The following is a 144,179-nucleotide window of genomic DNA, read 5'->3' as shown; positions in this document are numbered from 1 at the left end:
ATATAATACATACAGGGTTTGGTACTATCTGCGGTTTCAGGCATCCACTGGAGGTCTTGGGACATATTCCCCATGGATAAGGGGAGGTGATTACTATACTACTTTGGTGATTTAAATTAGTCCTCATATTTGGCGCTACTGAGCATGTTCAACACAATTATGTTGCCATGATCTGATTATGTGATTCCACTTTGGTATCACATATGTGATGAGAGCATCAGGGGAAGAGAGTGACTTGGGAAAGGTAGGGCATGCAAAATGGAAATCTGGGTTAATAAACCATCTAGAACACAACTAAGAACTGTGTAATGATAATAAAGCTTATATCTACATGGGTCAGGCCCTCACCTGAGAGATTTACACTGATCCTCTTAAAAGATCCTCTATGTTAGATACTATCTCCAAACCAATATTATAGTTGAAAAAACTGAAGCAGAGGAATTAAGGAAATTTGCCCAAAGTCAGAGATGTAATTAAAAGAACCCAGGAAGTCTGGCTGTATATACAAATATTTCCTTCCAGAAGCAAATACTGTTTATGATAACATGATTCAAGTGTTTTTGTTGATTATTGCAACCTATTTTGTCTCAATTCAGTGAACTAGAAAAAAATTACAAGAAATGAAAAAAGAGGGACTGGAGTTATCATAATAAAGTAATGAACTTGGTGTACTTCAGTGTAAATTTGGTGTCGCAGATCAAATTTTTGAAATTCTGACAATTTAAAAATAATTTCTCAGGCTGTATTCCTTGATTAGAGGTGATAACTTACATAGATCTTCATGCCCCGTGGACCGTAACTAACCACTATTATGAATTCACTTTTAAAAGATTAAATGAAATAGTCCCGTTTTTCATGTGACTTTAGACAAGATTATGGTGGTTTCACTGGGAGGTCTGTCATCTTGACAAGAGGAACTATTGAGCTCTTCTGATAATGAAGAGGGACCTGTATGAGCTGTGCTCTGAAATGGTTGAGATGACCTGGCTCTAATGACCTTCAATTCTAGACTTTAAAGAAGGCATGAAGTAGATTGAAAGCATTTCTTCAGCAGGAGCTCTCTAACACTCAGTCCTGGTCCTGCAATGTATAGAAATGAATCTGCTTCCAACCCCCACCCCTGCCCTCCTTTACTCAGATCCTACTTCCAAAAAAAATCACAGCCAGCCTGTCTTATTCTGTCCCTTTTCAGTCACTGATCATTTGGGAGGGGAAGGAAACTCTTTCCTCAGTGCCACATTGGTGAATGTGTTTATCCAAGCCCACAATGGGGTTTATCCAAGCCCCCAAGAAGAAGAAGATAAAGGCATTTCCGCAAAATGCTACTTTTGTCTTACAATTCAAACTCCCGGGGGCAGGTGCCGTGTTGTGTTGTGTTGATTCTCTGGTCACAGAAGTTCCTCTGGGCAGTGGAGTGTTAAAGGCAGCAATTGATGGTGTGGAAGTTTGGTCACTGCAGGTGTAGGCCTTAATTGGGGGATCAGGTGCTCATAAAAAGTGTGCACAGAGGGTGTAGAAACGAACTGGCTCAGAGAATAGAGCCGCAGGAAGGCCACACTCAGGAACCCAAATAAAGATCCCTTAAACTCTCTTTCTCAGAAGCTTTGTTCCATCTCGGCTGTATTTAACAAGGTTATAAATAATTCTGTTCTGGGCATTCCAGAATGATCAGTCAGCCATCATCATTGTAAATTCTTTTCTTTTATATATGTTTTATTATTATTGGTACTCTTGATTATATCATTAACAATATTATGACATTATTATTATCATCATCATCATTAGTTTGTAGGAATCTCAATACAATAAATCCTAAGGGAGAAAAATATATCACGATTAGGAGACGACACAGCTGAGGAAATAGATTTTAGCTTTTTTATGAAGACAAAAATGTAAAGAGAAAGAATAAAGATATGAGAGAGGAGGTGAAAGGGAGTGCAGAGAGCTTTCTAATATTACATTTGTCAATTTCTTTAATAGATTTGGGTTCAGTTCTTATAAACAAAAGAACTTTCTCATTCTGTAATAATTTGACTTCTATTGATTCAAATATTAAAAAAAAAGAAAGAAAGACAGATGTCAGCTAAATAATTGGTGATTTCCTATTGACGCAAATATTAAAAAAAAAGAAAGAAAGACAGATGTCAGCTAAATAATTGGTGATTTCCTATTAATATAACCTCTTTTGACATCAAATGTTGTCCATGAACTTATAGGGCCACTTTTGATAATATTATTTTACCACTCATTTAGAGGATTAAAAAAAATGGCTATAAAGCAAATAACCTGAACTAACAGTATTCTGAGCCATGAAAGAATTGGTATCTATTCTTTGTTCTTCATACTCTTTTTCCTTTCCCAAACAGCATAAAATCTCCAAAGCTAACATAAAATAAAATTGGAAAAGAAATAAATGTTTGAAGCATTGTTCTATTTTTCTAAGTTGCCATCCACACATTTATCTAACATTTATTGCAAATAATCTTGTTTAACCTACACAACCACCACAGAGGTATCCATGGTGAGCTCAAATTTAAAACAGAGAAATAGAGAGTTAAAATGAGTGCATGATGAGCCCATGGTTATATAGCCACTGAATAGCATTTGAAGGTTTTGTAGCCCTGGTACCCAGGGCTTATAATTCCAGGCCAGCTATTTTCTCTAGCTACTCATTACTATGTGTCTTCATATTTCATACTAACTTTCTGTACCATTCCCACCCTCATGTTGAAAGAGTTCTAACTCTCAAGCAACTATATGTAGTTCTGTATTTTCTTTTTTTTTAAAGTGAAAAGTTTTCATATTCAGGAATATAACATTGACAGAAAAATGCAGTAAATGATATATTCACCAATGAATTTCCTCATTGTGATTGTGCTTTAAATAAGTCTGATAATGTAACTGAGCCACTTGGGCTCTTCTTTTGAACTTTTTCATATATTTTGTGAAATTTATGTTTAATTATCTTGCTTATTTTTCTTTTGGTTGATTTCTCTTATTAATATGTAGGAGTATATTAGATACTCAAATATGAGGCCTTTGTAGTTAGTATGTTTCAAACAATCTTTTTCCACTTTGTGGTTTTCCTTTTTCTTCTCTTAATGGTGTCTTTGATGAACAAATTCTCTTTTGATTTAGTGCTATATATCAATCTTTTGGGGGGAATAGTGGTTAGTATTTTTTCTGTCCTATGGAAAAGTATTTCCCTATATCAGTCATGGAAATTTGGAGATTTTCTCCTATATTATCTTTCAAGACATTTATTGTTTTGTATTCTCATTTAAATCTAAAAATCAATCTGGAATTGATTTTTGTATATGATAAAAAGTAAATATCATGATAATTTTTTCCATGTGGACACCTAATTATTCCAGCACCATTTAATGGAACTATTGTGTTCTTCTAAAGTGCCACCTTTTTCCCAAGTCAGATGTTAGATAACTGTGCCTGTCTGTGAGGTCTCTATTTTATTCTATTTCTCTATCACTGTCCCACTATCACAGAATCTTATTTATTGTAGCCTTATAATAATTTTTGATATTTAGTTGAGAAGTTTCTCAACTTTGTTATTCTTTTTCAAGAGTGTCTCCATAATTCTTGCTCCTTTGCATTTCAATATATGTTTTAGAACTGTATAAACAAATTTCATATACAGAGACACAAAAAACTGCTGGGTTTTTAATTGGGAGTTCAGTGCTTTGAGAATTTTAAGACCTGCTTCATGTCCCTGAAAAGAGTGTTTATTCTATAGCTGTTCAGTGCAGTGTATAAAGGTCAAGTGTACTAACTGTGTTCTTCAAAACTTCTCTTTTAATAATTTTTCTTTAGTTACTCTATGAGTTATTCCATGAAGTTATTTCTAATTCTAGTTCTATACTATTTGCTTCTTAGATTTTGAGGCTATGTTATTAGTTACATACAAATTTACAATTGTTCATCTCTTTTCCTTGTGTGTCTGATTATTCTTGATTGTGCATCAGACTTGTTAAATTATATAGAAAAATAATTTTAGGCCTAGGATTATGTTATTTTCTTCTAGAGAAAATTTTATTTCCTTCTGCCAAGTATCTGGTAGTACCAGCACCATGGAATCACATTAACACAATTTCATGAGTTGAGGGGATTAGAAACTGCCGTCAGAGCTTGCTGCTTAGGAAAAAGAAAATAAAACAAATAAAGAAATGATTGAATAACTCATCACTACTGTAACAACACAACCTAAGAATCTTCATCTTACTCATTAATAGAATGAATTTTCTACATTAAACCATAAAATTTCCTCTGATGATTGGCATTCAGATGCAAAGACATTTGTAAAATTCTGGCAGTTTAGAGTTCCAAATAATAAATCGTAGTTTCAAGCCTACGCATTTTAAAGGAAAAACAATTATTCACCAAATTTTGATCTAAATCATAGTTAGCTTCTCTACTGTTTGTTTTTCCCTCACGTATGATGAAGCAAAACTTAGAAGACGTATGTGGGAAGAGGAATGAATAAAACAGTAGAAAAATAGCCCTTAAAGAAAAATAAGTCTGTGAAGGGAAAAAATAGAACTGAAAATAATGAAAAAGATATATCTTTTAAGTATTCTCAGGTAGACCAGAATATATGACATCCTATTAAAAAAAAAGAACATGATGTTATAGAAAAAGAAAAATGAGAGAACAATAAAATGATCTTTGAAGTAAAAATATGATTGCTGATTTTAAAGAAAAGAGTAATAAAACGAAAGATAGAATGTTGAGGAAATAACCTCCAAACTTTAAAAAAAGACAAAGAGTTACAAAGCATAATAGAAAAGTTGAGACAAGAGACACAGTGCAATTCTATATAGATTACAGAAAGAAAGAATACAGAAAACTGAGTGAATAAAATTATGAAGGAACAAATAGAAGAGGATTTCCCAGAACTAGCTATCAGTTATTGACTCCATGCAATGTATGGAAACATACTCATTACCGAAATGCGTCATTATAAAAATCACAACAGCAAGGGGTACAAAAGGAAGATCCAAGTTGCTTTCATTGAGTAAAAGCAGGCAACATTTAAAGGAGTCAAAATAAGTCTACCATTAGGCTTTTATCAGCATGATAGATCCCAGAAAATAATGGACAAATAATTACAAAGTACTGAGAAAAATCATTTTCAAACTTTATTTTCTATACCCAGCCAAACCTCACCAATTTCATGAGCAAAACAAAGACATCATCAAACAAGCAAGAACTCATAAAATATACCCTCTTTGCATCATTTCTTAATAATGCACTAGTGCATGAGCTGCAGCTAAATCTGGAAATCGACCTACAAAGTGATTGACATGAGATACCAGAAATAAAGGATTTAACTATAAGAAGAAGTGAAAGAAAATCCCAGGAAGACATCTCCATAGGAGTCTTCATATTCAACCAGACAGACAAGAGGAGACAGGGGTTTAGGAAGAATATCTCTGAGAATAAGAGCAAACTCAACGAAATAGATGACGAACAGTTTGGGGAAAAAGAAAACAAATAGTTCAAAAAAAAGTAATTAAGTTTCAGGAAAAAATGCCTGCCAAAGAGAATATACAATCATATTACAAAAGTTGCTACTGACATGAGTAATATTTATGTAGTCATGATTATGTAAAATCAATTTATTGATTTTTAACTTACTGAATCACTGTCTTGACAGTGTTCTCAGTCCTGCCTGCACAGTAGAATCTCTGTGGAGCTTTGAAGAGTAACAATACCTAAACTCACCTAGATCTATTAAATCAGAACTCTAGGGATAAGACTTGGCATTAGTATTTTGCAACATTCCCAGGTGACTTTAATGTGCACCTGAATTTGAGAAATGTTGCTATAAACCAAACATAAAATACTTAGTTATGGTTATAGAAAGCAAAGCAAATCTTATCAGTATAGTGACAAGCATAGGAGGGTAGAAGGAGCCAATAAAGGTGAAGGGAAACTTGGGGTGATGATGTCTTCAGCTTAAAAAGTGGGGAATTAAGAGACACTAACCATTGCTACTAAATCGAAAAACTGATGTTCCATATTCTTACAATGATTAAAAATTAAGGACAAAAATCCTGGAAGATAAAGGAAGGAGATGGGGGGATAAATTAACTAATCCTTGTCATTCACAACTAAATTAATAGGTAATATCTAAAGTTCACGAATCAAGACATAGTGGTTGGAGCCTGTGTCTTGGAGAAACAGAGGTAGCCTTCAGAAGAATCATTAAAGTTTTAAAGGTGGTGCTTATGGAAGCAACTTTTTTGGTCAGCAAAGATAAGGCAGAGGCCTGTGGCTTTCTCTCAAAAAACAATGTAATGTTTCATTTTCAAAGCACCCCGTTATAATTTTTACATGCATGTATTTGAAATGTTGGAAGTAAAGTATCCTGGAAGAGATCATGAAAAGACCTTCTGATGTGCCAATAAATTTCTATATCTTAGGCATTGATTATCTGCATGACTTCATTTGTGTCAAATAACTTTGAAATTTACTCTGGTAATATGTGTATTTTTATATGTATTTGGTTTACCTTCATACATTGAAAAACAAAGAAAAGAAAAATGAAAAGTTCTCTGAAGGCTGTGCAAGGTGTCTAACTAATTAAACTAGCAAGCTATTTGAAAATCACTCAGTGTTTAATATGTGATAATGACTTCAGCTGAGAAAATTAGTTACATATGAAACAACTTTAGAACCAAAAAATACATAAACCAATAAAACTATTATTTTGGAGAGTATTGTAGACTGCTAGCAAGCGCAGTCAGAGAGAAAAGATATCAATGCACCTTGGGGAGGAACCTCTGGAAGACAGAAGGATTTAACACAATGATGAATAGCTGGAGGCGAAGAAGAGAAGCGATGGCATTTCTATGCAGAAAAAGAAAGATACAGATTTCTGACTAAACATTGCATGCAAATGGGTTTTTGTTTAATAAATGGAGCGACCTCATGGAGAAGAGGGCATAGTGTTAGGAAGTCAGGTAAGGAGATTATATCATATCCTAATCGTGATGGGCATAACTTTGAAGCTAAGGAGTTTGAGCTTTATTATGCAATCATTGGTGAGCTACTGACAAGCTGAGGGTAGGACGATGGTATGAGGCAATTGGCATTTTAAGACTATGAGACAGGGAGCTGTATGTCATAGAAAATGGAGCAGAGAGGAGGCTTGCAGTGATGTAGCTGTCTCCCTAGAACCCCTTATGAATATCCAGCCAAGGAAATGTCCATTTCATCACTCACTGGTCTTCAAATACGGAAACTACATTGGTAGCTGCGTATATATGTGTCTCTGGGCTTGGATTATAGCTGAACTTAATGATGTGGAGGACAGTTACCACCACTTCAGTTAGTAGATGGTATTACTAGAAGAACAAAGGTATTTCAATTAGCTTTTTAAGTACCTGAAGTATGAAGAGACCTCAAAAGCTCCTTAACTTTTAGGTATTAAAAACTGAATTGGTGTTACAGGAAATATTAAAAATGGAAATACTTTACAGTCAAGATTTTAATAAATATTTCAACAAGTCCCTGTTCTATAAATAGGAACATAAGGAAGTTGCTTGGAAGTCGGAGAGCAGTAAAAACAGAATTTTCTGGAATTCATAATTTTCCCATGTTGAGGAGAGTTTGAAACATGGTGGCATAGAAGGAACCCGAGTTCACCTCCTCCCACAGACACAACAAACCCATAACGACCTGTGGAACAATTTCCTCTGAGAAAGAGCTGGAAACTAGATAAAAAGAACCTCCACAACAAGGGACAACACAGAGAGAGGTGGAAGAAGCAGAGATATAGTCCTGCTGAGGAAAAAATCACATCCTAGCAGTGACACTTCATGGTCAGAAGCAATCTCAAACGGCCAGTGTTTTTCCTAGATGAGTGGGGGATTTGAGCTCTACATTAGGCACCCCAGCTCATAGATGCAGCACAAGAGAGATGAGACTCCAAAATACATGGCTTTGAAAACCAGTGGAAAATACACCCAGGAAAACTATAAAACTTCAGCGAAGGAAAAATTTGCTCTTAAAGGGCCCACGCAGAGACTCACTTGACCTGGAAACTGGCACAAATACACCAAATAGAAAACTCATAGTCCATTGGTAAAAGAAACTCACTTTTTTCTTGAGGAAAGTTAGCCCTGATCTGTCACCAATCCTCCTCTTTTTGCTGAGGAAGATTGGCCCTGAATTAGCATCTGTGCCTATCTTCCTCTATTTTATATGCAGGGCACCTGCCACAGCACAGCTTGATAAGCGATGCATAGGTTTGTGCCCAGGAACTGAACCAGTGAACCCCAGGCTGGCCCCTACACAAATTCACTTTTTAAGCTGGAAGTGCATCCCACAGAGGCAAGAGGCAATTGGGCACCTCACCCCCAGGGACTGAGATCCTGGTGATAGCCATTTTTGTGACCTAGTTCAGCCATGCTGATGCAGATACTGGCAGACACCATTCTGAAATCCTTTCTCAAGCCTGTCACCGTAGAGGCTTGCCCTGCTCATTAGAGCATGTGAGGCAATTGAGCACAGCCAAGCAGCACAACCAGCCCACACCAGGGACATGCCCTGCTCACCAGTGAGCCCACAGCAGACTTGCCTTACTGGGTCTCACAGCCAGCCACAAAGGGGATCTTTCCTGCCCACCAATGTGCCTGAAATTGTTGCATGCTGCAGTTCCAAGGGCCTACCTCACCCAGCAGTGAGCACACAGCAGTCATGCACCACTAGATCCTGCAACCAGCCACACTGGAGGCCTGACTTGCTCACCAACAAATGCACAGCAGTTGTTGACTACCAGGCCTCACAACCAGCCATGTCAGGGGCTTGCCTCACCCAATAATGTGTCTGTAGCAGTCACATGTGGCCAGTCCTCACAACCAGTCCGTCCAGGGGCCAGCCCAGCCTACTTGTATGCCCACAGAAATAGCAGCCCCACCACAACAGAAGGGCACATTCAGCCCATACAACGGACATCCCTGGAGGATTTGGCATGGGTCATGAGAGAAGAGCACAGTGCTGGGCCCCATAAGACATCTCCTACTTTAGGCCACATTTCCAAGATAGAGAAATGTAACTGATCTACCTAACACATAGACATAAACACAGAGACGTAGGCAAAATGAGGAGACAAATAAAAGAACAAGACAATTCTCAGAAAAAGAGCTAAGCAAAATCTATCTGATAAAGAGTACCAACTAATGCTCATAAGGATGTTCGTTGAACTGAGAAGAATAGATAAACATAGTGAGACATTCAACAGAGAATTAGAAAATATAAAAAAAGAACCAATTGGAGCTGAAGAATGTAATAATTGAAATGAAAAATTCATTAGAGGGAATTAACAGCAGAGTAGATGGCATAGAAGAAGGGATCAGCAATATGAATGACAGAATAGAAGAAATCACTCAAGTTGAATAGAAAAAAGAAAAAAAGAATTAAAAAGAATGAGGATAGTTTAAGGGACCTCTGGGACAAAATCAAACATGCCCATTTGCATTATAGGAATCCCAGAAGGAGAAGAGAGAGACAAAAAGGAAGAGAACTTATTTGAAGAGATAATAGCTGAAAATTTCCCTAGCCTGGGGAAGGAAACAGACACCCACCTACAGGAAGCATAGAGAATACCAAACAAGATGAACCCCAAACCCACACCAAGACACATTATAATTAAAATGTCAAGCATTAAAGATAAAGAAACAATCTTAAAAGCTTCAAAAGAAAAGCAACATTACCTACAAGGAAACCCCCATACGGCTACTAGCTGACTTTTCAGCAGAAATCTTACAAGCTAAAAGGGAGTGACACAATAAATTCAAATTACCAAAAGGAAAAATTGTGCAACCAAGAATATTCTACCCAGGAAGGTCATTATCCAGAATGGAAGGAGAGAGAATGAATTTTCCAGACAAGCAAAAACTAAGAGTTCATCATCACTAAACTGGCTTTATAAGAAACATTAAAGGCACTTCTTTAAATGGAGAAAAGGCCACAAATACAAATAAAAAAATATCAAAGACAATATATCACTGGTAAAAGCAAATATACAGTCAAGGTAGTGGATCAACACCTATAAAGCTAGTATGAAGGTCAAAAGGCAAAAGTACTAAAATCATCTGTATCCACAATAAGAGGTTAAGGGATATAAAAAATTAAAAGAGGTAAAATATGATGCCAAAAACATAAAACGTTGTGGGGAGTAAAAGTGTAGAGCTTTTAGTATGAGGTCCAACTTAAGAAACCATCAACTTAATATAAATTCCTATTTAAAAATGTAATAACATTTACATAACATAATATAATATGATAATATATGAACCTCATGATACCCACAAACCAAAACCTATAATAAATACACAAAAAATAAAGAGAAGAGAAACCAAACGCAACACTAGAGAAAATCATCAAATCACAAGGGAAGAGAACAAGAGCAAGTAAAGAGAGAAGAACTACAAAAATATCCGGAAAAAAAGCAGCCGAATGGCACTAACTACATTCTTATCAATCATTACTCTAAATGTAAGTGGAATAAATGCTCCAAACAAAAGACATAGGGGGGCCGCATGGATAAAAAAACAAGACCCACGTATATGCTACATATAAGAGGCACTCTTCAGGTCAAAGGCATAGAAAGTGAGGGAATGGAAAAAGATATTCCATGCAAATGGAAGCAAAAAAAAAGGCTGGGGTAGCTATACCTATACCAGACAAAACAGATTTTAAAACAAAAACTGTAACAAGAGACAAAGAAGGACATTACGTAACGGTAAAGAGAACAATGCAACAGGAGGATATAATGCTTGTAATATCTATGCTCCCGACTTCAGAGCCCCTGAATACATAACGCAAATATTAACAGACAGAAAAAAAGAAATTGACAGTAACATAATAATAGGAGGGAACTTTAACACCCCACTTACATCTGGATAGATCATCTAGACAGATCAATAAGGAAACATTGGCCTTAAATGACACATCAAACCAGATGGACTTAACAGTAAATACAGAACATGTCACCAAAAAACTGCCGAACACACATTATTTTCAAATGCATGTGGAACATTCTCCAGGATAAATCACATATTAGGCCAGAAAACTGGTCTCAATAAATTTAAGAAGATTAAAATAACATCAAGCATCTTTCTAACCACAATACTACGAAACTACAACTGAACCACAAAAAAACTGGAAAAGTCACAAATATATGAAAATTAAACAAAATGCTACTGAGCAACAATGTGTCAATGAAGAAATGAAAGGAGAAATCAAAAAATATCTGGAGACAAATGAAAATGAAAATTCCACATACCAAAATCTATGGAACACAGAAAAAGCGGAACTAAGAGGGAAGTTTATAGTAATACAGGCCTACCTCAAGAAACAAGAAAAATCTCCAATAAACAATCTAACATGACACCTAAAGGAACTAGAAAAAGAAGAAGAATCAAAGCACCAAATCAGTAGAAAGAAGAAAATAATAAAAATCAGAGCAGAAATAAATGAAATACAGATTAAGAAAAAGTAGGAAAAAATCAATGAAACTAAGAGCTTGTTCTTTGAAAAGATAAACAAAACTGACAAACCCTTAGCTAGACTCACTAAGAAGAGAGAAGTCTCAAATAAGTAAAACCAGAAATGAAAGAGGAAAAATTGCAAGAGATACCATAGAAAAACAAAGCATTATAAGAAAATATTGTGAAAAACTCTATGCCAACAAATTGGATAACCTATAAGAAATGGACAAATTCTTAGAATTATACAACCTTCCAAAACTGAATCAAGGAGAAATAGAGAATCTGATTAGATAGATCACTAGTAAGGAGACAAAAATAGTAATCAAAAACTTCCCAGAAAACAAAAGTCCAGGACCAGAGGGCTTCCCTGGTGAATTCCACCAAATATTCAAAGAAAATTTAATACCAATCCTTCTCAAAATCTTCCAAAATTTGAAGAGGAAGGGATACTTCCTAACTCATTTTATCAGGCCAAAATTACCCTGATACCAAAACCAGACAATGCAAAAAGAGAAAATTTCAGGCCAATATCGTTGATGAATATAGATGCAAAAATCCTCAACAAAGTATTAGCAAATCGAATATGACAATACATTAAAAGGATCATACACCACAATCAAGTGGGATTTATCCCAGGGATGCAAGAACGGTTCAACATCCATAAATCAATCATTATGATACATCATATTAACCAAATGAAGAAGAAAAATCACATGATCATCTCAATAGATGCAGAGAAAGCATTTGACAAGATTCAGCATCCATTTGCGATAAAAAATTCTGAATAAAATGGATGTAGAGGGAAAGTACCTAAACAGAATAAAGGCAATATACAACAAACCCACAGCTAACATCACTTTCAACAGTCAAAGAGCAAAATCTATCCCTCTAAGAAGAGAAACAAGACAAGGATGCCCACTTTCACTACTCTTATTCAACAGTGTTGAAAGTCCTAGCTGGAGCATAATTTTCTCATGATACACCTAAAGTCAGAAGTGATATAATTTAAAATAAGAATAAGATTTCAATTTATGAAATAACGTTTTATTGAATAGTTATGTTTTGCTAAACAATATTTTAAATACTCCTTCCCCAAACTTATGATAAACATATAATCATCCCTAGCTTTCCCTTGAGGTAAGTGAGGACTAGAAGACCTAAAAGAGTTGCCCAAGATTTCACCACTGATAAATGGCACAACTGCAGTTGTATTCCAGGCGGACCTAACTCCAGAACCTGCACTCTTAACCACTATAAAAAACGTGTTTCAGACTTGGGCAAAATATGACATTGGGTATAGGAGGAAGACACAACCATAAGCGAGAAGACACTTGTTCTTCCTCAAGAAAGTTGCAGTATCATAGATAAGATGTGAAAATAGGTAGTAATAACACACTTCATATGTATTACTAGATAACGAAGATGCTGACAAAGGCAGCTGGAAATATTTAACTGAGGAAGAGAGGGATGCTCGACAGAAAAGACGCTACTGGAGCTCTTACTTGAAGATATGAAATTCAAAGGAGGGAAATTTAGAAAAAAAGAAGGTAAATTTGCAGATTTACTGGAGTGCGTACTACAAAGAAAAAAGCCTCAGGAGAGCGAGAAAGGCCAGATCAAGGAATGTCTCCAAGGCCAGATGAGACTTGGGGCCGTATCCCAGAGGCAATGGAGTGAGATGGGAAGAAGCATGGTGCTAACGGACTGACTAAGTGATTGATACTGGAATGAACACTCATGTCTATTACCTTATATAACTCTCACCACAATGCTGTGATGATGCAAAATATATATGATTGCCACCATTTAATAGCTTAATAAACCAAGACAGAAAAGAGAAAAGTGCCAGTCCCAAGCTCACATAGCACTTTAGAGGAGTCCAATAAGAAGGAGAGGAAGAGGCACTCTATTCAGCTTAGCTATAGCAGGATACACCCATGAAAATGTATGTATATAGTGTGGGGACCAGGAATTGGCCACCCCAAGATATGTCTCTTTGGCATCAGGATTATTTGAGGATGATTGCTTTTGATAAACTGGGACAGGGAAGGAGGCTCTGAGGAATGGAACTTGCCCTTTGTTAGGACACGTTTACATTTGTAAGGTAAATCTCTATCTGTAAAAGGTGTCTCCCTCTCTGTACCAGGAAGAAGAAAGGCGATGACCTACTCTCCAAAAACTCTTAATCAATACCAAAGGCAAGGACTTAAAATCTGCATTTTATTGTGCTAGCCTGGTAACCTCCTGTAACTGACTTCCCTCCCCCTCCCAACTTTGGCATTCCTTTAAGGATTAAGCATCTTTCTTTAGGTTAGGAACTGATTGCTGTGCTCACCTGTGACCGCCCAGCTCCAGACAATAGACTTGCCTCCTGCTACGCCCACCGAGATAGCAGACCACTACCTGCTGTGTCCATCAAGCGCGGTGCCAACAGGGCAATCTTGTGACTATTGTGGGAGGGACTTTTCAACCACATGTGAAACACCCTGTTTGGGGCTATATAACCACTATGTGCACCCCACTTCTTCGGTGCCCTTTCTTCCTTCGGGAAGAAAGGCCCCGGGCCATGGTTCCTCATAAAGCTTTGTTTAATTTTCTCTTGCTATTCTGTCTCATGTGAATTTAATTCGTTCTCCAGCCAGACGAACCCCCATTTGGGGAGAGGAAATGTCCTCCTCCCCTACAATAGAAAACAGCCAACTGGAAGGAGCAAAGTCATTGGAGTTTAAAGCTCTGTTGCTTTTTATTTTGGTAACTTGGAAAAGAATGTATTCTCTCTTACCATCAGTGTTTCTCCCTCTTTGACATGATCATAATGATACCTCCCTGTATATACCTCAAAGATTATTTAAGCCATCGAATGAAATACTGAACGTATATGCATGCAAAATAGCTTCATACGCAGAAGTTTGGGGGGTTGTAAACAAATTATACAAACTATTAATTTGTATGCTAACAGTATATATGTCAGTATATGAATTATATTGTCTGTGTACCCATATCAATTTTATATATAAAATTGTGGTAATTGTCATTTTCTTTTCCTGGGACAATCACAAACACAGGATTAGAGTTTTGCTTTGGCTTGGGGGGTTGCTCTCCTTGGGGCGCTCACGTTTCTGCACATTTTATGAGAAGAGTGACTGACTGCCTTTTTTCCAGACTATCTGTTCAAGAATGTTTGCATAGCAACAACCTTAGAGGATAGAGTGTGTCCCTCCAGAGCAAAGGACAGTTTTGATTACTGCCCTGGAAGATACGGTGTCTCCCTCCAGAGCCAAACTACCTAGTACAGCAAATATAATGGGAAGGCATATGCTGCCTGTCATAAAAGATTTGGATTCCCTAAGCTCTGAGTTTCTGTACTGAAATGCAACCCATGGCACATACAGGTGTCACCTGGCCCTCATTGTGATGTCCTGTGGGAACTGGGACTCAGGGAACTAGCACAAGAAATGTTGATATTCTGCCTGCTGCTATTGCCATATGTAAGAAAATTCTTTGCCTTTGACCCGAGAGTCTTGTGTCTCCTGCCAAATCCACATGATAGTGGAAGGCTAAATTGTAAATTTACAAGTAGGGTAAAGTCTCAGACACTTCACAGTTCTTGACATGGCTTAACCCTGGATAACTACATTCAAATAGCTGTTGTGGACACATATGGACTCTCCTGATGCAGGACAAAGTCACCTGGCTTTAATGCAAAAATGTGGTTAAGAAAAAATACCTAGGTAGAAGCAGCAATCAGAACTGTGAATAGTTTGCCTGGGAGATCACTTTACAACAGCACAACTCCTTATATTTTTCTTGATTTCACATTATTGTCACTTTATTAACGCAACACACCAAGACTGGAGTGCCCTGTTCCTTCCTCCTTGCTATGTAAAGCCTAAGTAATTAAGGGAGGCAATTACTATCCTAGTGAGGACACTAAGATTTTCCAGACTGTTCCAACTATTTATATCTCCTAGGTGTCAACCTAATGGTCACTTTTCATTCCTCAACTCTCTTTAGCACTCGGTAGCATATTATTTGTGTGTCAACTCCCTTCTTCTCGTCTGTCCTCTTCCACTCCCCTCCTCCCGCTCTAGGCTTTCCTCTCTGCTGACTTCTTTCTCTGTATCAGTACTGCTTCCATTTGCACAATAACTCTTCTTCTTCTGGATTTTTAACTCTTGCTATTTTAGGGGATTCTGTCTCTGAGCTCCTCATTTCTCACTCCACCCACTTTTGTCTATTCCCAGACAACATCAACAACTGTATATCTATGTCTATCTCTCTATCCTTAGTCTGACCTTCATATCCAGTTTTCTAGAAATGTGTATGGACTTTGAAGTCATAAAACCTTGCCATTCAAGCCATATGTCTTGTTCAAGTAACTTAGTCTAATTGAACCTGTGCTGTTATCGATATGATGGGAATAGTATATAAAACCTAATATTTTAGGTAATTAGGAAATACATAGTAAAGGGCTTCATAAAAGTATCTCACCATACTAAGTGCCCAGTAAAGAATGATAACTATTTTACTCTTCCTTCCCATACTCTTCTTTTAGAGTGGGGAAATAGTCTTTTCTCTCCCCCTGTATTTCCTGTCTTAGTGAAGGTCACTATCATATACCAAATGTCTCAATGTCTCAAGACAGAAATATGAGACCTACCTTTGGTTTCTCCTTTTTTGCTTATCTCCCTCATCCAGTGGTTATCAAATTTTACTGATGTTATGTCAAAAATATCTCTGGAATTCAAGAACCATTGTCCATTTGCTTTTCTACTGTTTTAATGCCAGCCTTTCTCTACTTGTCACCCTTACCTCCAAGTTTCCAATCTCTCTCCATTCAATCTAGTGTTCACACACCCAAGAGTTTGGACCTACATTGCAAAGTCTCTGTGCTTTCAGGATATGTTTCAATTTCCAGAACACAAATGTTCAATTCACTTCAAAATCATGCCCAGCCTCCTTATGGAGTAGTCTAACACCAACACTCATAACTCTCATGCCTTGTCTACCCACAATTCTTCCTGTTCTCTGTGTAGGCCATTTCCTTTAACATATAAAATCATCTCTCATGCATTCATACCCACAGTTCCTGATTCCTACATTTGTCAGGAATGCTCATTTCTAGACTCACACTTCTCAAGAAAACTCTCATCATTCAAGTGTCAGTCTAGTTAACTATTATCATTCACATTTTGAAAATGAGAGAATTGAGCCTTGGGAAGCTTAAGTATATTTCACAGTCACACTGTTGTAAGTAGATTATCTATGGTTATCTAATGCTGCATTATAAATTGCTCCAAGATTTAGTAGCTTAAACCACTGACATTTTATTATATCTCACAAATCTGTGCATTGGCTGGGGCCAAGTTAGAAGTTTCTTCTGCTAGTCTTTCTTAAAGTCTCACATGCAGTTGCAGCAAAATGGCAGATGCTGTCAGGTGGCTGGATATCTGGTACCTCAGGGCTCCTTTAAGTGGCTTCTTTCTTCAGGGTATGTTTCACTTTCTAGCACCTCTTGACTCGGCATCTCTCTCCACCAGTATAGTCTGCAATTTACCCCCAGTGAGTAGAAGACCTTTTTTCTTAATCCCTTGCTCCGAAATCCCAGAAGGTCACTTTCTCCACATTCTATCAGTCAAAGCAGTGACAGACATAGTCTAGATTCCAAGACGAAAGGAGCTGCACATACATACAGAGCAGGGTGGAGTCTGGCCGTCTTTGGAGATTCTCTATCCCACTACAGGGGCTGACACTTCTTGATTCTTTTCCAATTATTGCAGGAAGACTGAGAAAATTGTGATTGTAATGGAATTACTTAGAATTCTTGAAATTCTGAACATAGAATTAAGATTTCCTTCCTCCTAACCTGTCTTTTTCTTTATAAAGACATTTAACAGATATGAAAAATATCTTCTTTACCAGTAACCTGATTAAAATCATACCTATATTTCTGACAAGAGTGTTAAAACAGTAACGAAGAAAGAGATAAGGCTAATAGTGTTTGTAGAGCTGGAACCATAGAAGAGAAGCAACCTGACAGAAAGTGTGTCACAGAAAAGGCAAAAAATGTAACAACCACTGTGATTTAGGGAAGAAACTTGGGAAAAAAGTATCCTAACCTCACTCTTCCTGCCATCTAACCTCCTGCTAGCAAATTCTATTGGTGAAACCCCACCCATGACAAGAGAACAAGGAAGTCCAAGAGATAAAGTCAACTGGGTCAACCTCTCAGGGCAAAGAACAGGGCAGAAAATGGAGGTGAAGAGGAAGATGGCAGTAAAGGATAACCAATATATTGTTGTTGCTGCTGATGCTGCTGTTTCGTTGATGCTGTTGTTATTATTATTGCCATTTACCCTTTCTCTAACCATGAATTGGAGTGAATAAAAAAATTTATTTCAGTTTACTTGAATTTCTGGAAAATTGAACTCTGGTTAATTGAGGTTGCACTTGTTAAAACGGAGCACATATTATTTAATGTGCACTTAGAGAGCAGTTAAGATCATTGTCTTCCCTGTTCCTCATTCCTCTGCCCCTCTGTTTTCACCCTCTCCCCTGTTGTTATTTGCTCATCAGAGGTTCTTGTGATTCAAAAGGAAATTCTCACAATTAGAAAATCAGTTGAATATCCACACATGCCTCCTAGGCAGAACAATGAACAGAAAAACTTTTTTATGTAGGGAACTTCAGCAGCATCCCGAATCTGCCTTTCTGGTGCTTGTCTAATCAAAGTGGGCACTGGAAAGGAAAATGATATAAAGCTTCTTTTTCTCCCACTGTGATTCTTATTCTGGGTCACCATATTTCTCTTACTCGCCATACTTTAAACATTTCTTTCAAATTAACTTCTGAAATTAGAACAGACAATGTCCTGGAACAACCTCCAGAGGTACAATTTTTCATAGGTTGGTGTCTTTAATTTCAATTTCTAATTAATGAAATCCATCACGGTGATTCATGTTGCTTTACTGTTTGGACCCGTCTTATCCTCTTTTCTTGTTTTCAATGTTCTATGGCATTCATTAAGGAAGACATAAACAAAATTGGAGATGGTGAGGGAGTAATGAGTGGGATAAAACAGTATTTCCATGGAGAGTCCTCAAACAATTCTGTTCTCTTCCAATGAACGTGACTGTACTGATGATGTCCATAATGGAGTCATAGTCTCTGTCCTTCAACTGAAATATCACAGAAATCCTCCCACTTCTGCATTTTTTTGTTTAATATAGGTCTCCACACACATTGTTTCACTTTAGAATTTCCATTGTTACTCCATTTAAGTTTTCTCTCATCTCCCATATAGAATTAATTTTGTAAAACTATGGAAATCGTCCATTTCTCTATGGGGAAAATGATGCTCAAGAGGAAGCAATCAACATGTTAAAATAGATCATCTGAGAGACAGAAAGTGGTCCTGCATAAGTCAGCATAGCCTCCCATAAAATTCAAGACTGACTCAGCACACATGGGCAGCCATTAGTTCTCCAAAGCATCTTTCTATTTCCTTTATGACTTAGCAGGCAGCTTTTAGGAAGTCCATAATCAGAGGAATCAAACTGGCTTCTTAATTACTGAGATCACAAAAAGCGTTGATGGCCCCATTAGGAATAAATGAAGCCTTGACATATAAACTCATGCAATTGGGCTACTTGATTCTTAGGCTTCCTTCTCTGAGTAAGGTGCCTGAAACAAAAGGTATTATTCTTGTGATGTTCATACAATTCTATCTTGTTCTTCAGGAACATATAGAATCATGCATGATGTAAGGGATAAATATGGTTGTCATTATTTTGAACGCTTTTTCAAGATTGTCAGATTGTTTTAATGGAATTTAATACTGGTAGCATAAAAAATCCTTTTGAATGTGTGGCCTTCATTTATGTAACTTCACACTATATATATATTTTTTTAAAGATTTTATTTTTTCCTTTTTCTCCCCAAAGCCCCCCAGTACATAGTTGTATATTCTTCGTTGTGGGTCCTTCCAGTTGTGGCATATGGGACGCTGCCTCAGCGTGGTTTGATGAGCAGTGCCATGTCCGCGCCCAGGATTCGAACCAACGAAACACTGGGCCGCCTGCAGCAGAGCGCACGAACTTAACCACTCAGCCACGGGGCCAGCCCCTCACACTATATATTTTTATACAAGAAAATAAGTTTATAATTATAAAGCAAGGTAAATTAATGTGTGAATATATCAACATTTATCCTCTCATTATCTTTTCAATCTGTGATCTAGGAGTAACGCAAATCTCTCCTTCTCCATAAAGCCTTATAATCTTTGAAAACCATTGGCATATTTAAATTTACATTACCAATCCCTGACTTTAGTGCTTACTTATCTTACAAATGAAATACGATGCTATCTCGTTCTGATTTCTCTTTTTGTAACATAAATTTTATTTCCTCAGTTGTACTCTAAGATTGCTGAGGCCAGTGGACTATTTGCAGAATTCCTCTTGTATGCTCCGTGATACTGTAAGGTCACTCTCTATTTTCCAAAAACGTTTTCTTTCAGCTAAAAATTGGAAAAAGTAAGAATAAAGAAATTATCTTCAGAAAACCAGCAAGCATCTGATCAAGTTTTCATGAAGTAACTGTCAGAATATGATTGATAAATATCATATTGATAAAGCTGTAAAATGTAAAATCTGAATTTGAAGATATATTTTATTATTATCATCACAATTATTTATTATATTTATTGTTGGCATACAATATTTCCCTTGGATATTTATAATTATTGATGTAATTAAGTTATTTTTGTAGCATCATTTTTAAAGTGTTGCTACCTGCTATCCCTGTCATCTAGGAGCTAAAAATTAAAGAATCATTTTTAATTTTTCTTAAAGGATCTCTTTTTTCAAAGCATTTTACTTAGGTGTTAACTGTGTTAAAAAGATGAAAATAAAGCTCTTCTGCTTGAAGAAAGAGTTGGGCCCAAGAGCCCCACTTGGCTCCCCAGCCTCCTCTAAGACCTGTGAATGTAATATTACCACAGTTTAAAAATTGCTGCTCTGTGTCTTGAAAAGACTGTTCAAATTAGTTACCTGAAAATTACCCATTGAAACAAGGGGTTTTCTGGCCTGGGCTTTTATATTCACACACTTTCTGGTTTATTTTCTTGCACAGAGTAGCCACCTAATGGTTTTTTGACTGGCTTGATTTAACTTTTTCTTTGCCACCTCCTCGCCACCCCACCTCTCTCCTCTTCTATCCGTTGAACTGTCCTTCTTTAAGCCTCACCCAACACACACATACACAAAAGTATATAGGTACATATACACACATAAACTCGCACATGTGCTAAGACACTCAGACTCATACACGCACGAGTGCACAGAAATTCATCTTAGCTACGTACCAAGGAGTCAGCGGGATCTCTGTGCCTATGATGAGAATTCTTTGTTTGTAAAGGAAGCCAAAAGTACTTAAGTACATTGCTTTGCAATCTGGTAATTTCAGCTATTTCAACCACAAAATCACAGCAACCTCTGGAAACCCATTGCTAGGTCATCTGCCTACAATGGTCAATTTAGAAATCCACCCCAACAGCAAACGCTGAAAATGGCCATAATCACAGCATACTGGAAAATGAAAGAGCACTGAGCACTTACGTCGGTGAGACTGAATGCATTTGATACTAAAAGAGCTTGCTGAAAAGCCAAAATAAAACAAAAGTTAAGAAAACCAGTATGTTGTTTATATTCACAATTCTAATTCTGATTAAATTTTCACTGAATTGGCAGTTGTAATATTATATTGACAAAATCTGGGAAATAACATCTCCTTTGTCTGAATTGGCCAAGAAATGGTATGTTAGGAATGACTGAATTTGTCATCACTGAAACATTTTTTAATCATTTAAGGTGTTAAATGATTAAGGTTATTCCCTCCTTTAGTTAACATATTATGTTGAATACATTTTAATTTATTCTTTTTAGGGTTGAACATTATCATTATGAATCAGATCAAGCAAACCAATCAAACTAATTGAGCCTTGAAACTTCCAGTAACGACAGCAAAGCAAAGTGGACATGTGAACACACTCCCAATGGATAACAATTATAAAAATTTGGGTAGACTATATTATAAAACTATTCAAAGGCACTGGAAAGCATTCAAAGCAGAGAAAAAACAAGGTAAGAATCAACTCTCAAAAAACTCAAAATGGAAGGGAAAATCTACAATTTTATATCCTTCTGGTTTGAAGATGTTCATCCCTCAGCTTGGCTTTGGTAGAAGAAGAAAGTTTTAAGGAGTAACAGAATATTTGCCATAGCCTCAAATTAACTGTCCAAATATTTGTTAACTATTGTGGTGTTTTAACATATGTCCCCCAATTTTTTATATTCTTCCTTCCAGAAAGTAGAGTTTAATTCAGTTTAATTCCCCTTCTATTGAGTGTGGGGTGGACCTAGTGACTCGTTTACCACAAATAGAGCACAGAAAGAGAAAAATAATAATTTTACAGTGGCGAAACCTTGCAGACATCACTTCAACCAAGTTACAAAGTTAGTATCACCAGTTATAAGTCATGTTGATATACACCCTCTAATATGATGTGATGAGAAGAACACTTCAACTCGGTGGTATTCTTCCCTAAAATCTATAACTCCAGTCTAATCATGATAAAGCATCAGATAAACCAAAATTGAGAAAAATTCTACAAAATACTTGACAACACTCTTCAAAAGCGTCAAGATCACACAGACACACAAAAGGAAAGATGGAGAAATTATCACAAATTAGAAGAGACTCTGGAGTGATAGCAACTGAATGTAATTTGAATTCCTGCTTTAGATCCTGGAACAAAATAGGATATTAGCAGAAAAACTGGTGAAATACAAATAAAGTCCAGAGTAAATTAATAGTATTGTATCAATATTAAGTCTTAGGTTCTACCACTGTTCCATGGTCATGGTAACATTAGGAGAGGCTGGGTGAGAGGTATATGATAAAGCTCTGTACTATTGTTGCAACTCTTCTGTGAGTCCAAAATTTCAAAATGAAAAGTAAAAACCAAACCAAAACAAATAAAAACATCATTTCTTATCTCACATCACACAGTGTGAATGAGCGTGAAACTCAGTGTTATCACTAATTTCAAAACGGCAGGCAGTCAAAACAAAGTTCATTACTTGTGGCTCTACATCTGCAGAGGGAGCAGCTGCTAGATGCAGTATATGAAAGTCTGAAGATACAGTGTTGACTTGACGTTGAATGGGATTTTTACAGCTTCACAGGTAATGCTAATACCTTGACCAGTATCAGAAAAGGACAAGATTTAAAAATTGGCACAGGAAAAGTGAAAAGCCTGACTTTCCTGATTGGTCAAAATCTCACCAAACCAGAGTGATAAAGAATATGGAGAGGGCCATTAAGGTTAAGTTGACCTAGATTTCTTCCTTATGCCCTGGATAGATGTGCTCCCTTGTTCTCATCTTAATGTGAAGGAGCCCTAGGCCATTTTCCCTGAATTCAGGGAGATTCCGAGCTTGGCAGGCTTGAAAATGTGAAGGGATCTGCATTTGACGTGATGGTCCTTGAACACGCAAATCCTTTTTCGAATATAAGTTTGCCTCTGTTTAAGTCACTAGAATGACAAACTCTTATTAGCCAACACAACAATCAAATGAGCATTTTTAGAAATTACATATAAATTTATTAGCATAGGAAAAAAGTGACTTTTTTAAAAAACAAAGATAGAGTAATTGAGGCATAAAGTAGGCACATAAAAAGGATTAGAGGAATAACACAGCCAGAGGAACTCACAACTAGGATACACAACTATGCACTGGGGGGCTTTGGGGTGACCAAAAAGAAGAAAAAATAAAGAAGATTGGCAACAGATGTTAGCTCAGGTGCCAATCTTTAAAAATAAAAAATGTTAGAGGAAATTAATAATTTGATATTGGTTGAAAAAACAAAAGCAAATCCTAATCATAGAATTCTTAAGTTTGATACAATCATGAAAGTGGTTAAGCCTCATCTATGTTATGGTGTTTTTTCTGTATTATAGAATATAAAATAGAATAAAATATAGTCAAGTCTAACTAGCTCATTCAGGAAATGAAAATTGCCAGTTTCAACTTCCCTTAAATCTTGCAATCAGCAAATTCTGGAGCAGGTTCTCTGGGCCTTGGTTTCATAACTTAGTCTATGCTATTTAATGTTAGCCTAGCTTTTCTGTTAAAGAACAGTAAAAAATGATTGTTAATGAACACAGGAAAGTACCATTTGTACTACTTCCACTGTATATTTTTGGTATGGAAATTGCTATTTCTAGAGTTTTCAAAAAGGGTTTGTTCTTTTAAGCAGACAAATAGACCACCTTACAAACATTTATGCAAAATGCCTATATTTAAGATAAAGTCCAGTTCAGCTCATGCCTAATTAGCAGACTGTCTATATGAGTGAAGTCTGCACTTTCCAGATGTTTGAAAAGAAGATAAGGGGGATAGGAAGAAAAATAGGAAAAAAGAAAGGAAGAAAAAGAGAGAGGGAGATAGAGGGAGAGTTGAGGGGCGGGGAGGAAGGAAGGGAAGAACGAAGGAAAGAGGTATAAAGCAAGTAGACTGGGTTTTTAGGGACCATCATGCATGTTATATGCACATACATGTTAGCTGCTGTCTTAGTCTCTTTTTTATTCAAAATTCAAGTGTCCAGACCACAGAGAAAGACGTAATTTCAAGCCACAAATCTCTACTCTGGAATGATAATGCAAAATGAATTAAAATCCCCAGATATTCACTATACCTTCATATAGAGTTCCCATATAATGAAGGGTACCAGAATATTCCACCTAAAATATGCTTCTTTGGCATATGGATTATTTTGAGCTAAAGGCCATTGAGAACCAGCAAAGGCAGGAGAAGCTCTAAAACCATGGCACAAGTTTTCCTTTTATAAAGGAAACTTAGATTTATAGAGGAAATTTCCATTTGTAAAGACGTCTCCTCTCTATCCTAGATTCTTAATAACTCTCATCAATGAAAAAGGCAATGACTTAAATCTGCCCAACAAACTTATTAAACAACCCCAGTTTATCATACTTTTCTTGGTCATCTTCCCATAACTTGCCTCCCCAACCCAGAAGCCCAAAGCCTCTTTTCTTTTGTTTACCCTAAAATGGTATACAAGTCCAAGTTCTAAGCAACTCTGTGAGTTACTCATCACTGGGTGCTCCCATATATACGTGCACAATGCACGCTAACTTGTTTTTCTCCTGTTAATCTGCCTTTTTCCAGTTTAATTATAGGGACACAGAGAAAGAACCTGAGATGGATAAAGGAAAAAGATTTGTTTTCCTCCCATACAATATACAACATTCAAGATGTAATTTAGATCATGATTCTCATTTGAAAGATAAGGAAACTGAGAAAGAGCTGAAATTCTTGGACTTAAAGTAATGGAACTTGTTAGCATAAGATTTCCATCTAATATATTTCCTGTAACTATTGCTTATATTACTAGAAGTTAAATAATGTTGATGTCCTCAAAGATTCAGGTTGCTTCGTGTTTGCAAAATCTTTTCAAAATGAAATTAACTATTTTAGAACTTATAATGAACTACCAGTAATTCATTGATTGTGATTAACTATGATTTGTCCTTTAACTTTTTGAAAACATCCCCAAAATCATTATTCTGGAATACATTTCTTTATGATTCTTTCTTTTCCAAATTTTTTGAAGTATTATTGACAAAAATTTTATATATTTAAGGTATACAATGTGATGTTTTGCTGTCTGTATATATTGGGAAATGATCACCGCACTCAAGCTAATTAACATATCCATCACCTCACATAGTTACCTTCTTTGGTGTGTGGTGAGAACACTTGAAATTTACTCTCTTAGCAGATTTTAAGTTTCCAATACATTATTGTTAATTACAGTTACCATACTGTATATCAGGTTGCCAGAACTTATTCCTCATGTAACTGAGCGCTTGTACCCTTTGACCAATATCTCCTCATTCCCCCAGTATCTTTGTGATTCTAACTATCTCTACACCACCCCTCTCACCCTACTACCTTCAGAGAACCTGATAGATTAGGAGTAGTGGTGTAGAATGCTATCATCAAAGTGTGCTGTTTGGTCATTGCATGGAATATTTTTATTTTCATTATGCAGCCCTCTCTAAGTTCCTCTCCGTTCTCTACTACTTTGCTTGCCCAGATATTCTACCAAGTTTTTCCTTATTTTTCCAACTCAAAGGAAGTTCTACTTCAAAACTTCATACTGTGTCTAAAATCTATGCAATCTGTGCATACCACTTAGCATTTGATTATGGCCAATCTTATATAAAAATGCTGTATAGACATTACCAACTCTTTGAGATCAGATTGATTTCCTTTGTCCATTGGACATGCAAGACAAAAAAAAGCCTGTTGTCATTATCTGCCATCAAGTCATAGGGTAGTAACAAAGAAGGGCTTAACCTTTCAAATAAATGTGGTGAAAGTCATGAACATAATAGTCGGAGGCAATGGTGGCAGTAATGGATGCCATAAGGCTGAACTGCAATTTTATTTTTGGAAATAAAATTGTATGTTTCCTTTTAGGTAATTAAATGGTAACTTTTATAGCAAAATTCAGTCTGTTTAAATTCTTCACAGCTTAAACATAGAAGACATCACTAGTTTTCCTGATACAAAGGGCAAAGAACTAGCTGCTCTTCTCAGCGGCAGTGAGCTACATCATTAATGCCACACATCAGAACTTAGAGAGTCATTTCCCATTTAATCTTCCTGGCTTTCCCTTACAAATCCTCCCCACATTTTCCATTTGAGCTGATATTTTATATTGCTTCAGCTCAACACAAAAAAGTTAACTTGGGTACAGGAAATCTTCATTTTTGTAAATGAAAGTATTTTGCTTAGAAGGATGATTTAAAAAGGGCTCAGATGGATTCAGTGAGAGTATATGCTTTGATATGTTGAAAGAAATCTGCTTCACAAATAAGATGAGAAGTTTTTGAAAAAAATGCAAATGACCTCATCTGATAGATGTTGCAGCAAGTATACATTTGGATGCTTTTTAAAAGAATTTCAGCATGGAAAGAGAGATCTGGAAGGTAGCAGAAAGCCAAGGAATCACAGAAATACAGTTCTAATAATCCTTGGCCTGAAAAACGTGGGAACTATACTTCAGAAATAGAGTGCCATTTCTAGAAGTAAAAACCATCTACTTCAAGTGCTTCATATTGCATATAGGAAAAAAATGACAAAAGCCAACGCAAACTCTGCCACTCCCCACCCCTGAGACATTGCAAAAATAATATCAAAAATTTCTTAGTGCTCATTTGCAGTTTATCCTTGTCTCCATTTCCAGCTGTAGAGAACCACCTATCTGCTTTCTCTAAATATAAACTTGCTTTTTCTGCTCATTTCATAAAAATGAGATATAATATGTGGTCCTCTACCTCTGACTTCTTTCACTTAGCATAACAGTTTTGAGGTTTATCATTGTTGTGGTATATGTCAGTAGTTTGTTCTTTATTTATTGATGATTTATATTCAGTTATATTAATATCAAACATTTTGTTTATACGTTCATTACTTGATCAACATTGGGATTGGTTCTAATTTTGGGCTATTATGAATAATGCTCCTATAAATCCCTTTGTGTGGGCATATATTTCATTTCTCTTGGATAGATTCCCAGGTGTGAAATTGCTGCATCATATAGTACGCTTGTGTTTTATTTTTTAATACTGCCAGATCCCAAAGTGGCTATTGCAGTTAACATTCTCTTTTAACCATTTAACCATCAATATATGAGACTTGTAGTTTCTCCACATCCTCCCTACTTATTCCTTTGTCTGTATTTTTAAGTACAGCTATTATACTTGAGTGTGAGATGGTATCTAGTTGTTTTAATTTTCACTTCCATAATTACTAAAGATATTATATATCATTTAATGTGTCATTTCTATATATAGCCATTCCTGTAACTTCTTTGTTGAGATGACTTTGCAAATCATTGCCTATTTTTTATTTGGATTTTTTGTCTTCTCTTATTGACTTGAAAAAACTTTTATGTATTCTGAATGCAAGTCTTTTATCAGATAGATGATTTGCAAATAATTTCTCCTGTTTTGTGTCTTGTCTTTCTTTTTTTAATAGTAACTTTTGATAAAATCCTTTATCAATTTGTTCTTTCATGAATTTTTCTTTTGGCATTATACCTAAGAACTCTGTCAAATCTAAGTTCCTGAAGATTTTCTTCTTTGTATTCTTTTAGACATTTTATAATTTTAGCTCTTCATTTACGTTGATGATATATTTTGAATTAATGTTTATGTATAGTGTGAGACAAAAGTTTACATATAGATACACAGGTGGCTAAATATTTTTTATTGAGAAGTTTTATTTCCCACTGAATTATATTGACATCTTAGTTAAAAGACAATTGACCATAAATGTAATGCTTTATTTCTGGTGTCACAATTCTATTCTATTGGTTTATTTATCTACTTTATGCCAATACACTGTGTTTATAATGTCAAAAATCCAGAAAGAGTAAAACTTAAAACCAGATCAGCAAAATAGTATTCAGTAAGAGTTTATTGTGTACAAAAGAGTGGTTTGCCAACTGGGAGTCTTCAAATCCAAAACAGATGTGTAGGTCAGATACAGGATGTTACAGGATGGCTTAGAAAGTGAAAATGAAGTTGTTTAACCTTTACCATGATGATTGATTACAATTAGGGTCTAGAGGGGTGAGGATTGTTTAAAAGTTATCATCTTATACCATTTTAGGAAGATGACTTAAGTTTCTTTTACGATTATCAGAGGGATTTACAAGAAATAACCTAAGTTATGTTTCACTTATGTTTATGAAATAAGGCAGATTTAGTTTTGTTTACAGGGCTTCATTGGTTTTGTCTGCTTGGGGGATTTTCAAGCCTGGTCTCCATTTATTTTATTTTAACGATTTTTTTTTTTTTGAGGAAGATTAGCCCTGAGCTAACTATTGCCAATCCTCCTCTTTTTGCTGAGGAAGCCTGGCCCTGAGCTCACATCTGTGCCCATCTTCCTCTACTTTATATGTGGGATGCCTACCATTGCATGGCGTGCCAAGCGGTGCCTTGTCCACACCCGGGATCCAAACCAGTGAACCCAAGGCTGCTGAGAAGTGGAGCGTGCGAACTTAACCACTGTGCCACTGGGCTGGCCCCTATTTTAATGATTTTAAGTTTTGAAATCAGATATCTAAATTCTTCTTCTTCCTCTTCCTCCTCCTTCTGCTGCTGCTTCTTTATTTTTCTCAGCACTTTCAAGATACTTTACATTTGTCACCTGATCTCATTTTTTTCCTCTCTCTCATGGCAACTAAGTCATTTTCCTTGTTTCCTGTATATATGTCTTTCTCTGGACACTTTCAAGACTGTCTGTTTATCTTTGGTTTTTTTGTCTTTTTTGCTTGCTTATTTGTCTGTTTTTAATCCTGCGTGGGGTCCACTGAAGCTGAATTCAATCTGTGATTGGATGTTTTTCATCAAATTTAAAAGTTTTGCAGTCAATATTTCTTCTAGTATTTTTTTTTTTTTTGCCCCATTTTCTCTTCTTCTCCTTCTGAGTCTCTAAGTACACAAATCTTAGGCCAGTTTATTTGTTTCTCACAGATAATACATCTTTTTTATTTTTTCCCCTTTTTTCTTTTGGGATAATTTCCACTCCTTTGTCGTTACATTTATTGATTCTTTCACAGGCTATATCCATTCTTTTGATAAGCTCGTCAAAATTATTCTTCACCTTTGTTGCTATTTTTTTCACTCTAACATTTTTAGCTGAAATCACTCATTTTATCATTCATGCTGTACACATTTTTTGTTATATACTCTATTACACTTATTACTATCATTTTAAATTTCCTCTTGGATAGTTTCCACATTCAGGCTGTCTGCTTCTACTGATGGTTTTACCTCTTGATGATGGTTCACATCTTTTTTTTTATTGTCTCATAATTTCAATTACAGGCATTGTGTGGAAAAGAACTAGGAAGAATGAAGTAAATAATATTATGTCTGTGCAAGTGCATACCTCTTTTATGTTCACCCATTTACAATGGAGAAGAGGCTACTGAATCAATCTAGTCTATTGTGGTGTTTGTTTTGGTCTTTATTCAATCTACTTTATAGTTGAGATTAGTCTAGTCTCTGTTCTCACTCTAATTAGATTCAAATCAACAAATAATTCAAATACTTTCAGGGTAGAATCTCAACTTTCCCTTTAGTAGGACTCAGGGTCTGAGTACCTGGAGGTTTGATCTCTTTTCTCCTACTCTACCTTCTGCATTCAGTCGACCTTGTGTACCCTGAAAACAATCTCCTCTCTCTAAACTCTACCGCATCTTCTCAGCCACGGCTATTGTTACTTAGGTCTTAGTGTAAGTTAGAGAGTGCTTAGAGTGATTCTCTCCATTCTCATGCTCTTTTCACAGGTTTTAGTATGCCATAGAACACTTACTTTTTAGTCCACCGTGACAGGAATTATTCTCTCTTATTACTCCCACACTACTCTTGTACTCTTGTACTTAGTCTAAATACATGCAAATTTGCTTGAATATTAGGCAAATCTCCTTTAACTTCTCCATAACTAAGTGATTTGCAAGTATCTTTACAAGCGTTTATCAGAATGTTCCCTCTTCTCTTTAACTCCAAAACTACTTCTGTCATGTAATCTTTACCTGCCAATCAGTAGCTACATTTACTTACTTATTCATTCATGTTTAGTAAACACTTCCTATGTGTCAAGATCATATTAAATATTTTGGGTACCTTAGTACATAATATGTGATATCTAAATCTAGGAAACCTATGGCCAACTACTTGTAGAAAAAAATATTTAGATTAATATTTATTATCTAAAATTCAGATTACAACTCATAGTATATCCCACTAAAAACTGTCATTTTTTATGTGCATCACATTTTTAATGAACAAGTTCAAAGTGACTGTAAATTTTTTTTTTTTTCTTTTTTGGTGAGGGAGATTGGCCATGAGCTAACATCTGTTGCCAATCATCTTTTTTTCTTGAGGAAGATTGTTGCTGAGCTAACATCTGTGCCAATCTTCCTCTATTTTGTATGTGGGAACACCACGCCAACGTGGCTTGGTGAGCATTATGTAGGTCCATGCCCAGGATTCAAACCCACAAACCCTGGGCCACCAAAGTAGAGCATGCGAACTTAACCACTATGCCACCAGGCTGGACCCAAAATAAAATATTTTTAGTAGAAGACATACAGTGTTTCCTTCATACTCTTACAACATCAATGTTGTGCTCTGAATATAGTAGATAATTATGCAATAGATAATTACTCCTAAAGTCTAGTATAACCGAACTATCATGGTTCTGGAAGCTATATTTTTTGAAAACCAAGTAATCAACAATTATTGAATACTTCTATCTACTAAACTTTGCAACATATATTGAAAGGTATAAGATATGGCCTCTGTCATCTTTTCAGTTGCAATATAAATTGATATGTTAAAAACTGTAGCAAAACAGAAATTTTATATTTTCTAATCCCAATTCCACATGTTAAAACTGGAAAACTGAGGTCTAGTTTATGTTTATCCAGGGATATATAACTAAATATTAGCAGAATGTGGTATTAAAATAATAAATGTTAAAATTATGTTAAATTTCGTGTTATAGGAGTTTCTTCTTCTAGGCTATTTAGGAGCAGAAGTTAAATGAACTATAGAAGCTTTCAAGATGTAGGAATTATGTATCTTCTTACATTTTGTATAATATGCATTATACCAATGTATTTGGTATTTATCTATCACAGTACCACTTATCACACCTCATATATATGTAAGAAATGCCAAGCACAGTGTGAGACTATATATAGAGAAATTCTGTTAATCAGGATGACACAGAGGAACAATAGAAAACATAAGAAATATGAATACAGGTTGAAAATAGGTTGCCCTGAAAGTTGGATATTTCGTAATTATACTGTTCTCCATAAATTAATTTATGATGCACAGAAGGGATCAGTCTCATGGATTCTTGGAATTACATGGTTTTACCTATATTTGTTAAATTATAGCTTGACTTGCCTTCCCAAGTTTTTCTCTTATGATGTTCAGCTTTCTTTACTCCTTAACTTTTACTCAATAACCTGACCTTTTTTAGTCATCTTCTACTAAGTATCAATATTTTACTCTGAGACACAGAAAATGTTAGCCTAGGCATGTTGTTAAATGGCTGAATTGCTCAAAGTAATATTCTCATTACCTGCTGTTTTATGTGTGACTTCATTCAGAGTATAATTTTTTTAAAAAAGAAAAAACGTGCTGAAGGACTGTCACTCATATATTCCGGAATCATTCACAGTATCAAGCCCAGACTATAAACATGCTTGGTGCTTAATACCTACTTTCGAAGGGACATAAAACTTTCCTGAAGTGGAAGGTAGCTACAACATACATCTTCAGTTTAAGAACCATTATTCCATTATAGAAAAATTTCAAGCATTGAAAAATTTATGACAGTGGAATTATTATCTCTACTTTATCAATGAATTAAAATCTATCACATTGGTGACCTGAAAATATACCCTAAACCTAGCATAGTTTTTCCTCTCACTGTGATGAATTTCCCCATTTATTTTTGGATCAACACATACTCACCCTTCAGACCAGTCCAAATGTCACCATTATATGATGCTTTTCCTGAGTTTCCCAGGTAGTCTAGTGTCTTCTGTCTGATTCCAAAGTACTTTCTGCATATGTATATTATAGCACCAGCCATGTTGTGTGTGTGTGTGGTGTTGTGAACCTGTTTTTTAATTTCTTCTACCATGTTTGTATCTTCATTACCTTGAAATATGCCTGGTCAAATAAATTGATACAAAGTAGTTAATTCTTAATTGTTTGCTGGATTGCTGGATAGATACAAGTGGGATAGCTATGCAACAGGCTCTAATTCTTTTATTATATACATTTTGAAAACCTAATTTCATTAGTTTGCTCTTGGGAGTGAATCCTGGGGTATTAGATTAAGAATAAAAACTTAACTTAAAATATGTATCAGAACGATATTTGGTAATTGATAAAGAGGAAAATCTCTGACACTATTTACATGAAAAAGAAGTTTTCTTTCTGATGGACAAGTAGGTTATTTCACAAAGTCAATAAATATATCCATAGAAGCTACAAGGAGAATTCAAGAAATTCCTAGATTTGGAAATTATTATATTTTCAATATTCGTTGGAATGTTTATATATATAAAATATATAAATATAGATATATATGTGCATATAAATATATATGTAAAATAAAAATTGACATCTTTCCTAGGCTAATGAGAAAATGTCCTACTTTCTAAAAAGTTTTGAACTCACATTGATGTCTTTATTTATCCATCTCTCTTTTCTCCTTTCTTCTTTCCTTCCCTCCCTCATCTTCCCTTCCACCTTCCATTTTTCCTTATGTTCCTTCCCTCCCTCCCTTCCTCCCCTTTCTTTATTCTTTCCTTTTTTCCTAATTTTCTCCACAAATACTTATTGAGAAAGCGTTGATATCCGGATTTCACCTTCTATTCTTGAGTCCTACTCGCACAAGACTCAATAATGAAAGATGTGACTTCCAGTGAAGCTCCCAGGGGTTCAATTTAAAAGGCATTTCTTCAGGGAAAGTTATCCATCTTTATACGGACTAGGTTGTGTCTCAATAGTTGGTGCTCAATAGTTGTATTAGCTATACTTTAGAAAAATGTATTCATATAAAATATCTGTTTCCTGCAAGAAGATGTTTGCTCTCTTTTATATGAACTCATGAGTTAGTTTTATTACTTATATATTCTCAAGATCCAGCACAGGAACTTGAATATCATGAAGCTAATATAGTACTATAAAGTGTCCTTAGTTTCCCTAGGCCATCATAAAAGAGTACCACAAACTGAGTAGCTTAAAACAACAGAAATTTATTCTTTTACAGTTTTGGAGTCTAGAATTCCGAAATCATGTTGTTGATAGGGTCATGCTCTTTTTGAAACCTCCAGGGGAGGATCCTTCCTTGCCTCTTCCAGCTTCTGGAAACACCAGATGTTCCTGGTAGGTTGTGGCAGCGTAATTCCTACCTTTGCCTTCATCTTCACATGGTCATCTTCTTCTTGTGTGTCCTCACATCGTTTTGCTTCTGTGCACGTCTGTGTCTGAATTTCCCTCCTCTCGTAAAGACACCAGTCATATTGGATTAGAGGTCAGTTCTACTCCAGAATTACTTCATCTTAACTAATTAGATCCCCAACAACTCTATTTCCCATAAAGTCATATTTTGAAGTACTGGGAGTTAGAATGTCAACATATCTTTTTGGAAACACAATTCTACCCTTAACAGGAATGTTTCTGAACCACCAGTTTTCATTTTTTATCATGGGAAGTCTACTTTACTTCATAAGGTAAGCTCTCTCAAATGACCTCCTGCTTCTCAATTAGGTCAAAGCCTTACATTCTGTGCTTCTCCATAGCAAATTCCACCCCAGTGGGAAATAAATCATTGGGGATTAATTTCTTAATGCATTTGATCATTTTTATTTTCTCCATGAATGAAGGATCCATGTTCCCTTTTGTAAATACCATTTACCAGGACTCAGAACAGTGCCCCAGCTGTACCAGGCTTTGAATTATCATGTGCTCAATAAACAGTTGTTTTTTAGAGGATGAATCCTCTTTGATTTCACCTGAGTCACTTCCAAGTGGTTTTCTAAAACCTAAACTGTTCTGCTTCTTGCTTAGGGCCTATAGGCTTGCTTCCACTTGCTACCCATTGAACGCCAAACCCTGCTGAGGGCTATGTGAGTATCAGCTGCTATTTTTAATGACAGTCTTCAACAATAGCTAAGAGCAGACTGGAGCCCAGAGCTCTTTGAATTCGTGAAAGGTGGAGGACAAAGTGTCAATTGATATTAGAAATTACAATCCTCATCACTCACCAGCTTTAAAACTATGTCCAAAAGCATTATAGCTTCAAATGTTAGCAGAGTTTTAATGCTCTCCCAAATTCTTTGATATCAATGCTGATGATAAGTGAGCTAAGTGAAAACCACAGAGAAGAAAAAGAAAGGATAAAAAGAATACCGTTTGTAGTTTGTTCATTAACCATACCACCTATATTTTCCTACTGAATGATTTTTGCCACAACAATATAGTGAGTATATCCTTCTCAATACTGTCTCCTGGGAAACCTATTCTACAAATAAATGAAGAATGTCAGTGAGTTAACATATTGTTGCCCTACTTAAATGGCTTTTGCCTTAGAATGAAAGAGCATTACACAGTGCATTCTCTCTCTCTCTCTCTCTCCAGCTCTCTTTCTCTCTTATTCTCTAAGAAAAACTGCCCTCTGGATATACAATGAATTGCTTCAGCTGTGTAATATGTAATCTTTCTATTTAACAAATCCATTCAATGTTTAATGTCCTACACATACATTTGAACAAAGAGAGATTAGGTCAGAGTGGACAATAACTATGGCAACCACATGGATATTCCATCACTTGATTTTTCCTGGAGATTAGGCATATTTGTTCACCTTCCATGACATTAACTCATTCGTTACTCTTCTACCTGTTTGAAAACTACTTTGAATAAATAAAAATTGATGGCTGTGAACTGATACATTTGAAATGAAATTCACCTGTAGAAGAAAGATGAGATTTTCCTTATCTCTGCACTTTGCTCTCAAATTTAGAATCAGGACAATTATTTGGATAAGCTAAGCACAAGTCTTATGGCTTTGAGTTGGGCTGACTGAACTTTATCATATTATTTTCATTTGAAATTGGAGATTTTGTTATCTTTGGTATTATTTCTTTAAGTTTGAGGTTTGGAGTCTTGGAAATGCTTTAAATTAAAATTATAAACTGAGTATACAAATATTCATATTTTACCCCCTGTACTATGTGGATTTGTGTTTACATAAGGGAAAGTGCTGCTTTAAATATAACAGGACACAACTCTTTCTTAAAATAATAATAATAAAATTATTTCCACTCATTCCACCTCTATTTTCTATAATATTTCTTGTTTTTGGTTTATTCTAGGTTAGCTCCTAACTCTTTCTTGGTTTATGATCCTTTACTCAACTTTCCTCATAATGTTTGTCTGACACTCTCCTAGACTAAAATTCCTCCCATTTCAGTCACTTCAAGATCCTTCAACATGGGCTGCCTTCTACTTCTTCATCTCCCACTAGATAGCAATAGCCATATAACGCGTAAGAATTTAGTTTTCAAGTTTGAATGAAAACTTTTGCATTTAAAAGGTGGTTTTGTTTATATCATTCCATTCATTCTCAAATAATGCTAGATTATTTTATGAAAACAAAAACTAAGATTCAGGTAAATCAAATGATTAATAACAATAATATAACTTGTAAATATGAAACTATCTATGACTAAGAATTTAATACTTCTGAATCCAGATCTTTGTTTATTTTTCATTATATAATAGCTTCTCCTCACCCAGATGGTCACTATGCACACTGCTAATATACTTATAGTTGGTGGGTGAAGATGACTTCAGGAGGTCAAAGGACAAAAAGAATCGATTTTCTGTCACTGAGTCTAGGAAAGCAGAGATATCTTGACACAGCATTTCTTGATAGTATATGATTGTAAAATAGAAACATGAATCAGAAAATTGACTGGAAAAGAAGAAGGCAATGGCTGGTTACTACTGTATGGGGAGATCCTAAATGGAAGAACTTATATGCTCATGCCTTTCATACCAGGGGACAGCACATAGAAAACACATATGTAACATACGGCACCACAGCAAACACAGAAAAGATATTTGTCAGGTTTCTGTATCTGCCGTTGTATTCACGTCAGGTGTCTGTGTGTGTGTGTGTGTGTGTTGTTTGATTACATTTCTAGTTAAATTCTTTGTCCATTGTGTCCATATGAATTGTATAGTCCTTACCTTCCCCACATGAATTAATGTAATGGACATTCCCCAGTATAATATATTTGAACAAATGGGATATTTATAAGATTCTCATTTGGAGCTCTCTGTGCTGGCCTCAAGAGGGACAGAGGTTACACTGGAAATTTCATGTAGATATTCCCAAAGAAAAGAAAAGTTGAAGGCATACAGATATCTTTGCCTCTCCTGCTCTTTTTCCTGCCCTCATCTTTGGCCTCAATGAAAGTGAGAAATGGCTTTTTTATTCTACAGAAACGGTTGCCTTGATATTGAAGAACAATCAACTTATAGAACTTGGAGAAGAGTTTGTTGTGCCCTACATGAATGAACTGAAATCTACTTTTAGAATCATTTTCCCTATGATGCCGTTTCTGATTTCAATGGCCTAAAAATAAAGCCTTTCTTTTGAATATGACTCATTTGGAGCCAATGTTCTAAAGACATATGAATGTGAATGCCATTGAATAATTTAATGGGACTGTGCAAAGCAAATAGAGCAGTTCAAGTCCTTGCCGGCAGAGTATAGAAAAACTGAACACAAGGAGCTTAATCTACACAAGTAAACTGTCCTTCTCAAACACTTACAGAGAGAATCAGACGATTAGCCAGAGGCTGCTTTTTATATATAGCAAACAAACCCAATTACATGAGGAAGAATATTCAAGCACGGCATAAAAAGTTATCGGAGGGCCTGCAGAGATTCCCCCCGGAGCTTCCAAGCACAGATTCAATAGCCAGTAATTTCTACTTTCTTAAATAATGTGCAAGGACCATGGTGCTGATTAGCCCTTAAATCACGCTCTCCCAGGAAAAGTAAAGCTTTTAATTTCATTAATGTGCAGAGATGTGTCCCTGATTTCCTCTTTTTCACCTTCACCACTTCCCTGGCAGTTGTAAGACACAGTGTGAGGATGTGTGTTTTTGTGTCTGTGTGTCTGTCTGTGTAAGAAGTAAGTTGAAGAATTTGTTCCTCTGAGGTCTAGGCTAAGAGTCTTTGTTAATTAGTAAGAAAAGATTCCCCATTAATTTCAATTTGGAATGAGTATTAAAGTTTGAGTGATAGGGAGAACAGTAATTTTTTTTCACTATCATCCATAACGAAACTATCAAACCCTGATGATATTTAAGGTCTCTGTGTCCGAAAAGGCAAAGAGGTTGAAGAAAAAGAGAGGGAAAATGAAGTTAATTGTTGATATGTCTGTCTTTGTTATACCTACTAGGAGACTCTGGATGGAAGGCACTTGTCTTGGTTGCCAACGTATAACCAAGGACTATCATAATGCCCAGTGTCTAGTAGATAAGTGAAACAAACATACTTTTACTGTTCTCAATTCAGGAGGAAGAAAAGTCCCCAAACCATAAAAGTGAAGGAATTAATCAAAAGGAGAAAAATTAACAATTTGACTACTTAAAATTTTAAAATTTTATATATGAGAATTGCAAATAAAATCAAAGAGAAAGTATAGCCTTGGGGAAATAATTACATCAAATAAGAAAAAAATTTGAGTATCTTGGTATATAATGGGTCCATACAACTCATTAACACCTCAGTGACGTGAATGAATCTCAAGGGAGATAAAAATAAACATAAAAAATGTTTAGCTTCACTATCAATCAAGTTTCAATTTCATTTTTCAAAATAGAGTTATCAACAACTGAGATATATCAAGTTAAGACCAACAACTGACATACCATCAACTAACATGTTGGAAAATACAAGGAAAAAATGTGACATTTATCTACAATTAGCAGAATAATACCTATAGCATTAGATATGGTATATAACTAATAAATAATGTCAACTCTATTATTAATATAAGTATATTAATATAAACTCTATTTTAATAACTATTTCAATAACTCTTACTCAGTTCTTTCTAACTTACCTATACATTCACAAATTCACAGACATTTATTTTCTTGGGGATAAAAATCTTTCCTATGGACAGAGAAAGAGATTTCTCTTTTTGTCTATCTGTTCTTCTCTCTCTCTCTGTATATATATATATATAAATATACATATATTCCAAAATTTATTTTAATGAAAGTTTTACACATGGGTTTTAATTTCAGACTTCTCTCGAAAAAACAAAGGTTATGACAACAGTGGACCTGTACTCCTGCATAAGGGGGAAAAATACAGTTGAGTGACTACTGCTATCTGTAGATGGAACACTTACTAATAGTTCATCACAGATTCTTTGCCCTACCTTGTCTCATTGACTACCTAGCGTTCAAAGGCGTTTGTGTTTATACCCTGACACATAGGAGGCACTGGTTGAAAATATGAATATTTGTTAGGTGATTGATCACTCAAGGTCAAGTTTAGAGTTTCAAGTCAACTGAATCAACCTTTTTTAATAAAGCTCTAACAGTTTTTCTTTGCTATTTACTCCTCTGCTTCTCCCACCTTAGCCTGAATTCAGAAACATGGTCACTGCCATCTATGAATTATAGTAATTTCACCAGAGAATATTACTTGCAGTTCTCTAGAAGAGGAGGAGAGTGTGCCAGAACCATTAGTTTCAGGGGAATAAAAATTGCTCATTCATAATTTTGTGTGTGTGGTCTATGAGCTGTAAAGACCACTTAAGGTCACTGCCTCGTACAGTATTAGGTAAACATTTAAGAGGTAAATACTTTTATCCATCTTTGCTTCCAGCAAAGAAATAGACCATGAAAACTCCAGAGGGCTGGCTTGATATATGTTTTCACTCTATTATTTTCCCTCAGCTGAGTTCTCAGTAATGCTCTGTGTAGATGCAGGTAACTGGACCATGCACTGTGTGAGGCAAGAAAGATAGATGTTTTATATACATCTATATATATATACACACATACACATATATATAAAATTGTATGTATATAAAATTTTTTTATATATGTGATTTTATTTTTGTTTAAACTGTTTAAAAAATAAAACATTATTTTTGTTTAAAATATACTGTAGCCTAAATAAAATGTGTGTTGGTGGAATTCAGTCCATAGGTTTCCAGTTTCAAATTTTGGGTGAGGCATTGAGCTAGACACTTTGAAGAGACACACTGCAGTGTAAGATTTAATTGTTGCTCTCAAAAAGCTCTCAATAAAGATAAGAAAGAGAGATGACATAAAAAATATGGAACTGTCTCCCTCTTTCCTTTCCTCCTTCCTTCCTTCCTTTCTTCCTGTCAAACTGGCAGCAGTGGGGCCCACACAAGGAAGACACAACCCAGAAAAGAGATGGCCTAGTGCAATTGAAGCACATGCCAGAAAGAATTGATAGATTGTGGATAATGAGAATCAAGTTCCTCAGTTTTGCATTAAAGAGTTACAAATAGGGGAAAATGGACAATTAGAATGAAACTAGGATATTGTAATATAATTGAAGATATTTTCACAATGTCATGCTTTAAAAACAAATATATATATATATATGCTTTTCTAGCTACTTAAATATAGATGCATGTAGATAGATAAAGAAATAAGTATAGGGGTGTGTGTGTGTGAATTTACACTTATTTCCTAGCTTTCTTAACTGACATACAGGGAGCAATGACACTCGAATAGCAAGGCGAACACTGAATGTCCAGATCTTGGTTTCTATATACCATTACTAGTGAAAGAAACCAAAAAAGGGAGAGAGAAAGTACAAAATAAGCCTGGGACATTTTACTGAACCAGAAAGTAAAAAAAAAAAAACAACAAAAAACTCAAATAATAAAGGGGATAAGTTAAAAAAAAAAAAGGAGCTAACTTGAAGGGGATTTACTACTCCATTGAAGCAATTTGAGAATATTTTTTAGTTTCATTCTAAATCATTGATAACTTGGAAATCCACAAAACCACACGTGACAAAAATAAAGTGATAAAGGGCATCTATAACTCTTCCATTTGGAAGAATGATGATTAATAAGTGTAGAAGGATTGAAAGAATTGGAAAATCACTATTTTGCAATCATTATAATAATAATTAATTCATGAAACAGACATCAGTGGATGCTAAGATTAAACAAGTGAAAGTATATCGAGTAGTATGTTTACATAGTCTCAAGCTATGTCACCACAACATACTAATTGTATACAGTAACTTTATAGAGTATAAAAGTCTATCAGATCCTACTTTCATTGTGTAATAAAAGTTGATTTCATCTCCCAGAAAGGAGCCCCACTTTTTTCAACTGCCACCCAGGGACACCTTCAGATTGCTTGGATCTAATAGCCAGCAGATCTTATATTTGTGATCCTATGGGATGATATATATTTGCATTCTTTAAAATATGCTTCCTGAGCCTCTGACTTCCAATCAGCCTGAATCTAGATACTGACTGAGGTCATGCCCTCCTTAGAACACTGACTGATCTTGGCACACTCTCAATTATGAAGAGCTATTAAAAATTAAATAGGCTGCTTGGACAATCAAGAGGTTTAAGAGACAACCAAGAGCTAGGGCAGGGTTGAATGAGAAGGTTCATCTCTTACACAAGAGCAACCCTTCACAAAAGGGAGAGGTGGCTTTTCCATTTAATGCATAGAAACCATCACAGGGACTCAAGCAAAAAGGAGTATGTTCCAAACAAAAGAACAAGACAAAAACCTCCAAAAAATATCCTTAATGAAATAGAGATAAGTAATTTATCTGATAAATAGCTCAAAGTAATGGTGTTAAATGCACTTACTGAACTCAGGAGAAGAATAGATGAACACAGAAAGAACTTTAACAAAGAGATAAAAGATATAAGAAAGTGCCAAATAGAAGTCATAGAGCTGAAGAATGGAATAACTGAAATGAAAAATACACTAGAGGGGTTTAACAACAGACTAGATGAAACAGAGGAAAGGATCAGTAAACTCAAAGACAGGGCAGAAAAACTCACCAAATCGAGGCAGCAAAATGAAAAAAGAATGAAAAAAGTGAAGATTGCTCAAAGGGCTTATGTGACAACATGAAGCAGACTACCATTCACTTTATAGGAGTCCCAGAAGAGAAGAAAGAAAGAAAAAAAAGAAAGGAAGGAAGGAAGGAAGGAAGGAAGGAAGGAAGAAAGAAAGAAAGAAAGAAAGAAAGAAAGAAAGAAAGAAGGAAGGAAGGAAGGAAGGAAGGAAGGAAAGAAAGAAAGAAGGAGAAAGAAAGAAAGAGGAAGGAAAGAAAGGGGCAGAAAATTTATTTGAAGAAATAATAGCTGAAAATTTCCCTAACCTGGGGAAGAAAACAGACATCCAGATCCAGGAAGCCTAAAGAATTCCAAATAAGATGAACATGAAGGGACCCACACCAAGCACTTTATAATTAAAATGTCAAAACTTAAAGACAAAGAGAGAGTATTAAAAGCACCAAGAGGAAAACAACTTGTTATATACAAGGGAAACCCCATAAGACTATCAGCAGACTTTTCAGCAGAAGCTCTGTAGGCCAGAAGGGAATGACACAGTATTTTCAAAGTGCTGAAAGAAAACAAACCTTCCAACCAAGAATATTCTACCTGATAAAGTTATCATTCAGAATTGAATGAGAGATAAAGAATTTTCCAGACAAGCAAAAGCTAAAGGATTTCATCACCACTAAACCAGACTTATAAGAAATGTTAAAGGAATTTTTTAACCTGAAAAGAAAAGGTGCTAAATAGCAAGAAGAATATATATAAAAGTATAAATTTCACTGGTAAATGTAAATATATGATAAAAATAGCAGATTAATCACTTATAAAGCTAGTGTCAAGGTTAAAAGACAAAAGTAGTATAAATAAGTGTAACTACACTAATTATTTAAAGGATATGCGAGGTACAAAGATGTAAAATGTGACATACAAAACATGAAATATAGAGGGTGGAGTAAAAATGTAGAGCTCTAGAATGTGTTCAAACTTAAGTTGTTATTAACTTAAAATAGACTGTTATAGATATAAGTTGTTATATATAAGCATCATGATAACTACAAAGCAAAAACCTATAGTAGATACACAAAAGATAATGAGAAAATAATCTACATGTACCACTAAAGAAAGTCATCAAATCAAAAAGGAAGAGAGCAGGAGAAGAAAGGAACTAAACAAACAGACAGAAAATAATTGACAAACTGGCAATAAATACATACCCATCAATAATTACTTTAAATATAAATGGAATAAATCCCCAATCAAAAGATAGAGAGGGGCTTAACAAATAAGAAACCTAACTACATGCTGCCTATAAGACACTCACTTGAGACCTAAGGGCAAACACAGACTAAAAGTGAAGGGACAGAAAAAGATATTCCAAATAAATGGAAATCAAAAGAAAGTAGGGATAGGTATACTTATACCAGACAAAATAGACTTCTTAGAAAAGACTGTAATAAGAGATGAAGAAGGGCATTACATAATGATATTGAGGTCAATCCAACAAGAGGATATAACATTTATAAATATTTATGCACCCAACATAGGAGCATCTAAATTTATAAAGCAAATATTAACATATCTAAGAGGAGAAATAGACAGAAATACAATAATAGTAGGAGAATTTAATACCACGTTTACATCAATGGATAGGTCATCCAGAGAGAAAATCAATAAGGAAATGTAGGCCTTAAACCATACATTAGACCAGATGGACTTAACAGATATATACAGAACATTCCATCTAAAAGCAACGAAGTACACATTCTTCTCAAGTGCATATGAAACATTCTCCAGCATAGATCACATGTTAGGCCACAAAACAAGTCTCAAAAAATTTAAGAAGACTGAAATCACATCAGGCATTTTTTCCAACTTTGATTGTATGAAACTAGAAATCAATTACAAGAACTTGGAAAGTCCCAACTACATGGAAATTAAACAACATTCTAGTAAACAACCAACAAGTCAAGAAAAAAATCAAAAACTACCTTGACACAAATAAAAATGGAAATACAACACATAAAAGCTTATGAGATGCAGCAAGAGAAGTTCTAAAAGGGAAATTCATAGTGATTAATGCCTACCTTAAGAAACAAGAAAAATCTCATCAATCAAACATTAGACCTCAAGGAACTAGAAAAAGAACAATCAGATCCCAAAGTTAGTAGAAAGAAGGAAATAACAAAGATCAGAGTGGAAATCAATGAAATAGAGATCATAAAGACAATATAAAAGATTGATCAAACCAAAAGCTGGTTCTTTGAAAATATAAGACTGACAAACCTTTAGCTAGACTCACAAAGAAAAGATGAGAAGACTCAAAGAAATAAAATCAGAAATGAAAGAGGAAACATTACTTTTGACAATAAAAGTATAGAAGACTCATGAGACTACTACAATTATACACCAAAAAATTGAGCAATCTAGAAGAAATGGGTACATTCCCAGAAAGATACAACCTTCCAAGACTGAATTATGAAGAAACAGAAAATCTGAACAGATTTCTTACTAGTAAGGAGATTGAATTGATAATCAAAAACCTCCCAACAAAAAGAAAGCTCAGGACCAGATGGCTTCACTGGTGAATTCTACCAAACATTCAAAGAAAAATTAATACCAATACCTCTCAAACTCCTACAAAAATTAGAAGAGGGAACACTTCCAAACTCATTTCCCAAGGCCAGCATTACCCTTATACCAAAACCAGACAAGGATACCACAAGAAAGAAAATTACAGGCCAATATCTCTGATGAACAACGATGCAAATATCCTCAACATAATATTAACAAACTGAATTCAACAATACATTAAGAGGATCATATACCCTGATCAAGTGGGATTTATTGTAGGAATGCAAGGACGGTTCAACATCTGCAAATCAATCAATGTGATAACACCACATTAACAAAATGAAGGATAAAAAGTATAGGGTCATCTCAATAGGTGTAGAAAAAGCAGTTGACAAAATTCAACATCCATTTTTGATAAAAACTTTCAACAAAGTGGGTATGGAGGAAGGTACCTCAACATAATAAAGGTCATATATGACAAACCTACAGCTAGCATCATACTCAAGGAAGAAGACAAGGATGTCTACTCTCACTGCTTTGATTCACCATGGTATAGGAAATCCTATATAGAGTAATTAGGCAAGAAAAAGAAATAATAGGCTTCCAAATTGGAAAAGAAGCAGCAAAATTGTCACTATTTGCAGATGACATGATATTATATATAGAAAATCCTAAAGAGTCTACCAAGAAACTGTTAGAACTAATAAATGAATTCAGTGAAGTTGCAGGATAGAAAAGCAATACACAGAAATCTGTATATTTCTATACAGATAGAAATCTGTTGTTTGTATACACTGGTAATGAACTATCAGAAAAAGAAATTTAAAAAAATATCCCATTTACTGTTGCATCAAAAAGAATAAAATACCTAGGGATAAATTTAACCAAGGAGTTGAAAGACCTGCACACTGAGAACTATAAAGCATCAATTAAAGAAATTGAAGAATTAAAATTAACGGAAAGATATTACATGTTCATGGATTGGGAGAATTAATACTGTTAAAATGTCCCTACTACCCAAAGCAATCTACTGACTCAATGCAATCTCTATTAAAATTCCAATGGCATATTTCACAGAAATAGAACAAGCAATCCTAAAATTTGTGTGGAACCACGGAAGTTCCCAAATAGCTGAAGCAGTCTTTAGAAAGAACAAAGATGGAGGTACCATGCTTTCTGATTTGAAACTATATTGCAAAGTTATAGTGCTCAAAACAGTATGGTATTGACATAAAAACAGACACACTGATCTATGGAATAGAATAAAGAGCTCAGAAATAAACACATGCATATATGGTCAATTAATTTATGACAAAGGAGCCATGAATATGCAATGAGGAAAGGGCAGTCTCTTCAATAAATGATTTGGGAAAACGGGACAGCCACATGAGAAAGAATAAAATTAAACCACTATCTTACTTCAAATACAAAACTTAACTCAAAATGAATTAAAGACCTGAAACCATAAGAGTCCTAGAAGAAAACATAGGCAATACGCTCCTTGATGTTGGTCTTGGTGATGATTTTTTGAATTTGACACCAAAAGAAAAGGGCACAAAATTTAAATAAACAAGTGGGACTACATCAAACTTAAAAGTTTCTGTACAGAAAAAGAAACTATCAACAAAATGAAAAGGCAACCTACTGAATGGGAGAAAATATTTGTAAATCATATCTGATAAGGAGTTAACATCCAAAATACAATCACACATAGCATAATGATATTTTGGTCAATGACGACTGCATATATGATGGTGGTCCCATAAGATAAGTACCATATAGCTTAGGTGTATAGTAGGCTATACCATCTAGGTTTGAGTAAGTACAGTCTGTGATGTTTGCCCAATGAGGAAATCACTTAGCAACACATTTCTCAGAATGTATCCTCGTTGTTAAGTGACACATAACTGTATACGCAAAGAACTCATACAACTCAACAGCAAAAATAATCATCACCATCAACATCATCTGAGGATACTACATACTGCTTTCCATAGTTGTTAGATCAGTTTGCACTCCCACCAGCAGTGTACAAGGGTTCCCATCTCTCCACATCCTCTCCAACATTTGTTGTTTCCTGTCTTGTTATAGCTATTCTGACCAGAGTGAGGTGATACCTCATTGTAATTTTGATTTGCATTTCCCTGATAGCTAATGATGTTGAGCATCTTTTCATATGCCTGTTGGCCATCTGTATATCTTCTTTGGAGAAATCTCTGTTCAGATCTTTTGCCCATTTTTTAATTGGGTTTTTTTGTTGTTGGTGTTGAGCTGTATGAGTTATTTGTATATTTTGGATATTAACCCCATATCTGATATATGATTTGCAAATATCTTCTCTCAATTGATAGGTTGTCTTTGTTGTTTTGTTGATGGTTTCCTTTGCTGTGCAGAAGCTTTTTAGTTTGATGTAGTCCCATTTGTTCAATTTTTTTTTTGTTTCCCTTGCCTGGTCAGACATGGTACTTGAAAATATACTGCAAAGGCTGATATCAAGGAGCGTACTGCCTAGGTTTTCTTCTACAGGTTTCATGGTTTTGGGTCTTACATCCAAGTCTTTAATCCATCTACCATATGATCCAGCTATCCCACTGCTGGTATTTATCCAAAGAACTTGAAAACGCAAAGGTATAAAGATACATGCACCCTTTTGTTCATTGCAACATTATACACAATAGCCAAGACGTGGAATCAACCTAGGTGCCCATCAAGGGATGAATGGATAAAGAAGATGTGGTATTTATACACAATGGAATACTACTGAGCCATAAGAAATGATGAAATCCAGACATTTGTGACAAAATGGATGGACCTTTAGGGTATTATGCTGAGTGAAATAAGTCAGAGGGAGAAAGTCAAATACCGTATGATCTCATGCATAAGTAGAAGGTAAAAATAATGACAAACAAACACATAGCAATGGAGCATGGATTGGTGGTTTCCATGGGCGGGGAGGAAAAAGGGGTGATTAGGCTCACCTGTGAGGGGATGGACTATAACTAGTTTTTGGGTGGTGAACATGATGTAATCTACACAGAATTCGAAATATATTACGATGTACATCCGAAAGCTATATAATGTTATAATCCAATGTTACTGCAATTAAAAAAGATAGATATATATATATAAATAAGTAAAATAAAATACACACACAGAAGAAGAATTGTGGTTGAAAATAATAATAATAATAATCAGATTAAAAAATGAGCAGAGGATTTAAATAGACATTTTTCCAAAGATGTACATAGTAAGTGAAAAGATGCCACCAGGTACGTGAAAAGATGCTCAGCATCACTGATAATCAGGGAAATGCAAATCAAAACCATAATGAGATGTCACCTCACACCTATTAGAATGGCTATTTCAAAAAGAAAACAGTAGCAAGTGTTGGGAGGGTATGGAGAAAAGAGAACCCTTGTGCACTGTCAGCAAGAATGTAAATTGGCGTGGCCACTATGAAAAACAGTTTGGAGTTTCCTTGAAAAATTAAAAATTAGAACTACTATATGATCCAGCAATTCACTTCTTGGTATTTATCCAAAGAAAATGGAAACACTAACTCTCACTTGAAAAGACAAATGCACCTTCATGTTCATTGCAGCATTATTTACAATAGCCAATATATGGCAACAACCTCAGTGTCCATAGACAGATAAACGGATAAAGAAAATATGGTATACACACACACACACACACACACACACACATAATGGAATACTATTTAGCCATAAAAACGAATGAAATCTTACCATTTGCAATAACATGGATGAAAGTTGAGGGCATTATGCTAAGTGAAATAAGACAGAAGAAGACAAATATTGTATGATCTCACTTATATATGGAATCTAAAAAAAAATAATAAGCTCATAAATACAGACAACAGATTTGTGTTTCCCTGAGGTGGAAGGTAGAGTATGAGCAAAATGGGTGAAACGAGTCAAAAGGAACAAGCTTCCATTATAAATTAAAGTCATGAAGATATAATATACAGCATGGCAATGATAATCAATAACACTGTATTGCCTATTTAAAAGTTGCTAAGAGAGTAGATCTTAAAAGTTCTCATCACAAGAAAAAATTTGTGCAACTATGTATGGTGACAGAGTTGAACTTGACGTATTGTGATGTTCATTTCTTAAAACATACAAATGCTGAATAATTATTTTGTACACCTGAAACTAATATAATGTATGTCAATTATAGCAATAAAAAAGTCAATTTCATAAGTAATCAGACAAAAAGGCATTATGAAAAATCTGATTGGATACATCACTTCTGTAATATTAATATCAAATAAAATCATAATATAAATCTAATCCTGTGGAAACACCGCATAGACACTTCAATAGCAGGTAATACTGCTGATTGAAGTTTTTTTTTTTTGGTGAGGAAAATTGTCCCTCAGCTAATATCCAATGCCCATCTTCCTCTTTTTTGCTTGAAGAAGATTGTCACTGAGCTAACATGTGTGCCAATCTTCCTCTCTTTTTGTATGTGGGACACTGCCACAGGACAGCTTGATGAGCGCTGTGTAGGTCTTGACCAGGGATCCAAACCAGTGAATGCCAGGCCGCAGAAGTGGAGTGTGAGAACTTAACCACTCTGCCACCGGGCTGGGCTCTGCACTCCTTTCTTTATTCCCTGTCTGTCTTCAGCTTCTCTTTTACAGGAGTCTACTGTTTTTTTCCTTTATCCTCCTTATTCCTCTTTCTCCTAATATACTCTCCTGAGACCAGCTCCTCCTACTCGGTGTTTTTAATCATTCATTGCCACCAATTTGATTTTCACTTTTGGTTCTCCAGCTCACTGATTCAGGCCCACATGTCTAATGTTCTACTGGGCAACTTCTCCTGGGCATCTAATAGACAGTTGAAGGCCATTTTTCTTCTATTTTCTCTTCTAGGCTACATGTCCTCTTGCCTTCCCTAGTTCAGGAAATGGTGTTACTCTGCCAGTTGCCTAAGCCAGAAAACCCATCCATATTGGAACTCTCACGGCCTCATAACTACCTGCAATCAATCCCCATCTCTTCTACATTTTCCTTAATACCTCTTGTAACTACCAGTTCAACTGGATTCCTTTGAATCCTCATAACTGCTCTTCCTGCTTAGGGGTTTGCACCTCTCTGATTCATTTCGCACTCTATTACCAAGGTGACATTTCTAAAAGGCAAATTCTGCAATAACTCACCCCATATACTTTTTACTTACAGTACAAAGTTAAAGTTAATAATTGATGCAATAAGACTTACCTAACTCTCCCATCAACACTACACAATATGTTCCAGCCTATTCCCTTTAGGCTGCTATTTCACATTCTGATCTTTACCTCCTCTTGCTCACCCCAGGACCAACCTTCCTTTCCTAACTTGAGCATCATTTTCACTAAATACCTTTTCCTAATTCCCTACGACTAGATCGGATCTCTTCTATATGTACTTATAGCACTACTTTCATACTTTGTTGCACTCATTTGTCTCTCTCATTAGACTCCCTTTCAAAGGATTTCTAATTCTTCAGACTCCGTCAGGAATAAAGCTTCTATTCAGTGTGAATTTGACTTGAACACTTAATATCTGTATTTTTAACAAAGGTGTGGCTCAAGAGCAAGCCATCAACAGCAGTCAGTAAGACCAAGATGAGCACTTAGACAGGGCTAATCCCCTGGATTGAGGGCTGATCCCTAAGGCAAATAGCACTTACTCCACATCGATGTCCAGGTGATATCTAACATGTTTTCAGAATAATTTGGAAAAAATCTTCTTGTCTGTATGAATCACTTTTATGCATCTTTAGGGTCAGAGAATTCCCTGAATTCCATGATAAAAATAAAAACTTTCTCATTTGAGCAGATAAAAAGTATGCATGAGATGATAAAATTTTTAAATTTCCATAAAATGTTACTTTGTCCAAGGAGCTACTCCAGCCTCTCTGATAACACCTTCTCTGAACTCTTATAGCACTTAGAGTCAATTGCATCTTAGCTATGTGGATTTTAATCGTAGCTTCTTCTATATTGTTTGGTACATATTCCATGTATCCTTTCTGGGAATATTCTCCCCATGTCATTTTTTTTTTCCTTTTTCTCCCCAAAGCCCCCCAGTACATAGTTGTATATTCTTCGTTGTGGGTCCTTCTAGTTGTGGCATGTGGGGTGCTGCCTCAGCGTGGTTTGATGAGCAGTGCCATGTCCACACCCAGGATTTGAACCAACGAAACACTGGGCCACCTGCAGCAGAGCATGCAAACTTAACCCCTAGGCCACGGGGCCAGCTCCCCCATGTCACTTTTATGTTTGTTATCCTGAAAAATTCCGAATAACTCTTAAGTGACAAGTTAAAAGGGCACCTCCTCCCTGTGCTTGTCTCTGATTTGTCAGTCATTCCAATTATTTCTAAGTACTTTGCAACCTAATCCATATTCTATAAAAATTTTTAATAAATAGTAACAGGCACATTTGTTGCTATCTTCTGCCTGACTGTGGGCTCCTCAAAGGCAGGAATTTCAAATTCATCCTTGCACTCATTGGTTGCCAGTAATTACTCGACATATAGACAGCATTTTAAAAGCATTTATCAAATTCAAATTGAGCTAAAATCTTATTTCTATGTATCTAGTGATACATTACCCTTATTGTGGGTAGCGAGTGTATTTATTTGTAACAATTTTATTAAGATATAATTGGCATATCATATGTTCATTCATTTAAAGTGTGCGTTTCAGTGATTTTTAGTATATTCACAGAGTTCTACAACCACCACCACTATCTAATAACCTAATTTTAGCACAATTTCAACACCTCCCCAAAAAGTCCTGTACCCCTGAGCAACTACTTTTCATTCCCCCTCATCTAGCCCCTGGAACCAATAATCCGCTTTATGTCTTTATGGATTTGCTTATTCTAGACTTTTCATATAACTAGAATCATGCCTTTCATGTCTGGCTTCTTTCACTTAGCATAATGTTTTTAAAGTTAATCCATGATGTAGCATATATTAATACTTCATTCCTTAAGTGGCCAAATAATATCCCATTGTATGGCTATACCACATTTTGTTTACCCATTCATCACCTGATGTGTATTTGTGTTGTCTCCACTTTTTGGCTATTATGAATAATGCTACTATGAACGTTTGTGTAAAATCTTTTATGTGGATATTCATTTTCACTCCTCCTGTCTATATACCTGGGAGTATAATTTCTGGGGTATATGGTAACTCTATGTTTAATGTTTTGAGGAACTGCCAAACTGTTTTTTAAAGTGGCTGCACTATTTTGCATTCACGCCAGCAATGTTTAAGGGTTTCAATTTCTTCATAACCTCACCAACACTTGCTGCCCATTTTTTAAACTGTAGACATCCTAGTTATGGGAAGTAGCATTTCATTTTAGCTTTGCTTTGCATTTCTGTGATGATTAAGAGCATTGAGATTATTTTCATGTGTTTACTTGACATTTATATATTTTCTTTGGAGAAATGTACATTAAAATTATTTGCCAATTTTTAAATTTGGATTTTAACTAGATTGTCTACCTTTTAAATATGGAGCCATGAGAGTTCTTTATATATTCTGGGTACAATTTTCTTATCATATATATACTTTTCAACTATTTTCTTGGTTCAGACATTTCTATATATAAATATATACGTATACTTTATTTCCATATAGAAGTCGCTATTAAGTTAAAACCTCACAAAGGGATCCCCTTGTCTGCCTGACCCTAGTTTCCAACTTGGCTTTCTTGCCTAAGATTTGCATCTCTTCCAAAAATGGTCTCCTATTTCTAGCCTCTTCATGAGAATCTCTATCACCTATTCAGAAAATGCTATCTCCTACACACAATGACATTCTCACCCCATTATTCTTGCCCTCCATAGAGCAATAAATTCCCTGAATTGGAGTTATCTAAGGATGTGGCAGGGAGATTTCAGAAGAATAAATAGAGCTAGGTCTCGACAAGCCATATTCTTCGTAACATTTTGAGGTTGGGGGACAGCCCAGGGCAGTTCTGAGCTCTCTGAGTCTGACTGACTCAGTCTCATTAACTAAAACATTCAAGACTGCGCCTTATTTTTTTCAGATATTTCATGTCTGAGTTTTGGATATTTAGTCCAAAAAAACAAATATCAATCATCAGAGTCATCAAACTCTAAACCTCAGTCAAGGCAGACAAGTATTTTTCCAACAGAATCACCATCTGGCAATCTTCTCCATGGAGCCTTGTAATTGCACAAAGCATATTTAGTTCAAATATTTTATTTCTCTTCTTTGGAGTACATCTCTTTAAGTCCATCAGAAATGAAAAGGGGTTTTCATTACTGAGTTATATACCTATTAATGCCCATTGCCTTAGATTCTATTCATAGCCAAATGCCTTTGTTTAATTTTCCATTTAGGTTTAATGTTCTAGTTACACTTGTGTCTTCTGCTCACTCTAGTGCAGATTGGAACCATGGTAGCTGACTAGGAATTACACACTGACTTAAAGAGATGTTCAAGAATGAGATTTTACTCATTTGTTTAAATCTCATCCTTCTGAATGTCCTTTAGATTTTATTAATAAGACAACCTATCTTGGGCAATTTGTGAAAAAAAAGTTCTTCTTTGTTTTGATTTCATTTTGTGGTTATCTTTATTTTCTCTTAGCATTTGTCTCCTTATCCAGATTATTATTTTTTAGGTGGTGTCTTCCCAGTCCAGTGTTAAATAGAGTAAATGATATCAGATAGATTTTAGTATGCACTATTTTGAGCCATTTTTCTGATACTTATTTTTGTCATTATTACTTTTGTTATAATTATTATTATTATTTTGGAGAATGAACTACCTAGAAAAAAATGTCCCCAAACAAATTTAATAAAGGCTGATCCCTGAAGCTATGATTTTGGAGACTTCCAGAAACACTCAGATCACAATTATTAGATTGTCGCTTGATCCACTTCAGCATGGGTCATGCCCCGTTCCAGTCTGAAGTTGCTGTTAAATTTATTGAGCTTGGCACCTTTTGGCAAATAGTCCCTCAGTGAAGAACATGCCAGCAGAGGGTTCAGAGCACATTCATCTACAAGCCACACATAGAACCCTGTAGCTACTTTATTTGAGGTCTGCGACAAGAATTTTTTAGTAGGAAAAATCTACGGCATGCTTTCAAAAAATCTTTCTTTCTCTGCCTCTCTCTGCTCTTCTTTGATCTTTGCTTCTCATGTTTCCACAATTTTTCCTTCTTTCAAACTACGGAAACAGTAATGAATACTTATGAGAGGGAGCTTAGGCTAGCTCAGGCCTGCCTTTTCAGTAAATTAGGTGAGGACACAAGTCTGGTGAGCTCTTGGGTAAACACTGGGTTCGTAAGGAATTCTCGACTTGTGATCAGAGAACGAAAGCTTTTATCCACGAATGTCAGTCTCTAAGAAATGCGGCAGGAAAGCACCATGTCGTGATTTGGCTGAGTTAGTTAATCTCTTTAGTCCTCTACATATTCACCAACAAGTCAGACAGCAGCGATGCTTAGATTACTGATAATGGGGTAATATGCTATTGTTTTAATGAATGAGAATATTTACTAGTTGAGAAATAATAATTAAGTAGCTGTACAGAAGATAGGCATGTGGAGTCACAATTTAACGTTATAGCTCATGAGTACAAATTGTGGTATGTTAAATGATTTTAGAAATTAGGAGGCCTGTAAATCGTAGTTAATATGCCAGGCTTGTTCTATTTTATAATCACAGATCATATTTAATGAAATTTAATTTGTGAGAGGTACTGTTATAATTAGTATATATGTAAGTTTAATTCTTAATCCTTTGAGTTAAATACTATTATTTTCACTATATATATATATATATACATATAGCTGAGGAAACACAAGCTCCCAGATTTAGTAATTCGTCCAGTCTCATATCTTTAGGAATCCAAGAAAGCAGAATTTGAAACTATTTAACTCTACTTCCTGTTTTAAGGATACACAGGATTTGTTTTAACAAAGTATGGTAAGACACACAGTTACAGAAATAACTGCCATGAATGATGAAGTTTATTTACAGTTCCTAGAAACAAGAAGCATGGAAGTCCATGCAGATGGGCCATGTGGAGAAGCACCAGGGTCAGTCAGGAGACAGAGAAAGCAAGGGGAAAATGTGGGCAACAGCTTTAATTGTGGTTTCTGTGAGCAGAAATCAGTGAGGCAGAGCAAGCTGGTTTAGGATTGACTAGTCTGAGTAACTTCAACAAGCCCCTGCACATAAGGGCTGTCCCTATTTGTCAGGTCCTGGGGTAATTAGGGCAGTTGGATATTGGCCATAAGTGTGAGAGGCTTATAGACATGGTGGTGGGGTCTGGGCTCTAGACTGGTTGGTTTACATTTGAAAATCATGCTCCTGGAAGATTTTGTTACTGTCTCTAGTAACTGGCTAACCTGGAAAGGGCAGTCCCTCTGGGGTCAGTAAGAACCCAGAGGTCAAAGCATCAGAATATAGAAAATAAAACACATGCTTAATACAGTTCCCACAGCCAACCTCTTCTGTGCTGTAAACTTCTCATGTCAAAACCCACTGTCTTTGTCTTATTCATCGTGGGTTCCTTGGCCTTTTGAATAAATATCCTCATTTCAGCGGAAAATGTTGATGGGTCATTTAAGTCTACGTAGCTTTGACTTTACACACTGAAAGGTCTTAAATATGTGGAATATATAAAGGGCAAACAAAATTAAAACAATATCCATTGAAACTATATACACATTTTTTACACATGTGTATTTGTTATTCATAAGTTTGCATAGCCATTATTTTGACTACATGAAAAAACAGAAAGGTCATAGGAGATAGACTGTTTCCTTCTCAAGTCAGCTAGTGTCAATATAATGTCCAATTAAAGTAATCAGTCTCCTTTGTAATGCCAATTAAAAGTTTAATTTGCTCTCTCACTAACTAATAGCCAGAGTTACTCAAAAGGGCATCCTTCCCAAGTTGGAATATTGCACTAGATCAGCGGTTTTCCAAAGAATTTTCCAAAAGATTTTCTTTAAAACATTTTACTTAGTAATTTATTTTATAAAACACATAAAAGTAAAATTATTCTTACTTAATTTTAAAACAAAAGGAAAACCTAGCCTGCTACCCATACTTTTTTTCGCTGTTTCTGGGTTGGTGAGGGGGAAGACATTTCCCAAGAAACAGGTTGGGATGAAAAACAATCTCTGAGAATACAAGTTGTAAACCACTAGAATAGATCTCTAATATCTGACTCAACTCTAAATTCCACGATCCTCATAACCTAACTTCCTGGTGTCAATGATGTTTGATCACTACAAAGCACCAGGAGGGCATGGCAGAGGAGATAAATGTAGAGTTAGAAAAGTTCTGGAGGTCATCTAGATTAGTTGTTTTAATCAGTGTTGACCCCAATACTACCTTAGTTTTGTCTTATCAGGCTAGCCTATCTTCTCAATTTATATTTAGGTGCCACTGACCTTGCACAAAACTCAAACTAGTTATAATTAGCCCATCGGTATACGATGCACAGAGAGATATAATCAAATTTCTACTCATCTTTAATCTCCCTTGGTGTTTGTAAAGGCCATGAGTAAAGCAGGCGTTATATAAATATTTTAAAATTATAGATATAACCAAAATGACTCAATATAAATATCAATTGTCAAAATTACATGTTGGTAGTGTGCAGTGTACTCAGATAGCTATTACCCATGTTAAGCTGCCATTCTGGAAGAGCCTCATTTGGACTGCCCTTAGCGAGTTTGCATTACTATTGCCAAATAAGGCCCACTAACTGCACATATTTTTATGAACCTGAATCTGTGGGCATTCTTTCTTTCAGTAGTTTCCCATGACAACAATGGCATTCATGTTAGAGTCTTTTAACTACGATGTGAAATGCCTATGCAAGTTTCTATATACTTAGCTTAAGTAAAAATATAACGAGCCATATCAGACACAATGAATTTCAAGTACTAATATGTGTCATTCTTCCCCCTAAAATTAGAAAAATATTTAGCCAAGTAGGCTTAGCCCAGTAGATTTTCTCCTTTTATTATCCTGGTTGGATATCAATAGCTGATGCTCCCTGGGATATCTATGTTGATCCTGGCTCGAAAAATCACTTACTATAACAATTGTAGAGAATTGTCAGTCAATTCTGTTTGCAATTCTCTGAGTTCATTCTTTACTTAGTGAATTGCCACTTTCTGTTTCTCTTGCTTTACCACTCACACCCATCTATGAAATGCTAGAGTTTGGAGTTGGTCCTGTGTTAATATTTCAATTTCACAAAAGTAATTTACTTGCTTTTTGGAACAGATCCCTGCATACACTCTGATAAGCAATTCTGGAACTTTCTCTGAAATTTGGGAACTTGCTCTGTTTGCCCTATCCTGGATGCCCTGCTTCTCTCTCTAACAATCTCAGATAGATAGATAGATGACAGGTAAATAGATAACTTTTCCTCCTAATCTGTCTTTCTTTTCCCACCCCTCCCCACCTATGCTCTATGGAACATTAGTTAATTTTAGAACAGGTTGTAAAAAACTCTCACTTTTTAGAGGGGGAAAGTGATGTCCAGTTTGAAAAAGACACCTTCATCTAACAAAAGTTTTTGAATTATATCATCTGTTTTTTATATTACTCTCAAGACCCCTTTAATTGTTGCAGTCTGGGATCATACCTGCCCCCTATCCACAGGCCACCTGTTCCTATTAATTTTCTTTCATTGAGGGTAACACCAGCTCTCTGGAATATTCTCTTTTCAAAGAGGAGAAAATTAAGGCTCAAAAAAGCTATCAATTTTCCAAAGCTTTGTATATTGTCTGCTATTAAGTTTACCAACATTTTAGCACTGTGATAAAGCACCCAAATGTTTCCACTGCATATGGATTTTGGTGGTGGAACCAGTACTGCCCACTGTTTCCAGTAGTTTTTAAGTAGAAAACAAGCTGATCCAGATAATCATGGGAAGAAGGAGATGTGTATGACCGGAAGAGAATAGAAAAGCAAAAAGGAAGATCTTTACATTAAGAAAGAAAGGGAGGCAGATAGGATGAACAGAGAAGAAGGCTGAGTTGCTCAGTCTTGGTGGGCTGCAGAGTGGAAGCACTGGAAGCTGAGGCTGTCTCTGAGGGAGGGGCCATGGCTGAAGATATTTCTTGTCCTGGTGGACGCTGGCAGAGCTCTGAAAACAACAATGTGGCTTCTGTGGTCACCTAATTGTGAGGTGGCTGTGCATATGTAGGTGTTGGAAGAAAGAAAATTTTGACAAAGTCATGGTCAAGGGCTTGGGAAGATACTAATTAAATAAATATCGTAGAATTATTATGACCAGAATTGTAGGTTTTGTTGTACAGACTAAAAAGATAGAGTGGATATTTTTGTTCCAAGATCACAGTATTTACAAAAAGCATAGGAAGGGAAATTAACCCATTCCTAGAGGTTGGTTAAGTCCTCTCTACAATCATGCTTGGTCTGCCAGTGGCCTGTCCTTTTTATTGCAGCTTTTAATGGCACCACTCCAGTTTAGCAGGGAGCACTACACTTTACATTTGTACAATCATCTAAGTGCTTCTTCCCTCAACACAGTGGGTTTTATACCTTTTGCTACCAAAAGGGTTCTGCCTGGCAGCATTTCTTTTTCAAAAGTCATTTAAAATGTCTTGGGTATCATTTTATGACATCTTTACAAGGTTTTCCTAGGTGACCATAGTTATCCCATGAAGATGTAACTAATGATTTTACTTCCTAATCCTCAAATTTCTGTGGATTCACATTATAATGAAACCTATAAAACTCATAAGATTTGTAATGAAAGTAACCCTGGTGTCCTAGAAAAAAGAAATCCAAATGTCAAGATAGAGTTGGTGGGACATTACAATACAGCTGTATTAAGTTTCTCAGATATTCATGTAGGCTGCCAGTTGCATAGAATTCATAAAACTATGAATTATCATCAGATAGGCAAGGTGAAGATAAATGGTCAGAAGGCAGTGGCTGGCTCCTTGCAGGTGGGCAGTGGGTTGAATCTCAATCATCGTGTCCTGAAAGAACATGAAACATGAATTCTTGTGAGATTCCACTTATCTCTCCAATCACCAGTCAAGTTTTTCAAGAAAAATTCCAGGCGACAAATACCTAATAGCATACAATTTACTGAGCACTATGCTAGGTCCCATGAAGAATGCAAAAAAAGTATATAGTTGGAAACTGTTGGGAATATAAATCTAGATGTATTCTTTATGCCTCACTCACAGAAAGTAGAGAACAATGGAAGAAAATATACTATGTTATGTTAAATTGAATATGATTGACAGGAAAAAGTACAGGGATTGAACAAAATAAACATGAATTCTGGTTGCAGATGAGCTATTTTTTTAAATTATCTTTGACTCAATTTTATTTTAATTTTCTCAATTAGTAAAAATAAAAAAGATCTGGGATATTTATACAAAATAGTCTAAAACTATCTTTTTCACAAGAATATCTTTCCCTTTATAGTTAAAAGTATTAACAGACTGGCATGAATATACAAATACTTGTCTTCAGTTTAACACTAAGCTGCTTGTGCATATGGTTCAAAAATCTAACTAATGGCACAACTTAGTTGCTGACTCTAAAAAGCCCACCAGTTAGTAAAAAATATGTATTTAATATGACTTCACATACTTGATCCAAGTATACAAAGTTAGTTTAACTTCTTCTTTAAAATACATTTCCATAATTGGATGACAAATAACAATAAGAATGTACATATTTTCCTGCGGTATTATAACATCTCAGGACTTATAATCATTCTGTTATAAGCAGAGACCAGTGAAGGAAATCTCTTGACTAACTTAAAAGTAAGTGATGTATAATTTAATGGGCCATCCTAAAGACTTTTAGTGGATTGACAGGACGATTCAGACACTCCTCAATAGTGCTTTGCCTAATTAAGATAGTAATCTAGACCAGCTAAAAAATGATATATTCTGGGGCTGGCTGGGCAGTGGAGCAGTTAAGTTCATACATTCTGCTTGGGTGGCCTGGGATTTGCTGGTTCAAATTCTGGGTGTGGACCTATGCACTGCTTGTTAAGCCATGCTGTGGGAGGCATCCCACATATAAAGTAAAGGAAGATGGGCGTGGATGTTAGCTCAGGGCCAGTCTCCCTCACCAAAAGAGGAGGATTGGCAGCAGATGTTACCTCAGGGCTAATCTTCCTCAAAAAAAGAAAATAAAAAGGTATATTCTGGCACAACTGAGAGGAGACAACATACATCCTAGTAATAATGCGTTTTTGTTAGTATATAAGGTAAAATCATTTGTACATTGTTTCTGAAGTGATCAGGGGTTACTCATATCTAGGATTATCTAACAGCTTCTCCAGCAGGACAGATACGAAGAAGCTAAAAAGGTAAAATGACATTCTGAAATACTTTTCAATTTCAAATTTATAAAGAAGGATTTTTTTTTCTCAACTATATCCTAAGTACTGAAGTTAGGGACAATATTACCACAAACATAGAATATCTCTAACAATATATAATCAGAGAAATACTGAGAAGGTTGGAAGGGCATCTTTGCAGAATTTTCTCCTAACAATGACAAAAAGTCTACCTTTAGAGAGTAATTCTTTGAGTTATTGTTTTATGGTAAGAAATTCTAACCAGATTCCACCTTCCTAGAGGAATATAACCCACATTTTATCAACTATGAATATTTTAGTAATGATGGAGTGAGTTAAGGAAGATCCATTCACCATATGTGTTTCTTGCTTTAATAGCAAGAACACCACAAGTTCTTGAACAGAAAGTTATGGGATAAAGTCATTTCAATGAAACGGATTATGTGAGAAAGGAGAGGAAAGAGAGAGGTCGTAGGCAAAGTAGTACTTGTAGCCCTACCAACATTGAGGTACCACAATGACAAGCCGTATGTTCTCTTGTCCCTACATCCATCCTTTCCATGGAGAAGCATTGTGTGGGAGAGAGTAATATCATCGTCATGGAAGAATAAACAGTTTCTATCATCTTCCCCCCAAATAAAAATGATTTTGACAATGATCCATGAATAAGAGTGTCTTTGTGGAATTTCAGATTCCAGCAGAGAAGCTCTAGGACACAGTTGGAGCAAAAAATCATCAGAGATTCAATGTATTGGATAGGGTAAGAAGAATGGTTTCACTTTACCTTTGTCACCTCCACCTAAGGCAGCATGGCTCAGCAAAGAGAAACCGTCTTGGCCTGTGATTTCTCCTATAAGGAGAAACAAGTGTGTAAGTGAGCTTCCCCAGCTGTGTAGGATGCAGCCAAAGGGACTCACTTCATTCTTGTCCCATCTAGAATACTTAGTTGTGAACTGCACTACTGGATGAACAGCAGCCAGAGCTCGGAACAAAGCATAGCAAAGAAGTGTTGATCCTACTAACTAGAAATCAAAAACAAGAGGAAAACTGGAAAAATAAAAAAATATGTGGAAATTAAAAAACACACCCCTGAACAACTAATGGGTCAAAGAAGAAATCAAAGAGGAAATCAAAAAATGTCTTGAAGGGCCAGCCTCATGGCCTAGTGGTTAAGTTCAGCACACTCCACCTCAGCAGCCCAGGTTCAGTTCCTGGGCATGGACATATACCAATCATCAGCAGCCATGCTGTGGCAGCAACCCATATGCAAAATAGAGGAAGATTGGAACAGATGTTAGCTTAAGGTGGATCTTCCTCAAACAAAAAGAAGATGAGAAACAGATGTTAAATCAGGGTAATCTTCCTCAGAAAATAAGAAGAAGAAAAAAAAGTCTTGAGATTAAAAAAGAAACACAAAGGAACCAAAACATACCAAAACTTATGGGAAGCAGTAAAAGCAATTCTAAGAAGGAAGTTTATAATGATAAATGCCTACATTAGGAAAATAGATCTCAAATAAACAACCTAACTTTATACATCAAGGAACTAGAAAAAGGAGAACAAAGTAAACAAAAAGAATGAAATAACAAAGATCAGAGCAAAAATAAATGAAATAGAGACCAGAAAAACAATAGAAAAGATCAATGACACTAAGCTGGTTTCTTGAAGTGATAAATAAAACTGACAAACTTTCAATTATATTAAGAAAAGAAGAGAGATGACTCAAATAAACATAATCAGAAATGAAAAGGGAGACATTTCAACCGATACTATACAAATACAAAGGATCATAAGAGACTACTATGGACAGTTATATGCCAACAAATTAGATATCTTAGAAGAAATGGATAGATTCCTAGAGACAAAGTACTGACCAAGACTGAATCTTAAAGAAACAGAAAATCTGAACAGACCAATAGTGAGTAAGGAGATTGAATTAATAATCAAAAACTTCCCAAGAAAAGAAGTCTGGAACCAGAGGATTTCACTGGTGAATTCTACCAAACATTTAAAGAAGAACTAACTCAAATCCTTTTCAAACTCTTCCGAAAATTCAAACAGGAGGGAATACTCCCAGACTCATTTTATAAAGCCAGTATTACTTTGATGTCAAATCCAGAACACTACAAGAAAAGAAAACTGGAGGCCAATATTCTTAAAGAATATAAATGCAAAAATTCTAAACAAAATACTAGCAAAACCTAATTCAACAGCACATTAAAAGCATAATACACCAGGATCAAATGGGACTTACCCCTGACATGCAAAGATGGTTTAACACACGAAAATCAATATATGTGGTACACCTCATTAATGAAATGAAAGATTAAAAAATCATATGATCATCTCAATGGATGCAGAAAAAGTGTTTGACAAAATTCATCACAATTTCATGAAAAAAAACTCTCAACAAAGTGGGTATACAAAGGACATACTTTATCATAATAAAGGTCTTATATGACAAGAACACAGCTGACATCCGGCTCAACCATGAAAAGCTGAAAGCTTTTTCTCTATCAGGAACAAGACAAAGGTGCCCACTCTCACCATTCATATCCAACATAGTACTGGAATTCTAGCCAGAGCAGTTAAGCAAGGACAAGAAATAAAATGTATCCGAATCAAAAAGAAAGAACAAAAGTGTCTGTATTTGTAGTTGATATGATCTTATATACAGAAAATTCTAAAGACTCTGCCAAAATTTTAGAATTAATAAACAAATGCAGTAAAGTTACAAGACACAAAATCAAAATATAAAAATCAGTTGGGTTTTTAACACTAAGAACAAACCATCTGAAAAAGACATAAAGACAGCAAACCGATTTACAATAGCATCAAAAACAATAAAATATTTAGGAATAAATTTAACCAAGGATGTGAAAGTTCTTTACACTGAAATAATTTTTTAATAAAAGAAATTGAAAGACATGCATAAATGGAAAGATATCCCATGTTTATGGATCAGAAGAATTAATATTTTAAAAATGTCCATACTACCCAAAGTGATCTACAGATTCAGTGTAATCCCTGTCAAAGTTGCAATGGCAGTTTCCATAGAAATAGACAAAACGATCCTAAAACTTGTATGGAACCACAAAAGACCCTGAATAGCCACAACAATCTTGTGAAAGAAGAAAGCTAGAGACATTGCATCTTCCGATTTCAAAATATGTTACAAAGCTATAGTAGTCAAAACAGTGCGGTACTAGCACTAAAATAGACAGACAAGTGGAACAGAATTGAGAGCCCAGAAATTAACCCTACTAATATTTGATAAGGGAGCCAACAATAGTCAATGAGGAAAGAGTAGTCTCTTCAATAAATGGTGTTGGGATAACTGGATATTCACTTGCAAAAGAATAATACTAGAGCTCTGTCTTACGCCACTCACAAAAATTATTTTGAAATGGGTTAAAGACTTAAATATAATACCTAAAACCATAAAACACCTAGAATAAAACAGGGAAACATCTTGATATTTATCTTTGCAATAATTTTTTGAATATGAGACAAGAAGCGCAAGCAACAAAAGCAAAAATCAACAAACTGGACTATATGAAACTAAAAAGCTTCTGCACAGTAAAAGAAACCATCAACAAAATGAAAAGGCAACCTATGCAATGGGAGAAAATATTTGTAAACCATATCTCTGATAAGGGGTTAATATCCAAAACATATAAGGAATTCATACAACTCAATAGCAAAAAACCCCCAAATAACCCAATTAAAAAATAGAGGAACTGAGTAGACATTTTTGCAAAGGAGACGTACAAATGGCCAACAGGCACATGAAAAGATGCTCAGCATCACTAATCATCAGGGAAAAGCAAACCAAAACCATAATGGGAAATCACCTCATACTTGTTAGAATGACTATTCTCAAAAAAACAAAAAAAGATAAGCATTGTCAAATATGTGGACAAAAGAAACCTTTGTGGAATTGGTGGGAATGTAAATTGGTGAGTTCGCTATGAAACACAGTATGGAGGCTCCTCAAAAAATTAAAAATAAAACTACCATATGATTCAGTAGTCCCACTTCTGGGTATATAGCCAAAATAAATGAAATACTATATTGAAGAGATATTTTCACTCTCATGTTCATTGCAGCATTATTCATGATAGTCAAGACAAGGAAACAACTTATGTGTCCACTGATGAATAAATGGATAAAGAAAATGTGACATATATGTATATATATATATATATATATACACACGTATATATACACACACACAATGAAATATTATTTAGCCATAAAAATAAACGAAATCCTGCCATTTGTGACAACATGGATGGACATTGAGGGCATTATGTTAAATGAATTAAGTCATATAGAGAAAGACAAATACTGTATGATCTCACTTAAATGTAGAATCAAAAAAAGCCAAACTCATAGAGATAGAGAATAAAATAGTGGTTACCAGGGACTGAGGAGTGGGGAAAAAGGAGAAATGTTGATCAAAGGGCACAAACTTCCAGTTATTAGATGTGTAAGTTCTGGGTATATAACGTATATCAGGGTGACCACAATTAACTGTACTATATGACATACGTGGAAGTTGTTACGAGAGTATATCTTAAATGTTCTCACCACAAAAAATGTAATTATGTGCAGTGATGGAGATGTTAACTTTATCGTGGCAATCATTTCAGAACATATTTGTGCATTTAATCATCAAGTATTACACTTAAAGGTACACAATTTTATCTGTCAATTATATCTCAGTAAAGCTGGATAAAAAAAGCAGCATTGTTTGGGAGCTTGGCTTTCTGAATAGAGCATTCTTTCCTTTAAAAGTTTGGGTTTTAGTATAGCAAACTTAGTTACTGTCTCTTGAGTCCGCCATCAGGGTGGTTTAGAAAAGGTGGCAGGCTTACCCATTGTGAATAAAACTTTTTCTGTATATTGTACACTATGTGATATACTCCTCTAACCACAGTAATTTTATTTTGACATGTTCCTCAATATAATAATTATGAGCACACAAAAGAAGGGAGAATATTGGTTTACACGATAGTCAATTCTTGCCCATATGAATATTTATTAATTATAGTGGTAATATACGCATTGTAAAAGAAAGATGCATCAATATCACCAATAATTTAACAACAATATTCTATTTATGTCACTGTGTTTTGTGGCATATATTTTTATAATATTCTAATTAAGGAGAAAATGAGAAATATTGATACGTTCTGCTGAATTCCCAAGGTGCTCTTCTTTTGCTGACCTCAAATGATTTTGCCTTTACTGGTAATGCAGCAACTTGCTAGATTTGTTGGGTTGTTGGTTACAATAATATAACCATTAGCATCTGACTCACTGAAGAGTGAAGTACGGATCAGTGACCTGGTATTGTTTGGGACTCGGAATGTGTAGTGAGACCATGAGACATTAGTTACACCTTCTTTTCGCTGTGATGTTTTAGTAAGCTTCTGAGCTACTAAAGATATGAAGAAGATGAGAATTTTAATTTGATTTTATGGATTGTTTAAAAGATAGTTATTTGTAGGACATTGTTTTTATATTATCCTTAAATAATTGTGTACTTACACAGATTATCAGTATAAATATTTAGTCTGCTTAACCTGGGATAACTAACTATGATATGATTTCATTGATATATGCAAATTAGAGATGATGCCATCATACACTGTTTCAATTTTCTGTGATATCAATTTAATCAATGAAGTTAATGTGTGTGGGAATCTCTCGTCTGTTACACTTTTTAAGTGTAGACGTAATTTTTGAATGTGAATCCCAGAGAAGCCAGAAATCTGCCTTGTGAGATTGCAAACTTCTTTCCAGGAGATGAAAAAAAGGAAACAAACATCATTTGATTTTATTCCAGAATCATGTTGAATCACATTGGAACTGCACTGCAGGGAGGCTGAGCCAAGTTGGATATGTTCAAAAGAAAAACATCTTGTTTAGAAGCCTTGGACTTGTTGTTTGGGTGATGCCTGTTGGGAGTAGGTAGATGTAATTGAAAAAGAGAGACTGAACTGTATTTTTCCCCGAGCTCTTTTGCTAGGGAGAAGGAATTAGACCAGTATCTTTGAGACCGGTGTTACCGATTGGTTAGGGGCCAAACAGAAGAAGGTTGCTGTGGAGAGACTTACATTTGTTAATTATCTCCAGGAGAGGTGAAAAAGCAGGTCGACAGGAATTCATGTTTTGGTTGTTTAACATGAACAATGGCATCTTCTCTCTTTTTTCTCTTTGGGCTTTTTTCCCTGCTTACAGGAGCAACTCTCTTTTAGGTTTCTAGACATTCTGTTTCCGTATCCCAAGCCATTCTTTCTCTTTCTGAAATGTGTACAGTCGGCCCTCCATACGCTAACGTACTGCATTCGTGGATTCAGTCAACTGTAGATTGAAAGGCCTACAATGGCTGCCTCTGTACTGAATATGTACAGACTGTTTTTTGTCATTATTCCCTAAAAAATATAGTATAACTACTATTTACACAGTATTTTTGTTGTATTAGGTATTATAAGTAATCTAGAGAGGGTTTAAAGTACATGGGAGGCCGTGCATATGTTACACGCAAATACTCCACAATTTTATACTTATATATGAGCATCTGGGGATTTTGATATTGGAGCGGGCCTGGAACCAATCCCTGTGGATATCAAGGGATGACTGCATTGTTATTTTGTCATTACTTCTATTCTAGTTTTCAATGTGTTATAATTTTATTGTTGTCATTCTTCAAGTTAAAATATGCTAACTAGTCATGGTTCAAGAATGTAGATGGGTCATACCAAAATCTTCTCTCAACATAAGAATATAAGAAGTAATACTGGGCCAGATGTCTCCAAAATGGGCAACAAAGCATTATTTGGAGAAAATATGATTGGTAATCCTCAGGTTGAGCTCTAGAGGTTAGGGCCAATGTATACAACTTCTCTCTTTCTCGTTTTGAATCAATCTATCAATTATTTTCAATCATTTTATTTTCAACTTATAAAACCACTAGAGTTAGTAAGATCTATGTATTTTCCCCTGTCTCCATCACCCCATTCAATTTGAGAAATGACTCTGACAGTTAACTGAATTCAAATCCAGTGCATATCACATTGTAATGCAACCTGTTTAAACAGAGTAAGTTTGAGTTTTCTGATTTTTCTTCATAGGCCATTGCCTGTGATCACTGTTCATGATCAGCACATATCCTAAAATTGTGGTGGGGGAGAAGAAAAATAAGTTGTGTGGAGCCACCAAGTTTTGGTCCTGAAGATTGGATATAATCAAAGAGACTGTTAAATATTTTCTTACAGGAAAATGAATAGTCTGAAACTATATCACTAAAAAAAATAATGAAAACAAATTGATTGGTTTGTAAACTCAGAAAGATAGGAAAGAGAACTAAAAAAATAAACCCAAGGAAAAGAGAAAGAAGGAAATATACAAAGTAGAAATTAATGTATTAGAGAAGTGAAAAAAATGTGTTAATAGCAAGGAAATTTTAAAGTTTTGTGAATTAAATCATAAAATATAAAACAAAGGTTAATTTAATAAGGAAAAAAGGAAAATGTATACACAGTATAAGATATGTGGACAGGGAGATAATCACAGATATACATGAGAATGTATATTCAGGAGAACATTTTAATCAAACCTATGCAAAACTTTAAAATCAACAGTGAATATGGATGATTTTGTAATAAAATACAAATGATCAAAATTAATCAAAGAAGATATAGAATCTCAACAAACTATTGCTATATAAAATTTAAAAATCATTTAAATAAAGAAGGAAGGAATGAAGAAAGGAAGATAAAAAGAAACTACTTCTTCAGAACAAAACAGAAACAAAATAGATCCTGATAATACATTCACTCCTGACCACTAAATTAGATGTCAAATGCACAAATTTAAAAAAAAAAAAAGAAGAAACATATATTATTGGTGTAAAAACATTAACATGCCATCCCAATAATGACATAGTAATCTGATTTATGAGTACTGATTCAATAACACAATGTGTGAAAACGCTAAGTATGTTTTAAAACGCTTCTGAGAAATTTAAACGAATGCTTAAAAAATTTGAAAAAAAATTGCAGCTTGCCCTTGGATTAAAAACTTAATATTTTAAAGAATACAATCTCCTTAAATTATATCATATACATTTAATATTAACAATTAAAGGAAAAAAAGTAGAGATCACTGTGGACTTTCACTTATGGCCATGAGGAAACAATGGGGTCAGGAATTACCTTCCCACTCTAAACAACCAGGAAACTGGATGAGATATATAAAATAACTGCTTTCAGACACTGGACAATAGGCAAGGCAAGATTGCAATCACTGAGAAAAGAAAAACAAATAAAACAAATAAAGGGACCCAAAACTGGCCTCCTTTGTGTAGAGAGAATTTCCATACTAGCACAGGGAGTTTTGCAGTCTCAAGATACAAGATCAGTATCAGAAATCAATTCAATATCAATAAATTATTGGAACTTAAATTACCACAAAAACCCCAAAAAACTTAAGGATAAATTTAACAAAACATTGGCAAGACTTGTAAACTGATAACTATGAAACATTGACAAAGGAAATCAAAGACATAAATAAATGGAGAGATATACTATTTTCATTGATTATTAGCCATCTTTTAAAATTTGCCCCAAAGTCATAGATTCAGTGCAATCCCAACTAAAACCTAATAGGATTTCTTTAGAAATTCATAAACTGATTTTAAAATTTAAATGGTAATGAAAATGGTCCAAAACAGCCAAAACGATATTGAAAAAGAACACAGTGGGAAATTTTCCTTTATTTGAAGACTTAACCTAAATTAAGAGTAAATAAGATAATATATTATTGGAGTAAGAATAGATCTACAGATCAATGCAACAGAATAGATAGTCCCGAAATCTATTTATCATGTATATATGAGTTCAGAGTGATACATACATAGTTAACTTATTTTCCATAAAAGTACCAAGGTAATACAATAGGAAAATCATCTTTACCACAAATGGTGCTGGGATATATGGATATACATATGAAAAACAAGGAAGCTCAAACTTTACCTCCCAGCATAAATGAAAGTTAACTCAAAACAGATGGTAGACATTAACGTAAACATTAACATTATAAAACTTTTAGAAAGAAGCATAGGAAAAAAGTTTTGGATCCATGTGGAAAGAAAAAATTTCTTATATAGGGCCCAGAAAGTACTAATCATGAAAAGACAAACCAAAGACTGAGAGAAAATATATGCAACACTGACATGTATATATGACAAAGAACTAATTTCCAGAACATATGTTAAAAAATCTTCTATAACTCCATAATAGTGACAGAAACCCAATTTTTAAAATGAGGAAAAGAGTTAGACACATCAGAAATAAAAGATATACAAATGGCGAGTAAACACATGAAAAGATATTCAACAATATTAGCCTTGGGCAAATGTAAATAAAATCCATAGGGAATGCCACAACTAGAAGGACCTGCAACTAAGATATACAACTATGTATGTGGGGATTTGGAGAGATAAAGCAGAAAAAAAAATCCATAGGGAGATACTTTTACACACTCATTAGAATGGCTAAAATTAAAACACACACTAATGACATCAAGTGTTGGTGAGGACGTGGAGTAACTGAAACTCTCATGCATTGCTGGTGGAAATTTAAACTGGTTCAACCAATTTGGAAAAAATGTTTTACAGTTGCTTAAAATGTTAAACATGCATTTTCATGCAATAAGGCAGTTATACTGTTAAAGGGAAGAGAAACGAAAATATGTCCACACAAAGACTTGCATACTGTTATTTAGAGAAGCTGCATTCATAATAGTCAAAAATTGGAAACAACCCTAACAACGTCCACCAACAGACAAACGAATAAATAAACTGTGATGTACTATGCACTGAAAGACCACTCAGAAACAAAAAGAAACAAACTAGTGGTAGACAACCATGTGATCAAACCAAAGCCATGTCAAAGAATCCAGACACAAATGAGCACATGCTGTACCTTTCCATTCACGTAAAACTAGAGAAAAGACAAGTTTAATCTGCAGTGATAGAAAGCAGAGCAGCAGTTGCCTGGGGCCAGAGGCGGGTGGTGATTGGGAAGAAGCATTAAAGAACATTTGTGGTGGTGAAAATGTTTCCTATCTTAAATTAGTGATGATTACCTGGATAAAACCCATTGAACTGTGCAATGAAAATTATTATATTTTATATAAATTATAATACAGTAAAGTAAATTTAAAAAACAAACAGGACGTTTTTGGAACTAACCAGAGCGATTTTATGCTGATAAGAATATCGAGTTAATGTATTTAGGAAAGTAATTGAAAAAGTGAAAAACTGAAGAGGTGAGAGGTAGCTAATAGTACCAGATATATTTCACAGCCACAGTAATTGTAACAATTTGAAGCAATGTATGAATGCATCAGAATAAAGTGTTTTACCAGTGTTTTTATAATTAATTGAAACAGCATGTAAATCTTACAAATAATACTATACAGATAAGAGTTCAGGATTAGGTTTTAAGTTTCTTTAGTTTGTTCAGGATAAAGCAAATTCGAAAACGAGTTTAGTACCTCAGAAAGATTCTCTAACCAAGGGATATACTTAGAGTACATTTGTGCTCACTGAAAAAGAAATCCATATAAGTCAGCAATTATTTGTGCATAATAGTCAAGTGGCATTTTTACAACTTCTAGCTATATAATATGCCAATAATAAATTGATGCAATTCTTATTTTTTCCTCCATTTAAACAATTTAATTGGTCTGAGAACATAGTGCAGCAACATTATTCCAAACAACAAGTAGAATTCAGATACCCCAGTTTTCCTTTATGAAATCTCAGTTGCCTTTTTCAATACAGATATATAGCCCCCTTTAATACTGACAGTAGTAAATACAATTTGAAGAAGTCAAAATATTTTGAATCATGCCAACTTTAAGGAAGACATGCTATAAAATTCGGAGCTGGGAAATTGGGGAAAGAGGTTTGGCTGAAAAATACTGCCCTTCAAGAAGGATGCTAAACTGAATTCCAAGTGTTACTGTTTCTTGTAGGAAATAAAAATGCATCCTTGTAGTCCTGGTTTTTGTAACTCAAGAGAGTTATGGTGGAGAGAACTGAGAATGGTTGAGGCAGTTGACCAAGACACTTGACTTCAGAGGTCCAGACAAACATGTGAGGGCTTCATCCTGGCCTAGTCTTTGGTGTTTGAACATACCAGGCACATTCCAACCTTGGGATCTTTGCACTTGCTGATTCTTCTACCTGGAAATCTCTTCTCATAGATTTGCTTTCTCACTTTCTTCCCACCTTCACTCAAATATCCGCTGATTCAGAAAGACCTTCCCTGGTCACCCTATCTAAAACTATAACCTATTGGCTTAAAAAATTGTGTACATTTCAGGTGTACATTATTCTATATCAGTTTCTGTATAGACTGCATTGTGTTTACTACCAACAGTCTAGTTTTTATTCATCACCCTACATAGGTGCCCTTTTATCCCTTTTGGTTTCCCCCACCCCCTTCCGCTCTGGTAAGCACTGATCTGTTCTCCTTATCTATGTGTTTATCTTCCACATACGAGTGAAATCATATGGTAATTGTCTTTCTCCGTCTGACTTATTTCACTTAGCATAATACCCTCAAGTTCCATCCACATTGTCACAAATGGCATGATTTTGTCTTTTTTATGGCAAAGTAGTATTCCATTGTGGTATACATATATACACTACATCTTTTTCATCCATTCATCCATTGATCGGCACTTGGATTGCTTCCACATCTTGGCTATTGTGAATAATGCTACGATGGACACAGGGATGCATATATCTTTTTGAATTATTGATTTCATGCTCTTTGGATAAATACTCAGTAGGGAAATAGCTAGATCATATTCTATGTCTATTTTTAGTAGTTTGAGAAATCTTCATACTGTTTTCCCTAGAGGCTGCACACGTTTGCATTCCCACCAGCAGTGTATGAGAGTTCCCTTTTCTCCACATCCTCTCCAACACTTTCTATTTCTTATCTTGTTAATTACAGTCATTCTGATGGGGGTGAGGTGATATCTAACTGTAGTTTTGATTTGCATTTCCCTAATAATAAGTGATGTTGAACATCTTTTCATGTGTCTGTTGGCCACCTGTTTATCTTCTTTGGAAAAATATCTTTCACATCCTCTGCCAATTTTTTGCTCAAGTTTGTTTTTTTTGTTGTTGTTGGGTTGTATGGGTTCTTTATATATTTTGGATATTAAACACTTGTCAGAAATATGATTTGCAAATATTTTCTCCCAGTTGGTGCGCTGTCTTTTCATTTTATTGACAGTTTCTTTGGTGTACTGAAGGTTTTTAGTCTGATGTAATCCCATTTGCTTATTGTTTTTTGTTTCTCTTGCCTGAGTAGACACGGTATTAGAAAAATGCAAAGACCAATGTCAAAGAGCTGTCTATATTTTCTTCTAGAGATGTTTTGGTTTCAGATCTCATTTTCAAATCTTTAATCCATTTTGAATTAATTTTTGCGTATTGTGTGAGATAAGAAGATTTACTTTCATTCTTTTGCATGTGGCTGTCCAGTTTTCCCAACACCGTTTATTGAAGAGACTTTCCTTTCTCTATTGTATGTTCTTGGCTCCTTTGTCAAAGATTAGGTTTATATAGATACGTGTTTTTATTTCTAGGCTCTTAATTCTAACATTTTTAACATAGTAAATTTACAGTTAATAAAGAGTTTTTATTACACACTGGACTAGGGTCTATGTGAAAGTACCTCAATAAAATTTTGGATAAATCAATGAGGACAATGCATAATGAGCTTTAATAGAAATGAGCATTTTTCATAAATAAAGCTAATCTCTGAATTGTCATCATGATAGATATTCCTGCAACTCTAAAACATCATCTGATGCTACTGATGGAAGCTGATTCTTGGGTTAAATGAAGCATGATGCCCTACTGTGACAAATCCAATTAATCTAATTGTTCAACAAAACTTATCGAATACTTTTAATAAATACCATACCTGTGCAGCAATAGGAATTATTTTGGCGTTCTGTATAAGAGGTGATTCTGAAACGACCTGTATGTTCTGAGTCCCAGAATTTGATTTTAGTTCTTGGGTACGTTCCCCTCAGAGTAAATATCTAGACTGTTAATATCTTATGTGTTTGTGAAAACAAAATAAATGCAATACAAATAATAATTTAAATTGGAATTGTCTTAACCAATCCAGAGTCATAAGTAAGATAACATGAATGGATCCTCATCTTTTTTCATCACCTTGACGCCTCATCATTCTCCTATACCGTCCTTTACTCCAATTGCCCAGCGTTACACAGAGGGTGGTGTTTGAAAGGTCACTGCCTGACAGCTTTTATGCTGTGAAGTCCCTGCTAGTCTGCAGTTGTCCAAAGTTCAAAAGTGAAATAAAAGTTTTCAACAGCTGTTGCATAGCTTTAAACACTACCCTATTTGTAATTTCTTACTGTATAAATCTTGGCAGTTAAAACCAAAAGGAAAAAAGAGGAAAGAAACATAAGGAGGTTCTCTCTCCTTTAACGTATGTGGCAAAATGTCTGCAATATTTAGAAATAACCCAGGAAATTATTTTTGCTTTTTAAAGTTTGAGAGATTAAGGAAAACACCTCTATTTTAGCATAAATTTTTTTTCCCAGGATAACCGTTCTCTGAAATAAAGTCCCTAACACAGAGCAAATTTATTTCATCTGTACACACATTTCATCTGTTTATTTTCACACCAAATCTACCCCCACATTTCAGCTGTTTATTCCTTGTAGATGATGTATAAGTTAGACATTATGCTACAAGCCAAGAAAAAAAGACGGATGTTACATTGTTTTATCCAATCAAATACTGTGGTTTTCATATAACACAGAAAAGAATTGAGGCTATCAATAGAGATCTGTGGGAAAATTTATTTGTAAGGAAATATTTCAAATATAGGATGAAAGACTTATGTAAAAAGAGCTTTTTCTCATTTGTTACTGGCAGAGTACCATGCCCTGAGATACAGACTCTGGTTAGCTAAAATAATATAGTTGAAAAAATAACTTTGCATTATTATAGAGAATAATCTGAGAGACTCTCATAGATAACTGGTTAACAATATTAACATTGTGACACATCCATTTTGAACCTTTTGTTAGGAAATTACAGACTAGATTCGCATCCTTCCCTTTCTGGAGGAAGAGACTGTCTCAACACTGATGTGAGTTATTGTTTGTTTACTACATATGTATGTACATTTGACAATGTAAAGCATTGGTTTCATATTTTAAAAATGCATGTAATTGACACCATACTGTACAGCTCCTTCTATGAATTTTTCTCAAAATTATGTTTTAGAAATTAATCCATTCATATGCATAGCTCTATCTCTTACATGTATATCTATCAAGCATTCCATTGCAACAGTGTGTTACAATCTGTTTATCTCTTCTCTTGTTTATAGACATTTAGGTCGTTTCAACTTTTCTCTGTGTTGCAATAATCACTCATGTACTTTCTTCCCTACATCGTAAGCTAGGGTTTCTCTGGAGTATATGCTTCTGAGTAGAATTGCTTGGTATTAGAGAATGACACGTTTAAATTTATTATAAATTGACAAACTGCCCTGTAAGTTGCGCTGATTGATATCACAATCAATGCACTGAGAGAGTCTTCTTTGCTCTATGTCTGGGCTTCTTACAGAGGATAGTACAGCGTTCTGAGAGGCACTGGAAACTTGTGGGGAAGGTCTGGGTTGACATAACGATTGGAAAGTGCCACTGGCATTATGTGGGTGGGGTCAGGAATATGAGATGACTAACAATGCATGTGACAGTCCCTCCATGAGAAGAATTGTTTTGCTTCTCAAAGAACTTTTGAAGATATAACTGGACATTCATGAAGGTTCCAAAAAAAACCCATTAAATAAAAAAAAAATACTTCTGTGCAATTATCAAAACTATAACATAAATTACCCTTCACATAAATCCAAAGTATTTTTTCCTTAGTTTTAATTTATGCTGAATTTTCAATGACTTAAACCACTGTGTAAATTGTAGAAAAAACACACATTTTTTTGTGAGGAGATTTAGATGTGCACAAAGATCCTAGGATTTGTCTGTACTCATTGTTGTGCTGTCATGGTGATATAGATTCAAATGCCTGACGTTATCTTGTTGTGCCAAAGCATTTATGTATCAAACTATGTGATCATATTATAAATTATTTTCTTTTATTCCTCTTTTCATATTTTAATTCCTGTATTATATATTATGATGCTATAATATCATATTGTTGGGTGTTTAAAAGTATATGTATAGGCAGGTAATATTACCTGTGAGTTTTATTTTAGGATACTGAAGAGGACACTCTATCCAATACATGTTATTGGCAGACATTTTAAATTTTACCAATCAGATGCATGTGAAATATTTTATTTTTCATTTTCCTGAGAATATTTAGACTGAACATCTTTTCCTGTCTTAATGTACCTTTTTCCTCTTTTATGAATCTTGTTCATGACCCTTGAGTTGTTTGTCTTTTGCTTACTGACTTGCTAAATTCTTAATATATACAAGAGAATAATCATTTGTCACTTATGTGCATAATATTTTCCCACTATTTATTGTCCTTTAACTTTATGTATTATGCGTTTTTTGTAGAATTTAAATATTATAATATTGTAATTTAGTATGTTTAAACTATTCTAAGGCTTTTACACAAAATTAAGGTTATCTGGGATAATTTTTTTTTTAGTTAATTTATAAAATATATATCGTTTTATATATATGTCTATATTTATATAGAGAAATATACAAAGACACAGTATATCTATCTTTGATTTTTCATTTGTTTTTGCAATTTTGGTAGAAATGCTCATTTTGAGTGGGGAGTTTTGTGGGTGTGCATGTGTTTTTTCTCTCTCTTTTTTCCACTTCATTCTCCCTTTTCTTACCTGTCTTTGTCTCATGGTTTTGGCTTTGCCCGCCCTCCTCACTGGGCCTCTGTCCTTGTAGCTGTGGTGCAGATCTCTTTCCTGCTTAGCCATTGGGGATTTTGCACTTCCTGTCATCTATCCAGCTGTAGTTTGTTGCATTTTCTGATCACATAGCTTTGATCTTGTCCTCATGCAGCCTTAGATTCTTAAGTTTCTGCTTTTTCTAGCCCATTTTGGAGTAGAATATTCTGACCACTGTCCTTTGGGTGGCTTCAAGCAGATGATCCATTGCGGAATATCATTGCCATTATCTGTTCAAGTCCTGGAGACCAGTAGCCCTGACACCATAGCTTCTGCATCTGTTCCATCTCTGGTTCAGGAAAGTATATAATTTTGGTTTTGAGCCTGTATAAAGTGCTTTTGTTGTTGCCATTGATGTTGTGTTTTTTTTGTTTTGTTTTCTCTATCATTGTTATGTATTTGAAGCATGGGCTTTGACTCAAGTGGCAAACTTACTACCCTATTTAATAGAATTGAAAACTTATTTTGAGAGAAAGAAGGTAGATTATTCATTCGTTAAATGCCACATACTAAAACACATATCCACCCACCTATGATGGGAGAATGCCTACCCTCACGATGAGGGAGAGAGATCCCAGGCTTATGAAGAAGCATTAACTCTACTCCATTCCTGAGGCAAGACAGTAATTTCTTACAAACAACCTAAGGTGTCAAGTTAATGGAGCTGCCACAAGGCAGCGAGTATAACTGAGACCCCCTAAGTGTTTATGTGCTCTTGTCTTACCTATTTATTTTCATTTGTGAGTCTAGGTTGAAAGTGATAATTGTTTAATTGTGCATATTGGCTTTTTCATTTTTAAATTTAACATTTCGCAATATTTTTAATCTAAAAGAATGCCTCATGCTGTGATAATCAACATGATAAAAAGTAAAAATTAATAAATAGCCCACATTGAAAAGATTTCTCTTATCTACCAACAAGGTCTATCTGCTGAATGTAAACTCAATTGCAATACATTTCCTTAATGGCTTCCTTTAATTGGTTACCCTGCTATGAGATCTTTAGAAAGTTGAAGTTTTATAACAAAGCATTAGTGGTTAGTTCTTAGGAAGAAGCTTGTAATGATCAGAACACATAGAAATAACATTTTTTCAATATTTAACCATTAAATGAAAAAGGATATACTTTGATTTTTCTTGGATTGAATTTCTTTTTACAGTGACATTAAATTTATAGCAAAGATTGCATGGCTGACAGAGACTAGAACTGTTTACAAAATACCATAGGAATCAGGAAACTTTACCTAGAATTTCAGCCTCCTTTAATTTTCCTTGATCAGGTGGGGCTTAGAAATTGCAAACTCTTGAAAGACAGATATGTATCAATTTAACCATAATGTCATTCCTAGTACTGTACTCACAAAGGTCAATAAACACTTGCCCGAATAAATGATGGAATTAGCACAACATTCTCTTCTGCTCCATGCTGAGACAGAACCATACAGTGTCAATTTCCTTGTTCCTTCGACTTTTTAAACACTATAATCTTCCAAAAATAAAATGATCTAGCGGACCTCCAGAAATTATTAAGCATTAAAAAAAAAATTGAATATTTAAATCACACATACTTTTTGTCAAGTCAATTTTTTCCAAATTCACTTTTGCATTCCTTTCTCAGTCACTCTCTCCCCTTGCCTGCGGGGGCCTACTGTCCTAATGTATTCATAAGCCATGCATTGTTTGCTTTAAACTTTACCTAAGTATTCTCATTCTTTCCTTTCCATTCTGCAACTTTTTTTTACCCAAAATTAAAATTTCAAGGTAAATCTACATCTATAAAGATAGTACCTTTTTCATTCATTTATCAATATACGCAAATTATAAATTCTTCTCCCAATGGACATTTCCAAGTTTTTGGTGTTGCAAAGACATTTAATTTTCCAAAGTCATGGAAACTGGAAGTGCTACACCAAGAGTGTGCGATAACTCTTGATTTTCATATCCTTGCTAGCCCTTTGCACAGTTGCACTTCTAAAGGTCAATGACTAAATTTATGCACAAAGTCAAGTGTATCCCAATTTCTGAGTGAAAAAGCTTGCTTTTATCTTCTTTTCCTTCCTTTTTAAGTTTCTAATTATATCTCTGCCTTTGCTCTGTACTAAATGCCATCTTATATTTCATATTCATTTATTTACTATATATACATTAATGTATTATACATTTTATAATATTTATTTTAAAGTCATTGAAATAACTGATTATGCATTTAGGTTGTGTGGGGGTAGTTTTTACTATTTTTGTCATCTGTAAGTGTTTTTTCCTAGATCATTAAATTCTGATTCTTTTCTCTTTCTCCTAAACACATCTTTCTACCTTCTTTTGGAATCCTCTCCAAACACCAAACAGGTAATATGTTTCATTTTGAGTCTTCCTGATGGCTGATAAAGCCGTTTATCAACATTCAGCAATATTGCTTCTTTTTAACTTATTTTTTGGTAGTCAACTGGTGACTTGAGCATGTGGTCCAGATAACACATCCCTCGCTAATTTGATAATTTCCAAAGTCTTTTTGAGATCTTGATGAAATATGCTAAATGTGACTGAATCTGACATCTTTTGAGATCGGGGTAAAATATGCTAAATATGCTCTGTTTTTACACACAGGTGGAGATCACGTATTAAACAATCAACTTTCTGCTCTCAACTCCATGAAATTGTTGAGTTGAAGTTTTCATCCAAATCCCTGTGAAAGCGACGCAGGGTATGAGGAGCCCCGCTGTAGCAAGAAGAGTGTTTTTGAGATTACATCCATGTCAACCTTTCCCACGGAGTAGCTCCCCTCCTTTCTTCCTAAATCTTTAATTCCTAGAAGTCTTTTCTTCCTTCTCTCCTGGTAAAAGAGAGAAAGAAAGAAATTATCCTTCTAGAAACCATGTACCAAAAATAATCATTACTTCTCATTCTCTGCTATCATACAGGTATATCACACCCATAAAAAAAACAATGGGAAAATCCTCCAAACCCATTTAAAAGGTCATAGACAGTCTTCCATATTTCCATTTCCAGTGCTATAATTATCAGAACATGTGTACAAAAGAATGAGGAAAGAGATAGTTTCTCCTTTATCAGTGAACTGCTCTGTTCTTTGTCAGTTGCTGATGGCAGATTCATAATTCTATGACTGAAAGGATTAAAGGTTTATAGATATTAGGACCATTTGAACACAAAATAACTGCTGTGGCAGCATCAACTGATGTCTACCCAGCTTCATGATAACTGGTTCAGAACTGAAAAATCCAGTTTATAGACGTTTGTTTGTTGCCAGTTGCCAAACTGGACAGAATTCAATCTTTTAACCAAAATATATCTAGTCAAGATGCTTTCAAAACAGCCTGTTTCACTGAGTAAAGCAACTACCGAAAACAGTAAGTCCAATCTTTTGCTAAGCTGAATTTACTGATGAGCTCAATCAAAATAAACTTTCACTTTCTCTTTCATTCCATAAATATTTATTGGGAGTCAAACTGTGCTAAATTCACACCCAGTAATGAAGAAGACAAGAGTTCCTGCGCACACATAGTTTTTGTTCTAGAAGTTGGACAGAGACTGTGAAGCATCACCTGGTAAGATTTGAAACTAAAGGTTTTACAAAGGCCGTCTTTAAAAAAGGAGTAAGTCTTAGACTAAGAAGAGTAATACATAACATATTGAAAACACCTATAAATATGCTGCCTTGTTAGTCTCAGCTTACATTTGCTAGAACACTTTAACCTATAATACCCAAAGTGTAGTCCCCCAACTAACAGCATCAGCATCACATGGAAACTAGCTAGAAATACAAATTCTTGAGCCTCACCCCAAACCTACGGTATCAGAAATTCTGATTCTGATGCAGGCTCAAGTTTAAGGAACAATTAGTGTCTATCAAAGTCATCTCTATGGTCTATTGCATTACAGACCACTGGACTTCATGCCCAGAGTGTCAGATTCAGTAAGTCTGTAGCAGAGCTTGACAATTTACATTTTTAACAAGTTTCCAGATGATGTTAAGCTGGTGGTTTGAGGACCAATAACACTTGAAGAACCATTGGTTTATTAATCTGGATGAAGATTACATGAAAATCTTCTGGAAGCTTCTAAAAATACCAGTGTTTGAACTCTACCCCAGAGTAATTAAGGCAGAATCTCCGCAGGTGTGATTTTTGTTTAAAAACCAAATTCCACATGATTCTGATGTATATCCAGGATTAAGGAAGCATGCTTTAAGAAAGTCATTCCATCTCCCTGTACTACACTTCAGCACACATGTAGAATGCTAGTCTTCTTACCAAAAACCATTGGGAATTTCAAGCAGAACTCATTTTAAGCTGTTTCTACATAATGCTCCCCCCAAAGTAATAGTAAAGTGAAAAAAAAAAATCAATGAAACATATTATCTAACATTATCTAGGTCAAAATAATATAGGAAAACCCTAGATATCCTGCACAATTCAACTTAATAAGCAACTCTCAACTATATTGAAACTTTTTCCAACTGGGACGTGTGTGTAAATACAACTCTAACAGTTTTCATTTTTTAAGAAGATATGAATATGAGTCGCGGCATAAACCTTGCTCACAATCTTACATCTTGGATTGTAGTGGAGTAGAAATGCAAAAATACTTACTTTATTAATGTACTGAAATAAATGATTCATCCTTGCCTGGTCCTGAGACCATTACTTCCACCAGTCAAGATGAAGTTTGTAACCTGTTCTTTCAGTGAAGAGTAAATGGCAATTTATCTAGGGGAGCTAATTCATGCTTTGTCTGGGAGGCTGTGGCCTCTCTTATCAGAGTCTTCTGTTCCGAAGGGAGCCAGCCTGGCTTTGGGGTCTTTTTGTTTATGATCTCAGTGCTTTTCCATTAGAATAAGCACCAGGCCCTATAAGTTGCTCTGTTCTTGACTGGTCTCCTGTGGCTTTAAAGCTCTCCAAATGCCACAAGTTCTCAACACCCCACCTCCCAACTCCCCTGCAGAATTTGTAAGTGACAAGAAGCTGGAAAAATACAGATGGCATAATTATATATTTTGCAGTTGATTAATCACCGCAAAACATTAATCACATTTTGTATAACAATACATAATCAAATTCTTTATAGTAGAAATTAAGTTTCTTTCTGATAGGGAAAGGATTCCTTTAGGATATTGACGGGGTTTTTCAGCATCTGTTTGGCTCCCATTCCACATCTGCATTTGATTTTCCTCTGCTTTAGGGCTTAGTAAAATGTGGCTTAAAGGTTGTTTTATGACTATAAATGTACGTGCTAATAGAAGAATTTGTTGAGAGGGAAATATTTCCACAAGTTAGATACTATGAATATATTTTTTCCAGGCCGTAACATGTTTCTTTAGTAAAACCATTGGATTTTGTTTTCCTAAAGAGTAAACTCACTGAAATTAAATATAAACTATGCAGGTATTTTTTTCTTAATAGTTATCAAGATAAATTCTTAATCTTTTAATTAGCTTTATATTATTAGGAGACAAAATCTATGTATAACTTTTACATATACAATGCTTTTATAGTATAAGTACATAATTTTTAATTATTATAAAATAATTGTGTAGACTGTATGTATCCATTTGTATATGCACATAGGTATGTATAATCATTTGCCAAATAACTATCACATATACACATTACTTGTATTGTATACAAGCATAAGCAAACTCAGTGTTGCCACACTCCTCTAATATTTTGGAGCTTATAAACTAAAATTATCATACCTCTTAGTAGTTCCAGTCACACAAAAATGGTTATATATTCTGCCTGATATAGTCTGCATAATATTTCTTTGTTGTGTATCTGGGACAAATCAAGGAACAAAGATATACATTCTCTGCTTTCAAGTATTTAACAATGCTTTAATAGGAAGGACATAAGCATATGAAACAAGGAAGTTTTTCAAAACAATATATAACCAACAATATAATAACTTAATATATACATAGTATGTATGTGTATGGTGCTGTACATTATTACACCACGGTTACACAGCTGGCCTGTAGAACTCAAACAGAAATTCACATGATCGTGTTACTTCTGCCCGATATTGAGACTCATATACATATTTATTATAGCATAGGTACATATGCACATATTAATTTATCTCTAAAAGTACTGTTAGAGAAAAATTTTTAAAGGAACGTAAATTTAGGTTGGATTATTCAGATTAGAGAGAGGAATCATGCCAGTGTAATCTGATTACTAGAAAGACAAGGAAAGTGTTTTAGTGATAATGGGGAAGAAAGTTCATGTGGGCAGGGTAGAAGAGGGAAGAAGATGAAATGCCTGCAAAGAAAGTGAACCAATCAGAGTGGAAGAGCCATGTTGAAGAATGGTTAAGAAACACATGAGTATAATTTTGCTAATAAAGATATAATATTTGTGTCTGGTTTTATTTAAAATCACCTTAACCACTGAGATTTGGTTAACAAATGTGCCCCTAAAATGGTTAGTACTCCATGATAATTTTCAACCCATGATTTGAGTCTCATGGCAGTGAATTACCTCCTAAAGGCCATTGCAGAAATTGGAACGTTCTCTTACCTGCAGGTACATAGGGCCTCTCAGACCCCCAGAGCCTGCAGCCTGCAATTCCAAGAGGCCGCTGCAGAGACTTCCACAGCGCCTCTGCTTGTCTAATGACATGGGCCCCAGATTCTACCCTTATTTCACATTCAGCCAGTACAACTCTGCACACAGAAAGGTAAGCAGTTCAGGCTTGATAAGCTTGCCTTTTGAACAAATAATTTGTCAGTCTGTGTTGGGAACTGGGATGCTACTAGTTCTGTGAAGCACTTTTAGTGCTGTGAAAGTGGTATACAAATAAAATGATTGATGTCCTGTCAATAGGAACTTCAGGAAGAGGATCAAACAGAGCAGTTTCTTTTGAAGTAGGGATGGAGGTAGGGGGAAAGGTGTTAGATTTTATTTTTCTATCTATCATAAACCCCAAAGCATCATTCCAGCAAGAAAAGAACTTGGTATCTGAACAACGCAGAATACAATTTCTTAGCAGTAGACACATCCCACAGAAAAACACAAAAGCTGGATTTGTAAAAATCCATTCAGGAGAATTTCATTGTAAATTTTTTCCATCACTGGAATGATGTTGGTTGGAATGCTTATTATCTTCAAGCTTTTTTTTTTTCTCTCCATTTTTTATAGACTTTTAAATTTTCCTTTTAAATGGTCAGATTACCATTTCTAAAGACATTTGGCTGTGAAAAATATTAATAAGATAATTTATCAACTTACTGGATATAAAATTAATATATGCAAAAATTGCATTTCTATAAAGTAAGTATATTGCAAAAATGTAAAAAATAAAGTAATACACTATACAACAATCAAAACTGAAGATAAGTATGATTTTTTTTTTAAATACAGAGGTTGCAAGCCCCTTTTGTAAAAATGTATAAATCTTTATTGGAAGACATTAGAAAATATTTAAATAAATGGAGTCATATACAATGCTTATAAATAAGAGAATGCAATGCTTAAAAGATGTAATTTTCCCCCAAATAAACCATAGCTTCAAAACAATTCCAGTAAAAATCCCAACAGGCTTTTTTCTTTTTTTTGAATGATAAGTTGATTCTCAAATGTGTGTGGAAGAGCAAAGTATAAGAATAAACAATACATTCTAGATATGAGGGATGGTCAAAACATTACCAAATATCAAGATTTATTGTAAAATTATAGTAATTAATCTAGGGGAAAAAATGGAGGTGAAATAATGAAGAGAAAGAAGCCTGTAGAGTTAGAAACAGACCTGGGTCTACAGGGAAGTTGATCAATGACCAGGTACACTGCTGGGTCGTGGGGACAAAACAATATCTTAAATAAATATTACCAAGACAATGACTTGTCCAAAAAAAATGTGTTTGGATCTCTACCTCACACTATTAACAAGATCATCAAGGTAGGTTAAAAATTTAAATGGAAATGTCTACATTATCAAGACAAAATTACAAAATAATATAAGAGAAAGTCTTAAAACCTTGGCATAGAAAATAATTTCTTAAACAAGACTTAATAAATGCAAACCATAAAAGAAAGGATCAGAAAATATGAATATATTAAAATTAATATTTCCATTTCTTCAAAAGGTTATTCGAAAAACAAAAAGACCCACCACAAATTGGAAGAAGATACATGAAGTATATACATATACATATAACTAATGAAGAATCCACCTAGTATATATAAAGAACTATTATTTAACTGGAAAAAGATTTTTGATACACACATTATAATGATGTTTAAGTTTATTTCATTATTTTTTGTAAACATTCAACTTAAGTTTGTTAATATTCAGAAAAAGCAGATTTAATTATCATTAATCTAAATTGCAATTCTTATTAAAACTTCTGGAAAGAGCAATTAAAATCGTTAGCCCACTGTATATTGGGTGAATGGATTCTTTGCTGAATTTCTTCAGCAGCTCCTTCTGCAATCCCCAACACCCTTTAAACTGAAATTTACCACCAAGGTCCAACCATCAAACACAATAGAAAGGAGCAAAAACAACATCAGTGAAACTAGGTTGTATCGGTTTGGGTTCTTATTAAATAAAACACAACATGGAATAAAATGTCTTGAACCATTTCCTTAATCTTTTATTAATTGTATAGCACCACTTCTCCATCTAAAGTGACTTGCCTCATGTACATACTGTTCTCCTCTGGTTTGGGAGTTTTGCTCATCACATTTATTCAACAGACATTTGTGTGAGACCCCTCTCTATCAGGTATAGTTCCTGTGATAGCATTATTTACATCATCTGCTGTAGATTGTTGTAGCAAATAGCATTTAAACTCCCCAAATTACAATTAAAATATCCCCTTTGTTAAAAATGCTATTGTGATTTTGGATTAAGTCAATAAAAATATCCTTCATTCCCAATCCTGCCAAATTCACGCAGACCCTACCTTAGGAATGTGTGGACCGCGTTTGGATTTTGATTTCCAGTTCCTCATCACTGGATGAATGAATGGATGAATGTATAATGATTGATGAAAGAGAAGGAACTCAAGCATCCAGTTTCAGGCCCTGCTAAATTCTCCCATTATTTTTGGAGCTGCTCAGCTGTCTCTAAATTTTGGAACTAGATTTGGGCATCTTCTTTAAGAGGGACAGCTAGAAAAAATCCAGAGGAAGAAGATGATTCAGATTATGGAAGACCAAACAGCCAATCTCACGTATATGAAAGATTTGAAGAGGAAGTAGATCTAGCACTAAGAATATGAAGTCACATTGAATATATAATAATACTATGAATGGAAATTATAAAGACGCAGCTCTTGCTTATTAGCCGCAGAGCTGTCTTACAGTTAGAAAAATATATGCTGTGAGGTCTTGAATGCCCCAGACAAACTGGAGTGAAGGTGATCAGGACCTAAGGATGTTGTGCTGGCTGAGCCTCAAGGTGTGAAAATTACCTCTTTTAACAGAATTTCGTTTGTAAACAAAACTCCCAAAGTCAAATCCATTTTCATTTGTTTTTCACTCTTTCAAGGGAACATATTACCCTGGAAAGAGTTTATGTGAATGACTCCTGGAGGTGGGAGAGAAAGTCTATTAGGTCTGTGCTAATACATCAACTCTTCCAAGAATTCTTTCTTTCCTTCTTTTTTTGTTTTGGTGAGGAAGATTGGCCCTGAACTAAACACAGTGCAAGTATCTCTTCCACAACGTCTTGAACTAAGATCCATTGCCAATCTTCCTCTTTTTTGTCTGTGGGACACTGCCTCAGAATGGCTTGGTGAGCTGTATGTAGGTCTGCACCTGGGATCCGAACCTGAGAGCCCTGGGCCACCAAGGAGGAGCATGCGAACTTAACCAGTACTCCACTGGGCCGGCCCCCAGGAATTCTTTCTTAACCCAACGCCAAATTAGATCCCTTCCTACAACTTCTACATGTTTCTGCAGCATCGTGAAAACCTTTATCCTTATTTGAGGTTCAAACAGCTGACAGCCAAGGATTTGTTCTGCTCTGGTTTTACAATGTTGTAGACTCGAGGCTCAGCCATCCATTCTTAGTTATGTAGCCTAGAGAAATTCTTATATATGTGCTCTTGGGGACATACCTAAGAACAGATAGAAGCAGCACCGTATATACTAACAACATAAAAGGATTTGTTCTTTCCATAAAGAAAATGATAAATACCTTGTCCTATATGCATACAATGGAATTCACTAAAATAGTGAAAATAAATGAACCAAAACTATGGTGCTGTCTCATTAAAGATAGAACATCTGTATCCTTATCTACAACTATTAAAACTAGTATACAGTTTTATCTACTCACTTATTTCACATGAATATGTTTGACGCACGTGTTTCTCTTTTTGTGTAGATTACCATATTGTTTAGAGAGGAACTTCAGACTGAGCCCTTTTCCTATTAGAAATTCCTGTTTACTTTCCTCTTTTCGCTTTTAAACCAAAAATTCATAAAGGACAGGGATTGTGTCTTTTTCAAATTAGTAGCTACAGCATGTATCTCTGTTCCTGGCATAATGTAGGTCATCAGTAATTTTTTATAAGATGAATGGATGCATTCCCTGAATTTCAAATTCCTGTATCCAAATACCTATTTGACATTTCTGCCTGGATGTCGTACAGGCATTTTAAACTTAACATGCCCCAAACTTATTCCCAATTATCCTCTTTACCCCCAAACCTGTTCTTCCTATGGACTAATCTCTGTAACTGGCAATTCCATCCTTCTAAGGGATCTGGCCAAAAATCTAGAGGTCATCCTCATCTCCTCTTTCTTTTTTCACATTTTACATCTATGCCATCGGCAAATTCCATATGCTGTAACTTCAAAATATATCTAGAATCGGACCACCTCTGCTAACCTCTAGTACTAATATCCTGGTCTAAGGCAATGCCACTTATTACCTGGACAAATTATATACTTTCTACCTTGATCTTACTTCTATTAGATGCTGCCTCCCCACAGTGTATGTGAAATCAAAGAGCCGGTATGGTCTTTCTAAAATAAGAATCAGATTATTTCACTTTTCTGTTTAAAACCTCCAATGTACATCGCATTTTGATCACAATAAATACTTTTTCACTTCCTTCAAGGCTCTGCTCAAATGTCACACTCTCCTTAAAATCTTCCTTTATGAACATGTATAACATAACAACCCCCTTCCAAATCAAACACATTCTTTCTTCTGTGCCCTATTTTTCCATAGCACTTTCACCATCTCAGATGCTGTTTATTCCTTGTCTATTTGTTTTATGTTTGTTTCCCATCTCTAAACTGCAACACTCATAAGGGCAGAGATTTTGTCTTTCTGTTTACTCCTATCCTCAATGCCTAAAAAAATTTTGAGGGGCCTGCTGAGGGCACAGTGGTTAAGTTCACACGTTCTGCTTTGGCAGCCTGGGATTCACCAGTTAGGATTCCTAGTGTGGACCTATGCACTGCATGGCAAGCCATGCTGTGGCAGGCGTCCCAAAGATAAAGTATAGGAAGCTGGGCACAGATGTTAGGGCCAGTCTTCCTCAGCAAAAAAGAGGAGGATTAGTGGCAGATGTTAGCTCAGGGCTAATCGTCCTCCAAAAAAAAAAAAAAAAAATCCCTGACAGAATAGTAAGTGCACAGTAAATATTTGTTAATGAATGGGTGAATATATAAGTGGATAAATAGGTGCATAGATAAATTAATTATTCAACAAATATCAAATGCCAGTTATGGGTAAATACCTCTGGTAACAATAGAGGAAAACAGGAAAATATCATTCTTGTAGTAGAGCTTATATTCCAGTGGGAGAGGGCAGATAATAAATAAGTAAATGAGTGAATAAAACGAGTTATTTGTAGGTAGTGATAAGCACTATCTATATTATTAAGGGAATAAGCACAGTGATATAATAGAGATTAACTGGATAGGAGGTGTTGGCTAATTTAGAGATGGTCATTAAAGAAGTCCTCTTTATAGTGGCAACATTTAAGCTCAGATTGGGAAGACAGCAGGAAGAGCATACCCAAACAAGAGAAAGGCACAGAGAAGTACAAAGATGTCCAGGAAGGAGAGAGCTAGAGAAGGAAGATGTCCAAAATTCCTGGACGGGATAAGGAAGATGTTGCCCTGCAAGGAGTCAATGAACATGGTGGGATGGAGAGATTTGTTAGGCAGTAATATTTGCTCTTTCTTGACTGTTTAATGGTGGTTCTCTGTAAACAACTTCAGTTAAAGCAGAAAACACATTACATAGCAATTTTGCTTGCTGTTTTATTGTTTTGTCTCCACAATTGACCACAAACCCCTGGTAAAGAGAGCCCATGTCTCCAACCACCAGGAACTATAGCTGATACAGAAGGGTCTCCCACAAATGTCTGTTGGATAAATGTGATGAGCAAAGTTCCCAAACCAGAGGAGAACAGTATGTACATGAGGCAAGTCGCTTTAGATGAAGAAGTGGTTCTATACAATTAATAAAAGATTAAGGAAATGGTTCAAGACATTTTATTCCATGTTGTGTTTTATTTGATAAGAACCAAAACAGATACAATTTAGTTTCACTGATGTTGCTTTGTTCTTTTCTATTGTGTTTGATGGTTGGACTTTTGGTGGTAAATTTCAGTTTAAAGGGTGTTGGGGATTGCAGAAGGAGCTGCTGAAGAAATTCAGCAAAGAATCCATTCACCCAATGTACAATGGGCTAACAATTTTAATTGCCCTTTCCAGAAGTTTTAATAAGAATTGCAATTTAGATTAATGATAATTAAATCTGCTTTTTCTGAATATTAACTAAACTTAGGTTCAAATGTTTACAAAAAATAATGAAATAAACTGAAACACAATAAAAATGCATAAAACAGACCAGTATTGTTAAATTGATTAAATATAGAGGCCATTACACTGATGTGGCTCTAATGCCACGGCAGCCTACATAAGTCAACCAAAATTTAAGCCTATAAATGCCACAAGGTTACAAAATCAAAACACTGAAGACAACCAATCACAAAGAGCCAACTAGGCTTCAAGCCATAGCCAATCAACAATTTCCTTCCTTTGCTTGCACCTCTTCTCTATAAACTCTCTCCCCAAGCTCCTGTCAGTGGAATACACCTAACCACTTCCAGTTTGCTGCTGCCTAATTGGAATCAATTTTTGCTCAAATAAAATCTTAAAATTGTTAATATGCCTCAGTTTACCTATTAACAATTTAAACTGAACAAATCTTTTCTTAATTAAGATTTTGGTATTTTACTTGAGTTGTCTCAGCTAATTCTTATGGCTCTGAGAACTTTTGAATAGCTTTTGAAATTTTGAAAAGGTTAAACATTTTGAAATTATTTTCTACAATTCTTCAAACAGCCTATTAGCTTAAGGGTTATATTTCTAATGATAAAAATCAATATTAAATTTTTTAAATATTGAAGTAAAACAGAGTAAAATTAATATTGCTGTATAATTAAAGTTTTCTTTAAATTTAAAAGAATTTGAAAATTGAATTTTATGTTATGTGAATATAAATTTCAACTTAAAAATTTAAACAATTATTTTAAATTTAAAATTTATTTCGCTTTAAATTTAATGTTAATTTCAATTAGTTTACATTTTAAAAGTACTTGAAAAGAATAACCAGAAAAATCTTCTCACATTAGAAGTTATTAAATTTTGAATTCTAGCAAAGACAATTGGGCTAATTTCATTTGGTAGCAGTTTTCACAAAGCTTAAACAGGAAAAAATTTAATCATTCAATGACAAAAAGAGGAAGTAAATATTCTCAGAAATAATTATTTTCCCCCATATGATTACAACTACAAACTTGAAATTTATAAATGTAAATATAAATTTTTTAAAAAGTATTAGATTGTTTAAAAATTGCAATAGTTTTTATGCTAAAATGTAAAAGTTGACAAAACATCAAATAAATTAAGAGATTAAGCAGATACCAACGTAAGCTAAAAAATATAAAAGAAAAAAACAGGAAAAGAAATGCCAACGTTTTTGTTACTGATAATAAAATATACTTTAATGACTATATTATTGAATATTCCTAGTTAAATTCTCACAGATTTCCTTTGAATCTGTTAAAAATTTGGTGAAATGGTCATTTGGGAAATTAATCATTTGGTGAGTCAACTTTCAGCTAATTATTTTTAGTGAATTGACACACAGCCAAATAATGAAAGCCTAAACAAAGCTTATGAAGTTGGAATCTCATGGAAGGGAACAGAGAGTAGTGAGAGAGAAATGCCAACAAAGGGAGGGAGGTAGGGCTGTTAAAGGTTTGCCAGCATCTCTCAGTTAGTCAGTGTTGAAGCCAGAGCTAGAACTCAGGTGGACAGATTTCTCTCCTGGTGTCTTTTCAGCTTTGTAGTCCTTGTTACAGGACCCAGAAAGAGGTCTAACATAACCAAGCACAATCATCCACTGTTTATTTTGCTAAAAGTTACTATAAAATGCCATCAAATAATAGCAGTGGTTATGATGGGGGAGAAGAGATTATTTTTATTTTTCTCTCTGTGCTTTTTTGTATTCCATAAATATTTTCAATTTACATACATTATTTTTACATTAAGAAAAATCAGTACAATGTATTACTTTTAATATAGAAAAGTACTAGGAATAATACCCTGTAGCATCATATGCTTTCTTCATTGATTTGTAGAAATCTTCATATAGGAATTAACTTATTTGCCTGATGAGAATGTGCTTTTTTGTCTATTTGCACACTCTATGCTTCCAAAGAAACTTTAAATAGCAGAGTATTATCATTTCATTATATTTAAGTGTTATTCAAATAAGAGGGATTAGTGAGAATAGGCTAAGCTTATACTGATGTAACAAATAACACCCAAATCTCCATGACTTCATATTTCTCCTTCATACAGATAGTGCTTCTGAGTGTGTGTGTAGGTTCTCAGGATGAGGATGGCTCTCCTCCATAATACCCACTGATGGAGAAGAGAGAAACTGGAGAACCAAGGAAGATCTTTTCAGCCAGGAAGTGAGATCACTTTTGCCCACCTTTCATAAGGCAGGACAGTCCACAAAGCTCATCTGAAGGCAAGAAAAATAGGAAGTACAGCCTTCTCAAATTCAAGGAAAAAAGGAGAGTAGGTTACTGGTGTACAGTAGTGATGCAAATCAAATAAGGTATTTTTCTTTTTTCCTGGATTGTAAGGGAATTCCAAAGCTGGATACCATCTTGGAAAATCACTTTTCTGTACTTTCAATCTAGTATACCTGGTTATGGTCAAATTAAAAAAAAAAAAAGAAGGTGCATTGCTTTGACACTTATCAAACACTAAGGATTAGAGGAGGACAAATGAGAGATAATGTATGTAAAGTACTTTGACTAGCTCAGCAGGAAGAAGCCATCTACATTCAAGGTACTTTTTAAAAATGTGCTGATGAAACAAGTCCTAGAAAGATGGAGTGAAAGAGAAAAGGAACAATTGTCACACACCATCCCATCCCAGTCTATTTCCCAAGGACCAAAAAGAACAAGACTTTCCAATGTTGGTGTCATTTCCCCGTAATCCATTTCCAGTGGTTGAATTCCAGGGCTTCAGTATCTTTGGCCAATCCCACTAAGTCAATAGTATCATAGTGGCTGACTCCACTGACAAGAATGTTATCTGCCTCCCCAACTTTAAAAGTCATCAGATTAACATCTCCTGTATCTAATCAGTGTCCACTCTGCCGTTGACTGGCTAGATCTGCATATGAAATGCACCATAGGAACAGAATGAGCTGTTGGAGAATAAAAACTAGTCCCTAATCTGAAGAGGTGAGATTATGCGTATGGGATGGAGGTGCAAATCTGGTAGTTTGTGACAAAGTGAATCAATCTCTTCATAGGGAATTTCTGTAGCAAGACAGGAGGAAAACAACAACAACAACAACACCTCGACAGGAAAAAGGCTGCATGCATTATGACCTTAGGAAGGTCTCCTTCCTCTATATCTTATAGTTTTTTTCTCTTCCTATTTTCTTAAACAAAGGAAATGACATTTGACTTTGTTTAGAACATTCTATAGTTTCTTTAGGACTCGTTTTTAAAATCTGTAATTGAAATGTTTCTACTAGGTGGGCATTAGTGTCCTCCAGGTATGTAATATCTTTCGTTTACATCATCACAACAGGAAAAGGATAGCCAATGTCACAAAATCAAACACATGTCTTGGGCACTTCTGTGGTGGTCTGCCAAATTTAGAGGCCAGATTTATGCTTCAGAATAGGCTACCTGTTTAGAATTTGATGACATAACCTTTTGCCTAAATCATGTGGTCACTTAGGGATTTTATAACAGTATCAAGAATCTTGTCTTTCTGTCACTGTAACCATCTGAAACGACAAAGTCCTCTCTGCAAGTAGATTCTCAGGACTACTTAAGTGCTATCTAGCTGTCAGGTTGAATGTCAGCACGACTTTGGAAGGAGCATCTCCACCCAGGCTGCAAAATACAACAAAACTTTCTGAACAAGATTTATAGAAAAATGAAAGAAAGCAAAACAAGATGGATTTCTTCTTTCTTGTATCTCTTCCTCTTTCAAAACCTTTTCCTTGGTCCTGGTTCAAGAAATGGAGAGTATACACTAAGAAAGCCAAGAGAAATCTGATTGTTCATGTGATGTCCTGCTACATATTCTTCTTCTGACTCTTGTGTGGCACGATAATCCCACAGCATGAGTAGCTGCATCTCTTCCCTATATCAGCATCAATCAGGTGATACAAGAAGAAGTTGAAGCCGGGTTCCTGCGGGTTACTGTAAATATTCAGTAAGATTGCCTTTCGACTGTGTTATGAAAACAGCTTAATCCTATCAATTTGCTGTTTTCTTGTTTAACCTGAGGAGGGACTCAAGGGTCACAAGGATTTATGAGCTTGTTTTAAAGGAGAAAAAGTGCCTTCAAGGGAGTCATGATCACCAGATAACCAGCCTCCAGCTGCCATTGATGCCTAGAAGTCAGATTTACCAGGGGCTTATGGGGGTGAAAGAAACATGGATTACTCCTCTGTTTCTCCAAAACTCCTCAAGCCAAGCCCCTTAGCTCTATAAAACCCCCTGCTTTCTTCTCTTGAGAAGGCAGATTTGAGAGAACCTATCTTTCAGCCCTCTCGTTTTGGCAAATTTGAATAAGCCTTTCTCTGTCTCCAATTACTGATGTCTTGGTGATGGGCTTACTGTGCATCAGGGACACGAACTTGAGATTAAGAGTATCAAAGTGTACATTGCGAGAGATTCACAAAGAATATTATCTAGATCCCACCAACTCCATGAAGATCCCAAAGTACCTGTTAACTCTGACTGAAGCTACCTTTGACAGGTTACGTTGGATCCTAGGAATGAATTAGCCCATTAAGTGAAGGCGCTCTCTCACTCCCTCACACACATCCCCACAAACATGTATATTTCTTTTTACTCAGCCACAAGGATTTTTTTTCTTATACCCAGTCATAATTAACTTTTCTTTTTCACTTCCTCTCTAAAGAAGGAAGGGCAGGATATTACACCATAATTGGATAACTCTTTAGCAGTTTTTAGCAGTTAGTTAATTCTTTGGCTATTAGCTGAAATAAAGCTTCTATTCTTTTCCAGGGCCTAAGATCTGCCGGAAAATGGATTCCAGGACATCAGAGTGGTGTCACTGGCTTTTAACAAAAGAGTTCTGCTCATATTCTCTTTCTTTCTTTTTTCATCCCAAGAAGGAAAGGGTTGCTCTACTTGGCTCTCAATGACCGGAGAGAAGGGACTACATGATGAGAAAAAACAAAATATTAAAAGTCAAACCCAAGGCAGCATTCTGGAGAAAGTGAAACTGCAAACCTTGAAATCAATACATCCCCATCTTTCTTGGAGATAAAGTACTTAGTTTTGCTTTCAGCCCCATTTTTATAACATTGATTTTCTAAAATAAAATATTCTTTTCTCATTCTCTCTTAATCTTACATATTTTAGTTTTCTTAAATTGAATACTTTGAAAATAATTTTGCTTTAAAAATTCTATTTTCTGATTTGAAAAGTATTAAATACCTCCCAAGAATATGATTAATGGAGATCCAGGACCTGAGCCATTAACCACCCTGCATATTACATCAGAAGGATACTTTGTTTTTATGTAGGTATCAAGGAAGAATTATCTTCATCTAAGTTGCATTTATTTCTTTTTGGTTACTTTGTTTCTATAATGTATTCTCCAAATTCAGCTAGCTTAGGCTTGAGGAAACTCTGCCTCCTTCACTTGACATACCGCTCCATTGGCATTTTGCTTTTACGTATTTTCATAAATGAAGCAGAAATGTTTTCTCAGCACCACATGCCCTGCCACCTTCCCCAAAGGACAGAAACACATAGACTGTGTAGTCCTGAGAACATTGCCCTCCTCAGGCACAAGTGTGCAAGATGACATTGAAGTGAAAACTATCTGTGACCTAGCCTTTGCCCCTGGCCATGGGAACAGTTCCTACTCCCTTTGGTCTATCAGTGAAGTGGTAGATAGACACACTCTTTACTGACTTTTCCTTCCTCTTCTGCAGGAATTTTCTGTGAAGTTGCTAACTGGCCATCTTGTAGAGGTTAGGTGATCGCTTAGAATCACTTAGATGGTCATTGGGAACAATTAACTTCCTTTTTTCGAATTTGTATCCTTAAATATTCCTTTAGTTTTAGGTCTTTTCTCTCCACGTTTTATTGAAAAAAAGTACAGATAGGAGTAGAATGAGTTTTAAGATAGTAAGAGTTTAGAATAAAATGTTTTATAGAATGACAGGAAATCCAAGAAATTTAGAACTTGAAAGAACTTTAGAAATAGTGCTGTCTCGTAGATTTTAGGACTGGACTCTGCCGAGCCCTCAGGGAGCACAGCCAGGAGTGGGAAGGAAACTGGACACCTTGGGTTCCTCGTGCCTGCTCCAACTGGTATGGCTCTGCTTCTGTCTGCTTAAAACTTGGGGGTCTGAGAAAGAAAATTTTTTGAAAAAAACATTCCATTACTAAAAGGATAAGATATATATGTGTACATATACATATACGCATATGCTTTCAAAGCCCTTATTTAACCAATCTGTTCACTTAAAAGTTGCAGAAACAAAGTCCCAAAGTTGTCTAAACAAACGTGTAAGAGCCAAGACTAGAAATCTGCCCTCCTGATTCCCAGTTCTGTTTTCTTTTTCTCCATATGACACTGCCTTTTTTTCCCATATGACACTGCCACACTTTTGCCGCTTAGCAGTAAACCAGGAAAGACGGGGCTGGTGGGGCAAGTGGTTCTAAGATGGGTAGACTAGTAGGTAAGTGTGGCTGAATGACCATTTGACAGAATCAGATTTTTCTCTCACCTAGGTGAGAAATGGCCATGGGAGAAGTAAATTGCCCTTCCATAGGTGAGAACACAGCACGTGGGGATGGTTGGATTGCTTCTTGTCCATTCTGTTTGTGGCAAGAGAGTAAGTGTAAATAATGGGCAGAGGGGAGCAGAACCCTTGGTGCGTTGATGGGTAAATATGGGGATCCCTAACCTTGGTCCAGGGTCTTCTGCTTTACCATGATCTTTCCCTTCTTCCTCTGTATTAATAAACACTTTCAATTTACATCAGACTCTTCAACACTTATATATCACATAGTTTCACCTATACATTTCCCTATTAGTTCAAATCCACTCACCTGATGACCAATTTCCTGAAGGAGGGACAAATTCTTGCCTCGTGTCCTCCACTTTGCACAGTTCGAGTCACTGCATGGTTGCTTGAAGAATGTGTGAGGATATTTTACTGACTCCATTTTGCTGTCAATAAAATTAAGGGTGGACAATTCAAATAAACAATTATATGTCCCTATTGTCAAAAGAGGAGTGCAGAATTCTCGTGGACTGATTGGCTTAATGGTCTTTTTGACAAAGCCAGTTAGATCTCAAAGGAAGTGGAATTCAGCCATCTTCACAGCTCAGGGAAGGGAGCCCTGTCGCTCACTTTCAGAGCAGGCTGCTCCTCGTTTGCTCTCCCTGCTCTGGTGAACGCTTCGTTTGCAGCAGGCCCTATAACATTACCATGCATAACAATCTGTCACTATTATTCATGGCTTTTCTCCAGTCTCCATACTTTTGACATTGCCATTAAAGAGATTCAGTGTGCTTAGTAGCTCTTTAAAAAATAAATAATTGAAAGCTAAATTATATTAAACCAGGCCAACGCTGACCCCTTCACCTCAGTCCATCGCTATCTCCTTAAATGTATTCCTTCTTAAATCATATTGTAATTTGAAGATGCTGAAGTCTAAGTTTTTTGACTCAAATGCAGTTTCTTCTGATGCATAATTCATTTTCACTTTGTTACTGGGGCTGCACACGCAATCGCTTTTTTGGCAGCTAAATGCAGGATGAAATCAACAACTCTGTAAAGGGTGAGGAATCGGAGTGGACATCTTGGCGGAAGAAATATTAAGCATGTCACAATGTTTTGTACTCTGTCTGGTGAAATGGAGACAAAACCTTCCAACAACCCTCAAGTTAATGCGAGAGAATGGCATTTTATGGCTAAAAATTATCTACCACTGATGTCATGCTGATGTTGCATTTAATTATTCTGCACATGGCAGAAGATGATGACTTTTGAATGTTTTCAAGCCTCACAATTATTTGATGAGTATCTTCTTGGACTTTTGCTAGTGTTAAGAAAGAGAATACTCCCCAGTGTGTCTGTCGTTCTCATATTCCCCAAGGTTTTAGAATTCCCAGTGAAAACATATGACCTTAAAACCAAGAGAAACTAGCCTGGAATGTCTCAGAGTGATGAGGTTGTCAATATAGACAGGAATTTGAATGTCTGGAAAATTAGGTAAATTTAGACCTGCTACAAAAGCAACTAAAATTAAGTTAGCTTTAAATTCTGGAGCAAAGTGATCTAATATCACACAAACTCAGAAAACTGCCATTTATTGGCCTTTAGAAAAACATATTGTACTATTTCCTCAAATTAGTTGACAAATCAGAAAGTTTGTTTCGGGTGCCTTCACACTCCCTTTTTATTCATTAAAAAATTTTTAAGAAACTATTAACACAGGGTCCGGCCCGTGGCATAGCAGTTAAGTTCGCATGATCGGCTTTGGCGGCCGGGAGTTTGCAGGTTTGGATCTCAGGCACAGACATAGCACTGCTCATCAAGCCATGCTGTGGCAACATCTCACATAAGATAGAGGAACATTGGCACAGATGTTAGCTCAGCAACAATCTTCCTCACACACACACACACAAAACACATTAACATGTAAAATTTAATATCATTTGTGGTAAATGAATACCAGAAAACACTTTAAATGCTTAATATTGGAAAAATGTATTGTCATAAGATACATTTAATCAGGGAGCACCAACAAAAGGAATGCTCCACCACATTGCCAAATCCCTACTCCTTGTCCTCCTTCCTACGCCATGTGAAATTCCTCCCGTAACTCTGCCCTCAGCCACTACTTGTTTGGCAAGGCAATTTTTAGGTAATAATTACCTGATTAGGGCCTGGAATGTGAACACTCAAATGCATGAATATCTCTATTGGTTAGAATTTCAGAATGGATGACCATGAGGAAGACTGTGAGTGTGCGTATGTGTGTGTGTGTGTGTGTGGATGGGTGTTTAGAGTGCAGGAGGGGGAGGATAGATAGTGTTCCTCATATTTCCAATAATTAAGTTACCACCTTTTTGGTCCATTTACTACACTATCCCACTATATTGCCTTCGCTCTTTCTGAACACCTTGAAAGAAGACAGCTGAAGACAAATTTTGAGAAATAAGGTGAAAACAACCTGAAAGGTTAACTGGTTAGAGGGATTGTTTGATCACGGCTGATTAAAAGAAATAAATCTTTGTAACTTGATGCAAGGACAATGAGTGACTAAAGCAGGGCACAGAGGGGTGCACCATCCTTTCCCTCTTTCATGTATTCAGAGTAACAAATTTGAGTTGGAAGAGATTTATGAGGTTCAAGGGTAGCTTGGGGATAAAATTTAATCAATTGGACAATATATCTCTATTGAATCTTACAATGGACAAGCCCTGTTCTAGGCACCAAAAGAATACCAGAAAACTGAGAGATAGCCTGAAGCACTAGATGAAATTTTTAAATGATAACAAATAACTCAGAGTCCTGAAAGAGACACTGAATGTGTTGTATCAGAAATCTCAAATGAACTCTTTTCAAATTATCTACCCCATATGGCAAGAATCAGAATTCCTCTTGAGTCGCAGATGACTTCCATTATATCATCATGCCCTTTGAGGTTTAGTAATATTAATTCATAGTTTTTTGTTTGGAGATGTTTCATTAAGCCATGAAAATTGTCTTGGGTATGTGTGGTTTTGTTTTCTGGCTTGTTTATTCAATAAACTAGGAAGGAAAATTGTTCTTAACAGATTATTCTTTTTTTCTGAATTTGATGCAGGACAGCAGATATTTCTCAGGTAGTTAATTGTAGATTATCTTTGGCCCAGCTATTTCAACAGCTGTGGAGGTAAAAAAGTGTCTTTTGAACGTCATGGACCCTCCTGGGTTTGACCTCTGGATATCAGTATAGATATATGAACTTAGTGGTAAATAATCCTGTTTCTAAGAAATGGAAGTTGTTAAAAGAAGTATAATCAAGTAAACTGTTAGCAAGACATTTTTTTGTTGGTCTTTTCCCCAATCTCTCTTATGTCCTTCCTTTCCCCCTGTCTCTTTCACTTTGCTACAGTGTGTCTTCCCTGCAAGGACTTGTCCAAAGGTCTGCCTTCCAATATGACTAAGCCAAGTGACAGATAACATGAGTTATGGTGTTAATATCTTCCATTAAATACGAATTTTCAAAGACCAAACAAAATCTTTCAGAATCCGAAATAGTAACTTGAGAAAAGTAGGATGCCAAGAGTGTGAAAAGGATTTTGAAAGGTCATCTCATCACACAGCTTGTTAAGTACACAGCCTTCCTCAGACACTGCCTGCTTAAGAAGGCCAGTCCAATTCCACGTCAACTCAAGATGGGTCTATTCTCTAAGGAGGAACCATAAACACACTCTACTTGATTTGAAAGAAAATAACAAACACTTGGGACTATTTGAATACTTTGTAGAAGGCCAAGAATATATTGACCACCTAGAGTATAAGATAAGAGAAAAGTCGTACTTAGAAAACAGAAAAGTTAGAAAGAGATTGGACTTCCTCCAAAAAGCAAAGTTTTAGGAAAATTACCTATTCCAAGATCATCACTTTTATCTCCTTAATTTTTAATATCAATTGCTCATCATCTCTCCTCAGTCGTCTTAACGTCTTTACAGAATGAGAATACATTCTTGTTCCTCCCTTTGGTCTCTAGTACAGGGATCAGTAAGTTTTTTGAATGACTCAAGTGAAAATTTTCTTTTTACATTTTCAAAGGGTTGTAAAAACAAACAAACCAAAAAATACAAAGAAGAATAGACCAACCATAGACAAGAGAGCCCATATGTAGGCCACAAAGCATAAAACATTTACCAACTGGTCTCTTACAGAAAAATTTTGTCAGCCCTTGTTCTAGCAGGAAGTAGATTAGTAGGACTAGTAAGATTAGTAGCAAGGACTGACTCTGTAAGTGTGGACAAGATTTTTGAAGGAGAAAGCAATGGCTAAAGTTGAGGAGGTTGCTGAATTGTGCTTTAAATAACATGGACATTTAACCAATTCGCAAAGTTAGAAAAGGCAGTAGAAATGAATACAGGAAGACTCTGATCCTCAAAGAAAGTCATAGAACAATAAGATACTACAAGGAAAACATTTGAGATGTGTCATTAATGGACTATGTTTGCAGTACTAAAACCAGCTGGAAATGGAAGTTGTGGAATGATGGTGTTCAAAGGTCATACTAACCCAAAACTCTATTACAAGCACAAGATGCTAGGCTAAGAATATGAGCCAACTTACTGCCAAGATAGGACAAGAGACCAGGGAAACTTGTCAGCAAGGACTGTCAAACCAGGTGAGCAAAAGAATTGGCGACTTTGAGTATAAGCACAAAAGTTAAACATGAGCCCATTGATTGCACTTAAAAGAAATTCAAAAGAAAGGATACTGTCTTTTTTTCTTACTTTTAAATAGCATCACTTCCAAATATGTAGACTCGTTTGGAGTGTTTCCCTTTCTGTCCTGCCAAGCACCTAAAATGTAACACTTCTAAAATTTAAATTATTACCTTGTTCAAAAAATTTGCTTCCCTGCTAGAACTTCAGAGACTGAGGTGATTCTGTCCACTAACACCACCACTTTCAGATGTAAATTGGTGTGTGGCCAACTCCCGTAAGAGTCACCTTGGCCCCGTCCTGAGTCCAGTGCAACAGAAGAATCCATCGCTCTGCTCAGCTCTGCCCCAAATAATTTCTAGATAAAAGTGGCATGTGCCTATTTAGTGCAATATACAGCAAATTCTCCCCATAAGTCTGCATGGAATCAACAAAATCGAGGCATATCAGAAAATCAAAAGGGAAAATGTATAAAATAAAATCTACATTAGTTGACTTTGATAGTTGTAATATTATGAACTGAATTAATGCTTCATAAATACATGCTGGGCTCCTCCATCACAGTGATGTCAGCTCTCATTGTCAGTTGAGCAATTGCCTAGAGAGTAAACCGCATGTGACTTTGAGGTAGAACTCTGAATGAGGCATTTGGATGGGCTGACACGGACTAGGAATGCTGTGAGCATCCAGGTCCCCAAAGGGAAGGGAGACATGTGAAAGGAATATGAGCACATCATGTATGCCCATTAAAAAACCAATGTGAAACTCCATGGAAATGGACATTACATACTCAAGGAAGAGTTTCCCTTTAAAAGTCATCTGTTCATGTAATTATGACACAAGGATCAATATCCTGCCATGACAACCCTTCTAATTCTACCAGTCAGAATTGGAAATTAGTCTTATTATTTTATGGATCTCAAGGTCAAACCTTTTTTGTACTCAGATATTATTACTCAGCTTAGTTATTCACCTCTATCACTTGACTTCAGGTAATTTTACCTTCCAAAAAAAATGTTGATCCTGAGATCCTTATGTTAAAAACATTAAAAACATTCTTCTTGACCCTGTCCCACCTTATGTGCGAAGAGCCTTGTATGCTAATGTAACCTATTAGAAACAATAAAATGTAGAATCTAGTATTTCTTTTTACCTTAAAAAGCCATGCAGTTCTTGTATGTAGGCATGAGAGAATTTAAGGTGCATGGATGACACTCACCCCTTGAGAGTATCTCTTTTCTCTCAGGACAAGAGCTCTAAAATTCTGCCTTAGGAAATCTGTCCTTTTGTGCTGTAGCTCTCTTTTTTAAAGTTCAAATATCTCTGGACAAGTTATCAAACATAATATGTATGCTTTAGAAAGAATGATTTTCTTAGATCTCTTCCTCTCATTATTGGAAAAATCAATTGCATGAGAATACTGTTTATCTGAAAGTGAGAGAAGATGGGTCATGGAAAAGGGGTAAAAAAGGACAGGAATATTAAAGGCATGAGGAAAAATAAAGACAAATTTCAATGACGTCACAATTTTAGAAGTGTTCATTCTGACCTCTCTGTTTTGGGTTGTTCTTCTTTCACCTCCTGGAGGTTAAAATTGGCTGAATTTCTTTTCTTTTTAAAATAGTGTTCAGCAAACACCACGTATGTGTGGAGTATGAAAGGAGAAGAGTGTTACAAGCTCTCAAAGGGGTGGTGGAAATTATAGGTAGCAAAAATGTAATTATCCAACTTGGAGTTTTTCCAGGCCGGATCCACCTGATCAGAGACATTAGAGCAAATGCATTACACTTTTAAAAAGTATCCTGCCGGGCTCACTGAATGAGAGTAATATCATATTGCCTATGGTTCTGGTAAATAAAAAGCATCATTAACAATAACACAATGTGAAGAGCCTGCTGAAATGATATACTGTATTTAGCCATGATGGTGCATCAAAATCATGAGCCTGGCTTCGGAAATGGGCGGACACACTGGAGGGGCAAACAGTGATGATTAAAAAATGCAGTCAGAGCAGGAGCAAACTCTTTCCAGTTTCTTCTTACAGAAACTTTCCTCTTCAAAAGTAATCATACACGGAAACATTCCACTTCGGAACAGGAGAGCCTATTGTGCCGAACAGGTAAATAAACAAATTCTTTCTATTCTGCCACAGTGGCACAATCATCAAACCCATGGCAAATGCATTTGCAGGGAGGGGTCACTGGCTGGGTGCATAGGCAGCATAGCTGGGAATGAAAAAAGGGCTCGACAATGATTGGAGAGCTATGTATGTGTCATTTCCCATTCCTAGTAGATTCATTTCAATAAAATTCAACAAATATTTTGAAGCTTCTTTAATATGTAGGTATTGCCCATGATATTGTGAGTTATGAAAGAAGTGTGACATATTCCCTGTTCTGAAAATGATTGCAATCTACTTGGGAGGTGGTGTAGGGGAGTTGTAACATGGGAAATAGGTTAATTAAAAAGTGTTCAATTATCAAGATAAAATAGACATATAAAAAGGGGCTAGGGGGATCCAGGGAGGGAGACTTTATGAACAGGAGTGGTATCAATAAAGACATCAAGGAGGGACTGCTATTTAACATAGATATTGAATTTAAATATAAAGTTGATAGCAGCTAGTAGGCACAAATGTGCCCTCTCAGTTGTTTATGGCCACTGTCCTTCCTGAATGGATGGTGTTGTAACTGGATAGATAGCTTAGATTTGCACATATAGAAAAGGCAGCAGAGACAACATTTGTACTACGTATAAAATATGTAACATGTTCTATAAAGAGGAAGAATCAGAGGCTGTATGTAAAGATCTATATCTACCAATCAATCGTAGTCATATAACTGTCCTATCTATTATACAAATATAATATCTATCAAACCAGCTAATTTATGGAGTGCCCAATGCTGCGACTCATGTCGTGTCTAATTTTCACAGCAGTGCCTGTTATTCTCGTTCCCGATGAGCAAACAGCATCAGTGACAGTGTTATTGCTCACAGGTAGGAAGGCAGGATTTGTTCTCACTTCTTTTGGGCTCAAAAAATACATTTTTTCCTATCACCACGCTCCCCATATAGAGCTGCTAATTAGAGGAAGCAGTTGAACAAAAGTTTTGAGAGAGATGTGTGAATCATGCTCAGTTCACAAGAGCATGTTCTCAAGAGACTTGGTTAGAGTTTTGTGTTGTAGAAAGTGAAAGATGAAGAAGAGTAGGTAGCTAGTTAGTGTCGTTTCAAAGAACCAGAGGAGCCCTCTGGTCAGAGAAGACAGATGACTGTCTTCCCTATCACTGCAGGCTTTAATAACAGTCATGCAGACTTTAGGTCTTGCGTTTTCTTCAAGTCTGTTTTTTAAAATAAAACTTTCTCTAGAAAAAGTTAAGACCAAAAGTAAATACGCTTTAGTGGCAACGGGTTTGTCAAATCACTTTTCTCCATGACCGGCGTGACTTTCGGTAGCATGAAATCACTGCTGTTCCTGGATGTCTGCACTTCCTTAAACGGAAAACTGAGGCGCGCACAAAAAGGAAGAGGGTGGAAAATAGACATTCTCTTCTTCAAAGTGGAGCTGTGACCTACTCCGGTGACAGTTGTTCTACTTTTTCTGATGCCTCCATATTCTTTTGAAGTGTAAAAATCCTAATCAATTCCAAGCACCCTGAGTGATTCAGCAGTCTACAAACAAGTCAGGGACATCTCTGCATTTTTAATCATGCCTTTAAAAAATTTTCCTTGAGTGGATTTTCTCCCTTTAATCTTCTAAGGCAACTCTTCTTTTAAAGTTGCATTTAAACCCTCCGCTATCCCAGAAGTCTACAAGATCCAGCAAGAATGATATCACATCTGGTAACCCTTTCCTTACCATAACATCCCAGGCTCATCATCCACCAAATTTCCATTGAGTTCACTTGTCAATTAGCAAATGCTTTATGATGATGATGATGATGATGATGATGGAGATAGGGCTAAACTCAGCTCAGACAAGAAAAATATTTGCATTTTCGTACATAAATAATCACTAATCATCACAATAGAGTTAATCAGATAACTCAGTGTATTTCAATATATTTGTGGGCTGCATATGATGTCACTGTGTGTGTGTGTGTGTGTGTGTGTGTGTGTGTGTGTATCACAGATAATTTTTTCTCTTTGTCTTTAGATACTCACAATATAGTGTAATAAGATTAAAATGTACTTGGAAAGACTGAACAGAAGGTATCAGCTCTGGCATAATTTTAGGACTCTTCCATTAAAAATAACTCTCATTACAGAAAGATTATTTAAAATGCAAAATTTTGAATCTATCGTGGAACTGACAAGAAAATGAGTGTTCCTCAGGGTTTGGGAAGAGAGTGGAAAACCAGAGAGAAAAGCAAGCAGTACTGCACTTGGTCGCTGGGGGAGCATTGGCCATGCCTAAGAACTCTTTTTGCAAATCTTTTTGCTCCCTGTATGCTTATTAAATTAATAAAGTCTATGTGGAAACCAACAAGGTGCTAAAAATGGAAATGAGTGAGCTATTAAAGACTGGACCAGCAGTAATCCAACAATGGTGTCTCAAGGGAGTGATTTCAAAGGCGATCTGAGAGATGATATGAAACAACCTTGCAAGACATTGGGGAGAATGTTCCTGACAACGGGAACAACATCTGGAAAGGCCCTATGGTTGGAAAGGAATTGACTCCTTGGAGGACCTGAAAGAAGGTAAATAACATCTCCAGAGTGAAAGAGATTGGTCACGTGGTCATGAGTCAGTACATGCGGTGTAGAGTCCCAACAATTATTAGACGTTTCTATGTTCAGGGTAGTCATTGATGATTTTTCAGCAGAGAGGTGACATAATTGTTATTTTTATTTTCAAATTGTGAGGGTGATTTCATTCATGTGTGTTTCTTCAATTGTTATTTACCTTATTAGAAATTAAGCTTAAAATTAAATAATTAATTTCAAAATAAAAACATAGAAAATCAATTACATCCTAATAGTAGTATATCTTAATGAAAACTAACTACATTTTAAAAAAATTCTAGTGAGAAGAATATCATTGTTTTACATTTTCATTTTTTTTTCTCCCCAAAGCCCCAGTATACAGTTGTATGTCCTAGTTATAAGTCCTTCTAATTCTTCTATGTGGGATGCTGCCACAGCACGGCTTGATCACCAGTGTATAGGTCCACAATCTGCATCCGAACCAGTGAACCCTGGGTTGCTGAACTGGTGCTTGTGAACGCAACCACTACACCACCAGGTCTGCCCCTACAATTTTGCAAATCTATGAAGTGGCTGACTGAATAGAACATGGCTGGATTCTCTTACAGGTTTCTACCTTCAATCTGTGGCCATATCAGAAATCAGGTAGCCTCTGGAAAATTCCCCTGTACACTTATGAAAGAACAAGAGTGAAAACATGACATCTTAGCTTTGTGATGAGAATAATTTTGATCTCATTGACCCCCTAAAAAGGGTCTTGGGGGTTCCCAGGGCCAAATGCTAAGAACCACTAATCTACATGAAGCACTCACAGGTGCTGGCTGGAATGTAAAAACCTCCACAATCTGTATTCTTCCAAATGTATCTTCTACTTGTCAAAATTTCCCTCCAAGACAAGCAGAACCCAAGGCTATTGTACCTGGAGGGAATATGGGGCTTAAAACAGAACTTCTCCTCAGGCTACAGAACATAGAGTTGAAGCTAATTTGAGCTACAGTGTCCAGGGGTAAAACAAAAATCAGCAGCTAGGTGATGATCCTACAGAGGCATCGTCTGCACAAGACATCAGGTTACAAACAACAAATAAGACACCAGGGGCCTGGGTTTCAGACAGCTGTGTTGGAAACTGGCCATCCTCCTGATAATTTTTAGAAAAGAGGGTTAGAGAAACTTCCTGAGCTGGTGAAGTAGAGCTGCCAGGGCTTTCGTAAATATTTGCAGCACAAGTACGATTGGCAGGAAAGATATTTTAAGGATGATTGTATGTCAAAGTATGTATCCTTAAAAAATTCAATAGGAAAAATACCAACAGTCCAAAAGAAAAAAAAAGACATAAATGAGCATACCAAAATAAATATGAAATAAACCTGCAATCTGATTAGTAAACACAAATTATGAAATAAAATACCAGTTTTCCAAGTTTCACCTATGATATTGACAAATCTCAAATATGGGAAAATACAGCTGGGAGAGAGGAAAGCATTTTAATACACAAGTGGGAGGAGTTCCAAATCTTGGATTTCTGGAAAGTAACTTGGCTGAATTTCATGCAGTTATTTCAAGAATCTCAACTTCCAAGTAGGTTACCCTAAGAAGGCATGAAATACATTGCCAAGAATTTATATCTATTAAGTAAAAATCCATGAGTCCTTACTGATAAGGAACACACAAATAAATAAATAGATGTAGTGAAAGGAAAGCTCTTTCTTACTGTGGAAATGCCTATTAATAAATGTAGGGATGACAGGGTTAGAAAATCACTACTTTGTAATCATCAGAGACGTAATGATTCAGATGAGAATTATCAACACATGCAAACATTTAATGAGAAACAGGGTATTTAGATAGAGTCAAAGCATCTCCTCAGAAAAAGAAAAGCACTGTAATTTTAAAATAAAAAAAACTTGGCAGACACGCCTCAATCAAACGACGAAAGTAAAAGTCACTAACAATGGAACAAACCAACATTCTGGAGCAATAAACTGAGTAAACACAGCATCTCTTATGTTGTATTCTTGCTACAAATGAATAATTTGAGTCTGATTGTGAGGAAACGTAAACAGGGACAGTCTACAAACTAAATAGGCTGTCTGTATTTTTCAAATTATTTCATAAAAGCAACAGACGGTTCCAAAACTGCTCCAGTTTAAAAGGTCTAGTGAGCATGTCCTGGTCACTAAATTCAGTGCAAAATCTGAAATGGATCCTGAAAATAGAGCTGGCAGAAAGAATATTATTAGGGCCATTGGTGAAATTCGAGTACGGGCTATAGGTTAGATAGTATTCTTTTGTCCATATTAAAATCCTTTAATTTATTACAGTTATTTCCTCATTTGTAGAAAATATACTCTGAAGAATTTAGGATTAAATGGCATACTGTATGCAATTTTCTATGAAATGTTAGAGCAAAAGTAAATATATACACATAGAATAATAAAACAAATGTGGCAAAATGAAAAAAAATGGTGAATCTGGATAAACGTTATTCAATTCTTCTTTGTACTGGTCTAGATACTATTCTTGAAACATATCTGTACATTTGAAAGTAACCAAATAAGATTGAAAAAATCGCATGCACAGATTTTCACTGAAGCCTCATTGAATATGCACATTGAAGGCCATAAAATTCCCTCCAAGTACTGCTATATCTGGATGTCATGGATTTTGATCTGTGGCACTTCCGTTCTGTCTAAATAATTGTAATTTCCATTTTGATTTTGTCCTATATAGAAAAATATCAATTGCTTCCCAATGATGTGGAGTTTTTGTGATCATTGGTGTGGATTGTGGATGCTAGTTTGCTCTCCTCCCCTCTTCTTTTCTCTTCTCTCCTCTGCCTTCTTCTCCTCAACCTCTTTCTCCTCCTTCTTTTTCTCCTTCTCAGTTTTGCTCTCCTTTTTTTCTTCTTTGCTACTTTTATGCTGATTTTTATGTTGATTTCCAATTTACTGCATGCTCTCACTTTATGAGGTCTATCTAATATCAATTAGAAATTATTGAGATTTTTATGGCCACCTGGGGTGTAATAAATTTATGTAAGTGTTCTATGTGTATTTGAATTATTTTAAAAGAGTGTTTATAGGGGCCGGCCCCATGACATAGTGGTTAAGTTTGGCAAGTTCCACTTTGTTGGCCCAGGTTCATGAGTTCAAATCCCCAGCATGGACCTACACCACTTGCCAGCCATGCTGTGGCAGCAACCCACATACAAAATAGAGGAAGATTGGCACAGATGTTAGCTCAGGGTGAATTTTCCTTAACAACAAAAAATAAAAATAAAAAATAAAAGAGTGTTTACATTGAGAGACTGAATACACAAAAAAACAATGGCCAGATTTATATTAAAATAAAACTAGAACCCACCACCTGTGGCAACCTGTCCAGGAAACCAACCCCTTGTCTACAATAACCAACTAGAAAGCCAGTCATTGGTCAGAATTGTAGGAAGTCAGACTGCTATCTCTGGTAACAATCCAGGAAGCCAAAAAATAACTTCTGTAACATTTGGCTCCAAATAGCCAGGACATGGTTAATAATTTACAGTTTTCCTAATTCTTCCCCACTTCCAACTTAGAACCAACCAGAGAAAGACAAAAGTGCATCCTCAGCCAGTCACATAGGATGCCCAGCTTCTAGTTAGCCTGCCTATAGCTTCCTCATGCCAACAGCCTCCAATCAGGACATGCTTGAAATCTCTTTTTTCACTATAAAGTTTTCCCACTCCTCTGTCTGCCTTTGAGACTCTGCCAAAACAGAAGTGATCCTGGCTGATTCCCTTCCTATAGCAAACTCTGAATGAATAGCTGTTGCTTTACTCGTTTGGTTGGTCTTTGTTTATTTCACAATATCTTATTTGAGGTCTTTATCTCTCTCTGCCTGTCTCTGTTTCTGTATCTCTTTGCATCTCTATGCATTGTATATGTGTACTATATATATATATTATTTTTATATTTGTACACACACACATACACACAACGATAACTGGAAACAATCGAAATGCTCAGAAATGGGAAGATGATTAAAAAAACACAAACTATCCATATAATCAATAATTATGTACTTACATTAAAAATTTACTGTCCAAGCATGAAATAAGAAAAATGCTCCTTCTCAATAATGGAAATTACTTTTTTAAAAAGAGCAATATACATATTTTTGAAAAGCAGACTATAAAATTGCTTAGATTGTGAGCCCAAATTTATAAAGCAACACAATAATAATTTGTCTACTTACGAGAAGACCAATAAGATTACACCAATATAGTAACATTGAATTTTTGAAATTAGTAAGATTGTAGTTTTTATTTTCATATCTACGACTAAATTTTCCAATTTTTCTACCATAAGTATTACTTTTGTTTTACAACAAATATCTTTTCTTTTTTTTTGAGGAAGATTAGCACTGAGCTAACATCTGCTGCCAATCCTCCTCTTTTGCTGAGGAAGACTGGCCCTGAGCTAACATCCATGCCCATCTTCCTCTAGTTTCTATGTGGGACGCCTACCACAGCATGGCTTGCCAAGCCATTCCATATCCTCACCCAGGATCCGAACCGGCGAACCCTGGGCCGCCGGAGCAGAGCATGTGCACTTAACTGCTGTGCCACTGGGCCTGCCCCAACAAATATCTTTTTAAAACTGCTTGATGAAATATCAGTCATCTCTGAAGAAGCTGGAAGGAGGGAAAGCTTAAGGCCGTATAAGACAGAACTGTACATATATAGCAGGAGATGAATTTAGTTGAAGAAATTGAAGTCAACAATTTAAATATATTAAATATTGCCAGCACATACTAAAAATGTATTTCCAAAGGGTTAAGGACCTAGGTTCAGGAAAAACTGAGAGACCTGTCAAGAGATAAAGTGGAATAGAATAGTTGGGATCGAATAAGATGAAATGGACTGAAACTGGCAAAAGTGGTAAAAATGTCACAAAATGTTATCCTGTCAGTTGAGCTACTCACTTTTGGTGGGTGTGGTGAGCAAAGGCAGAGGCTGCTTTAGAGAACGCCATTCAGCAACTTATATCATTGTTTTCTAAATCCACATCTGTTCTGTTAGCAAAACCAGCAATATAATCTTGAAAATCTCATTTGAATCCTCCTATCTCAAAGCTCAAAGCAGTGCATTCCCTGTAGTGAATTCCTTGCTGTTTGTTTACTCTGTTTTTAAATAACAATGCTAACAATAATCCTCCCCTGGGATCCCACTGCCTTCAGCCCAGACCAAGGACAAATCTAGGGATTATAATGGACTGTGGAGTACCTGGCTCACAATCCCTCAAGGGAGGCCCCCCCACCAAAATCCGGAAGTTAGAACGTGAATATTAACTCTTCAAAGTCCGAATCTTCTGAGCAGAGGTTGCCAGGCCTTAACTTCACGTTCCCATGATCTTGCAGGCAGTGGCCCAGATCTAGAGTTCACAATCACTATCCTTAAAAGAAATAAAGCGACCTTCACAATACCCAAGTCCTGAATTTCCATCACTCTTATTTATATTAAGCAACTTATTCTCAATAAATTTTCACTCCATAAGATTACATTGTTTTATTTTATAACCCATTCTTCCCAATACTTGTAATTTAAAAGTACGTTCTGAAATTTTTTTAAGGCAGTTGATTTTTTTGAGTTAACTATTTTCTTGACATTATTTTTTTAAGTACGCCATAAAGAGAAATATGGAATAAAAATTATTTGGGTTATTTTTATTAGATTTTCTTATTATGAAAATAGTAAGTTGAAATATCTAGAACATACTGAAAAATAGAAAAAAGAACTGTTACCATATATAATTTCTCCGGAATGGAGACATGCACTATTAGAATTTGGATTCATTTATTTGTCATTTCCTTGGTTTTAACATTACAAATTTTTAAATAATAAGAGGCAAAATGTGGTTAAGTGAAAAACAGCAAGAAAAATTCGTAAGTATTCGAATTGAAGCAAAAGATAAAACTTCTGGTTTAACCTGTCAGATCAAACGTTTATAACTGTTTCCTTCTAAAATCAAACCACAATAAAATATAAGTATAAACCCATGAGGACAACAAGAACGTGATAGGAAACGACTCAAGACAGATTACATCAACAAAACATTGAAAAATGAGGTAGTGCTGGATCAGTGGTAAGTGACTAAGTAGAATGGGGGCGAAATGCCCTGTAATTCTGCTGAAAGGATACTTTAAGATAAAGGAAGCATATTTGTACCTCACAAGTCTGGAGAAATGCAGGAATTGAAGATAACAAGTACTTCTAAAGGTGGGGTGGAGAAAGGCTAGAAGGATCCCTCCACCCCACAGAGTCAGGAGACGGCCTCTAGGATTCTGCAGCAGGAGACAGGAACAGCCTCTAGAGAAACTCCTGCAAAGAATCTCTAGAATTTGGACACCAGCAAAGCTGAGAATTAGCACCATGAAATCTCTGGAACTATCCTAATAGGTCATAAACCATGGCATCTTTGGAATGATTCTGAGTATAACAAAGATTAAAAGAAACTGCAAGCTTAATTGACCACAAATCTAAAATGTGGCTAGAATGAAATGATTTGACTTGTTTTTAGAAAGAATGAAGATAAAAACAGCATCAAGATTCATAATAGGAGGAATAAGTTAACATTTTGTTTCAGCAAAGCACAATAAACGAGGTAAAATGTGGCTTGATTGAGATGCTAGGCTCACTTGTTATTGGATTTGAACTCTAAGATGATAACATCCATAGATCAAGACAAGAGAAATTGGAGAAACCATTCCTACTTAATAACTGTTCATCTCTTGTGGTTATAGAATAATAATTCAGGAGGAAACATTCATCTGAAGTCAAATGTGCAGAAGAAAATATTTCTATTACATAGTCCCAGAGATTTAGATTTAGAACATTAGAAAGGATCTTCGATATCACTTAGGCCAAAATCCTTCCTAGTTGAGAAGCCTCTTCTAAAACATACCTGACAACTTGCCATTCAGAGTGTCCTTAGTCATTTTTAGTATCCACCATATCAAACACCAGCCCTCTCTTCTCATTTTATGTGGTTGGTAAATATTTATGCTTTTCCTTATTAGCACTGACATTTGGATCTTTGTCATTTTAATCACTTAATCCTAGTTTTGTCCTAAGAACCTATTTAAAAAATTGCATCACTCTCTTATGAACCTGTTCCACTTCTTTTCATTTTCTTACCTAAATGTTCCTCATTATTAGGTTCTCATATAACAAGACTTCCAAACATGTTACTGCCATGCTTGACTTCCCCTAAATTATTTCTAATGTGTTATTTTCTCTTTTTTAAATGGTAGTGCCCCAAATAAAATGAAAACTTCCAAATTGATCTAACAAATGTAATTAATTTTCCCATGTTTTGGACACTGTACTTTACCTTTATTTATACAATTTAGGATTTTGAAAGTTACATTAGCTATTTTGAAAGTTAAATTACATTCTAACCTCCTCTAATCTTGGAATCACTCAAAACTTCAAGACCTCAAGAGACATCCCCTGAGTTCAGTTTTAAATAGATTTTCAAATTTACATTTATCTCTATTAACTATTTGCTCTCAGGTGCAACACATCATTCTAGCCTAACTTTTTTAATCTGAAGTCTTTAATGTGATGATTTAGTTATTCACATGACTTTGTGAAATCTAAGGATTTAATAGTAACCTTCTAATTCTCCACCCACTTTTTAATGAAATAAGTCAAATTTACATAATCTCCATGAAGGCAAGAGAGGGTCTGTCTTTGCCAATCTTGATGATACCCATTGCTGTTTCCTCAACTTCTATCACATGGCAGGCACTTCATGCCTATGTGTGCAAAAAAGCAACAGAACCCTAAGATCGCTCTCTGGGTTGACATTCATCCTTTAAGAAGCAAGGTTCACCCAGCACTGACTTTATTCAAATGTTCAGTACATTTTCCCCCATCTTCTTAAAAAGAGAAAAATATTACTGAAATCCAGCAACATTGTTATTGAAACTCCCGATTTTCCAGTCTGGCAACAGAATCAATAAAAGAGAAATAAGATTAGTTTAGCATGAGTTATTTTTGGTGAAAATACTGTTTTCACTTACCACTTCTTCATTTTCTGGATATGGAAAAATCAATTATTTAATAACTAGTTAGACAATTTTACTAGTTATCAATGCCAAACGCTTGAGCTATAATGTTTACGTCACCTTTTTTTCTTTTTGAAAATTGAGGACACTTTTGCTTTTGTTTTCTAGCACTTCTCCTTTCTATTCTCCCTGATTATAAATGCTGTGTGATTCTGAAATTATATTTGCAAGTTTTTCTTACTTGAAATAATCAGGTTTCTCCTACAATTTCTTGGTTTTCAGTAGGCTGCCATGTTTTTTGTTTTTTAAATCTCATTAATTTTCCCTTTATAGTTTGAATCTTTGTTTCTCTTTAATAAAGAAGATGGAAAGAGGCACTTCTTGGCGGTGAAGATTTTCAGAAGATAGAATGTGTTACTAAAGGTTACCTAAAGTCTTTTTATTTTTTGGACGATCTGAAAAAAGAGGGTTAATGTTAATTAATTTCACTTTTTAGGTCAGATTGCGCCAGTGAACAGATACATGGTTTGATGACCGATTGGAACTCCTAGAAGTGCCTATTGTCCCTATACTCTGTTCCCTTCACTTCCTCAGAGCACAATCTAGCACATTTCTCTTGAAAGAACAGGTCATTTCCAAGATTGGGAGTTTATTAAGGCATGAGCAGCTGTGAAAAATTCTTCAGCATGACACCAAGAGGTTTTCCCTTGATTCATCATTCTCCTTTTGACTTCCCAAGGGATTTTCTTTCTGGGGCTCAGAAAGGTTTGGTAAGACAAAGGTTTTCCTATCTTTCCCGTGACCGAAATCTCTGGATATCTTGCTTCTGACATTCTCTGTGTTGCTGTGTTACCTGATTACCTGGATGAATAGCGTTTGCATTTCCAGTGCCCAGCAGCTTTCACAGGCAGGGGAGTTTGATCTATTCCTGATTTTGCAGTTATATTAGATGAGATGTCCCTGTAAGCTAATTACTTTGGCAACCAAGGGGGCTCCAAGGATTCTGTCAGGCATCCAGGGTGGCATCTTAATAGTGTTTTAAACAATGTGTACAGAAGGGGTTAAAAGCTACACAGAGAGGAGCAGAGCCTGAGGGGAAATACACTGCAGGTGCGTGGTTAACAAGGAACTAATTGGGTAACCAGGCAGGAGGAGAAGCAAGCATAAAGCTGGTCAACGTGCTCGCGTAGAATTCCAGCAGTTAGCTAGTGCTGAGCCCTTGAGGAGTTGAAATAAAGACAAGTTGAATCTGGAGTCTATTTTTTGCTGTGATCTTTACTAGAAACTGCAAATTGGGACTTGACAGCTTTCCTCGCCGCCTGTTGCTTTATTTCAGGTGGTATTGTTTTGAACAAGCTAAGAACTGACATTCTGGATGCCAAGCCTGGGTGTCTTGCATCCAGACAAGAATGTACATCAACTCTTCGAGGCACGTTACTCTTTCTTCTGTTCTTAATGATCTCTGAGTATTGCGAGTGTAGTAGAAAGTGAAATAAATGTTGGCCCAGTACTCGGGAGACAGGATTCTAATCCCAAGAGTGCACTCAATAGCATCAGCTTGAGCCAGTTATCCTGCCAACCAGGGCTTCTCTGCTTTCCAAGCTATAAAAAGAATGAAACTGTGTGTGTTTCTCTTCAGAATCTTTTTAAGCCCTAAGAGTTTTTTATTTTAAAAATTGATTAGTTTTCTCTATCAAACGTTGACTAAGGGCCTAAGAGTAGACTGGGCAATATGGAAAATACACAGAGAGTAGAAGGCATGTCTCCTGTCCTCGAGAATTCTTCAAACAAACCAACCATTGGAGTGCTAACTGCTGTGGTTTAAATGGGTGAAGGCCATCCTGGGGAAGCTAGCGTGGGGACACAGCCATCCAGAGAGCAGCGCGGGTTGCACAAGGAATGGGTGATGGGAGGAGCCTTCTAAAGAAGCAGGCTCTGAGGTGACAGCCAAGGTAGTTCTCTAAGTTGTTGGAGTGGTGCAAAGTATGTCTCAGGATTGATAATAAACCCATCGGAGAGTTGCGCAAAAAAGAGATTGATCAGACCAAAGCAAAGATCAGTTAATGAGAAGCAATAAAAATCATTTTCTTAAAGCCAAATTATGGATAGCCTGAAATGACAGGCAGGGAAGTCTTAGAGGAGAAAAGGAAAACATTTCAGATTTGGGGATATTTTGAAAACCCATATTCAAAAAAATATTCTGCTGTTGAGTAACATATAAATAACTCAATTTCAATTATCATTTAACTTTTAATAATAATAGTAAACTGTATAATTAAAAGAAAACTTGCTAGAAAAAAATGTTCCCAAACCAAATGAAAATATCTGTTCACTAATGTTGTGAAGCTTCTTATTTTAGACCAAGATGCAGATCAGAATTTTCTTTGACCAAAACGAGTTGGCATAAAAGGAAATATAAACAAACAATTTGACAACGGTGTAATGCAGAACATCTTCTAATTGATTTTCAGCATAAATACCAAAGGAGTTAACATAGAATCAATGTGATGTATCATGATCACAAGTCTCAAAGTTGGGTATCCAGCTTCTTATACGTGAAATACATTTTCTCAGTGGTCAGCTCATAGATATGGGCGTGCACATTTGTTGGCTCCAATGCTCAATGCTGCCTATTGTCTCACACCCTTACCACTGGACTCATTAAGGATACCTGTATGGCCCCTGAGGTCATGTCCAGGTATAATCCCTGATTAGAACTGGTCCTGTCCTTATGGAGGTAGGTCCTTGCAGTCCCTGTAAACTCTCTGGCCTCTGGATTCACATTTCAAAAATGAGTGTTTGCCTAGAGTAGCTCTAATTTCCCCTCTAATTCTAAAGTTCTGCAATACTTTGCAAGAAATAACATTTTTCTAACATGGTAGTGTGATATGACAGTTTAGAAAGAGGAGAGAAAGGAAACTTTTAAAGACCAGATTAATGGAATGCAAATTGCAGCCATATAACTTTTATTTTAAAGAAATTACCTCATTTTCTGAAGAACCAAATCACAATTCTTAAAGGAATTTGCAAAATCAGAATCTTAATTCCTGGCATGTCTTTCTCCACCCACCTCCATTCAAGTTTCAACTTAGAGGGAAGAAAGAACACTTTTAAAAGAGCTTAGAATTAGGCTTAAACAGCAAGTTTTGGAGTTTGAAGACTTTTTACCCATTTTTAACAATAGCTGTACTAACACTTTAGCAATTCATGGAGATCAGTGATTCCTTTAAATTAGCTGTAGAAAAGTTCAACTTCTGAATAAAACTAGCTGGTTGAAATTTTTATATAAAAATAGGGCTATTCCACAGAAGTCATTATATAGTATTTCAAATTTCCAATTTCTATTTTTTAATGGACAGTACCATCAAACAAAACTTACATTTACACAAGTTGAGCACATATCCATTTTACTTCTGTAAATTACTCTTGATTAATTTCTTTCTTGTCTTTGTTTAGATAAGTTTAAACTATGATACACAACTTTCGTATGCCACCCAAAATCTGTTTTTGTCCTCACGCCTAGCCAAATTCTTCAAGTTGAGTTGTTCATTTCTTGAAACTGAATCTCTAAAGAGTACTTGAATAACAACCATTCAATTCTCTTATTAAAAATCCCCTCTCATCCTATTTTCATTATGTCTTTGAGCTTTTTTTAATGGTTGGACAAAAAGGAGTGTAGAAATAAATGACTGACAATCATAGTATGAGAAGTTTCTATAGGATATAGGGACAGTTTATAAAGGGATACCCATATTCTCCTCCACATCTCTCAGATAATGACCTGAGGTTTAAGTGATAATTGCCAATGGTAGTAAACTTATGGTTCTATTATTTTTTTAAAAACTGTATTTCTACAATAAAAAAAAACATTACTCTTGATGTTCTAGTCTCATATACTCATCCCTCTACCGACTTTCTCTATTTCTTTGAATATACCTATGATAAATGCAGATTTATTATTCTCCTCTCTTTTTCCTACTATTCAACAGAAGCTTTAAAATATGATGACACCTGACATATTTAGCCAATAATTATAAAACTTGAATTTATGTGATAAAATAAACTCCTAGGAGCAAATAAGTATTCACTTATTTATTGAGTCCGTATTTATTGAGAACCTTTCAAGTGTCAGACATTGTGTGTAGACCAGGAAACAGCAATCTACCAGGCAGTTGTGGTCTTTGCCATTTTAGAGCTAATATTGTGCAGAGAAAGGGTCATACAATGAACAAGTAAAGAAAATAAAGCAAAATAATTTGCATGAAATACTATAAAGGAGAAACATAGCTCTGTGACATACAATAAAGAAATAACATCGAACTAGTGGGAACTACTTTAGACTCGGTGATCAGCAGAGAGAGATCTCTCTGAATAGATGACATTCAAGCGAAGCTTGGATGTAGAGAAGCCAGTTATGCAAAGATCTATGGCAGATCCTAGAGAGCAGCAAGGGAAAAAAACCCAGAGGCAGAAAAAAGCTTGACGATTTTGAGAAGAAGCTAGGGAATGACTGATTTCCAGGAAGAGCTAGAGCAGAGTGGGCAAGGCAGGAAGTGGTATAAGAAAAAATTGCAGATGCTGGATGGTATCGTGACATGAGGAGTCATGTAAGTCATGTTCACCAGTTTGTATTTAATTTTGAGCATAGATAAAAGATATTCAGAGTGGGATTATGTTTTCAATCATCTACTCTCTCTGCTGGTTGCAGGGGATGGATTGGAGGGGAGCAAGAATAAAGACATGAAGTCAAGTTAGGAAATAGTCCTGGCTTTTCATCTGAAAAGATTTTATCTTGCAAAGGAGCACAAATATGTATGAGGTTACAAGGTAGGACATAAAAGGGGCATAGTCTTTGCAGGATTGGCACTTTCTCAAATGCAACAAAGTAAAAACCAAAGGAGAAAGGATACACATGCTGTGAGAATAGATGTGTTCATGAGAATATGAGTGTAATTTACAAAAATTCTATTTTTCTTCCTGAAATATGTGGCAAAGTCGTTAACCAAATGGGATGATGATGTGGTACCCTGTTCAAGGAAAGATTTTTAGAATGTTGCTACTGCAACTTCGTGAATCAGTGCTTAATACACTGTACCAGATAATGATACGAGCTGGCTCCATTAAATTCCTCTGTGTGGCCCTCTGCCTGAAATTTTGAGTGGGTATCTAAGTGTGCATGTAACTTCCTCCTCCCTCCTTTTTCTTCTCCTTCTTCTGGCAAACCTACTTACTATTCACTGTTCTTAGAATTCAGCAGCTGGTTTTTCACAATCCAATGGAATATTGCTTCAATTTGAATTGAACAAAATGTCTTCTTCTGTCACTGGTAGTTTTTTGGGGGGTGTGTGTGCATAAACAAATACTGCAATGTCTACTTCAGAGTCACGGTAGTTGTGTTCTTACAGGATTATGTTATAGGCATGAACTAAAAATTCACGGTGAACAACTGACGGCTCCGCAGGATTTAATGGCTTCTCTCTCAACCTTTGCTTCCACATCCCCAGCCCTGCCCCTATAAATTTAAGTTCTGAGTAAAGAAGAAAAAGCCAGAAAAACAGGAAATCCAGGGATGGCAGGAAGGTCATATGGAGCAAGAGCAAGATGGATGGCTGTCCTGTTGTATTGAGAAAATAAGAAGACAGGAGTTGAGAAGTCAGATTGTATAAAAGTTACTTCTTTGTACTGTGATGAGGAGGAGGAGGTGGAAGAGGAGGAGGAAAGTGCAATAGCACTGTTCCATTTCCAGAATGCCAAGACTTTTAAATACAGGTCACTCCAAATCAATTCACACCGCGCTCCCCCAAAATAAAGAACTAAACACTAAAACAGCTCGATGTAATTTATTCTTTCAGATCTTGAAGCAGAGTTTTCTAAACCTTTAAGCTGTAAGTAGTTTTCTTTCTTATTTTTTTTAAAAAAGCTATATATCCCACTCATTTAACCCACACTTTCTATTTTTAGTTTTCTCTTTCTGTTGAAACCTTGCAGATCATGAAGACAGCATTCTCTGAGCAAGACTAGACTCTGTGATTCACAAGATTTGATTCCTGTGCAGCATGCTCTTTAGTTGTATTTTTTTTCCTCTCTGAATTTCAGTGTTACCTCTTGGTTCTATAAATATTGCACAGACTTTTGCTATAATTTCTTTTTTTTTTTTTCTTTTGCTATAATTTCTAATGTACATATAATCTTCGGTGTGGGGAAGGATACTGTGACATTCTTTGTTACAAGTTCACTGAATAAGGGAAGAGAAGCAAAAAGTAGTGGCAGGATTTTATATTAGGAATTTTTAAATTAGGTTGGTTTATGTTTTTCTTCTCCATTCACTACACTCCTTAAATTTACTCTCACATGTGTTGGGCTTGTTCCTGAGAATAACCCATTACTCCAACCGGTTTCCCCATGCTCTTCACCATTGCTAATGAGACAACTTATCACTGGGCCACCATTCAATTTCTACTCCACTATGGGTCTTCCAGAATATTCATCCCTTTTCATTTTCAGAACTCCCATTTCTGGAGGAATCTTAGAACAGGGCAGAGGGAAGCTATGAGTAGGAGTCTGGTTATTCTTGTCAGACAAGCCTCAGTTGAATTCCAGTTCTAATTCTCAGAGTTATGCCACTTATGTAAGTAACATAGTGTCAGATTCATCATCTCTAAAACCAATAATTCCTCAAAGTAATGTTACCAGGGATAAAAAAACATATTGTTCACAAATTAATGTGCATATTGCCTCTCTTTTAGCCAATGTAAGTAAATGGTTACTGCTCCATGAGTTGTAGTAAAGACAGCAATAGCAAGAAACAAAAGAGGACTTAAACATCACTGGGCATGATTTTTAAGTAAGTATCTTGAGGCTCACAATATTAATTTCACCAAGACCAAAGGTAGCAACAGAGCTGAAAATAGAATTAACACATTCAAATCCCTAATTCAATGATCTTATGGTTCCCTAATCATCAATTTGAGAAGCAGTATCATACAATGGATGGGGCACAACCTTTGTGGTCTGAAACTTGTGGAGTTAAATCATGCCTCCAAAATGTCTAAATGATATGATCACGTATAATCTACTTTACATCTCTAGCCTATTTCTTCCTAGTACCTACTTCATAGGACTCCTTTGGGTTTTACACAGCATATTCCATATAAAACAAGAGTCAAGTCATGACACATAGAAGGAGCCAGTTAGGGTATGAGGAGGAAGGAGAGGGCCCTTCTGTCTCTAAGATTTAGAGAAGGCTGTGGGAGAAAAGAACAGAAGTTGGGGGTAGGTGTGTCTTGAATACCCAAGTAATTTCCTGCTTGACCTGTGTTGGAAGCCCAGTACTGGTTTCAGCTGCGGAGCAACACACTTAGGATAGCATAAAGAAGAAATTGTAAAGAATGTCAGAAAACAGCAGCAAAGAGGTTTTTATATAAGATTTGTTTTTTATTCATCATCTCTTTAAGTGTGGGTTTTTTAAAATTTTTTTTTATAGTTGCAGTAACATTGGATTATAACATTATATAGCTTTCGGATGTACATCATAATATATTTTGAATTCTGTGTAGATTACATCATGTTCACCACCCAAAAACTAATTATAGTCCATCACCTCACCTGTGAGCCTAATCACCCTTAGAAAATGACATATATTAAGTTTATAACTCTGCCAAAACTTTAAATAGAATTTGTTAAAAATAGCCTTTGAAAGTTCAGGCTGCTTTCAATTCTGGAACAAAACAGTAGGCATCCACTGTGTGTGTGTGTGTGTGTGTGTATGTGTGTATGTGCGTGTTTGGAACAATTTCACCTTCTGTGTGCCAACTGGATGTTGATAGTGTCTGTCTAAGAAAACACAAAGGTTTTTTTAACTCTATGGTATATTTTCCTGTTTTTCACTAGGTTGGGCACTGTTGTTGTTTTACTTTTTACTGACATGTAATGCACTAGAATTGAGAATTTTGATTTTTAACCACTTACAGGACCATTATTCTTTCTTTTTCTTTTGTATTTTTTGGGAGTGTTTTTTCTATTTTCATAAACCGAATACAGTTGACTGTTAATTTCTCCCTGAAAAACATTGGGAGATGGCTCCCAAAATTAATGGTGTAAGACAAGTTTACAAACTATCAGGCTTTGAAGTGAAAATTAGTGTGTCATTCTTTCTAAAAAGAGCAGAGCACAGAAGTGACTGCTCCATTATGAGAATCTCTCAAGGCAAAATATATTTTTTAGATGAGAGGACAAAAAAAAAAGGCAAATGTTTTCTTCCCTACCTCACTTCCCAAATTTCATCAACACACTTATACTCACACACACCTGTACACAACTGGGAGGATTTTCCAGCAGCAAGATCTTTACTATTCTAAGAAATCATCAGCCATGGGAATTATATGTTGATAAATCTTAAAATTCCACTTGAAAAATATTTTCTGGACTATCATAAGTGGAAAGAACCAGGTGGAAGAAATCTGGGAACATTGTGATTTTTTTTTTTGACTTCCTAAAGTAAAAAATGTCAATTCTACTCAAAATTTGATGGCCAAGGTGAGTAAGAAGCTTCAAAAAGATGAGCTAACATTTTCAAATAGGGTCAAATATTGGCTTTATTTTCAGGCTGAAATTTCAGTGTCTTTAAGAGCTCTGTCCAAGCTGCTATCTTAGGGTCTTAGTGTGTTAGAGCTGTAGATTCCTCAAAAATTAAAAAGCATAGCCTTCTTCAATGTTTAAAATGGTAGCGGACTTGGGGTGCATATTGTTGGCGTTAGGCACATTTGGTTGCATTCCACACTTGCTTTTTCGTTTTAATGAAATAATGAACAACTTAACCTCTTTGAGCCCCAATTTTACGTAGCTATAAATTGTAAATGATAATCCCAATTCAAAGATCTGGAAGAATTGGAAGGATTAAATTATACAATAGATTTAGAGTACAAGGCACCTTGTTGGGGTTGGTAATGAGAGATGCACTCATGCTGAGATGAGGCAAAAAGACTTATCAAAGTAGAACCTATTCTTTGGAGGGGGCTTGGAGTCTTCTTTACTGGAGCAGATTTCATACTGGAGAATACTTTTGTGGGAATACATAAGGTCTTTCCTAGAGATAATTGGGCACCAATAATTTCAGGGAAAAAGTTTCTAGATCTTCAACTTTATATATGTGTTCTTTAGTCTAAAATTAATCTTCCCAAGAAAGTATCTGAGGCCAATTCTCTTGTTTGCCAACTGTTTTTCTCCCATCAGAATCCAATACCTTTCCATGGCTCATCACACAGGATTTAAAAACTTCTAGCGATAATTCAAAATATTGTCATCCCTAAAGACAAGAATAGACTTTTCTTGTTATCCTTACCTTGTACATATTTCTGTTAAGAACAGAGTGTGAGATTGGAAATGGTGATATTTCTGCTTAAGTTGAGATGTTCTAAATTCTGACATATTGTAGGATGGGGGTGTAATGACAATTTTCATTTAATGACCTTGACTCTTCCGTCTCGCAACTACTCTAAAAGAGCACATTGTTGATAAAGGAGGGTCCTTTGAGAGCAAAGCAAAGAGAATTAAGTGAAGAAGAATTGAATGCAATGGTGCCTTATATCATCCAAATCAAAAATGATATCAAGACTTTGTGATTTTCTTTTCTATCCATCTAGTTGTCTATTTATCTGCTTATCTATCTTTCTACCTACCTATCATCCATTAATTTCTCTATCTCAATGAAAATTCAGAGTGAGATATTGTGAGGTTGAGATATGTATGAATACTTTTATTTAGGTTTAAAAATAAAGTTAATATTTTTCTAACAAAAGGATGGTTATAATTGGACTTATTGTTTTGCAATTGATTGTTCTATACATGTAAGTATATATATACATGTGTTTATATACGTATGCTTAGGTTGCCCATTAGGTTAAATGGTACTCACACTATTCATAATGATAGTAATAAGGGAAATTGATGGTAGCAATGAGTAATATTCTTCCATGAATTCATGAGCTAATGGGGAAAAAAAAAACCCCAGATCCATCTATCTCATTAAGAGATGCATTTCCAATGAACTTTTGCAGTTTATGTTTAATATTATTTATCAAAATTTGTGATCTATTTATATTATTTTGATCAATTGTGTATTAGCAATAATTATAGTAATAACTCAATTGAGAAGAAATTTTTAATACTTAGAGTTTCATAGTCAGGGAAATAAAATATTAAATTACATTTTACATGCATAATTTTGTTGCAGAGAAAGATGATAGGATAATCAATAAAGTACTTTCAAGCATAAAAGTATATTAAGGGATAAAATTCTATGGGGGCTGTAGAATGAAAATAGAAGTTCAAGTGAAAAAAGAAACTGAAAAGGTTACTATCGCAAAGGAAATTCACATCATCTAACACCATAGGAATGGCAGCTTTCAAACCATAGTATTTAGATTCCATGAGATACTTTAGTAGAATGACTAAACCATTTATATTTAAACATCAACATTTACGATGCACTTATTTTGTACCTGTGCCATAAGTATAAGCTTATGATGAAAACTTTTAACGTCAACTTAAAAGTTTGTGAGAAAGTAAATCGTTTATCAGAAGTCTTTTAGTAGTACATGAGCAAAATCGTTTGAAGACAACTGCTGTAAATCATTTTCTGAGAATCCTAAAGGAACACAGAAAATTCTGTGGAAACTTCCTCCTGCTTTGTCTCTCCACACATGGTTTATTCACCTATTTATTTTTTTGTTAAAAATTTAAAGATTTGGATAAAACAGTTTGTTATCTTTTTCCAGCTTCACCTATTTAAAATAGCATCAACCCATGTTTTCATGCTAGGAGGAAAAGTTGGTAAAATTGAATACATAATGAAATTATTATAGTGCAACTGGGAAGTTATAAGGGACTGCAATCTCTATATTTCTCTGTAATTGCCCTGGTCAGGTTCCCATATCTGTAAATAAAAGGAAGTACATTCTATATCATACCAAAGAGTAACTCCATAGTAAAGTCTTTAGGAAAAGAAAAATCTACTGGTTTGCGTATCTTAATAGATCCTCTGTTCTGGTGAACTATTAATTTAGAGCCTTTTGGTATTTATTGTCATCACGTCTTCCAAAATATGTTGGAACCATTTGAAGTTCCCAGTTGTGTCTAGAGTTTGTTCTTCGCATTATCCATTGTCACTGAACACAGCAGTAGAGAACCTGCCTATAACCTCTTAGAGAAGTCTAGAACAGAGTGCCCTGTCTCTCCTCCCTGCCTGAATTGAGCATTCCCCTGTTTTATATTCATTTTAGTCGCACCAATCATTCTAAAACTTTTATCAGACCGCAATTGTTCCCAAACACTGTTTTATTTATGTCATTATCTGAAAGCCTCTGGCACTTCTTCATAGAAGTACACTCTTTGCCAGTCCATTGCTTCATATTTTTGTAAAGGATTATAATTCACCCTCCCCCTAAAGAGGAAGCTGCTACAGAAAGAGACCAATTCAAATATTTTGAAATGTTTTTTATCTTTTATAATGTTTAAGGCAGCAGACATTCACTGAATCCCTAATGATGGATTGCTTGAACCTATTTGCCATATTTCTTCACTGAACCTCCTCTAAAGTAGTCATATCACCTCCTCTTTGCCTGATATCAGAAACTTCTTTAAAATGCATCATTTACAATGAAACTATTATGCATAATAATTTATGTATAGCATCTATTAATGGCCTGGTTTTCAGAATCATATTTTAAGTCCAAATAATATAATTAGAGTTGCTTCAAATTGGAAGCGGTATTGCACAAAATCACTTTATGGGTGAATTGGAGGCTTTATGATTCATAGCCCAAAGGTCACATAGCTAGTTAGCAAAGACTAGATTTAAGAACAGAACTCAGGCTGCTGACTTGTGATCAAGCGTTCTTGCTATAATAACAGACCATCTTTCAGCCTATTAACCAGAGCTTCTTTTCTGATTAGCATGCTTTAAACATATATATTTGCAGCCACTCACATATCCCCTACTCCCTTTAGCTTCTCTGTGAGTAGTGAAAAATAGGTTGTGGATTGGAATCTGAAAACCCCAATGCATCGCAATCAGTTTAATAACACACATATAGAGCAATTTCACTGTCACACCCTGGGAATTGTGGTGGGCTGCCTTTCTTTCACTTCCTTTTCAGTTCCCTTTAGCTTATGGAAGATATCCAAACATAAATTGAGACACTATCTTTTTATGTAAGGTTTTCACTATAAAAGATATATCCATCTTTCTTGAAGCAAACTTCACATTTTAGACCAAAAGATCATCTTCCAAACAAAGTGACAAGTCTCATATTACAATAGTTATAGCCGCAGAGCTATTTGACAGTTGAAATAATAGCAGTGGATTTTATTATTGATGATAATAGGCAGAGTGAGAAGAAAAGAAGAATGACATTCAAAACAAAATAAATGTAAAAAGATTGGAAGAGAATTATAATTGAAGTGAGAGACTAATTTTAAAGAGGAACATGGATTAGCTAGGTATAACCTTAGCAAGGGTTGTTCAAGATGTGGAGGGAATCCCCACGTATCTCCCATAAGATGAAGAGTAGGGGTGAATTGGATGGTGGCAGATCCAGAGTGTGGTGGAACTTTGGCTCTCACAGACTTCAGAGTAATTCTGTTGGTTGCATGTTAGTTTCTCACGTTGACTTTTATTGCCCTTGCTGCAGCGGAGGCCATGGTGTCTCTCTCTTATCCATAGTCCCGGAAGCCTCCAATGAACTCACAGAGAGATGCAGCAGTTCTAATCTGTGTCCTGTTTAGAAAGGACTGGAGAAAATTAAATGAGTACTCCCTTTAAATTTATTTTCCCAGATGTGTCTTCTTCAAAAAGTTTTAGAGTGCTATGTTAACACAGTATTTGTTTGGATATAAAAATACTTTAGAGGAAGCAAATCAGAGCAAGACTGTGAGACCTGATAGGAAGGTAATCAAAATGAGGCACCCTTTTCTTCATCTTCTTGATCCCTGTCAACTGATGACATGGGTTTCACACTTAGCCTTGCCGGCCATCCCATAAATATTAGAACTTAGCTGAGCTTCTAGGATGGGATGAGAGGAAAGCTAAACTATCTTCCAATTCAATGATTCCGATAGCAGTTTTTTATAACTTGTTCATGTTATCACCTGTCCAGATAGCTGGCATTCCCGAGAGAAAGTGGAAAGGCTGTTTTATTAGCAGTTTACAAGTCTTATTAGAGAAAATGAGTTGAAATTCTAAACAGAAAAATAAGAGGCAGAAAATATGAAAATGGTTGCCCAAACTTAGATTTGAGCAAATACATAGAAGAATAGCTTCAATCTAATAAGGAGAAAGAATCTTTCCTGAGAGTGGCCAAAATGAGTGGTTTAATGTCGCAGAGAAAGAAAACACTTTGATGACTTTTCTTAAAGGCAACTTCTCATTTATTTTATTTTTTCGGTTTCCAAAGGGCCTCACACTCAATGCTCATCTTTGGTGCAAGAATTTTGACTTTAAAATAAAAAGCTCAAAGAACACAGTGCTTCAGTTTGGGACACATTATTTTTTCTTTTGAGGAAACTGGAATTTATAAAGAAGGAAAAAAATTCAAATTCAGGTTCAAAGGCAAAGGTTTACAAAGAAAATACACATTCTGTACACAGGGAACTAATTTAATAAGCAGCTTCTCCCTGCTAGCTTGCGATTAAACTAAATTGCCAGCCTAAACTTTTCTGTGCAGAATTTCAAATGTCAACACATTATATTGCAATTCCTCTTAATTTCGCACAAAGAAAATGCAAAATGAATTCATTATGCTGGAGTAAGTGGAAAAAATGATGAGTTTCTCCAGAAGAGTATGCAATGGGGAGAGATTGGGCAAGACGATTATATTGAGATATTTGAATAGCTGGCCATTAGCAAGAGCATCCCCATTACTCTGCTGATAATTATATCTCTTCTGCTATGACTTCCCAGTGGAATAATAGAATGTTCCCAGTGCAGGACATAATGAAAAATACCATTCAGGTGGTATATATATGCCAGGAATAGAATGCAGTATTTCCTTCCCTCCTCGTTTTTGATCGCCTTAGCCCCCATCAGCCCCAACTCGCAGTACCTTGTCACTCTAATGGCGCACACCTACGCAATATATGTTAATATGTGTTTGGTTGTTCTATGCTGTGTACGGGGAGAATAAATGTATCTTGAAAATGGAGATGGCAATGGAACATCATTCTTCCAACATAATTATCTCCTGTGTTTAGAAAGCACGGTGTTTGCTGAGTACATTTTTGTTAGCTATTATGTAAATGACTTTCAAAACGCACTACTGTGGGGAGTGACGGCTTTGGTTGGGATCTTAGAAGAATAAAAGTTTTTTTTTTAAAGAAAAAAAACAACTGCATATTCTTCTAATTAATCCATCATTTTGCAGACACTTTTCATTTTAGCAATCAAATTAAACAAACAGAAAGAGAGAAAGATTGAGATCAAACAATAACAGCCACTTATTTCAATGACATTTTCCCTCCCTTTCTCCTATTTTCTCTCTCTCTTTTTCTTCTCTTTTGAACGATTCATAAAATCTCTCATGTGTTATTGCCACCTTATCATACTGTGGCATTTTTATTGCTATTTACTTTCAGTTTGAGAAAATCTTGCTGGGTACGGTATGTCTTCACAAATTCGTTAATTTTACAGAAAACTCAATTTACATCCCCCACCCTCCTTTGCTGTGCCACTATTGTTTTAAATTCTGGATCCCTGCTTAAGGGTTCATTTTTAAATTATGTAGAAGGGAAGTTCCTCTCAAACCACTTATATTTCCATCCTGTAGAGGGCAGTGAAATGTAACAATGGTTTTACCCTCCATAAGGGTTAAATTGAGAATTGTTCATTTTTCTGAGTGTTGGCACTCACTGGAAATTAGGACAAAGAAATAGCTAAATTACCCAAGGATACCACTTTTTTTCCCTCTATTAAAGTTGTTTTTATGTTTAGAGTCAAAGGGGTATACTTTATTATATGAATGTTTTCTGGTTAAAATATTTACCTGAGAATATAATCAGACTACATAAAGTTGTAATGTGTATGGACAAGTGGCTATGATTCAAACCATATGCAAATGGAGTGTGTGTGTTCATGGTGTCAGTGCAAGGATTCATATTCAATCTTCAGTTAATATCCAACTGTAGTCAGAGAACTGGTTCACAGAATCAATATTAACGGCGATTTAACAAGAATTTAGGACCACTTCCATTGTAGAATGTTTAATTTACATATTCCAGTCATACACAAAAAGTAAAACCACATCTATTTACAATTTACTTGTTTCATCATCAATATAAAACATTACTTAGTAGCTGGGTGTAATGGTGAACATTATCTTTTAAAATTTAATAATTAAATTATTTGTATGTATTTTAGGAAATGTCTAGTTCCAAAGAGAATTTAAACTATTTTAGCTTTTTGGTCTCTAAACTAAACAGCATTTAAATTCAGTATAACACAAAGTACATAGCTGTATATATTATGTGTATATGTATATATGCCATTGGTTGTTAATGACATATGGTCAACATATTGTATATTCTAAATATCCTAGCATTCATAAAGATCTTATTAAGTATGTGAGAGACTTATAGAATACTTTTGTGCTCAATACACAAAGAAAAATGTTGTGATATATCTAAATGCTTTCTCACATCTCAAATCTATATGAGGAAATCAGTGATTCATTGAAACCTATATAGTATACTCTGGCATACATTTGGCAACAATCCCTAATTTGAATAACAACATACGTAACAACACACTTCTATTTAGCTTTGCTCTGGAATGGGCTACCTTAGTTCTCTCTTGTTTTTAGTCTCCTTTCTCTCTCCTAGTGTCTTTTCATTACATTTCCTAACTATTTCCTTTTCTCTTTGAGATGTCAAAACTCCTATGATGAAGGTCTTGACTGTTTGCACGTGAATTCTTCAGTTTCCTCACCATTGCATGTTTTGCTTTTTCTTGCTTATCTTTTTTTTTTTAACTGTTCACGCTGATCCCATTCCAGACTCTCACCTCCTAAGCTTCCTATTGCGTTTTCCAAAGTTTGAATTTACTGAGTTCAACTAGTCCTGGTGCAGGGTGAATTTCCTCACAGCCGGAGGTGCAATGTCTTCTACTTACTAGCAAGATCTCTCCCCCCATGGTTTTCTTTCTTATTCTAGTCGCAGGTTCTTGTATAACCTTTCTAATTTTATTGGTTGAGGATAATCTAATACTGGTTTTCTTAATCATTTGTCTTTATGTATTTTTAACAATTGATTTTTCCCAAGCTGTTGAATCAAAATTTTATGGTGACCTGGAATTAGATATGCTACTGCCCCTCTGAATTCAGTTGTAGCTGTGTCAGCTTAAATTCACATCCTGCTATAAATATTTAGACCCAAGGGAGCTCTCTGCCTCAAGGTTTGCCCTGTGAAATGGGAACCTGCTTGTTCTGTGCACTAGTACAGCTCGGAAATGCAAGGATATTTCTCCCAGGGTAGTCCTCAACCAGTAAGTACGCAAAAGTTTTCACCTCCAGCCTTCAGGAAGTGAAAGTTTGGGCAACATTCTATATGTTGTACAGGTGGTCCCAACCTCTGTGGTCCACAGTAATCATCTCAAAGGCACACACTTAGATTGGCTTTCCCACTTTCCTTGATTAATAGCCCCTGATCCCTGACTCCTACTCTCTGGATCATCTCCTAAATAAACTACTTGCACTAAAGTTCTTGACTCAAAGTAAGATAATCTTCTTAAAATACAAGAAGGATAGCACATGACAATAATATGAGATGGCTGACTTGTTTATATGGCTCTTAATAGAATTCAGATTTCATAAAAGTTTGACTTATTGCCTGGATTGTTTAAGACACATCATATATGGATTTTTCTTCAAGATATACCATGTTCTTGGCCAAAAGAACAATTATCAAAACTTTAAAATATACAAATTGTGTTCTGACCCAAATACAAATATATTAGAAATGACTAAAAAAGTGCTTAGAGAATCCCTAATGTTTGAAAATTTTGAAAAGTCTAAGTTAAAAAAGAAATTAAAAAACATTTTGAAATAATAATAATATTAAAATGAATGAAGATAAAATACCAAAGTTTGTGTGATGCAGTTAAAAGAGTGCTTAGAATAAAACTTGTATCTCCAAATTAGTAGGAAAAATTTCTTCTTCCTCTTTTTTTCTGAAAGTCTGAGTGTAAAAATCATACTATTTCCTTTTTAGATACATGCTAAATTTCAACAGACAAGCCATTGTGGTCCTGGTTTTTCTTCATGGAAATTTTTTTATGATTTTACACCCAGACTTTCAGAAAAAAAGAGGAAGAGGAAATTTTTCATGCTAATTTTTTTTTGAGACCAGCACAACCTTGAAACCATAATCAGACAAAACCACTACAAGAAAAATACATACCAAAAATGGCATATAAGCTTATATTTTCTTAAATATTAGAAAATAGAATGAAATAACATATGAAGAGAGTAACTCATGATCAGGTAAAATTTCTCAAAAGAATTTAAAGTTGATTTAATACTTGAAAATCAATCAATGTAATCAAATACATTAACAAAATAAATTAGAAAATTTATTTGATCATCTCAATATAGGTAGAAAATTATTTGTCAAAATTTAACACATTCATGATGAAAATTCTCATCCAGCTAGGAATAGAAGAAAATTCAAGAATCTGATCAAGAACATTTGCAAATAACTTACACCTAGCATAATACTTAATGGTGAAAACATGTATACATTTCCCCTAATATTTGGAAAAAGGCAAAGATATCCCTTTCATACCTCTATTTAGCATGACAATAGAGGTCCTAATCAGTAAAATAAGAGAGAGGGGTTTATAAGAAGTAAAGCTATCAACAGAGATGATGATTGTTTAGTTTAAAAATCATACATATTCTACCAATCTAACAATGTTTCAGGAAGAAATAGGAATATACAAAAACCAATTGTATTTCTACATATTAGCAGCAAAAAAAGGAAAATAATTTTTAAAAAATCTATGAAAACTTGAAAAACTTAGGACTTATGTAAACAAAATATGTGTACAACCTTTATAATAAAAACTATAAATCATTCTTGAAAGAAATGAAATTAAATAATACTTAAGCAAATGTATAGGTATATCCTGTTACTGTTTTGAAAACTCAATTTTTCTATAATACTGATTCTAACCAAATTCATCAATAGATTCAATGAAATTCCAATCAAAGTCTCAGCACACTTTTTGTAGAAATTAGCAAGTAGATCCTAAAACATAGATGGAAGTGTGAAGAAATGACAGGAATGAAAACAATCTTAAAAAAAACAAATATGATAAATTTCTGTTACCTGATTCAAGGACTTATTGGAAAGTAATGGTAATCAAGACAGTGTGGTATTGGCTTGATACTCAAATAAATCAATGGAATAAAATGAAGAGTACAAAAATTGATCTATTCTTAGGCAATCAAGTGATGTGACATGAATGTCAACGAAATCCAATGCAGAGGAGAAAAAGCAGTGTCATGGTAATTAAGCAGTTAAAATGGAAGAACTGTAAACATCCAAAAATTACATAAAAATATTCTCAATGACATTAGCCATAAAAGAAATAAAAATTAAACCACAACTAGATACCATAATGTATCCACTACAATGGCTAAAATTTAAATGACTCACAATACTAAGAGTTAGTGAAGACATGAACCGATTGAAATTTTCATATTTGGCTCATGAGAGTGTAAAATGGTACAACCATTTTGTGAATTGGTCAGGTGTTTTCCTATGAAGTTAGATACACATTAAGTTTATGATCCAACCATTTCACTTTTAGTCATTTACCTAAGAGAAATAAAAATACATGTACAAAAAGATGTGTACAAGAATGTTCATAGCATCCTTGTTTATAACCACTCCCAACTGGAAAACACAAATATTCATTGACTATAGAATGACTAACTAAATTACAGTATAATCACATAATGGAATATTACTCTGTAATACAAAGGAACAAACTACTGGTACATGCAACAAAATGAAGGAACTTCAAATTGTTATGCTGAAGAGGGAGAAAGGGTAAATTTATGGCAGAGAAACCTAGCAAACATCACTTGAGACAGGCTATCAACAACGATAAGTCAACTGATAGTTCCCCGGATAGGATATCCTGAAAATGGTACTTTACCTCTGTGGCATTCCTCCTCAAAACTCATACCTCTAGTCTAATTATGAGAAAAATATCAGACAAACTCCAGTTGAGAAACATTCTACAAAATATCTTACCACTAATCCTCAAAAATGTCAAAGTCATCAAAAACAGGAAAGTCCTGAGAAACTGTCATAACCAAGAAGCCTAAGAAGACATGATGACTAAATTTAATGGATAGGATCCTAGAACAGCAAAAGGACATTAGGTAAAAACTAAGGAAATCTGAATAAAGAATGGACTTTACTTAATAACAACGTATCAATGTTGGTTCTCTAATTATAACAAATCCACCATAGTAATATGAAAAGTTAATAACAGAGGAAAGTGAGTTTGAGGTATATGGGAAATCTCTATATTGTCTTAAACAATGTTTCTTTAAACCTGACACTGTTGTAAAAAAAAAAGATTATTAAAAAATATTATGATAAACGAAAAAGCCAGAAACATGAATGTACATAGTATATGACTTTATTTATATAAAATTGTAGAATAGACTACACTAATCTGTGATTGAAAGAGGAATCTGAGTAGTGGTTGCCTCTTGGGAAGAGGAGAATAAATTGACTTTCCAGTCAAGAGAACATTCTAGGCTTGAAAAAATCTGTCTCTTGATTGGGGTCAGGATGATACGGATGCGATCATTTTTCAAAACTCATTGAATTGTGCACTTCAAATCTGTTCATTTAATTTTATGTAAAATACACTTTATCTTTTTAATGTAGAAAAAAGTTACTGAGAGATAATAATGAAGTATTCAAAACCTACCTCTATTCTGTCCTCTTCTTTCTGATTTAGTTGTCGTCCATCTAAAATAAGAATGGGCGTTCTTTGCATCTCTTTGCCTTGTGAGATCTTTGTACAAAAGCCACTTGGTAAGTACAAAGGCTCATTGTGACTGTGCAGGATGACTCACTGCCAATTAACTTCTAAATAGGGAACTTTACTCCAAAATCTTACCTCCCATTGTTTCTCGACTTGAATACATGCAGACATTCTTCCCTTCACTTCGCCTATTTTAAATTCTCACAAAGGAATGAGCTCTTTCTATAGTCAGGATAAAATTTTCTCTTTGTTATTATTCCCAAAATCATACTATTTAGGCCAATTTACTTATGTTTTCTTATCACTCTATTTGCTACTCATGTCCTTATAGTTGCTTACATTTTTGTTTATATGAAATAACTGTTGTGTTGAACTTCAAAGCTCTCCTCTTTACATAAATGCTATGGACGCATCTTTCATTTAAAAAATGAAAGGAGAGAAGAGGAGGAAACAGAAATGAAGAGGGAATGTGAGGCAATGTGAAGAAAGAAGATAATTAGGACACTGAAAGGTACAGAGGAAACATGATTCAACCAAGGTCACGTAAACACGCTAATGGAGCCACTAATAAGCTATGTGCATCATGGTATTCATTAATTTAACCATGCTTGTTATTTCCTTTTAAGATTTGTTCTCTTGAATTGGACGCTATGTGGAAACATTAAGGGCATATTAATATAGGCCTATGATAAAGGAATATACAGTGTAAAATTTGAGGATGGTATCTTTTGCAATTTCAATGAATTCCATAATTTAACTTTTCCTCCTCATGATCTATACTTACCTTATTTTATAAATGTGTTTTTGATGTAATATAAAGACTTTTGAGATTCAAAATATCTAAGGTAAGCTACAAATATAGATTAAGTTGTTTGTCATACAATACATACATGGAATAATTTACTGAGAATTAGTATACAGTGACTATAATAAAAATTATTCTGAAAATAATTGCTTCTCTTTATAGATTCCAAATCACATATTGCTATTTCAATGGCAAAATATCACTAAGAACTTTAAATATAATTTTCTGGAGGAGTGCAAAGTGCCATGTAATAAATGGTTTCTGTTAATGGAATGCCCAGCAACTGATAATTTCTTCCATTTATTTTCTCACCAAGGACATAATGAGTGTTCAAGGTATTCATGGAACTGTGCTAAATAATGTTAGCCAAAGGAGAGGGACAGAACTCTTAGCCATGTGGAGATGGCCACACAACAATGGGGACTGAGTTGAAGGAGTGAAAGAGTTTCAGGAAAATGGAGTAATTATCAAGGGCAAAAGAATCATCCTCAGTAAGAAACCAATGAACATTGATCAAGTGCAATGAATAAGCATCAAAATACAAAATGTCCAGTCAAAGAGCACAGGGTAGAGCAAAGCTTCCAAGTATGGGATTGTCATGGAAGAAATGGATCAGTGCAAGACCACCTGAGGGAATTCCATCCAACAAAGGGTGAAGAACTGAAATATGGATAGGCCTCATAAGTGGACTGATGAGATTGATTCATGTCAAAAACCTCCAGCTAGTCATGGAAATGAAGCTAAGGGAACCATTCTGCCAACTATGCCTGCCAAATTGTTGGTGGCAGGGATAGAAAAGCTCAAATACTGTAGAACCCACACAGAATAGTCCACAGTAGATACATTAGCTTTTTCTATGAGATAGAACAAAATTTGAATAAATAATCCCTTAGAAACTTGCCTTCAGACCATTTCTTATATTCATTACCACATAAAGATAAGCCTTCTGATGTTTTTGCCAAATAGTATCTTTGGTCTCAGGCAACATTACTGCATCCTGAGTACGTTTGAATGACCATGGAAAACCTGTTCATAAGATTTGGTTAAAGCTCAGACAAATATTACTAGGTACTGACGAAAGTGTAGCATAAAATAAAAAATCATATACCTTGCTCTAACAATATTATTGGATAAATATTTACCACAGTGCATGAGCATAACATATGATATGTGGCTGAAAGTTCAAGAGATCACAGATAGTAAGGAGACACGCGAAAAAGAAGCCAAGATGTAGTGGAAAGTGCAAGGGAAAAAGCCAATTAACAGACTTAATCCTAAAACATAACAACTTTAAATAAGAGATGGGGGAGGCAAGAGGAAGACATTCCTAATAAGAAAAACAGCATAAACGGAGGCTTATAGTCTAAAATAAGGATATTCCAAATGTGGACTCTCGGGAGGTCTGAGAGTAGACCTCACTGATCTGCCGTAGAATGTTTTTATTGGGAAATAGGAAGGAAAAATAATATGATCCAGGTATTATTCTAAGTCCACTTTATAGCTAAGGAAACTGAGATGCAAAGAGTTTAAATAACTTGCCCAAGGTTGTGTAGCTAGCAAATAGTAGAGCTTAGAATTTAACACAGACAAACTGGCTCCCAAATTCATCTCTTAACCGCTGTCTTATGCCAAATCTCAACCTTAGATGAGTAGAGTTTCAAGTTCACAGTCTACCTTTAACAAGTTTTCCTGATCAATATGAATATGGTAGAAATTACTTGTGACCAAATAAGTGAATATCCTTTCTGTGAAAAACCTTACTTATCCTCTCAGCCTGTCTGGTGTACTCTGAAATAGGGATCAAGCAAAAGTGAATGTTCTGAAACAGCAAAAAGGTAAACTCAACCCTTCTCATTGCCCCAGGGCCAAGAATCCACCCCAACAGTGTACATGAGCCTTGCTCAAGCACTCACCTGAAAATGGCAGAGATCGTTGTCTCATTAGCTATTACCAAGTTGTAGTCATAAGGATGGTAATGGCCAATGAGGAACTTCCCTTCAGATAATCTTAACTTACATTTTAAACAGGAAAATTCAAAGAAACAAGAAAATAAACATGACTCTATTATTATTGTCACATTGATTTAGCTCTAAAAGCTTTGGCATTAACACTCATAAAAGTATTTAATTCATCCCACAAATTGTATCAGGTGATTTGTCATGCAGGGAATTCACGTGCAAAGAAGAGGTGTCAAATCAACTCAAGCTGCCTAGGAGAACCTTTAAGTGTAATTTCTTCTGGGTTTCTATTGGGGTATTTAACCTGCTTTGGGAAAATGCCACTCATACTTATTAGTTCATTCTTTCTTGCCAGAGTCTCCAGTTAATGCCCCAGCAGGGATTGCACCACGAGCCCCATTTTCAAGGGCTTTCTAACTCACTCATAAAATTGGATCTGGGCACAAGCTTGTCCCATTTGTGGTGCACTTTCTAGCTTGTTTGTTATAACCAGATGTATTTAAATTTTGTTCAGCTCCTTTTGAAGGTGGAAGGAAAATGACATTTTCTGCTTTTCAGATGAATTTTGGCAATGCTGGGAATCTAAAGGGAGTCTGATTTTAAAATTAAACATGAACTTTTAGATTCTATTAGGCCTATACTTTTGATCTGGGGCCACTGCCTATGGGTGTTTCTATTAACAAGCAAACAGAAAATAAAACCCAGTGGAAATCATCCAGTTAAAAAGGAGCTGATAATTCAGTTCCATCCCAGGCCTTGTGCTAATAGTCAGCCAATTGTGGAATGCCTTGACCTCTGTGGGAGATGCATTCTGGCTCTGTAGAACATCAGATTGGGAGTTTGGGCCCAGATACAATTTTGGTTAGAAATTGAGAGGCAGGCATAATGAGAAGAGGAACTTTTGATGATGAAAGAAATATATAGGAGGAAAAAAAACAAATTAGTTTCAACCAACAGATACGTTTGAGAGCCCACTATGTGTTCAAAAAGCTGACTAGAGCTTCTTCAGAGAGTGGGCATAAATATTGTGTAAGATGTAAACAATGCAAACAATGAATGCAAACCTGAGAAAGATGGCTGGAAACCAGGATGTGTCAATAGGTGCTATAGACAAGTGTCCAGGGACAGCAGGCCTCGCTTCATCATGGAAAACATGCCTGAGGGAGGCTCCCTGACATCATTCTTTCTTTAGCAAGGGGAACTTGAACTAGCCTCGAGAGGGTTTGGCAAGGAAAGGAAGGGGAACTGCATGAGGAGAGACACAGAGTGGGGATGAAGTAACCACTTGTAGAGGATCACATTGGCAAGACCAGACAGACTAGATTGTGGAGCACCTTATACGCCAGAATAAAGCTTATTGCTTGTCTATTTTTAAAAGGACTTAGAAAGTTAATGAGGGCTTTTTGAAAGGAAGGCCACTTAAAATGATACTTTAGAAAACTGATCTGGCTGTAGTAACTAGAAAGAATAGAATTTAAGCCTGGAGAAAGAGAGGCAGAAAAGTACTTTAATTAATAGGGATCTAAACTTTTGTGGTTATCAGAAGAAGAAAAGTAGCTTGAACCCTGTGTCTTATTTTGTGCAAGGAATGGGAGGAAGGATAGAGAGATAAGAGGTGAGATATAAAACGCTGAGGAACATGATGCCTTAAAGACCTGGCTTCAGGTTGAGGCTCTTTTGTCTTGAACCTCACAGGGTGGGCCTTTCTTGCATGGCAGCCTCAGCGTAGGCATCAAAGGTAGGGGCAGGGTATACCTCTTCATTCTTGCCTGTGTTTTGAAGAAGAGGTAAACTGAAAGATTACCTCCTAAAGAATCAAGCAATCTATGGTGTGGCAGAGTTGACTGCTTAATTTCCACTCTCTTCTTTTTCTTTACTGTGAATGAGCTCAGGGTAAAGAAAAAGCAAAAACAGTAAAAACAACAGCATCAACATTAACAACCCATTTTTCTAAGTTTCTTTGCTAATAAAGAGGCCAGTGAGATTTATTTTTTCCAACTTTATTGAGGTATAATTGACAAAATGTATATATTTAAAGTGTACTTGGGATAATTTGATATATATGTATATATACACATTGTCAAAATGATTACCATAATCAAGTTCGTTAACACATCCAGTGAGGTTTAAATGGGAACTATTTAGTAAGACATTCAGAAAAGCTCTTTAAAAGGAATAGCCTTCCAGGGCTGGCCCAGTGGCACAGCAATTAAGTGCACACGTTCCACTTCTTGGCGGCCTGGGGTTCTCCAGTTCAGATCCCAGTTGCGGACATGGCACTTCTTGGTATGCCATGCTGTGGTAGGCATCCAACATATAAAGCAGAGGAAGATGGGAATGGATGTTACTTCAGGGCCAGTCTTCTTCAGCAAAAAGAGGAGGATTGGCAGCAGTTAGCTCAGGGCTAATCTTCTTCAGAAAAAAAAAAAAAGAGGAATTGACTTCCTTGAAAGCAGATGATCCTTTCCTCACACGTGCTTCTTCCTGATTGCTGTCTGGAACACAGATATGATGGCTGGAGATCCAGCAGCAATGTTATGCCAACAAAGAAAATTGAAAATGGAAGCCAGGCATAGGATGGCAAAGCAGAAAGATGGAAGGTGCCTTCCAAACTGAAAACCTACCATACCAGCCCTGTGCTACTGACCTCTGGACTTTATGTGAAATTCTCCCTCAGGGAAAATAAAATCTTTACTGTTATTTTAAGTTATTGCCAACATCTCAATGCATTCTTAATGGACACGTTGAGGAAGCAACATTCATTAAGCATAGTAATCTTAGAGATGTATAACTTTTCTTGATTATATTTTCTGTGATTAAGAACTGATTAGAAATAGGTTAAATATGCTAAAGTAAAAATGATTTTGTCCCCATAACTTATAAAAAATAAGTATTCAGGAAATATTTGCTGAATCAATCTGTAGATGGGTGAATAAATTAATAAATTTATCATTTAGTCTCTCCCGGTATGATTAACTTCATCCTTCTAATCCCTGACGTTTAGCGTTGGCACTCTTGCATCTAATCTCTATCTGATGGCAAAGAAAGAGAAAGACTCACATTAACCAAATATTATTTATTTTTAATTGGGAGGTTTAATTTGTTGGATATAATCATGTTAAGAGATCTTGGAGATTTGTAAATAAAAATTAATGCCTAGAAAGTCTAGGCAAGAACTAATATACTAAATATTTAAAGAATATGTACAAATCCATAAGAGAAAGACTTTTAACAAATAGGAAAAAATGAAAGAACTTGAATAGTGAGGTCACAGAAAAAGAAATGGCTTTAAACATATAGAATGGTGTTCAGACTCATACATCATTAAACATCAGAAAAACAGAAAAATAATTACCTTCAACGTTCAACATTCAGAATAACAAATATCAAAAAGTTAGTCTGAAGGTTGAGAAACATGTGATCTTATTTATGTTGGTAGAAGTACAATTTGGTATAACCAATTTATTGGGCAATTCATCTACCAATATTGAAAATAGATATACCCATTGACCTTGTAATTCTATTCAAAGGACTTTACTATATTACTATACTTGCACATAGGCACAGAGATGTGTATGTAATAATATTTGTTATCAATGGCAAAATAAAATAAAAGAAAAGAACATGAAATATCCTATATTTCCACTGAGGAGATCCCTATAGTTATCTGTTTTTCATAATAGGAATATTTTATTTACATAACGAAGGCTAAGAAGACTAAAAAGAGTGGATCTTTATGTGCTAAGACAGAAGGATCCACAAGAGACGTTAACAAAGGAAAACAATAAGCAGATATTGTGTAGACATGCCTATATGTTTATATGCTTTTAGTGCATAAAACAATCATATTGGTTAGTGTTTTTCCCCTTCCTAAGATCACAAACTGAAATCTTACCCTTGAGCGAGTTATTCAGTAAATTCTGTCAATTAGAAGAGGGTGTTAAAATGGTAAAATGCAACTTACCCCCACTAGTAGAGAAGGAAATTAAAGTTATCTTTTACACTGGCACCATTCTATCACTTTCCTATGGGCCCATTGCAAAGCAATATTTAATACCTGAGCTGGGAATTTAGTCCACAAGTAGGTCCTAGTAATATGAGAAAGCAAGCTCTAGTTACTCTGATGAATACTTTATCTGGTTCATTGGAAAATTAAATTCTCCTTGCCCTTGGGCTGATCGGATCAGACCCATGAGAGGTTGTGTATCTTCTTCAGCCAAAACACCAGCAAGGTTATTGGTCATTAAATAATCTACCCTGTAGTCCAACATTGTTATTTGATTTAAAGATTTCCTACAGTAGTGAATCTCACAGACCTATTATCACTATATTTAAGGTTATTGCCTTTAATTTATTTCAGATTTGCCAGCCCTTCTGCATTGCCCCTAGTATCTTATTTTCCTGCTGTACCAAAGTACAATAGAATTATCTTTCCTTCTGTGCTGTCAGTTTGCTTGTGTTACTTTGCTAGAGTGCTAGTGGCTCCATATTTCATTACCTTAAATGTTCTCTCACCCTGTCCCAAGTTTCCTTATTTTAGTCCAGGATATCTATCTTTTGGAAGATAAGTTTAAGGTTCAGTTGTGGACCTACTCCAGGTTAAATATTTCATGACAATGACAAATATCTACCATGAGGGGTGACCTTGAAAATGACTGACATTTTAATTTTCCTTGGATGTGACCCAAAATGCCAAAAGGCACAAATATGAGCTGGACGTTTCATACAACTATTGAAAAACTTTTATTGTTTTTTTAATAAACATATGTCCAAGCGATAAAATAGCCTAGTAGGGGAGAGAGAAGGAGAAAAAACCAAAAAAAAAAAAGGCTTTGGAATGAGGCAGAACTGGTTTTGAAACCTAGGACTGCTACTACCCAATTGCATTAGCTTGGAGAAGTTACATAAACTTTATGAGCTTTAGTTTTCTTTATAAAATAATTATAATGAGGCATACTCACCAAGTTCTTCAACTTAGCACTTAAAAGATATTCACTAAATTTAGATCTTATTATTTAAATAGAGAGTCAACAATTGTAAGAAATAGTTGAGAAAACTGTACTATATTAACTATATAAATAATAAAGATTTTGGAAATGATCCTGTATTAATTAATTGAAAAAATACGGATATAACTTTATCATATATTTGTTCTAACATCACCTTACGTATTTCAAAGATAATTTGGGTACATAGACATGGTTTAAGTGGAAAAAAAAAGAACACTTGACCTTCTGAATAAACCATATGGTAGAAGAAGGAACATTAGTAGTATTTAAAGCTAGAATCTTGTTTGGCTCAACCATTGAGCAAGTAAGAAAGCTTCTGTTTTCTCACCTGTTAAATTGAAATGTTGAAGAAGAAGTCCCCTTAGGCTCTTTGTAGTTTCATTTTTCTATAATTTAATGATATGTGGCTTTTCCCTGCTCTGGTGCCCTCTTCTTTTTTGCTAGCAGGTACTTCTCAATTCTTCCTTTGTTGGTACGTCGATGGATATAACCAGTTCTCTTCATCTATACTTGGGCAACCTCTATGTTTCCACTCCCTTAGCTAAATTATGAAGTTTCTTCTTAGCTCCTGATCTGTAGCTTTGTGAAGGAGGGTCTGAGTCAGTGGTGTGCTGGTAAATGTTTAACAACAAGGTTTCCACCGAAAAGGAGAGGAAGAGATAGAGAAACCTGATTTGTAGCATTTGCCAATGTGGTGTAAATACTCCCACCATGGGTTACTTCAATCTATCAATGTGATGTTTCTGAAGGTAGAGTTGGAAGGGACAGGCATTAGCACACCATTGTATAGTATTCCCACACATAGATGCAATTAACGTAAGAGCATAGATAACACAATATATAATAAAGTAATTAGAAAGTGATACATTTTGATTGTTTATTACCCCTGTTTTTAGTATAGTTTATATGATTGTAAATTAATATAATTTAATTTTCAATAATGGTAGCGTTCAAAAATCAACTTGCAAAATTCCTGAAAATTTGACAATCGGTTCTTTTGAGCTGGTATGAGCTGACCTAACCACATCACTGGCACTTAGTTCTGAAGTTTAATTCAAAACAAATCCTGCCATTAGAAGATGCACAATGTCATACCTTCCAGTTACTGGGACTTTGAAGGGCTGGCTGAGATTCCAGAGGTTATGCTTCCTAACTCCAGGGAAGAAAAGAGAATTGGTAAATTACATAGTTTTGTGTCAAATATTTTCAATGATGTTCATGCTAGATATTATTGATGAGTATTTTAATACATAATATCTATAAATATATACATCTAAATTTATAGGTGGTTTTATGGAATTTTTTAATTTTCTTATTGCCCATATATTTTAATCCCTTGGGAAGCTACAAAGCAAAGAGTTATAGAATTGATAGCTATCTATCAGTGAAGTAGAAATATTGATATGTATTCCCAAAAGTAACTGGTAACGGTTAAAAGGAATTATAATTTTTTCAAGTCCCTATGAACTGTCAGGAAAATTATTGCAATTAGGACAATGGCCAGGATTATCAAGTTCTGTGTGATAAATTATTTGGTATCAATGCCTAATTCTAAGGGCATTCCCTTACCTGTAATAAAAAATCTGTACAGGTACAGATAGGCATTTTGAAGAACAAAACAAACTATAAAGCATTCAAACTCTGTGGCAGATATAAAGGCAAGAATAAAATTAAGATATAATTTGCATCTCAGTAGTAGGTAAAAAGTAATGTTGGTCTAAAGCAAATAAAAGGAATAATACCATTATGTTAAAAGTTGATTTTGGCAAAACATTTAAATGGATCCATAGTTGGTTTGATAAAATCGATGATATATTTCTCAAAGTTTCTTCATAAATGAAATTGAGAGATTCTCCAGTGGTTGTACTCTTTCCAAAGAAGAAAGAACCCAGGTTAATGTAGATAAAAATGTAATGAGCAGCAATGGGGGAAGTGTTGCTGATCTGACAAAAGCAACAGATCTGGTTAACAGAACATGGCATCTCTAGGAGCAAGATAAACACTCTACTAAAAAGGTTATTTCACAATTTATATAAATAATCAAGAATGTATAGTCAGGAAGCTAAGGGCAGCTACCCAACCAAAAAAAAAATTATAATTCTGTCAATTTCTGAGTTTACCTTTGTTGTCAGGCTTAGAATCTATTGATTGAGAGGGAGACTAGATTCCTAGGAGAAAGGACATTGTAATACAACAGCAAATGTACGTCATAATGATTCTCTCAGTTCTTACCAAAAAAGATCTATGGCCATTTACACAAGTAACTATTACCTGATGGAAAGGATAAATGCAAATATTTTTGAGACTGTTGATCATAAGATATGATCTGTCATCTATACCCAGACACTGAAATTGTCATCATGCCCTCATTGCACTATCATAGTCTGGTTGAAAGGGGGCCAGGTAATAAATAGAATACTGGACAAGGTTTAGCTCACAGGGAGTCCGTTGGGTCCATGGACCCACCAATGGTTATATCTCTGGTCCTCAAATGCATACTTGAAATGTACTTGGTTGTTGGAAGAAGACTCACATTAGCTACTTGGCTTGTGGAATAAAAACTATCATAGTAGTGAAGGTCATGTGACAATCTCTATTAGTGACCTTCCCTAGAGCAAGATGGGAAATCAAGAATAATGTTATATCCTTGTGGGAGATATTAGTGCCACCTTTAAAGATCTAAAGTATGCAGACCCTCTTATATCTCTGTTTATCACACAGTCTGTATCTTGCAGGGGCCAGAGAGATCCTAGAGGAGGATATTAGACTACCCCAAATGCAATAACTCAATATTCCAAAATACATCTTCTGTGCTTATCTTTGTTCAGCTATATGGCACGTTGCCATTTAACTGGTACATGCATTATTTTCTATTCCTATCAGAAAGAGGGATCAGAAACATTTGGTATTCATATAGGACAGAGAAGAGTTTATGTCTTTCTCCAAATTCTAATAAAATTCTATTTACAAAAACAGGTGTCTAGGTGTCTGCAAGTGTGTGGTGATGGATTATAATTAGTCTTTGGGTTGTGAACATGATATAATCTACATAGAATTCAAAATATATTCTGATGTACACCTAAAAGTTATGTAATGTTATAATCCAATGTTACTGCAATAAAAAATAAATTTAAAAAAGTGTGTCAGGCTGGATATGGCCCACGAGCTACAGTTTTCCAATTCTCAGTCTAGTGACCAGGAAGAGTGGGGAGGTAGATCTTGAGGGTTTGTGTGCTTCATGTGTTGTTTTTCAAAGGAGAAGACTTTTATTTTTCTTCAAGCAAGGGGTGGGTGTTAAGAGGAGAGTAACCATTAATGGAAAGGCCTATGCTACTTTTTTAGACCCAAAGAATTAAGAGGAATCTGGAGGTTTATGAGTGTATCAACAAAAACGCACAGACGTCCTCTTCCTGCCTCTCCTTACCAATCAGAATCCCTACCTTAGCATATCAAACTTTCACGAATTGCAAAATTACCCTTTCCTGGAGTGACTGAAGAGGCTGTAGTAGCCACATGCAGCTGAGCCATACAACCAGCCAGCCATGGGGACAGCCTAGCCTTCCTGTGCACCTGCAGTAAGAGCAACCCCACCACAACAGAAAGGCACATGTAGCCAACATAAGAGACACTCCTGGAACACTGGGAACTGGTGATGAGAAGGAAGCACATTGCTGGGCCTCATAAGGAATCTCTTATGTAAGCCCACTCACCCAAGATTGGGAGAAGTGGCTGACCTACTAAAACATAGATATAAGCATAGAGAAGTAGACAAAATGAGTCTAGGGAATATGTTCCAAATAAGGGAACAAGACAAATCTCTAGGAAAAGAACTAAATGAAGCAGAGATAATCTACCCGATAAAGAGTACAAACTAATAGTTATAAGGATGCTCACTGATCTTGGTAGAAGATGAGGTGATTACAGTGAGAACTTCAACAAAGAATTGGAAAATATAAAGAAGAACCAATCAGAACTGAAGAGTACAATACTGGAAATGAAAAATTCACTAGAGGGACTCAATAACAGAATAGATGCTACAGAAGAATAGATCAGTGAGCTGGATGAAAGACTAGAGGAAATCACTCAAGCTGAAGAGAAAAAAGACAAAAAGAATTAAAAAGAATGAGGACAGTTTAAGGGAACTCTGGGACAACATCAAGCACACTAACATCCATATTATAGGTGTCCCAGAAGGAACCGAGAGAGACAAAGGGGCAGAGAATCTATTCAGAGGTAACAGCTGAAAAGTTTCCTAACCTAAGGAAAGAAACAGACATCCAGGTACAGAAAGCTCAGA

The 144,179-nt window shown here is 35.4% G+C and overlaps 1 long non-coding RNA gene across 2 annotated transcripts; it reads right to left on the bottom strand.

The window, feature by feature from the left end:
* Window positions 1-77,999: 77,999 nt before the first annotated feature.
* On the bottom strand, window positions 78,000-132,176 carry LOC139084541 (uncharacterized). Of its 2 annotated transcripts, XR_011541997.1 has the most exons (4): window positions 132,054-132,176; window positions 94,942-95,062; window positions 94,170-94,234; window positions 78,000-78,138 (listed from the first exon to the last, which is right to left on the bottom strand). It is a non-coding gene; the product is annotated as an uncharacterized lncRNA (long non-coding RNA). The 2 variants fall into 2 exon arrangements; XR_011541996.1 differs by lacking the exon at window positions 78,000-78,138 and having other exon boundaries at window positions 94,019-94,234.
* Window positions 132,177-144,179: the final 12,003 nt, after the last annotated feature.

This window comes from Equus przewalskii, chromosome 7, assembly GCF_037783145.1.
Source record: "Equus przewalskii isolate Varuska chromosome 7, EquPr2, whole genome shotgun sequence".
NCBI lineage: Eukaryota > Metazoa > Chordata > Mammalia > Perissodactyla > Equidae > Equus > Equus przewalskii.
The sequence above is the reverse complement of the archived record's forward strand: the minus strand, read 5'-3'. Positions and strand labels throughout refer to the sequence as shown.